We start from the raw sequence: 134,535 nt of genomic DNA on the forward strand, positions 1-134,535 counted from the left end.
GAGATGGAAGACTATTTATATAATATGCTAACGTCTAGGCAATGTTTTGAAACCCGACCCGGACCCGTGGTCGAACCGGTAAATCCGGTGGCCTAAGATAAATCCGATTTGGGTTTTGTAAAAAAAACCAAAAATTTAAAAACCCACTAAAACTCGCTAAAAACCACTAAAACCCGGAATCTGATACCGGTCGAACCAAAACCAATGGACAATTTTATTATTATTTTTTAAATATATTTTGTATAATTTTTAATTAAGAAATTAGGTTTTTCGGTTTTGTTATCGTTAACTTATTACTGATTTTTTACTTTTGATATATTTTTGAGATTTGAAATTTAATTTTATTATTTACATTAGACATATAAATATTTATGAATTTTACGTCCTGATATTTTTTTGTTAGATGTCATAAATCTTAACTTTTAACAACTTTTTTAAATAATCTAAAATATTTTTGATTTTTTATGTCAAATAAAAATCAAAATTTAGAAACTAAAGTTAAACGGTTTCTAAATATGTTTTAAATATAAAATATATACATATCCAATTTAGCATAAAATATGTACATATCCAAACTATTATTTTATGTTACATAAAATATTTAAGAAATACTTAACTTTAGTTTCTATATAAATATATTTCCTAACTAATATTATTATTATATAATAAAAATTAATTTATATATTAACATGCGGTTCACCCGCGGTCGACCCAATGACCCGATGACCCGGAGAGTCATTTGGTTCAGTGTACGGGTCGGGTTTAAAAACTTTGCATCTAGGTATAATGATAAGGTGCTGAGATATTTCAATTTCCATTTAAATTTTTTTGATTACATATTTTGTTGAAGTCCATACCATATTCTGTTGAAATTGGTATCCTCGGTAGAATATAATAGATTATGAATGTAGATGGATTAGAATATTTATATAATGTGCTAATGTCTAGGTAGTGTTTTGAAACCCGACTCGGATCCGCGGTCGAACCGGTAAACCCGGTGGCCCAATATAAATCCGATTTGGATTTTGTAAAAAAAACAAAAATTTAAAAACCCACTAAAAATCACTAAAACCCGAAATCTGGGACCGGTTGAACCAAAACCAATGGACAATTTTTTATTTTTTTAAATATATTTTGTATAAATTTTAGTTAAGAAATTAGGTTTTCGGTTTTTTATCGACAACTTGTTACTGATATTTTACTTTTGGTATATTTTAGATTTGAAGTTTAATTTTATTATTCACATTAGACATATAAATATTTATGAATTTTTAAGTCCTGGTATTTTTTTGTTAGATGTCATAAATCTTAACTTTTAACAACTTTTTTAAATAATCTAAAATATTTTTTATTTTTATGTCAAATAAAAATCAAAATTTAGAAACTAACATTCAACGGTTTCTAAATATTTTTCAAACATGAAATATATACACATCCAATTTAGTATAAAATATGTACAGTTTAGCATTAAATGTAATAATGCATATAACCTAACTATGCTATAGAAAAAAGAAGCAGTCAACATAACATATCCTCATGTCAAATGATTTTTTATTTGTTTGAGTGGATTTTTCTAAATAAATGTGTCAAATAGTAGACCATAAATAAAATAATAGAAGTTTAAAACAATTTATGTTGACAAATTTTGGTTTAGCCCCACGACAAACTGAAGTAATTTTATGTTTGGTACATGACCTGTTAATATAAGTCAGCTAGTGTATTAGGAAAGAATCTAAAAAATGGATATTGCGTAACTGAATTACAGGGAACATATATATTCTGTAACCGATTTATTGAAAATGATATTGATTTGAAATCTTTAGTAATATGGTCATCCTTCAAAAAAAAAGAGTAAATATGGTCTATAAATTATGTCACATCCTAACAAACTTGAAACAGGCTAAAACTTAGATGAAAACATCCTATGATAGATAATTTTTAGGACTCTATTTTAACAGAGTAGATATTGATTCTCAGTTGGTTTTACAAGCCCAAATAATTTAGTCAATTCATAAATTACAACTAAATCAAATTTCCTGAAAATAAATTAATAAAACATATTTATCAAAGATTAGTTTTAATAAATGTTTACAATATAATTCTAAACTAACTATATTGGGTTTATAATATAAATGTATAACAATATTAAATAATTGGTTTTAAAAATTGTAGCTTCATATTTGTAACTACAATATATCTATATGCAGAAAGAAACGTATTTAATATTAAAGATGAAAAATTTTCATCCTTAAAAATTTTCAAAATGAGTATATATTATCTTCAACATCGAATATATATCTATACTTAAACACACACATTTTATGTTCAGTTTTATATTTCAAACAAGTTGCACATTTGAAAAATAAATCAATGATCTATATTTTAAAATCTATATACGATAAATTTGTTGCTCATACTAAAGTAAATTCAAATAAAATTTAAAACAATCAACGATCAAAATCTAGTCCAACGTTTAAAACTTACTCACTACAGTACTACACATCTAGATTCTCACAAGACACACAACTAAACACTTGCTAAATCCTCAAAACACCAATCGTAGTGTTTACGTTTTAGCCCTTTGCTATACAACTTCGGTATTAGCAATCATGTGCTAGCATGAACATGCTTGTCAAGAAACGCCTTAGCCAGGTTACTAAAGCCTACACAGACCGTCTCAGCTGCTGCATACCTCTCGATGAGATCCAGTACTTCTGCTCTCAGAATCATCTCTCTTGTTGCTCTGTCATAGTCACAAATGTAATACAAAGCCCCCAGCGCGTAATTCACCTATTAGAAAACAGAACAGTTTTTTTTTTAGTTTGATTTTAAAAGACATTTAATGAGGCGAGAAACATTGTGTACTCACAGTGTTCCGGACAGGGCTTGATAAACATTTGATTATTAGAGGAATTCCATCAGCATCAACAATCGTAGCAGCGTTCTTTGGATCTGTACAAAGATCATGCGTTTGAAGAATCAGCAGTGACGAGAAGAAAAGCAATATAGTATATTCGCATATAAAAGTCTCATTTTATTTACCAGCACAAGCGTTGCAAATTCCTCCTATCCCGAATTCGACAAGCTTCTCATTTGGCTCTGTTATACAGTCTATGAATAGTTCCAAGACATTTAGCTGCTCCAGTACAACATCAAGATTTTTTCATCGTAACAAGAGCCAAATGGGGGTCAAATTTGAGTTATCTATGGTAAAAAAAAGGAGTAAACTCGAGGTTACCTGACGTAAGATGGTGTAGTTGTAAGGGTCATATGAAAAGTTCGCCAAGTTTGCTACAGTTCGCTCTTTAGTTTCTGCAGGTGTAAGACAGTTACAAGAAACGCATCAAAGGCAGTCTTATACGCCTATACATTGTAAAATGATCTAACAGAAGCATGAGCAGATACTTATAAAACTAAAGTAGTCATACGTTCATCAGTTGCATTCTGAAACTGACTCACAAGCTCCTGCAATAAAAAGAGGAAAAGCTCAGCTCCACAAACAATTTTTCCCACAGAAAAAAGAATCTCACACACATAAACCAAACAGACCTAAAATTGTACAACTCAGCTTTTCAACTTTGTTTTGTTTTGTCGGGTCAATCTCCATGTTGAAACATTGATGCATAATGTTAAAAAAACGATTTTGAACAAGTAGAAGTTAACCATTCATTCAACTTGCACATTTGCCAAAAAAAAAGAAGAAGAAAATAACCTGTAAATATTGAAGCCTTGGTGTTCCACTTTTGCCAGTACGCTCTTCTTGTCTTTGATTATTAGTAAACATCTCTTTCTCTCTCAACTCTACCAAGACATGAAACCACTTGAGATTGGATACTAAGGAATCCAAAACCATAAGATTTTAAAAATAAAATAAAAAGTATGATAAACAAAAATACAAACACATTCTCAGTGAAACAAAATAATCAAAATTTTGAAGCTCCGATTCTAATTTCAAGAGAAATAGACATAAAGAAAAATGGAATCGTTTAGTTCCTAAACATGAATCAGACAACATAAGAAACCTCTTCCTGACTCTCCATTAGAATTTAGAACCATTCTAACACAAAAGTGCTCAGTGATAAAAGAACATAATCAATTAACGGACAACTAACTCAGTTGAATACGAGCAACAATATAATTACAAACTGAGGAGAAAGCTTACGAGATGAAACTTGGAAGAGGATGTAACAGGGCTGCCAAATTCTACGACGGCGAGAGAGAAATCAAAGACTGTCAATTTTTTCTCTCGCCGAAATCCAAATACTTTTTTTTTTTTGAGCAATCCAAATACTTTATTATTGTTTTTTTTCTGCAATCAGAATTAACACAAAGGAGAATTAAATCAATTGCTCATATCCTCTTCCTGGAAAGAAAAAAATGTCTCAAATACTCTTTTTCCTTTAATCAATTAAATTAAACCTTTTTTTTTTATAACGCTGAATTGAACTTTATTTAAATTTAGGAAAAATGGTAAAAGACCAGCAAACCAAAGAAATTACAATTCTACCAAAGATCATCCAGACCGGACCGGAACCAACCGACCCATTAAATTCGGATCCACTTTCTAGAATTTCCTATAAAATTACCTAAACCATTTTAGATTTTACTCTTATCATCTTCATCTTCTTTAATCCTCATCATCTTCACCATCAATTTGAAATTACAATCGAATATGAACAATCAGACATCGATAATCCTAAGCATTCCTTAATCATGTATCAATATATCGAGATTTCAATTTTACATCACGGCCAAGTAAAATGTTACTTAGTGCTATGTTATGGAAAAATAAGACATGGTGGTGTCCAATGGACGTTGATGTTTATTATCGGCCTACTTGATATTATTTCCTATCATCAGCCAAAATTAGCTTCTTCTAAAAATACAAAATTATTTTAATTTTAATTTGGTGTTTAACAATTTTAGATGATATGTTGAGACCTCACCCAACTTCAACACACGTTTAGGTTATTAGGTTAATTTCGGTTCGTTCCTTGACGGTATATTCCAAGTAATTTGTCAGAATACATCTCGCCAAACTAACTTGAGGTCTGTTCATTTTTCCTAAGGTTTGATTCATCGTCTTGAAAAAATAACTTTGCCATTTGCATCTTGTCAAAAGTCAAAACTAACTTGAGATCCGAGTTTACTTCTGTTGGGTTTTCACAAACTCATGTCCAACTCTACATTGTCTGATTAGTACGACATTATCCACTTTAGGTCCGGTAAGCAAAGTTCGTATAGATTTGTTTCTGGAACTCATTTTCAAAAGGTCTCGTACTAATCAGAGTTGGACATCTGTGGAAGCACTATGGCCTAGTGGTCAAGGTTTAAAGGCTTCTACATCCAAGTCTGGGGTTCGAATCCCAGGCGACGCAATTTCTACACCAGGAGGTCTGAGTTTCAATTCCCGAAAAAGACGATTATGCAGAATATTGGAGACAAGTCTTATAAGAGATCTTCAGCATGGCGTAAGGAATACCGTCAGGAATGAATCTCATAGGGCAGCTCAGGATGATGCAGTCAGACATGAATTCTCATAAGGCATGTAGAATGGTCAGCTGCAATATCGTCTATGTAATGTTTCTCGTTGTTTCTAATAGCATAATAAACCCGACAAAAAAAAATCAGAGTTGGATATCTCTTTATATACTAGACATTATTTGTCTAAACTTTCAATGTGAGACTTTATTTGCATTCACAACAAATCTCCTCTCAAACCAAGTACCACATAAACCCTTGGTTTCCAACCTCCAGCGAAACCTGGCACACTTCTTGTACCGCCGTAATCACCAACGGGACTCTTCACCTAACCCTTGTTACACCATTAGAATTTATCCACTTAACCCTTATTGCACCATTAGGACATTCACTACCTAATCCTTGCAGCACTGTTAAGAATATGCACCTAATCTTGTATCGTTGTTAGGAAGAGACTTTCGATACAAGTCTCTGACACCACTTATTCGCGAAGTTATCTTTAGGATTCTCCTCCCACAACCGAAGCTCTCAGGATCTTTGACTGGCCTCTACTATACATCCGTCTTTCTCATCGAAGCGGAGGCTCTTCAAATTTAAAAGGTATTTTGGTCTTCTTGTAGATGTTCGTCAACATGACTCTGATACCAATTGTTGAGTTTTCACAAATCCATGTCCAACTCTACATTGTCCGATTAGTACGATATTATCCACTTTGGGTCCGTAGGCAAAGCCCGCATGGATTTGTTTCTGGGATTTCTACCCAAAAAGCCTTGTAGTAATCAAAGTTTGACATTTTTTTATAGGGAAAATTCCATAGAAATACCCGAACTAAATTTTGTTAAGCTTTTTAATACCCAAACTTTTTCACTATCCAGTTTAATACCCCAACTAATTATTTTGATCATTTTAATACCCAAACTTTTAACACTGTACCCACTTTAATACCCAAACTTTATTTATTTAAATAAAAATACTAATAAGTTTCAAACAAAACTTAATAAAATCTCAAAAAATCTAAGAAAAAAATATTAAAAATTCTAGTTTTATTTTAAGATTTAGAAAAGAAGGTAGATAAACCATGGAAATTTTATTTTTTCAAAAACTAAATGAATTTGAATGATAAAAATAAATTTCGTTTTTTATTTCAGAAACAAACTAAATACAATATTTAAAACTTAGAAATTTTATTACAAAATTTAATATTTTACACTATTTAGTTATTTTTATTTCTCAAACACCAAAAAAATTTAGAATTTTCTGAGTTTATTTTGTAAATTTTAGAGATTTTTTAAACTTTTATTTGAAACTTATTAGTATTTTTATTAAAATAAATAAAGTTCGGGTATTAAAGTGGGCACAGTTTTAAAAGTTTGGATATTAAATTAAGCAAAATAATTAGTTGGGGTATTAAACTGGATAGTGAAGAAGTTTGAGTATTAAAAAGCTTAACAGAATTTAGTTGAGGTATTTAAAAGTTCCAATGTGAGACTTTATAACTTCTTATGGCTCAATTTCATTTCCTTGACAAAGTAACTTTTCCTTGTTGAATCTTGTCGAATCTTGATTTGATATTCATGTACTCTTCCTTAAACATGAATCTAGCATTTTAAAAGTTGCCACATCATTAATATGATATTAACATTCTTGGCAAAAAAAAAAAAGTTGCCACATCGAATTCTTTCACAATCTGTCTCGAGACCCACATATTTTTCCTACGGTTATAACTCGACTTGAAATCCGCACATTTTCCCTAGAAAGTAAACCAACTATGAGTCAACTCTCCCACCTATTGGCCAGTTGTGCCGATTAAATCAAAAGCTGAGTACATAGAACGAGATGATTAAATAATGTCTCAGAAATGATAAAAAAGGCAAATTTTATCATTCAACGAAATTTTTTAACAAATTTTTTAAAACATAACTTAACACTAAATTTTATCATAATATTTAAAAAGAAAACCAAAACGGAAATTGATCTGGTATTAGAAAATATATTTAAACTGAAGACAAATTACAAACTGATTTGGATCTATGACATGTTCCTAACCTTAGATGCCCCTTCCAAGAATAAATCATTGTCTTTGCCAGGTAAACTGTAGTTTTATTTAAGTTACAAAAAATTTTGGAAACAAGTGGAATAAATTGTGAAGTTAAATGCAGTGTATGTGGAGGAGATGAGGAATTGATTAATCATATCCCTTTGAGTATCCACCAGACATTTAAACATGGGTTGTCTCACATTCCACTGAATGCTAAAAAAAACTTCCAATCATCGTTTACTCAAATATAGATTTTTTGGAGGATCCCAACCGAGATTCCATCAAATTAATATACTTGGGGAGCAGGAATATTAAAGTTTTCAAAAAAAGAAAAATTGAAATCGATAAGAAATTCTTCATATTGCTGATTTTGATCGAAAAGCAAATGTGGGAGGAGGCTTAGTTTCAAAACGACAATGACGAAACCAAAATAGTTCATGAGAATATAAATACCAAAATATACAATAAGTAGCGTTACTATGTAGATGGATCACGCCAAGGCCGGCTCAAACATATTTAGGGCCCTTGGGCAAAAAATAATAATATAACTTTTAGATAATTTTTCTTGCAAAAACTAGTTAAAATTAAAATTGAACCTAATGATTAAAATTATTTCATTATATCATATGAAAAAATTTAAACAAAAAGTAGTTTTAAATATATAATTTAGTCAAAATATATGTATATCTGTTTTTATTAAACAATTTCAAATAAATTATAAAAAAAAAGAAGCAAAAAGAAAAAGACCCTTGAGCCCTGGGGCGGTCGCACTCCCGGCCCTACTATCTAAGCCGGCCCTGGATCACGGAAGGACACTGATTTTTTCAGAATAAGGATGGTTTTGCAATAAACAGGAGAATAATAAACAATGATGGGGTAAAGAATGTTGAGCTCTCACCATTACTGGTAATGTGAAACTTTGATTTGAACTATTAAGTGTAAGAAGATTTGTCAAAACCCAAATATAGTGTTTGCAATGAACTGTTATGGACTAGTGAAGATAGTATATGTATTAAAATGACGATATGTTTTATTTTCGCATCTAGATTGAATGCAACAGCTGTAAGGAGCTCTTCCTTACTTTTATCCTTTTAACATGTTCCCGAGCAAATAATGCACATGCCGACAAACTTGCACGCAATGTTTGTTATTTCTTTTTCAGCATGTGTTTATGCTGGACCTTCATGACCACTATGAAAATATTTGAATTAAATAGTTTATGATATGTCGTTGAGAAGGAAATAAGACAAATTGTCCTATTTAAGAAATTTTTCTTTTCCAAAATGTAGATTTTTGAAGTTTTTGATGCCAGTTATGGTACAAACTTTGACAAAAGAGTATTTGGCAGTAAAGCCAATTAAACCTAGTAAAACTGCAGACGACATTTTTCTACACTATTTACTGACACCTTTGGCTTTGGCTTGATTGCAAAGTTTTTCTAGCAAAACATGGAGACGAGACGAGAGCTTTGGTCTCGTGTTCTGCTGCTGGAATTATCGAGCTTCTGATTGGATTAGACTCTCCAATGTTTCACCATGGATCACATCACCTCGTTGTGCAAGTGGCACCGTGGACAGGGGCTTTCCAGCCACGGTGAAGCTGGGAAGCAGCTCTATAATCAGAGCCTTTAAAGGAGTTTCGGTTTACAAAGACGAGACCAGAAGAAATGTTCTGTCGCAAAGTGACTCGCTATATCTGCTTGTATATGGCTTATTTTTAGAGGTATATCTGAACCTCAAGCCACTGGCTCCGTTAATGGGAATGATCATAGTGCTGTAGCAGTGTCTCAAGTCGATTAGTTCTGTAAGGCTCTTGGTGGAAAAAGGCCGATCCATAGCATTTTGGTTTGCTACCGATGGAGTGGCAGGTGTCAAGTTTATACACAGTGTCAGAGCATTGTATTACCAAACATTTGGCTCGGAAAAATCCATATCATTGGTGGCCAATGGCCATGGCGACTCCCAAAGGCATGCGAAACATATAAGGATCGCTGATCAGTTTATGGAAGTCCCGGGGGTAACTACCAATAACAATTATGCTAATGTTCATCTTATTGTAGAGGTGAATTACCTGATGGGTTAAAGGCCAAAGGAGTCATATTTCTTGGTCCTACAGCAGCTTCAATGGTAGCATTAGGTGATAAGATTGGTCCATCGTTGATTGCAAAAGCTGCTGATGTACCTACTCTGCCATGGAGTGGTTCCCATGTAAGTAAATTAACTGTTGTGAAGCTGAACTTGCTTACCAGAGATTGGTTATATAAAAGTGCGGAGTTCTGATGTTTCCAAATTAAAGTACCTCGTGGTAGCAGCTTGGTAACGATCCCCGAGGAGATCTACAGTACAGGCAAGCTTGTGTCTACACTACCGAAGAAGCGGTTACTAATTCTCAGGCAATGATCAAAGCATCATGGGGTGGTGGCGGTAAAGGCATTAGGAAGGTAACCTTAATGCCTTTGGAGTGTCACTATGAAAGTATGCTTTCATTTTTTAGGCTCATAATGATGAAGAGGTTAGGGCTCTATTCAAGCAAGTTCAAGGTGAGGTCCCAGGCTCGCCGATATTCGTAATGAAGGTTGCTTCACAGGTATGACAGCTTAAAAAATATATCAGTTGATCGAAGAACACATCTGATGTTGTCTTGCGCATGTGTGACGCAAGTTGAAGATTGAAGGCGAAGGAAGGAGGAAGGCAATCGAGGAGAAGCAACACTTCAATTGACATCAGTGTTTCAAGGAGGCTTAGCATTTAAGAGAAATATTTCGAGAAGCGACTTCTCGGAGGTTTCGCGGTGGTGGAGCTGTTTGGCAGACGAGATTGTTGTCGTGCACATGTGTGACGCCTGCCGTTGACGTGTCTTCGGACGACACAAAGGACAGATGCATGGAACGATGAAACATCCATATTGCTTTCTTTAAATTTGGACTGTAATTTTTTTTTTTGACCCCTTTAATATTGTTATTTTTCTTTAAATAATTTGATTTATTATTATTTATACATAAAATTAGTTTTATAATATTATATTTTATTTTCTACAACATTATATACATATATATATATATATATAAATATTGTATAAATATTTACTTTATGAATTATTTTTATAATTTTAGTACTTTAAAAATATTTTATATTGTTGAAAGTTTTATTTTTACGAATCCGGATCGAGATCTAGGTATCCACCGCGAAAGACAAGGGATGATTCTTCTAAGATACGAGTGGCATAAAACCTTCGATCAACCATAGGGCGGATAGGTATCCACCGGAGAATCTGGATATCCGAAAGCTATGAATTCTGATCCATATATTAAATTTAAGGATCCGATGAAATCAAATATCTGGTTTCAGGGTGTTCTCTATATTGTTCTATTGACATAATTTTTGGTTCCAGCCTTTTAATAGTTTTTCACAAAGTCTTTTTGACCTGTGGGTATTTGCTAGTGTAGTTTATCAAACAAAGTATGTTTTTTCTTGTTGACATTGTGAATCTTTGTTAGCTGCTGTGTTGGTTATTGTTCTCATTTCACTTTTCATTGGACATATTATTTGAATATTAAAGCAAGTTATAATAATTTTATGGCTTAATCCCGATTATGTTGGGTGTTCATGTACACAAATGTGAGATGGGTTAAATAGACAGGTCATTATTAAGTATCATTTAATTTCATAATTATATTGATATATAAATTTTATTTTACTATAGAAAACTTTATATATGAACTTATGTTAGTTTTTATACATACAAATATTTACAATCCACAGAAAACTGACTGAATTTAGTTAATTTCTTAAAGATTTTATTTCTAAATTATTATTTTGCAACTTATCACGGATTAGAATTTTTTATTACTTAAATTATAAAATATATATAATTTTATAACTTGTATTGAAATGAATTTTCAAAAACTTAAACACTAAAGATATTTACCATCTCAAATTAAGGTTTTTCTTTTTTTTTTATTCATAAATTTTAGATTGAAAGAAACTAAATTATAACATCTCTTATAAAACTCAGGATGACACTTCTAGTTTTCTATCAAGATTAAATGATTTAATTAAAAAAATATTTATATTCTCGCAACCTAAAATAATACTATCTAAGTAGAATTAAACTAAGTCATATACACAAATTTAATCATAAATTATGTTGATTTTTTTTTAAATGCGTAAATTATGTATGAATTTTATAACTTTTATTAAATATTATTTTGTCAAAAAATTATTCTGTTCAAAATCTAGTAATGTATTATATATAATTATTTCCTTTGTCCAAATGGCAATAATTCAAGCCAAAAATTCAATTATTCAAAAAGTAATTAGAATTACAATTATAGAGAAAAAGATACTTTACCGGTTTGGGAAGAGGCCAATTTGCTGGGGGAGAAATCTGGTGGTGCATGTGAAACTCAAATAATGAATGTATACTCTACTAAAAAGCTACTTTGACCAATGTCTCTTCTCTCTCTTCTTAATATTAAACCATCAAAGCTTTGCTACTCTCCAAACTACCATAAACTGATAAACCCAACTCTCCTCCTCTCTCACTTGAGAAGCCAAGTCCTATTTTCTAAACCGATCAAATATAAACAAGTTTAAATCTCTTATGTCTCTTACAATTTCAATTGGTTGAAGATGATGGAGACGAGACAGAACAATGTTCACTTCCACAGACCCATTTTCTTACCATTGTTATGCTCCAGACCTTCAATCAAGAACGTGACCCTTCCGGCTAAATTAAATCAAGAAGACCATCAAGCTGATCCTCTTTCTCCCAAGATTAGCTGCATTGGTCAGGTCAAACGCAGCAAAAAGATCGTCGGTCATCCCACCACCACTTCCTCCTCGATAACTCCCGCCGCTCACCACCGCTACTTTAAGCTCAAACGCCTTTTCTCGGGGAAGAATCTCACTTTCGCCGCTCCCACCACTACAACTACTAAGAGTATTCGAGGAAGAATCAAAACGGAGGAGTTTGATAGCAAAAAGATTAATGTAATCGATGTCGCTGATATGGATCCGCCTTTGCCAGTGATTAAGAAGAAGGATAACGATTGTGGCGGTGGCGCTGGAGCAGAGAATCTGTGGAAGAGGAGATCTGGTGGTGGTGATTGTCAACTACGGACTTTGCAGATTCAAAGCAATTGTACTCATCTTTTGAAGGTTACAACTGTTTGAGTTTTAATTCAAAGATTTTAATCTATGCATTTATCTACAGGCAGTAATTGAACAAATACAAAATCAGAGTCTCTTCTTCCATCTTCTTTCCTAGATTATTAAATAAAACCTAATTTTTTTGATGGCGTTTAACATTACACCTATTGATATCGTTTTCTTTTACTAGCTGATTTTCTCAAGAATAGACATGGGTACTTTTACAACTAGCGTATTTTTATGTTATTGTTATTATACTTGTGATCCTTATAAAATAAGTACTCACTTCATTAATTAAGTACTTGTTAAAAATTTGGATATATTCGTAAATTAATTCACTTAGTTTTTTAGTTGATCTTCTTATTTACTTGATTTGGTTTGTTATTTGAAATTACATATTACTTGATTAAAATATACTTGATTACTTGGACTTAAACATGAAATACTTGTAATACAAAACACAATTTCATAATACACATTCAAACTTGCTACTTCCAAATAGCATAAGTCATTTAACTATTTTAAATAATAGTTAAAACTTAAAACCAAAATAAAAGTTAGGCACTGGAGTTCAGTTAACTCGCTTTGTTTAGAAAGGATCGCAATACTCAAGATGAGATTTACAGCTCTTTCAACATAATTGTAAAATTTCTAGTGGGCTAATCACATAATATTGACCCAATAGTTGAGTTGAAGTTTGTTGGACGTTAATAAAAACTGTGTTTTCTTATTTGTTAAAGATGAATTATATCTCTCAAACATTTTCATGGAATAAACGATCTCGGTCCAATAGGATGAAATCGGCTAAAGGTTTCATGCCGGCTCAAGTACATAACATATAAATCTACCGAATATATAAAGAGGGGATATTTACAAACACTTAGCTAGGGAACATGACACAAGAGATATGGTTTACATAATTCTTATTCTTCTTGCTTATTTATTCTTTACAACTAAAATCGTTGAATCTTTTTGTAATCACCTCGTGGTAATTCAATAAACGTCTTTCAATCAATACATTTTACTTTTAGAACTGCATCAAATTCAAATTATACAACTGGCGCCGTGTATGAGGAGTTTTAAAAACAACACTGAAAACAGATTACCATGGTTAAAGACGATTTAGCTGGCACATGAACAAATGTGCCGGGATGGAGATGGCTTCCGTAATGCCGATGATGACATGTTTGATGGAACACTTTGCCAAACAAGACAAAACTAATAAGGCAACCAACAAACGCCTTGACATAATATTTGCCGCTTTCATGCCTAATACAACTATCGACAGTGAACAAACACCGATGAGAGTCTTCTTCCCTACCATGGAGCTGGTCAGACAACCGTGCGAAAAGTCGCTGATTTATAGAGTGCAGTGAAGCCATGAAAAAAGAGTGTCGAGTGGGTTTCAATCGATACTGTCGCTAGAAAACGACTTTGATTTGATCTTTTCAGGTTCAAGCTTTCCCATGACCCATATTGGTCCAAAACATACATAGATCTGAAATGATTCTAAGATTACTTGAAACACTTTAAAAAGACTATAAAAAACTTATACCTTAGTAAAAAAATGGTAAAAATCATGATATATCAGTGGAACGCGGTACACCGCTAATATATGATATTTTGTGGATGTTATGTGGGGATGACATGACAAAAGAGGATGAATTGTCAATTTACTTAGACTATCTACAACAATTCATTTATCCAACAACCTTTTTTTATATTTCACATATTTTTTCTTTTTTGCCTAATAATTATCATTTCACTTTGGATACAGAAAATTGTTTATTACAAAATAATTGAATTCAAATAATTTGAAAAGATAAAAATCTCAAAATATGGAAACTAATAAAAACACAATAATTCCTAATCGATGGTGTTCCAAAAAAGAAAAAAAAATTCCTAATCGATGTATTTGTGCTTGTGTGTGCTTACTCTTCCAATATCATTTCCACTCACATTATACCATGTGTCAAAAGAGCCCCATTTGATTACATTGATTGAACAAATGAATCTTTAATTCAACTACTTTGTTGATGATGCTTTTGTTAAAAAATATTTTGCCCATGTGAGATCTTTATTTTTTGTCTCAAAATGAGATAAACACAAAATGAGTTTACATTTTGCTTCAATGTTCCTCTTCATTTTTTCCATTGAAAAGGAATAATTTCAAATACATTATGTTATTATTTCTTATTATTAATTTTATAATAATTGTTATTATTTTAAAACATAATTTTATCAAAATATGATTTTATTTTAATTAAATCTTCATTATGTACATAAGTTTAGTTTCTTTTAAAAGATAAAAAGGTTTATATAAACTTATAATTATGTTATGAAAGTATTAATAATTTCTTTAAAGTATAAAACTATTGTTTAAGATATAAAACAGAAAATTATAAAAGTTAAAGATTAATTTATAAATAAAAACAAAATGAGGTACCGTTGGAAATGACTTTATAAATATAAAATATTTTTTTTTATATATTATAAATGTTTTATAATGTATGGATAGTAAGTATTTTAATAAATTGAACAATGAGAAATAATGATCAGGTGGAACAAATCGAAGTAGAAACTAATAAATCTAAATAATAGTTTTACGGATTCAATTAGTGAAATTTTGGTTCAGATATCCAGATTTGAAACATGTTATGTATTTTAAAAATGTTGAAAAATATATTTATTTTCTACAAATTTATATAAAAATGTATAATTGGGTCAAGGCTTGTAGTGATGCCTCTAAAGGGCTGTAACATTTTTAAATAGAAAGTCTTTTCTCAAAAAAGATTATATAAAAATAATTTTAAAATAAATAGAATTTTATATATTACAGAACTGAACTGAATGGATTTGGGTTATGGGCTTGGGTCTAGTTGACGTGTGTCTAAACTCGAGTCTCGATCAAAAACCACCAAACAATAATATCTCTCTAAACAGGTTTTCGATAAATTAACAAGGGCGGCCGTGAGTATTGGTTGTTACAAAGATTTGTCAAAAGATTTCACTGCCACGGGGGTGTTAGATCCGATCCGATCTGAAACCGATCATCTAGCGATGGACTTGGCTGAACTCTGGGCGATTTTCGGGCCGGGTTTCTCCGGAGCTGTTTTCGGCACCGGCTGGTGGTTTTGGGTGGACGCCGTTGTGTGCAGCTCCATCCAAGTTCCCTTCCTCCACTATCTCCCTGGTAAAAAAAAAAACTATATCTCTGTCTCTCAACAAATAATCCCCCCCCCCCCCGGTTTTTAATTCTGACTTTTTAGGGTTTCCGCAGGAATATTCGCATCTCTCGGAGCTTTGATGTTCAATTGCGTCAGAAAAGAAGATATCGATTACTCTCCTTACGACGAAGGCGAATGGAGGTTTCTTCGTTGACTTGGATTCATGTTTTCCTTTGAAATATAATCATTAGTGATTATTGATAAAAACTGATTTTGCCTTCAACATTAGGTTGAAGCTATGGCTTTTCATAGCGTATGTCGTGGCGTTTGTTTCCCTAGCTGCTTCTGTTGGTCTGCTGATTCAAGATTCCGTCGTCAAAACTGGTCCTTCCACCTGGACTGGTGTCGCCGGTGTCTTTCAATGTGTTTTCGTATTGATAAGGTAACCACTTTGCACCACCAACCACTTTTTTTTTTTTTTTTTAGATTGAGAAGTCTGAACTCAAACAGTTGTAGAAAATGATCAATCCATACTAACATCATTATATAAAAGTGTGTTTTCTTGTTTTTCTCCAATCTACAAGTAGATTTTTCACTATATGGGTATTAGCTTTTATGTTATTTGAATTTGCAATGAAACGTTCAATCATATCATTTAAGGTATATGTATGTATCTCGGCGCTGACTAAAACTGTTTTCGCAGTGGGCTAATGTATTGGACATCACACTCGGAGTAAGTAGACTTGCAGGCACATACTCCAACGCAGATACTTGTGGTTACAACTTACAGATGCCTCGTTTTCTTCTTCTCTGTAAATTCTTGTGTCTTGTTTGGTCCAGCTTGGTGTTGTGTGCTAGATTCCTCCATTGCCTTGGTGTGTTTGTTTTAAACTTTGTCGTTCTATGCTTGGGTTATAAGTTGTTGCTTCTTATGTAGAGGATGGATAGATAATAATCTTCAACTTTATGTGAATGTAATTGCATTGGAGTGAACGATTGGTAACATTTACCTTTTATTTTGATTAAAAGTGTCGCAACAGTTTCAAGCCAATTTCTTTGGTTGGTTTTTCTAGAAACTGAAACAAATCATGTGATCGGGTTTAAGTCTTTAATTTGGACAGACAAACCTCAACCAGCTGTCTGAGAAAAAGAAAAAAAAAAGACTAGCAGACAAGATGTCCACTGTAGATGTTCACTGTATGGTATATGTGTTTACAGCTAAGAAGTTCTAAAGTATCTTTATTTGATTGCAAAACGGTATTCCTCAAGCGGAACTGATCATTGTATTGTAGATTTACAATCATAGATCACAAAATGATGTTCTTATTGTATGAATATCTCTCGAGTAGAAATAAGCAATTATCTATTATCACTGATTGTAGATGGACAATCTTCTTCGACTTAGCTTTGTTATATGTAGTTAGAAATATTCAAAGTCTCAAACAAGATACAAAGGCAGGACACTAATATCCCAAATTCAAGGCTCATGCTAAGTTATTTGCAGTATTTGCAAAACCATCAAACAAAACCCAAAAACCCCCTCATTTTCTCCTCTTCCATTGCTAAAAGTAGTAGCCAGCTTTTCTCAAAGAAAAATAAAAAGAAATATGAAACTATCATCATCCATAGAGTAACAACTAACAAACCATTAGTTTCTTTAGTTTGTAAGGTTTGGTTTCAGATTCATTCAAAAAAAAAAAAAAGTTTGGTTTCAGGACTCTTGAGCTATATCCTCTCTTGCCTCTTGTATGATGGACAGTTTATGCGGCAGTGACGGCCTCAGCGTCTTATACTGTTTGAACAAAACAAATAACACAACCTTTTTAAAAATCTTATAAGAAGAAAAGAGTGTTGAAGGAGTCTTTTTACTTGTTCACAAAAAGCTTTGGTCTCCTTCCTCTGTAAGAGCGATTGTTTCATCCCAGCCAAGCAATCTGAGAAACTTGGCTCTTTCCTCATCTAGAGTGTCTGCAGCCTCAAAGCCAATATTATTCATTTGAGTCACTTGGAGACCACTTGTGGCCTGTGGACTTGACGGGTCACTAGCTATAAGCTCCTTTGATCTGTTTACCTTTTCCTCAGGGAAAGAAGAGATGCAAGTGGTTGTAGAGTTAACAGGATCTGTTGGGATGTTTGTTGATGTAGTTTTCTGCTTCGAAGCATTGGTTTGTCCAGATGTCATGGTGAAGGAAAAAGTTCCCTTGTGCTTCCTTGGGTACTTCTCACAGGAGCAGATTATGTGTGATTAAAGTGTTCATTAGACACACAACATGTATCAGCTGCCTTGATTGCCAAGTCCCCAAGTTTTTGCGTCTTCACAGATCCCTGAAAACAATGGTTATCATTATCATCTTAGACAAGCAGAATGGTAAGTGTAGATTAACCCCCAAAGAACGATGATAGAAGTCATACTTGTTGAGGGGTAAGAGTTCTTGCTGGAGCATGCATCAACGGTCATTTAAGGCAAGTTGAAGTACCGTGCTAACAACATTAGCTTTTGGAGAAGTTAAAAAGGTCCAGCACAAGCCTTCTCGATGACACTGGGAACCTCCACCAGAGCTGAGGTCCAACCTTCTCCAGCAAGCCAAGCTGAGTTACCAACAGACGAGCACTAAACAGCTCAACTTAGGCCATGAGATGAGACTCGTACAACGTCTTTCCCAACGTCATATTTAAGCGAAGGAAAATCTCATCAAACCCAGTCCTCTTAAAGCTAGGTGTACCATTTCCGTAGAAACTAGTACTACACTACTACTCAATGGCACTGCTCAAACTAACACATTTACAAAATAACACACATAAATTTAGCATAGCAGAAGTTCGAACATGTAACATTTTCAAACATCACATAAGATCAAATTTGAATGGCTTTAATAAACTTATAAATTTTGGTAGATAAAAAGTTGAATTTTTTGGATGAAACAAGAAAAAAGTGAAAAAAATGGTTTGTATTGGTAAGAAATGAGTAGATATTAGTTTTTTGGTACACTTGTGTTTTAAAAAAAAAAGAGTATACTTAGAGCTTAAAATTAGTTGTTCATGTCGGATGTAATGTTATAAATAAAAAATGAAGATGATTAAGTAAAACAATTATTTTCAAGAAAAAAAAATAATGTCACTTTTATTAATATCTTGAACTTTTAAGATGAACAGATCAAATAAAAAAAAATTCAGAAAAAGTCAATCAATCTTGTGTTCGACCAGTTTGTTACAACTAAAAAAATGGATGTAGATAGAAATTAAAAACAATAACTACAAGTTTGTTACAACTATATTGTGGCTGTAGATGGAAACTAAAACTAAATTCGCTTGCCACATCCCAAACAATGATTATGACATTGACATGTATTGCAAACAATTAAGGCAAATAAAAACTTTCAAAAGATCGATGTAAATTTCTATACACTTAACAACTGAGGGCACAAAGTAAGTACTGAACAAAAAGATAAACACATAAGTACAGAAAATCACACCCTTGTTTTTGCGACCGTCCTAGCTCCTAAAAGACCAGAACAAACCTTCAATTCTGAAGAGTTCTTACACTTTTAGGTGTATACATGTGAACTCCAAATTTTCCTCAATAAAAATCTCCTCCACAGCTGATTTGCTTGCTTTCAACAAGAGCAAAAAACAACGTTCAGGACCTGGCTCAAAGCAAAAGTGCAAGTGTCAAAAAGACTTTGGGACTATAGTCTTGCAGACGTCATGAGGTTGGAAGTTGGATGAAGAGCTCCAAAATTCTGGATGTTTCCGGTAGTCGAAAAATTGGAAGAGAGATGAAAGATGCATTCACATTCGGGTAAAGGGTATGTGTAAATGGAAGTTTTCCGGTTGATCTTTCTGACTCTAGGTACCATTACTCCCTTCCGATCGCTTTCCCCTAGCATCTGTTTCATCTCCTTCTTGAAAACTTCCCAACTGTTCAAGATTCAGATGAAGTATTTGTAAACAAACTCTTAATCAATAGTAAGGTCTCATAGGAGCTTTAAAAAAAAAGATGCCACATTCATTTTCTTAGATTATTTCTTTATCAAAAGCTCAACAAACATGAACGTAAATTTCTTCAGGCATCTATGCATTTATCTAGAGTACCTCATTTCCATGTCCTGAAGAAGGAGAACGAGTTTGGGCTTGTCGGGTATGATAGTTTTTGCATGTCCACCGAAAAGGAATCTCCGATGGCCCATCAAAAAATGAGGAAAATTTCCTCCTTGAGTTGTCACAAACACTTCACTTAACAAACTCACCGTGTAGTCCAGAGCCGCCATTCTGGAAGAATATCCCTAAATAACCGGAGAAAAGAAGAGAATATCAGATTCTACTACATGTAGCCGCCGCCAACATAACTGCTTTTAGATTAATAATGAATTTAAAGTAAAACCTCAAAGGGGGTAAGCTCCTCCGGAGTTGCAAGAGACTCTTTTGTGTAGAGACGAGGAAACATTTCGTGAAGAGGAGCCAAATGTTTCTCGGGCAGGTAGATTTTCCCCGAGGCCAAATATATGGAAGTGTTGTTATCGAATCCCATACCACGGAGCATCATACCAACCTATGCTGACGTTAAAAAAACAATAAAAACCTGAAGATGCCTCTAAACTAAAACTAAAACTGAAAGGGTAATTTTTACCTCTAATGGGGTAAGGGGACATTTTCCAGAAACGCGGTTAAGGTCAGGCCTAATGACACGATCTCTTCGTTTGAACTTTCCTTTCCAACTTTTCTGACGAATCACGTCCATTTCAGATTTCTCAGCTCTTCCTCCTTCATAAAGACAACAAGAGAAGGCCACCATGTCCTAAAAAACAAAAGTTTTTTTTTTTTCTTTTGTTTTTAATAAGAAGAAAAAACTATTAAACAAGATAAATATTGAGAGGGCAAAATCTTATACCTCCTCAAATCGAAGGTGGACAGCGACATACTTTCCCCCGGTCTCAGAGCTTTTCTCCACCATCCGATCAACTAACTTTTCAGCTAGTGCTGATATTGGTGAAGAAAACTTCAACGCTTTGTAATTGGCTATGCACCTTAGAAGTTGGATATACGGTGGAACACTCATCGCCAATCGATTTGCAAAAGGAGATATCCGTATAACCCTGAAGATTGAATTAAACAAAACAACCCCTCCCTTTCAGAAAAAAAAAAGAAAAGAGCTAACAAAGTCTATGCAACAGATTTCAAGAGTTAAAAAAAAATAAACATACCCATGTTCCTTTAACAATGGATAGACTTCTCCATTATAGTACTTCACAGTAGCCCAAGCTTGAACGCGGATAGTAGGGATACTTGTGAGATTGTAATCAAAACGGGCCATAACCTCATCAGGAACATGTCTCACAACTTTCACATATCCTTCGAGGCTAGATATGAAATGATCTTCGTCATAGATATCCCCAAAGGTGCTGTCACAAATTTTGCAATTCTTATTAGTCCCAATATATTTTTTAACAAGACTTTAGAAAGTTATGCGCGCTCTCTTTTTACCTTGAATCCTTCCAAATGGCGTGAAATTCAAACTCCGGTATTACTAAGACCGCGTTTAAGAGTCCCGCTACAGCCACAGCATTGCAAATCTGCAAGCAATCAAACAAAAACAACAAGTTAGGACATACTGGACTAATAAAATCAATGGGTATAGTAAAAAAAGAAGGTGTTATTACCGCCGAACGTTGCTGATTAAGGCCGCCATTTGCCTCCACAATCAAGTAACCACTAAGAGTAAGACCCGATGAATCTGGAAAATTTCATCAAACACATTGTGTGCAAAAGCTTTAAAAAAAAATCTTAATTACCCAGAAACTGGGAAGCCACAAAATTGTAAGGAAATTGGTTTGGCTCCTTACCTCCTCCGTTAAGACCAAGATGCGATGATGTACCTGTCGAATTCGAATTCGGACAAGGTTTTTGCATTTTTGGTCTCCTTTTGTACTTCCACACAGAAGAAAACTGGTACACAAAGAAGCATTGACATTCAAAATCAGAAAACGAAAATTTAATTTAATTTAATTTATTTGTAACAGTAAAAGACCTGGACGTCGGTGGAATTGTCAGCGAAAATGTCATGTCGGAGTTTCTTGTAAATCTCGGGGCTCCGATAAACAGACCCGGGGACATAGACCCACCCGACGAGACCCGAGAAAGGACCGACACACATGAGAAGCCCAGAAGCGTAGATCATAGGAAGGAGAAGCAAGTAGCGAAGCTTTCTCCGGAAAGAAAAAGAAGATGCTCTGAACAGAGTTTGCCGCCGCTGACGGCGAGGGACACGGCGGTTCGGAGATAAAGGTGGGCTCGGAGACTCCTCGTTTCGGCAGCAGCCATTGTCGCTACCTACAACACTGTTACTGCTGTTTTGCTGGTGGTAGATTTTGCTTTTCATCGGAGACCACAAAAATTCGATTTTTGAATTTAATAGGGAGGTAATGTATTAGAGAGAGATCTTGGAGTTGTAGCAAGCTACAGAGATATGTTTGGGAAGATGGATCTGTGGAAACTTCAGTACATTGAAGTTCTTTTTTATGTTCTGACGCACAAAGACAGTGAGATTCTTAAAGAGGCCAAACATGATTACACTTAGAATAAAATTTATTTATTTAAAAAAAAAAATTCCGTTATTTGTCACATTTTCGGAAGTTAATCTAATACACCCCTCTAGCTGTCAAAGTATCTGATGTATCCATGTTATGAAATATAATTTCTTTTTTAAGTCAAAAGATGACTGAAGTTAGAAAAATCCTTGATGAATAAACTTTTTACCATGTACAAAAAAATAAACTATTTACCAAATCTCTCTCTCTCTCTCTCTCATTTTTTATTTTTAAGTCAAAAGATGACTAAAGCTAGAAAAATCCTCGATGAAAATAAAAATTATGGAAGGTTTTAGATGAAAATGAAAAGAAAATAAAGATTTGTTGATTTGGAAAGAGAAAAATAGTCAGAAATTAAATTATTGAGCTTCTAACAGCTCAAAAAAATTCCGTTATTTGTCACATTTTCGGAAGTTAATCTAATTTGCCCCTCTAGCTGTCAAAGTATCTGATGTATCCATGTTATGAAAATATAATTTCTTTTTTTTTTTAAGTCAAAAGATGATTAAAGTTAGAAAAATCCTTGATGAATAAACTTTTTACCATGTATTAAAAAAATAAACTATTTACCAAATCTCTCTCTCTCTCTCTCTCTCTCTCTCTCTCTCTCTCTCTCTCTCTCTCTCTCTCTCTCTCTCTCTCTCTCTCTCTCTCTCTCTCTCTCTCTCTCTCTCTCTCTCTCTCTCTCTCACTCTCTCTCCCATTTTATTTTTAAGGCAAAAGATGACTAAAGTTAGAAAAATCCTCGATGAAAATAAAAATTATGGAAGGTTTTAGATGAAAATGAAAAGAAAATAAAGATTTGTTAATTTGGAAATAGAAAAATAGTTAGAAATTGAATTATTGAGCTTCTAACAGCTCAAAAATGATAGTTTGTGATGGTAAGAAAATTGATGATAATGACATTGTTGTAAATAAAAAGAATTTTTAGGAGGTAATTGATTTTTTCATTTTTTGAAATAATTGAAAAATTAAATAATAATGGTAATTTTATAAATATTTCAAAACATAAAGATGGTTTGAAAATTTCATGGGTGAATAGTAATCACAGAAATGTTGGTTTTATAACTTGAAATTTTAGGTTGTTTTTGAAAAACCCTCTTGATTGAATAAGTTATTTAGTTTTGTATACAAAATTAAAATTTAGTTTTTTCCGCAAATCACCCTTATTTTTGAATTACGAAAAAGATGAATATTTTAGAACATTGACGGATAGTTATTTTAATAACATTATATATATTAATTTTTAATTAAAAGGTTTTTATCCAAATCATTAAAGATTTTTACTTAAATCTCTATAAATTTTAATAATTGGAAACTTATGTGATAAAAACCCCTATATTATCATATAATAAGAAGAAAAATCCCTAGGTAATAATTTGTAAAAACTTGTAAAATGTGATAAAAGTTACAAAATCACCAAAATGGATAAATATTATAAAATTATTTATAAAATATTTTAAATTGATTATAAATTTTGATAAATAATTCATAAGAGATTATAAATGAATATATAACTATTCAAAAGCTTTATTGATCACTTACAAAACATGATAAAATCAGATATAAGAGTTCAGAAATAAAAACTGAGTTTTAAAAAAAAGTATAATATTATTTATAATGTCTTTTAATCATTTGTATGAGTTTATAAAATACTTATAAAGACTTATAAACTATTTAGAGGAGTTATAAAACAATATATAATGCTTACAGGAATTTATAAAATAATTTTTAAAGGCTTATAAATCATTAATAACAGTTGATATGTAATGTAGTAGAAAGTGTGAAGGCTTATTAAAAATTTTGATAAAGCCTTATTAATCATTTTAAATGTTTTTTTAAATATTTATAAAACCTAATAAATCAGTAATAAAATTATAAAAATAATATAAAAGGATTTATAAACTGATTTTGAAGGCTGAAAATTGGTATAAGAGTTTAAAAAACAATGTATAAGTAATTCTTAATTATTTATAATTTTTTATCCACTTTAAGTGACTTTATAAACCTTTATCTAATTTTAAAAGCTTTTATAAACTATTTTACAAGTCTTTAGTGATAAAACTTCTCAACTATAATCCGATAACTTTTTCCCATCCAAAATATACAGAATTATAGATGGAAAGGTGAATGTTAATGGTATTTAATTTGAAAGTTTTAAATAATAAAATATTAGTTAACAAGTTATCGTCTGATTAAATAATAGGTTAAATATTTATCAGTAAAATTCCTATAATAAATTAAAATATTTAGTTTAACTAATTAAGTCCATTATGTTATTTCAATTATATCATTTCAGTTATCGCTTCAAAATTTCTGTATAGTTTGAGTTTATTTTAAGAGTATCCAATATATGTATGATGGATGGATGGTTAATAGACGGTTACATCATAATTCAGTGTCTGCTAAGAGGTTTAAAATCAGACATTAAGATAAATTCAGCTTACGGGTAAGAAAACAAAGGAGTCAAGTTATTTCTCCGTATTAGGAGCTTGAAGCACCTGTTTGAACAGTAAAAATTATGTCACTCTACTCAAACTGCAACATTTTGGATCGGGTTCTAAAGACTTTTTTTTGACATCATCGAGTTCTAAAGACTTAATTGCAATGATTAAAGAACCAAAAACTCGTACAAACTTCCAGCAGAATTGGACAAGCTAACATCTCTTTAGAAGAAAAAAAATCAAGACATCAAGATTTCTTATATAGCTGGTTTCAAAAAAAAAAAAAAATTATATAGCTAAGACTCATAACGCGATATTGTTAATTCATTAACTAAAACTAGTGGGTCTTTTCATATAGATTTTATGTGTTGGTTGTTTTACTCCGATTTAGTTTTAGTTTAGTTTTCTAAACTATTTTTGTTTAAGTAATATAATAGTTTTAATGTAACAAAAAATATATGACACATATAACATGAAGCGTAGAAAATCTTTTAGTAAAAAAAAAACATGAAGCAGTCTTGGAAAATAGAAAAATAAGAAGAAAATATGATTCGGGTCCGTGAAGAAAAAAGTGAGCACATAGTGCAAAAGATCGGTGAGAGAAAAAGGTAGTCGCCATCATTTTGTAATATATTTTTCCAGCTTCAAAATATTGTTTTCTTTTTATTCTAAAAGTTGATGTAGTCTATTTACACACACCTTCCTGATTTTAAGCAAACAAATATACCTACTTGATTTTAGGTAGACATCAATATACTTATCAACAAGATATCATTGCACTATGATCTGGAGCAACACTGACGGTAAACATGTAAATAACCAATAATTCTTACAATTTGATGAAGATTGTGATTACGATAGGAATATTTAATCAATATGGAGATTTATTGATATAATATATATGAATGTTTTATCTCCTCTTTGTAGGCTTATGGTTTTGAGGATGTAAGTTTTTTTTCTCTGAGGATGTAATTGTAAGTTTAGTTTGCCAGTTTGTGCTTAAAATTTTCTTGTACTCTGCCGGCTTGTAACAATAGTTAGTACAATTTTTTTTTAATTAATTCATATAGAGACTAATGTTATAATATTTATTTTAGTTCAAAATTAAGATATTAAATATTGCAATTTCATCATGTAAATTTATAAAATTTTGAAACTGCATTTAATTACTTACAAAAATAATTTAAAATTGAAATAAAACACATACAGTATATATATATATATATATATCTATATATATATATATATTAAAACATCATTTAAATTTAAGTGGTACTTAAAATTAAAAAAAAATGCTACTATTAAGTGTGACAGTGATTTATATGAGTGGTCTTAAGTGTTTTCGCCTGTAGTCAAAGCTTAGCCGTTTGATGGAAGTGGAACAAACGTGGGATCCCCAATAAAACGGGGAAAGCGATGAAAGCTCATGTCGCTTCTTCTTCTGAATAATTTATGTATTAACCATAAGAAAGAACAATATTTGAAAAGTAACCATATTCAAAAGATGTGAGAGTATATACATGTGAAGACATTTTTCTCATTCACAGCAAGTAGAAGTGAGAAATACGCGTGAATATAAGCTTTGTCATCAATATTCAATTACATAATACTGTTTTGTTTTTATGTACAAATAGAATAGTCTATATTACTACAAAGTATAACAAATTAAACGATAGGAAGAGGGACACACTTACCTTTAATTACAAGGAGCGAAAAATATGTATATCAACGAAGTATGATTCCATGATGCGTTTAACAAAAATACTGCCGAACCGACCTTGTAAGAAAAAAGAAAAAAAGGTGTAAGTATTTCGACAAAAGCTCAGTAAGAGAAACTATAAGAACCCCAAAATCATTGTCCAATATTTACCACACAACATAACAAAAATTATTATACATGTAACCTCTAATAAAGCAAAAGCAATCAACAAGTAACTAGTATAAATTCTGATGGTACCAATATGAGACCACACCACCTCATTGGTCCATGTATTCTTCATGTTGCCGCATGAGAGTTCACCATATAAACCGGTACCCGCGAGATCAACGCCTTTGTGTGATCATGAAATCGACACCGGTTCAAGCATGCTCTGCCAACAAAATCACATGATTCGCCACTTCATTTGGTCTCTGCACGACCTGGACACGTCGTCTATCCGCTTCAATGATAAATCATGCAACTCATTAGGTCTCTACATGACCCATCAAAAAATGATGCAACGCTCGAGAACTCTCAATCACGTTGCACCATCACACACATGACTCAGCCCTTCTCTAACTATTATACATTACCCACACATTCTTAATCCCCACACAAAACAAACACATGCATACAATTCTCAATCATCATACAACCATAATAGTTTTAGAAATCTATGAATAAATTTAGGTGTTCACATATTACAATACAATATATACTAGATTTTGAATGTATTACAATACCCGGAAGCGCGGGTATTATTTTTCACTTTTATGAAAAATATTATTTGTTTGTAATTATTGAATGTATTTATCTTATTAAAACTTTATTTCTAATAAATTCGACATATATTAGAGTGCCTCTGGTAAACTATGTGTTTTTCTGACTTTATTTTATTTCTTTTTCAATCAGTATATTTATTTGGCTTATTGTTAAAATAAATGATTTTAGAATATAAATGTACAATACTTTTACATTGATATTTTGTTTAAACAATGTGACATATTTCTATATTAATTAAATATTTACATTGTAATTTGTATACAATTCAACATATTTGTCTAGTTTGTTGTTAAAAGAAATGATTTTGAATTCAAATGTACAGTACTTTTATATTGTTTTTTCTTCAGTTCATATAATTTTTTTAAATAAATTTCTTTCAATATAAGCTATATCAAAAATTAGTCAACTAAAGAATCTATAAACAATTATTTACATAGCAATATAACATATTTATATATTAATTCAGTTTAATATATAAATTATTTATTACTGCCATATTTAAAATGAAAGTTTATTGATATATTTTTAGGTTGCTACAAACCAACCCGGACCGAAAATGATCCAACTCGAACCTCCTACGATATTTATAATATTCGAATGATATTTATTTAATTTAAAAATCTAGGGTAAAAATATTGTGTATCACGAAAACATATATGATCAATTAGTGGTTTCCTAAAATGTAGGAAGTTTAAATGGATTTGCTGATTTTGTTTAGATAGAGATGATTTTGTTTAGATAGAGATATTTTTTTAATAAAAATACAATTCAAGTTCCAAACAATTTTTTTAACTACAATCCAAGTTTCCAAACAAACTTATTCTTTATAAATGTTATTCAATTAATCAAACACACCAAATTTTTTTAATATTCTTATTCAAGTATCCAAACACACCGAAATTGTACTTCAACTTTAATAAGATAGATGTATTTATATATGATACAATTCATTTATCAAACAAATACGCATATGCTTATTAGCTAACACATGTATGAATGGTTTAATTAGAAATTCCTACTATGCGACGATAAAAAAAGAAATAAAAAATATCACATCAGTCATCACCTTGGATTTAGATCTACTAAGAGAATGAATGAAAAAAATCAGATCTACAACATAAGATAAGACATATCTAAACTATGAGAAAAATCTAGTAATTGTGGATCTCCAATTGATTGACTTTGGAGAGAGATAGAGAGAATTTGTAAAATTACAATTCTATTCTATAATTCATAAACAGAATAGAACACAATAAAATGAAATCTTATTTTAAGATGAAATTGAATTATAATATATCAATATATAATATAATATTGATTTAAAATTAGTTTATGTAGTATAAGCAAAATCTATTAAAATACATATATTTTTTTTAAAAAAAATCAAAACATATAATACGTAGAAAATTATATATTTTACATATAAATTAAGAAATTATATAATTGTTTATACGGTTAAAATTGATTAAGATTTAGAAGGAAAATATTTTTGTAATGAATAAGAAAAATATTCATGTGTATAAAAGCGTAAAGTGGCAATTAATACACATTATACAGTATGTTGTACATTGATGTTATTCTTTGATGAATTACAGTTTTTCAGTTATAGAATCAAATTTCTCTTCTTCTTATTATATTAAGCTTTGGGTTATCTCCGCTGCCCCTGTGACATAAAAGAAAGAGAAATTATCTACACTGCCCTTGCAAATCTCAACGGAAAGGTCGACTTTATATGGGACATTAAGTCCATAAATCTCCGTTACAAAAAAAAAAAAAAGTCCATAAATCTTAAAATAGCTGGATAATGACGAGCAGCACGCTAATTGATTTCCCTTAGTTCATGAAAACACTTTTGTATAATCCCACTTGAAAAAGAATGGTTTAAAAAACTAATAAGGTAATTTATAATCTTGAATAATTTATGGAACTCGAGAATGTGTACAAACATCCATGCATGCATGTTGGCGTCTCATGCTGATGACACATTGTGTACTCATATGTTTATCCTCTGTTATGCTTTTGACTTCAACAGGCGTGATCGTCGGGATTATTATGTGTATATCACGTGAGGCCATGCCTTTTTAGAATATATATGAATTTTACATTGGATGATCGGAATTGAGCTAATTGTCTAATACTTGGTAATAATATAATAAGGAGCTCATAGAAAATACAGTATCGTCAGAATGAAAACTTGCTGAGATTTCCAACTAAAAAGGAATATATACAGTATCGTATTGGTTTGAAGTCGGAACACAAACAGACAACGCAAACTAAAAGTTTTCCAACTCAATGCGAACCCATCGACCTGATCTAAAATTTTCAGGGTTTAAAATGAAATAATTGGCAAATTGGACACTTATTAAGTTTGTAATTTGCTAGTTGAGTGACTCTAAATTTCTAGTAGCTAAATTGGAAAGTCTGTCTGTAGGTTTAGATGAAAGGTCTCCTAAAGACTTGGTGAGACGGATTATTTGTAATTTTGCCATTTAAACCTTTAGTTTATCCAGTGTAAAGTTAAGCTGCCTACATAAACTTGTCTCCAAATTAACTAATAATTATCGAATGTTCGAAATCTTAGAGTTGATATACTGTTAAATCTTACTGTTACTCCAGAAAACCTTCGTTTACCATTTTGTTTTTCCTCTCTAGAATCGTAAGTCTAAATTGATTTTACTGGTTTACCAATATATAGGATTTTACTAATTTTCTATATTATTTATAGAATGAAATGTATCTTTTGTTTTTCAATTGTGAGGTTTAAGTATAGGTACTGGTTTAGTAAAAAGTTCAAGCGGTTTAAGAGTATCTTTATAATAGAGATGGAGTTTGCTCGAATGGTACTTTAAAATAGAGTAGAAAATAGAGTGATGAACAAAGAAAAAACAACTTACTCTATATTTGGAGTAAACCTATTTTTCACTCTATTATAGAGTGAGAAATAGAATACCATTGGAGTATTTTTTACTCTAAACTTTATTTTAGAATAAAAAATAAAGTGGAGTTGGAGATGCTCTAAAAACATTTATCGTCTAGGCAATGCGTATACGACCGCGCAATTTGCTTAAGTTCAAAGAAAAAGTAGCGTATAAACATAGATAAAGACATAAACACAGGCTAAAATCTCTGCATGCAACGTTCAATTTTTTTATATAAAATTTGTTTGAAGGTCAACCCCATATGCATGAACATAGCATAATAAACCCATCATATCGATAGGTTGGCAGATTCACAAGTCATGCAATTAACAACGTTTTACACTTCTATTATAAGTTTAAGCAATCCTTAATATACAGAAGTCAACTACACATGAAGACAACCCAACAAACAAGAAGAAACACTATATCGCAAGTTAATCATCCTCAACTTTAAAGCTGTACAGCCGTTCAAATAGAAGTCAACTTGACTAAAAGTATATTTATTAAGATCAAAATTTTACCAAAATAATTGTACAATACAGCATCGATGAGACGCTTATTATCTTTAAAAAAATATTTCGGCTGGAGATTGACAATTGTAGCAAACAAACTTTTGCAACCATTTCATAACAATCAGCTGCCAACATAATTATAACACTTTTAGACAGAAGAAACATAATTATAAGACTTCAAAGCAAGTATTAGAATGTAACTTTATTACACGTAGATCAATATATTTCCTTGTCTCGCTTGGTATCAAGGGATTAGTGCTTTAGTTTTCTAGCTAGAGATGCAACTGTGATAATATGCCTGAAGCATGTGATTCTACGTTTACTTTTGGTAGGGAGCGAAAAGAGTAAATTTTTGAGCGAGGATGGCCTTGAAGTTTGTAGGCCATATATGTATAAGCCCTAAATGCACCTGTCCACTTCTTAATTCCTCTTTAGTTTTAACCAACTAACCTTGGATCATTTGTCTTTGGCCTTCTATTTGATGTATATCATATATACAGCTGGAATTTAATTGCTACAACCACAATAATTGATCTCATGTATACATCATGTGTCGACACCGATAGTATAAGAATATGTTTGCGTATAGACCTTTGTTGTAAATACAATATATATAGGTAAATAATAATGATATACCATGGTTTTACCATTTTTATATCATGGTATAAATCTTTTATAGAGTCTATTTATATGTTTGGGGTAGCTTTGGTATCGTTTTGTGTTATACATGGTTGAGGGGTAGTACTACGAAGATTCGTTAGAAATTTAGTTATGGATGGAATCCTTCCTAAGGAGAGATTGAGTATATTTTTCAACACAAAATATGATTTTAAGTTACCTTTCCAATATCACCGGTCTGAAGTCAATAAGAATCCTATAGAAAAAACTCTTATAACTTAAATATATACATACAAATAAATAAACATTTTTCTAATTTTTTAAAAAAGAAATTTTATTGTTTAGATTATATATTTTCAAATTTGAACTTTTTATAACTTTTTTTTTTGAAATTTTCTTTATGAAATTCAAGGATACTTTTTAAAACTATTTTTCAAATTTTCATTTTCAAATTTTATCATTTATCATTTATTTTATAAAATTTTAAACATCAATCCCAAATCTCCATCCCTTAACTCTAAACATAAGATCTAGATTAGTTATTTCAATGGTATAACTGTATATTTATCTCTTTAATAAAATAATTTGGTCATTTTAATTTTTACAGTCTATATTTGTGATTGTTAACTTTTCTGATATTATCATAAGGTATGTCTTAACAAATTTTGGGTTTATTTTAATTTTAATTAGTTTATTTTAGTATAATATCTAAATATTATAATTATTTTATAATTTCATTTTCGAAATTATAATTGTATTTTAAAATGACAAATTCATGTTTTTGGTAAATATTAGTTTAACAAGACAATTCTACGTTGGACTTATCCATAAAGATAATGTATGTGTTTTTTCTGCCTAAAAAAGATAATTTTCCTAAGATTCTAATCGGCCTGTTTCACATTTCATAGATAGCTAGAGTAATACATCGACAAGGCTAATCTTCTTCGACTCGCCAAGCCTGTAATGTTTGGATCCAATAAATGATTTTAGGCTATTATAGTCATTAACCAGAGGTTATCTTAAAAGGATAGCAAATCTAAGAGAAATGAGCAGGGAAAAGTGCATATTCCAACCCGAACAATTTCGATCGTGTCAAATACTATCCGAACAAATGATCAGTGCCAAATACGACCTGAACTTAATTAAAATTTTAAAAATCTACCCGAATTTCTTAAAATGTGCATAAATCTACATTGACTCTAACAGAAGTTAGTCAACTGTTAACAAAATAAAACGACGTCGTTTTGATATACGGTGAAAAGTGCTAATTTCGATCCAAACAATTTTGGTGGTGCCAAATACGACCCGAACACATGGTCGGTGCCAAATACGACATGGACTCAATTATAATTAAATAAAATTATCTGAAACATTTAAAATGTGCATAAATCTACATTAACTCTAACATAAGTTAGTCAACTGTTAACAAGATAAAACGACGTTGTATATATATATATATTCCAGGACTTAAACAATAATGTGGTACTTTTTTAAAGAGTATTAACAATTAGACAAAAATAACTTTTTGAAATATTATTACATATATGAAATTATATAAACTATTATTTTTCTTCATCGTATTTTTTTAAAACTTTGTGATAATTTTTTCTGATTTATATAAATACATAACATGTTTTTACTTATCATATCTTTATAAAATTATATCTTACTAAATATAAATAATAAAATATTTATAATTACACAATCTTAGATATACTTAAAATTTGAAGTTATTTATAAATTTATTTTATAGAATTTTTATTTTTTAAACTTAAGTGGATTTCTTTCAAAGTTAATATTATATATTTTGAAATTTTGTTCAAAAATGTTAAGAGGCTTTTTACCTTTCTTTCACTAAGATATCTTGTTCAAAATATTAGACATATTAACATAATAACTAAAAATATATAAAAACAATCACCAAAGTTTTAATTGGATAAGATGAAGAAAAATATTAGTTTATATAATTTCAAATGTCTAATTATATTTCAAAAAATTACTTTAGTCTAGTTGTTAATGTACCCTTTTTAAAAGGGTGCCACGCACGGATTTGAGTCTTGTGATGAACATATATATATATATATATATATTATATATATCAAACACAACGTCGTTTTACTTTATTAATAATGACTACATTTCTTATTAGAATCAATGTAGATTTAGGCACATTTTAAAAAGTTTAGATATTTTTTTAATTATAATTGAGTTCATGTCGGTGTTTGGCACCGACCATGTGTTTGATCGTATTTGGCACCACCGAAATTGTTTGCGGTGAAATCTAGCACTTGTTACGTATATCAAAACGACGTCGTTTATCTTGTTAACGGTTGACTACTTCTGTTAGAGTACAATATAGATTTTATGCACGTTTTAAAAAGTTCGGGTAAGATTTTTCAAATTTTAATTAAGTTCAGATCGTATTTGACACTGATCATTTGTTCAGGTCGTATTTGGCACGATGATAATTGTTCGGGGTTGGAATAGGCACTTTTCTCCGAAATGAGCATGGCGTCTTCATCCAATCTCATTCTTTGCCTTGTAAAGAAAAATATGCTATGTTTACTTGATGATTGTTTCTTTTCCTCCTTGGTCTCCTTTTAATGACCGGATCCAATAAGTGATTTCCAGCCTTTAACTTGAGGGAATCTTAAAACCTTAAAAGAAAAACTAGCCTTTAACAAGACCTATATTTGAAAGAAGTCTGGTATGTTCAATTGCTTCATGCAACATTCAACACCTACCGTATATATGCGTGAATATTTAGTCTTGTACATAATAATTACTTCTTCAAAATAATGTCACTGAGTCTGCCTATAACACGGACCGATAGTGCGCTCCAATGGAGCCTTTAGGACTTTTGGTCTCTATTGTGTACCACTGTCGTCGTACGGTCAGGATTGCCTCCTCTAACCCATCAGAGATCGCTTGCCCTCGGTGCCTAAGGCAATTTGTTGTCGAGATTGAGATGAGACGGCCTCTCTTTCCACTTCGCCGCTTCGCCACCTTTAATGCTTCTCCCGAGACACGTCTTCTCGAAGCTTTATCACTCATGTTTGATCCTCCCAGTCATAGGTGGATCCGGTGCAGACCCATTTCTCAGGGCAAGATCCATAAACGTGGTACAGGAGCCAAGACGCAGACCACACCACCATCGACGCCACAGCCTTGACAATGATAACAATGGTGGTCTACCTCCACCAGAGAAACATATGTAATACTCACTGATCAACCAGTCCACTTGGAAACATGACCGAGCACCAAATCCAGTACGACCACCCAGGCGTATGAACCCTCGTGATTTCTTTTACCGGGGATCAGGATTAGAGCATCTGATCGAACAGCTAACACAAAGACGACAGACCAGGACCACCACCTGCCCGTCAGAACCAACCATCGACGCGCTACCGACTGTGAAGATCACATCAGAACATCTAACCAACGACACGTCCCAATCACAGTTGGCATGGAGGACTTCATTGTTGGTGGGGAAGCTAACGAACTACCATGTAAACATATCTACCATAAACACTGCATAACCCCATGGCTAAGGCTTCACAACTCATGCCCGATTTTGCCGCCGCGCGAAACTGCCACCGGTGACCACCGTTACAGATTCCTCAGGAAAGGGGTGATTCTACTAGAAGGATATAGCTGAAAGAAGGCGCAAGGTGGATGCAGCTCGGGAACATTTGGCCTTCAGGACAAGGTTTCAGAGGGTTAGTCCAGAAGAAACAGCACACAGAATCCTCCAGGTAACAGGAGCTAAGAGCAAACAACTTTCTGACACTGAGGTCTATGAATCAACAGAATATATAAATAGTGTCTATGTATAGACGCTGTGAAGACATTTATCTATTGAATATCTCAGAAATAAACTCAAGTATTGAAATATATATACTGCAACTCAATTTTTTCTTACTTTCAAATAGATTTAACTCTTATCAAAGAAAGTCATTAGATTCTACAAACACCAATGCAATACGCATACAAGTTGGGATGGTAAAACATTCTATTTACAGTAGCGATCAGCTTTCTTCGTGACTCGATCGTCCAAGAGCCTCTGCTACTGATTCGAAGTTTGATTTGGGAATGTAACCGAATTTCTTTGCCTCCACGGGAACAGATCGTCGTACTTCTTCTTCTTCGCAGCGTCAATAGGTAGATGTCGTTGCGGGGGTGGAGGGAATTCGCTGAAGAGTTAGGAGCCATCTTTCGGTGTCAGCGCCGTCGGAGCTTTTGCTTGTCTTCTTTTGTTTCTTCTTCTTCTTTTCGATCGACTTCCTCGTGGCTAGATCGCCTCCTTGAACGCTAACCTTCCACCGTTAACCCTCTCGTAAGGATCCGACATTGTCCTTGTTACTCCGATAGATCTAGGGTTTCCGCACCCCCCTTCTCTCTCACTAGAATTTCTCTTTCTAAGGAAAACGGCAGAGAAGAAAAAAACAGAGACATGGGCCTTCCTCTCGTTTATATATTTTGGGCCCGCCTCCATGTTACCTTTACAAATAATTTCACAACAAAAGTAGAAATCATCTCTTTATACATTTACATTAACTAGAGTTCTGTCCGCGCTACGCGCGGAAAATACTTTGTACATATTTTTGTTAATTAATAGACCAGAAAATTATTGCTCTATAATTTTTATATTTTTTGTATTTGTAAAATAATTTAATGAATCTAATTAATAAATTATAAATGTCTCAAAAACTGTCAAACAAACATAGATAGATTGATGTTTTAAGGTACATATTATGTTTTTTTGAATGTGTCATTAGTATATTATATAGTATATACTTTTATTAGTTTCTTGAGTGGATTAATGTGACTCATCTTAGATAAAAGTAAGAATAATATTGAAGCGAATAATAATTTTCTGTATTGTTTAAATAAATTAACAGAAATCAAACATGATAATGAAAATTTTTTCCATTCACCATTATATATGTTTAGATTAGTGACTATTATCAAAATAATTTATTTTTACTCTTATATGCTTTGAAATCGTCTAAAATTATTGTTTGGCCATTTCATATGAAAAAATTCAAAAGTTACATGTGATATGTGACATATTTCAGGATAAACATTGTTGCAAATTTTCTTTTTTATTTATATTTTTTGTGTATACCTCTTTAAAGCAAGTCTATGATGATTTTTTTTTGTATTTGTTTCTTTTTTGTGGTAAATTTTTTCTAAGATGGGTATTTTCCCAATAATTTTGGATGGATCTTTAAAATAAATAAAAAACTATTTGAAATTTAAATAAGTAAACACATAATTATTTATAAACTATCTAATAGGAATGTGTTTGTAAGTGGCTAGACATAACATTTGATTGTAAGTTTGGCCATAACATGTATGAATGTATTTTGGGTATATTTTAATGGAATTATTGTGGTTTCTTGGGTGATTTATATGATATTTGAATACAATGTTAAAATGTATTCGTTTCCATTTGTAAAAATAAAATAAAATAATATGCATGATATATCAAAGATCCTTAATATATGACTTCAATTATATATATGTATATATATTGATGTTTAATTTTTAATTTTAGATATTTTCAAGAATATAATTAATAATATATTTCAAAATTTTGATAGATTTATTGTTTGTTGATTGGTTCAAGAAAAACAATTGGTAGCAAAATGAACAGACTCAAGTTGGTTCAAACTTATTCACATACATATTGAAGTAATAAAATTCGTGTGTTTATTTCCTTTTTATTTTGCCATTTTATAATACTTACTGTTTTATTTTCTTCTTAATTATTGTATATTGATATTAGATATCAATTTTTATTCATTTATTTATTAATTTATTACTATTTCATAGTTATAGTTACTAAATTTCTGAATATTTTATGTTTTATTTACTTGCAATATCAAAGATTAATACAATTACTTAAACTGCTTAAACACTAATTTTTTGTTTTAAATTTTTTGTGATAATTTATCTACATAAATATATTAGATTTAATAGGTTAAAATTTGTAAATTGAGAATTGGACATGAGTTTAACAATGACATTATCTTGGCCAAATAAATCAATTCTACTTACCAATTCTCATCTACAATTTTATTTGAATTGATCGCATGTCAAAATAGAAATATGAGATCGTAAATTAATAAAATAAGAATCTAAATCATGTAGGGAATAAAATGTTTTGTGAAAATATTAAAACAAAGAAAATGCTAAAGTAACACACTCTCTTTTAATCACTCCCATAATAATTTTACGAAAATTAAAAGAAGGCAAAGAGATCAGCCATCTGTACTTATGCTATAAACTTCAACCTCTTATTCACGGTTCTCTTCACGAACTTTTTTATACACAATAGAACTTAAATTTAAAATGATCAACTACAAACCTAGTTACTACCATCCTCATCCTCAATCGCATCATTAACAACTCAAATAACAACCAATCATCAGAATCTGAAAGAACAAAGAACAAATTAGAATTTTGTAATTGTTGGCACTGGTGAAGAAAATTAAGAAATACATTTCTTATCTTCTCAATGTAATCTAATAGCAGTACATAAGGAATACTCCCAAGATGCTAAAAAAAACACGTGTTACGTGACTTACGTCCAATCCTTCAAAATGATTCTCTTGCCGTTCATTTCTTGCAGTGTTTATCCTTTTAACCACCCTTGACACCCTTTCTTTTTCTACATGTATATCAATATAGAAGGTGAAACTTATGAAACTAATCATGTTGCAGCATAACCTGATAGTAACTAATGCATTTATCATGGTAGCCATCTTAAAAAAATAATTGTTTTGCAACTAATAGGCATGCAAAAAAACTTACTAACAGACCTTGAAACAACATAGTTTTTATTGTCAATCGCTTATTTTTCAAGTCCCACTTAATTTGTGTAAAAACAGTTTTGGTCTATTATTCGGTATATGGGAGTTATACCATCAAGATATATATCAGTCTTGCTATTCATATCCCTAATCAGGGAACTTGTAAAAATAATAACCAGAGAAAAACAAACAACTTATCAGAACCCATACCTTCAGTCTAAGTATTAGGATTCCGCTAGTTAGGCAAATTACAAACTACGAACCTTATCAGCTGATGGAGAAAGTTCCTTTATTATCAAGTAAACTTTTTTCTCCTAAACCAGTGTCTTTAGATTGGGAAAGCTTTGTAACAGACCAGAGCTAGTGATACTTCACCCTGTACAGCCATATTTTTTCCTTTATGATCAAGGTGAAGTAAGAGATATGGCTGTACAGTAGCAGATCTTTGCTCCCTGTTGTTGTTCCATAAAATGACACATATAAGTAAGCGCTTGGTGAAAGTAGAGATGACTGACTACACAAAATGTTCCAAATACCTTTTGATTTCACTACGCTTCTTAGCTGGCCACCGAATATATTGCGGAGCTCAGAAGGAAGAAATATTTGTGTTCTCCTCACAGCAGATTTATTCATGGGTCCAACTGTTTCCCATTCATCATCATCGTTGGCAGAAGTAACAACGGAGGACTTCGAAGCAGTGAATTTGGGAGACACTTCCCTGAGTTTCACCAGCTCATCGTGCATTTGGTCCATTATAAATCTCAAAAACTCGTGAGCATCTTCCTGCCTGTCAACACAAGAACACAATGTGTTAGGATCAGGAGAAACAAAAGAGTTTCAGACTGCGCTAATATAATCACAATTCACAAAACTTGGCCGGTCGGACATGTTGTTGAGTACATCTGGAGTGAAGGTTATAAGGATCATTTCAAACATGGAAGGCGTAAAAGGTCTACCAGATTCAACAACGGCGACGTTATTTCTGAATCTTGAACTGCTTAGCACATCTAGAATCACACATGCATCCTGATATAAACTCTGCGTTGAAGTAATATATTCGACTTATGTATATCTTGAATCCAAGCTTTTGTTACAGGGGTATGAGTAGACATCCTGATATAAAACCATAGACATATTATCTGAAATATGTTGGTTAAAAAACACAACGTATGAACAGCACCCGTGAAAAAAAATCCAAACGAAACTGGTCAAGTGTTATCTATCATCAGCAATATATCCGTTAGCAGCTGTAACTGATTCAGTGTCAAATTAAGAAATTTCCAACTAAGCAAAGAAGTTAACAATGTCCAAAACGATCTTACAAAGCACTTACCACTCCATTTAGGTAGCTACATTTCACAGCGAGGTAATACATACTATAGTGTTCTAAATCTTAACTTCCTCATTGTGAAAACATGACTTACCATTACTGTAGAATCAAACAACACTGAAGCTAATGCAGAGAGGAGCCAGAGCCTATGTCAATAGAAGTAAAGCTTTGTCCTTTCCATGAACGTGGAGATCAGCATCGGCGACTGAAAATTAAACCTATCACCATTGCAAACACAGCACTCGTGAAAAAAAATCCAAACGAAACTGGTCAAGTGTCTCTTTAGTGAACACCTTTGGAAGACAAATACTGTCATTCAAAAGGATCATCACTGACGACAAAACTGAGCTAGAATGAAACAAAAGCAGAAGAAGCAAACTTACATGAATCTACTCCAAGGAAACCAAGCTCCACTTTAGAGAAAGCCGCTGTATCTCTTAGGAAGACACCGGTGGGGATTGGAATGTTGTTTTCCGATTGGTACAACAGTTTTTTTCTGCGTATCCTCCTCCAGAAAGAGCACAATCCTAAGACAAACAAAATTCCAGAAGTTGAAGACTTCAATCTAAGCCTACGTAGAGGGTTTGAAGGCAATCAAACACAAACTGCAATAAGATTAATCAGCAACTAAACAAATGAAAACGAATTGCAACCGGAAACCTCTCTAACACTAACTCAATTGTTGTATCACTGAATTCTAAGTCACTAAGGACATGAATATGAGGACCGAGCAGCATATTCGCACCAATCTTATAATGAAGCACACATATCTCAAGGGAACTTTTTTCACTAAAAAAATCTCAAGGGAACTTAATACAGTGTTGTAGACGCAATGGGAGATCACGTGAGTCCACAAACATCCTTGATAAAGCTTCAATACCGAGGAACCTGTTCACAAAGTACCACAAAAGTGGATAGCAATACAAAATAGAAAAACAAATCTCTTGAGAGGCCACCCCAAGAGATACTTCTCTCACCAGGTTCCCGTCAAAATCACTTGATCAACAAAAAGAAATAAACTCTTTAATTGATTCCATAACTTTGATTCTGAGTATCAGTGAAGTATTGGCTCAAAAGAAATTTGATCAAAACTTACATTTAACATCTATTAAGTGTAGGAGCAATAAGACTCTCTCAGCAACATTGGGATTAGCCAAGACAAAAAGAAAAGATCATAGCCAGTGGCTCGATCCTTCATGAGAATCACTTCTAAAACCTCACTGAAACTCTGAAAGTACTCTCGATCTTCAGTGCGACTTCCAAGTTCCAAGTGAGCCGACCGATGAACAGCTTACATGATTCCATTTTCATTCTGCAACAGCAATTGTCACAGAGTATATTTACATTTAGTAAGCATCTTGATCTGACTGAAAATATCATCTATCCTTTAAAAAACAAAATCAGAACCATATGTTCCAAAAATCTGATTGAGATAACTGAATCGAACAAACATTTACGGGAAGGGATAGGATGTATCGATGAATGTGGACAATTTGTATCTTGATGGATCATGTGAACTGATAGAGCCGCGATCCTAGATTCCAGCAAACAACATATTGCTTCAAGGTGTGAGCTTGAAAGAAAAAACAGATAATAGAGAAATATATATAAGGTTGTACAGGGAATATATACGTTACCGAAGTTAAGAAACAGAAGGTGCAGCTTTACTAAGAGGGCCGAGACCAAAACCCGAAGCTTTCCAAGACGATGTGGGATTTCACCGGTGCTGTGGTGTTCGAACTTTCCGTAGAAGTGGAGCTGGAAATCGTTGCTTCAATCTTATTAAAGCTGCGTATTTGGTCACCGGCTGTTATTGTACTATATTATTCGTCGGTTGAGTACTCCGGAGTCGATGTGAATTTTGAAACTGGAAAATTGTAGTTAGAACTGAAGTGGATGAGATGAAACTGAATCAAACAGACGAATCAATCTATTGTTAGTGACTTTATGGGTTGGATGATTATATAATTATTATGAGTGAATGGAGGAAGGCGTGGGGGTTGAGAAGACAATTGTCTGAAGAAACGTTTTTTGTATGAACCCAGCCATGAGGAGAAGATGAAAAGACAATCGAAATAGACAGTCTCTGAGAAGCCTTATCGGTGATGTGGCATAAAAATGATATTTGATTAGTTGATTTAATTGGGTGACGTGGATAGCTTAACCTTTGAGGGTATTTCTCTTTTAGTATAGTATATAAATTAACCAATTAATATTAATAATAATATATAAGTCCGAAAATATGGAAAACCCAATATCATGAAAATATTTTACATGTTTTGATATACAAACTTCAATTTTAAAAACAATTTGGATATTTTAATTTAGATCTGTTAGAATGTATATTACAACAATACAATAGTCGTTCTATATTCCACGTTTTATAAAAGTTTTAATTCATACTGAAAGTATTTTTATGAATTTTAAAATATATAATATGTCTAAATTGGTTCTAACCAAAATATTTACTATTTTTATAAAATAAAATTATTTATTGCAGAATTTTTACTTTATCAATACTATTAAAGTTGAAGTGTGCCCTATTGATTTAAAGTTATGTCCAACTATTTTTTTTAATAATACATACTAAAAAAATAAAACATATATTTCTTAACTGCATTTAGATATAATTTTTGTAACCACAACTTCAAGTCCATAAAAATAGGGATCCACTATTACTAACTGCATCTAAATATCTTATTTAGCTTAATAATTGCACTCACGTAACTGAATCTAACACTCACGTAAATCTAATTCGTTTATATAATTACATTTAGCTTAATAATATTAGGTAACAAATACAAACCAGGCACATGAGTGTTTTGTCGTCAGATAAAAAAAATTGGGCCATGGGCTTTCATATGTCACGAATTTTTAAATAAATATAATTATTTTTTAACAATTCAAGTGGGTATTTTCATTTACACTAGCTCAAAATTTACAAAACCAATTTTTAATTGCATGACAAATTATTATGTGTATGAAATCAAATCATGAAAACTTAATGAACAACATATAATTTTATCTATTTAATTACTATTGGGTTATTAAAACAATTGCAACTATACTTTATTATTTAAAATAATAATAATTAATCACTGTTTACGACTAAATTACAAATAAAAATTGAAATGGCTTTGACACATGTGTATATTTATGCAACAAATCAAAAATTTAATATAATTATCAAAATCTCTTACTAATAATAAAAAAATTACACAAATATGATTACAAATAAAACTACAAATATAAAAATTAAATTTCAACCATATTAATTTATTAAAATTTTAAATATTTAACAGAGATATTAAATTTATCAATTAACAGAACACATGATGTTAAAATAGTGTTTAACGAAATTTAAGTGAATTTTAATTAAAAATCTATTTTATTAATTTAGCAGTATGACCAATTAATGATAGTTGAGTCTAATTTAAAAAATACATGGAATCTATAAATATAACTGCAACAACCTATATATAATTGTTTATATGTCAAGATATAACTGTAACAACAACAAAGAAGTTCCACAAAGATAAATTCCTATTTTTAGGAATGTCATATTTTTTGTATATCAAACTCTTTATCTTGAAACTTAAACTCCTATTTTAAAGGCCTATTTATATCCAACTCCTTATCATACTAATCTCAGTTTCAAATTTTGCATATTTTTTGCAGCTATATTTATAGGTTCAGAGATGTGAGAAAAAAATAAATATATCCTAGAGAAAAGTAAATATTCAGAGATATAATTTGGTTACACCCTGGATTTTATAAAAATTATATTTCTTAAAAAATATTAAAAATATATATATTCGTTCTTTTAAGGGCGGATCATAAATTTGGTTCAACTTTTGAAAACTCGATTTACGGATACGGGTTATGAGTATTTTATTTGGGGTGGGTGCGGGTTGGTAGATTTTGGATTGCCGGTACCCGTCGACCCGAAAAGTATTTAAAAAATAAAAATAAAAAGAAAGTAAACAATTTTTTTTAAATATGGTAATTTAGAAAAAACAATTTCAATATTTTAAAATATATAATTTTTATTATAAATATATTTTTATATTTTTATAATAACTAAATAATTATTTTTTAAAAATTATAACCCCCGGATAACCGCAAAATTAAATGGGATATGTGCCGGTACAAATTATTTGTTTGCGGGTTGTGCGGGTTATATTTTTTGACCAAAACAAAATCGAAACCAGCGGGTTGGCGGGTTCGACCGGAAACCCAGTCCTAATCTAGCGTATACCGTATCAATTTTTCAAATTTCTATTATTTCATAAAATATAGTTTGATTAAGATTTACACACAAATATGATTACAAAGAAAAATACAAATATAATCACAAATAATAAACACAAATATACAAATTAAATTTCTAAAAAATGTAAAACATAAAATAAACCCGCCTTTTTAAAGGCGGGTCAAAATCTAGTTGTATGTATAAAAGTACAGAAAACATTAACTTATGTTATTATTTTTACTCTATCATATATATATATATGTATAACTTTCAGTTTAGGGAGGCGGTTGCACGAAACCTAAACATTGAGAGGGGAGGGGGAGATGATGAAAGAGGAGAATAGCGTGCAAGAGAAGAGTGGTGAAGCCGAACCTGCCGGCAAACGAGTTTGCAGCGAGTCTTAAGTGAAAAAGAAATTAAGAAGGATGTGGAGAAGCGACGGAAGGATTCGTTGACCAGAATGTTCAGTAACGAAGAGCTTCTGGAAAAATATGAGGCCGAAGGATTTGATCGGATCCTGCGAGGTGAGATTACACCTAAAATATTGATAGCGACTTCATCTGCAGTGGAGAAGTGGTTTTCTAAAAGATTTCCTATTGTTGTTCCCTAATTCTACGTACCGTAACGATGAGACCTCTAATATCACCACTTCTGAGCTTGCGAAGATTGCAAAGGATATGGGATACACAGCTCTCTTCCAACTTGATCCCTTGGAAGAAGATCTTGGCTGCATTCTCCGTGTCGTAAGCCTGGCCAAGGGGGCTTCTGCTAAACTCTGGTGTTCTAATCGAGAGTATGATTTAAATTCTGCCAGGACTCGCCTGCCTGTCAATACATCTTTGTCAGAATGCATGGGGAGAATGATTCAATCATTCTTTATTAACAAGGTTCGCGAGGATCTCGATTTTACATGCTTGGGAAATGACTGTGACTTCTTTTACTTAATTGGTGGAAGAGTCGGGACTCAGGGAGTTGAAGCTTGGCCTCGATTCCTGTTCAAGGTGGATGCCGTACAGATGGGAACCTTTGAGACCATGAGCGGGAAATACGAACGCGTTTCTATGCCTCAGTATATTGGTGTGGAATCTAGAAGATAATTCAGCTTTTCTCCGGCTTTCCCTTTCACTAGTGGAGTGATCAATGTTCCATCATAGGGCCTATAACAAACTTTTGTGTCTGTTGAATAACTTAATTTGTATTATGCTCAAAACTTTAATTATTTAATTTGTGCTTTTTTCTTGAAAAAAAAAATATAACTTTCAGTTTTTACATGTATGCTATGCTATAAACATGTTAGAATTTATACTCTTTTAACTTTATGGTACATCTCTTGTAACTGTCGAGATGTGAGATCTTTCCTGCTTCCTCAACAATTCCAACTAACTTTTTCCATATGTAGACCACGTTCCAATCAATCACACCTAACGACAATGTGCGATCGAGAAAGTCAAACGAAATGATATGTGATGTTGATCGACAACCAGAAAACTTTAAAGTTTGTATAGTTGAAGAGATTAGTTTTGAGAGCAAAATCAAAGGGTCCCAACTCCTTCAAAACGTTTGTATAGTTGAAGAGATTAGTTTTGAGAGCAAAATCAAAGGGTCCCAACTCCTTCAAAACCGAAAAGATTAAGTTAAATATTTTGCATCGCTCTGTTTCTTGACTTCTAAAGGAAAGACAAGATGGAAATGAGTTAACTATTCCACATGCTCGTTGAACTAATCCGTATGAGTTCAGACTGGAACAACTTTTCATTGGAGAACTGATTCCTTGATGTAAATACCACAGAGAGAACTCAAAATTTTAACAAAACAAAATAATGATCGACAGGAGACATGAGTGAAGAACAAACTATAATATACAATATATGAACGAGTAGATTGATGAGAAATCAAAATTTCAATGGGAATTTTGATTGCTGTAGCTTTCCATCGCGAGCAAAAGTATGTGATTTTTCATGCTGTTTGTGGTCAACTTTATTATTACACCCGAAGGTACATTTTTTTTAAAAATGAAAAGAAACAACCGAATCTTAATCGTGACGATCAGGCAATTGCATAAAAACATAGGAGCAGACGAAGTGGGTTCGTTATCGTTATCTTCCCCTCCCAAAAAAAAGAGAGATGGCCATACCTGTTACTGTCACGTGTCAACGCGATATCGCTTGTTCATTCGATTTTTTTTCAACGGTAGCGTCTTTATCTTCCTCGAAAGATGCAACACATAAAATAAGTTCTTTATCTTTTTAAATGTTTTGTAGAAAAAAGATGCGCAGAAATTATAATATCTTCTAAAACATCTGGTTAAAAAGGTCCTCTGGTGGGCATAGAAGCTTAGATAACATAGAGAGTGAGTGAGTGTCAGAGAGAGAGAGAAACAGAGATGGATCACGAAGCAGATGCGTACCGTACGGATTTGATGACGATCACGAGATTCGTGCTGAATGAGCAATCAAAGTACCCAGAGTCTCGCGGGGATTTCACGATTTTGCTCAGCAACATCGTTTTGGGTTGCAAATTCGTCTGCAGTGCCGTCAACAAGGTAAACATTTTGCGATTTGGGTAAAAGCTTTTCGTTCTGTTTTGATGATGATGTTCTGGAATCCTTTTTTTAGCTTTTGGCCCATTGAGTCAAAATCATAACCCTTTTTTTGGTGTGCAGGCTGGTTTGGCCAAGCTTATTGGACTTGCCGGGGAGACAAATATCCAGGCAAGTTTATGTCTTTTGTCCTGTCTAAAGCTCTTTTTTTTTTTCTAATTTACCAGTTTTGTCTGTGTGTAATAGGGTGAAGAGCAAAAGAAACTGGATGTGCTGTCTAACGATGTTTTTATCAAAGCTTTGGTTAGCAGTGGCAGAACTGTAAGTTTAAAACCATAATTTTTTCTATAAACTTGACAAGGGGTGGTCAGACATGTTTGATGATTTGTAACTGAAACCTTGTGGGCAGTCTGTTCTTGTCTCGGAAGAAGATGAGGAAGCTACGTTTGTGGAATCATCCAAGCGTGGAAAGTAAGCTTTCAATTCAGTTTATGGATGAAAAATGTTGTAGTAGTGATAGTAATTAAACACAGTCGTCCTGTTCCCATATATGTTAATAGGTACTGTGTTGTTTTTGATCCACTTGATGGATCCTCAAACATTGACTGTGGTGTCTCCATTGGAACAGTATGTTTCTCTCTCCCCTGAGGCCTCCAGAGAGTAGTATCTGATGTGAAAGTTTGTCATTTTTTCTTTCATTTGGCTTTCGTGTGTAGATCTTTGGAATTTACACGATGAACCACAGTGATGAGCCAAGTACCGAGGATGTTTTGAAACCTGGGAATGAAATGGTTGCAGCGGGTTACTGTATGTACGGAAGCTCCTGCATGGTACTGAAAAAAATGAAAATTCACAAAAAAAAAATATATCAGTAGCTACCAGTCTGATTAGTTTATTAAATTGATGTGATTTGGTTTGTTTTAGCTTGTGTTGAGCACTGGAACAGGTGTCCACGGATTTACCCTGGACCCATCTCTAGGAGAGTTCATATTAACTCACCCAGACATTAAGGTAACCGGGAACCAATTAAACCTAATCTTTCCTCTCTCTCAAGATTCATTACTTCTTCTTCTTGTGCACAGATTCCAAATAAGGGAAACATCTACTCAGTGAATGAAGGCAATGCTCAGAACTGGGATGGTCCAACCACAAAGTATGTAGAGAGATGCAAGTATCCCAAAGACGGTTCTCCCGCAAAATCTCTGAGATACGTCGGAAGGTAACCTTTTCTGTTTCAAAGCTAAGATATAGATAAATATTTGATGCTTAATTTCATTGTCTTTTACCAGTATGGTAGCCGATGTTCATCGCACGCTGCTATATGGAGGAATCTTCTTGTACCCGGCTGACAAGAAAAGCCCCAATGGGAAATTGCGGTAGCTTAGGATGATAATAGCTTTGAGTTCAAATATATATAACCAATGGTTTGCTTTTGATTTGATAAATTGCAAAACTTTGTGCTGTCTGTGTTTTGGTGCGTATGTGAAACAGTGTCCTGTATGAAGTCTTCCCAATGGCGTTCTTGATGGAGCAAGCTGGAGGTCAGGCCTTCACTGGCAAGAAAAGGGTATAATTATCCTCTTACCTTTTATTGTTTTGTTGATTTCAGTTAACGGCGGGGTGGTCCGAGGTTTTAATATGAAAATGCGTGATGCAGGCACTGGACCTTGTCCCGGAGAAGATCCATGAGCGTTCTCCGATATTTCTTGGTAGCTACGATGATGTAGAGGAGATTAAGGCTCTGTATGCTGCGGAGGAGAAGAACTAAGCTTTCCATTGTAATATCGTATTTCTATACCTTCTTCTGTTGAGACAAACCATTTGACTCGACTCGTGTATGCCAAGAAGACTGGTTGAAAAAAATAAAATAAAAAATATATATAACTTCTTTCGATAAATATTTTATTTGTCTTCAGCTTGCAACATATATTGAGTGGAGGCCTATCTCTATGGTTTATAACTTAGCATGATGTTTAATTGATGTGTGTGTGTGATGGCTAATGGTGTGTTGTGTTTTGGTGGGTGTGGACTGTGGACTGTGGTATGAAGACTATTGTTCATGGAATTGTTTCTCTGATGTTGTACTTTGGTCACTGATCAAAGTATGCCTTCGAAGAACTGTTTGCCTTCAGCTTGCAACATATATTGTTGGGGAGTGGAGGCCTATCTCTATGGTTTATAACTTAACTAGTGGTTTTCCCGCATGATGTTTAATTGATGTGTGTGTGATGGCTAATGGTGTGTTGTGTTTTGGTGGGTGTGGACTGTGGTGTAAAGACTATTGTTCATGTAATTGTTTCTCTGATGTTGTATTTTGGTCACTGTTTGGCACAATAGGTTGTTTGATTGCGATTTAGGTTTGACTTGGCAGACGACGTGGAGGGTTAATGTGTTGTAAGGACTTTTTTTATGAGATATGACTTCTATTGGATATTGGAAATCTTCCTGATTGATGTATGTTTTTAAAATCTGTATGGGTGGTGGTTCGTTAACCATTTTATGGTTTTTGGTTAAATGAAAGCTACTTGCCCATATAACAAGAGTTGTGTTTTAGATGTTGTCCTTCCTCTTTCTTGAATAGATTGTCAGGACGTGTTAAAAAAGGGGACAGATGGTTAGGACCTTACTTTCAGTGTAAATGTGATATTGATGTAGCGAAAGCTTGTAAGGATATAATTAGATCCGTTTATTCCAAGAATACACGAATTTAGGGTTTGTGAATACTCTTCACAGTGCTTAATTAAAAGCTCTTAGGGTTTGTGAATACTCTTCACAGTGGTTTATAAAAACCTCTTTAGGGTTTGAGAATACTCTTTTCAGTGGTTTATCAAAACCTCTTCTGGAAAAATTCTTCTATTAAATTATCAAAAACTGAAATACAACCATAGAGACTAAAAGACTATATATAAGAAAGCCATAAAAGCCTAAAACATTAAGATAATTATCTAAAAACTTAATTAAATAAATATTAATATATTTGGAAATATTCCAAATATTTATCTGCATCATTTGATCATAGTCTTCGAATCCAGAACGTTTTCCAAGAAAAACTCTTCCTCGAATCTTCAATAGCTTGTATTGCACGATTTTTGCACGAATCCGATTGTAACTTGAATCTTCAAAACTCCGTTTTTTCACAAAATTTGCACATAACAGATAATTAAGATTCTGCCCAAAATCTTCATCAATACAACTTCACCCTATTTTTGCACGAAAATCGTTCTGCACAGACCTTACACAGATCTCGTCCCGTCCGAATTTTGCACAAACTTCATCTTTATAGACAGAGTCGACAACACATATATCTTCTTCGATAAAGCTCTCCTCGTCTTCATCATCATCCAATTGCACATCTTGAGCTCGTGCTGTTTATCTTTTCTTTAATGCCTCATCGAACTTATTTAATGCCGTGCAGAAATCTTGTTCTAACTTCTTATTAATCTTGTTGAGATCTTGTTGAAACTTGTCGATATCTTGTTTAAACTTTTCCAAGATCTCAACTAGTTGTTGTTGTTGTAGATACATCTGCGATCAAGATAATAGAACCGTTTGGCTCTGATACCAACTGATGTAGCGGAAGCTTGTATGGATAGAACTAGATCCGTTTATTCCAAAAATACACGAATCTAGGGTTTGTGAATACTCTTCACAGTGCTTAATTAAAAGCTCTTAGGGTTTGTGAATACTTTTCACAGTGGTTTATAAAAACTTCTTTAGGGTTTGAGAATACTCTTCTCAGTGGTTTATCAAAACCTCTTAAAACTTTTTTTATTAAATCACCAAAAACTGAATACAACCATAGACTAAAAGGCTATATATAAGAAAGCCATAAAATCCTAAAACACTAAGATAATTATCTAAAAACTTAATTAATAAATATTAATATATTTGGAAATATTCCAAATATTTATCTGCATCAGATATACCCTATTTTATGTTTTTTCTGTGAAATGAAAGGTACTTGCCATATAATAAGAGTTGTGTTGCGGATGTTGTTAGGGATGGTAATCAAGGACCTAGATCACGGGTCTGGTCCATAAAGACTTGCTGCGAGGTGGGATTGGGTCTCAGTTTGATAAGCCCGCAAAATTGCGGACCTCGCGGGACGGGCTCAAAGCAGGATGAGTTCAAAGCGGGATAGGCTCAAAGCGGGACGGGCCGAAAGCGGGATGGGTTAAACCGCGGAGAGCGGGACGGGCCTGAGAGAGAGAGAGAGATTGGGCTCAAAGCGGAACTAGATTTTATCTGTCGGTTGCGCGAAATTATTTATATTTATACTTTATATTTTAAAACTAAAATTTTATGATTTGATAATATTTTATAAATTTAGGTTTACATTCAGATTGTTTTTTTTTTTAATTTTTGGTTTGGTTCCGATTCAGTTACGGATTTTGATTTTCAGTCCAAAAAAGAAAATAATAACAAAAGTTCTAAAGAGAACCAAACGTGAGGAAGAGATCTTTGTATGTTAGAGACGCTGTGAAGTAATAATATTCTTAATATTTTAATCTTCTTAATCTATATTTAGGTGTGCTAGTCTGGTGTTTTCGGTTTTTTTTTCTTATTTGTGGAAATTTCAAATTCTAAAAGTTATAGGATAACTGTTTCAGTTTAGTTTGATTTGTAAGAGTAAAATAATTTTAGATTGATATTTTCTTTGTATAATTTTTTATTATGATAAATTTTGTTTGTTTACACTGCAGTGAAGATGAGACGATGAAAGAAATTTTGGTTTATTAAAAGATAAAATTTTAAAAAGTGCATGTTTAAGTAAAAGAAACATAGTAGTGATTATAATTCTGTTCACCAAAATAATAAAAAAAAATACGTAAGCCACTTCCATTGTTTTTGTTTAGAATATTTTTAATTTGAAAGTTTATTATGGAAGTTTATAGTTTAAAGTGGAAGTCATGACCGCTTTAAAGGTTTTTAGTGGGGTTTTCTCGAAAATAATTGGTATAACATATCAAGATATTATTAGATTAATATTAAAATACATCATTATAGGTTATATAAAAAAATTATTTTTATATTCAGTCACAACATATTCAAAAAGTCCAAATTTAAAATATGTAACAGTAAATTCAAATAAAACTCTCCATTAATAGATTAGACACTATATCAGTTGTGGATTGGCTCAACCGCGTGTTCATATAGTTTAGAATTGTTAAAAAGAGAATGATGTAATTAAGAAATAGGCTTTTTGTTAGATAGTACTCCCTCCGTTTCAATTTATTTGTCGTTCTAGATTTCGGCACACAGATTAATAAAACATTTAATTTTATATATTTACTAGATAAAAACATCATTACCAATACACCTAATTAGATTTCAACCAATAGAAAAATAGATTAGATTAAAAAGTCAATAAATTTTGCATTGAAATCATAAAACGACACTTATTTTGAAACGAAAATTTTGCTCCAAAACGACATATAATTCGAAACGGAGGGAGTACTTGTTTAAATATTATTCTATGGGCCTTTTAATGGTATACCCATGAATCTGATGTTATTATGGATAATACATTGTCATTTGCGATAGGATAATCACTATCGTAAATGTGGGGAATCCTATGTATCTGTGACTCATAATATTTTCGAATGTCCCAATCTTACAAGCATGAACTTTATTGGCCACACTTTCCAATCCATACATTTTTAGGTCTCGAGTGTTTACACCAATATGGATTACTAGTATTAAAGATCTTGAAATGGATATAAATCCTTATATGTGGATAATCTAGTGTCTTTCAAAAACTCGGAACAATAAATTTTCAGAATATCTATTGTGACACAACCACCAGATATTATTGTTTTACAAACCATGTGCTTACAAAATATATGTTTGGTGGATAGCTCTTGTACTTCTACATCACACTTTAGTTGTGGATGATTTTGAAAAGACATATCCAAACATATCTGACTTATGAGTACAAGAAACCAAAAAAAAAAAAACAAAGTTTTCTTTGCATTTGGAGCTCGAAACACTTGTATGGACAATGAAAATATGTTATGTCCTTCTACCTACTAGATCTTTAGATCTGACTGCAAATATTTAATTGCCACGATAGAGATTGTCATGCTTTGCCAAATTTCTCAATAGTGGAAGGATATAAATGGCAGCAAAGAAAATTTCACATCTTCAATATTTTCTATGTTCTTCAAGGACATAACAAAATTATTGACTCTTTAAATAGAACTAATCTTTCTATATGAAATTTTATTTTGTTGGTTATTATATTTATGTCTTGTTTTCCAGACCATTTAAATAACAAATGATTTTTTGATATAAAAATATATTTTAGAGAAAATTAATACTTCATTCGATTTATATTGATGAATGTTTTGAGAAAAAAAAATTGTTTCACAAAAATAAATATTTTAAATTTTCAATGCATATGCAATAAGTTGAAAAAAAATTGGTAAATTCAAAAAAATTTGATTAAAACTATTGGTACAAATTATAGAAAGTTGTTTTTACGCATAATCAAGATATTTATTGTGGGTTGAACTTAAAAAAATCAAGATATTTATTGCTGCTATACACTAATCATTTTTTTTATTTGTGAAATGTATAAATAAATCTAACATTGTAGGGAATATGTATCTTATTATAATGTTGTCTATCAGCAAGTTGGAAGAATCTTTTAGTTTGTTTAATTAAAAAAAATATCATTGGTTGACAGGAAAAGAAAATCTTAAATAAAATGTCACGAGTGAAGCACAAGAGGGGCAGCAACGGAAGGGCACAAAATGAAATTTGCTTTTACCATTTTCCTTTGCTTCCTATAAATTAACGAGGCCGCGTCTCTCTCGGTCTCGTTCTCTGTCCCACCGCTTCTCCACCAATCACTTCCTTCTCTCTCTCTCAGATCTGCATCTACCAGAGATTCTCCTCCTTTTCCTTTTCTGCATCTTTTAAAAGCACCATGGTTGGACCTCTGGAATCTGATCAAACAATCTTCGACATGTCTGGAAAAATCGAAATACTGTCCGATGATTTCGATCCGACCGCTGTAGTCACCGAACCGTTACCATCCCCGGTAACAAACGGAGGAGGAGGAGAAAGAGAAATGGTTATGGGGAGGAATGTGCACACGACGTGTCTCGCCGTGACAGAACCGGAGTCAAACGACGAGTTCACGGGAGACAAGGAAGCTTACATGGCTAGCGTTCTCGCTCGTTACCGCAAAACTTTGGTTGAACGAACCAAATATCATCTAGGTAATATATATTATATTCAATCATATAACGGTATCCTTCCTAGGCGGGCTCTATCTAATGAATCTGGTTTGGAAAATGATGTGGTGTAGGTTATCCATATAACTTGGATTTCGACTACGGTGCGCTTGGGCAGTTACAGCATTTCTCAATTAACAACCTGGGAGATCCGTTTATCGAAAGCAACTATGGAGTGCACTCTAGGCCTTTCGAGGTTGGCGTCTTGGATTGGTTTGCTCGTCTCTGGGAGATTGAGAGAGATGACTATTGGGGTTACATCACCAACTGTGGTACTGAAGGAAACCTTCACGGCATCTTAGTTGGGTACGTTTTGTTTTGTTTTCTTTTGTTTGTTTGTTTGTGTGTTCGGTTCTTGATTTTTTTTTTCTTTTTCAGGAGAGAGATGTTACCTGATGGGATTCTGTATGCTTCGACCGAATCTCATTACTCTGTGTTTAAAGCTGCTCGTATGTATCGAATGGAATGCGAGAAGGTTGATACGCTTATCTCTGGGGAGATTGACTGTGATGATCTCAGACGAAAGCTGTTGGCTAACAAAGATAAACCCGCCATTCTTAATGTTAACATAGGTCTGTGTTTTGTTTCTCTTTTGTTTTTTATTTGGTTTCTCAGTTTGTGTGTGTGTTTTGCTGATGGAGTTATTTCTTGCAGGTACAACGGTTAAAGGAGCCGTTGATGATCTCGACCTTGTTATCAAAACTCTTGAAGAGTGTGGGTTCTCACATGACAGGTTCTATATTCACTGCGATGGCGCTCTCTTTGGACTTATGATGCCTTTTGTCAAACGTGTAAGTGTACCAGCCAGTCTTCCATTTTGATAATAAACCTTAACTCTGCTCTGACTGAATCTTTTTTTTTTTAATATCTAGGCACCAAAAGTCACGTTCAATAAACCGATAGGGAGTGTGAGTGTGTCGGGCCACAAATTCGTCGGGTGTCCAATGCCTTGTGGTGTTCAGATAACAAGAATGAAACACATCAAAGTCCTATCCAGCAACGTTGAGTACCTGGCGTCAAGGGATGCGACAATCATGGGAAGCAGAAACGGACATGCTCCTCTGTTCCTTTGGTACACTCTTAACCGCAAAGGCTACAAAGGATTCCAGAAAGAAGTTCAGAAGTGCCTGAGAAACGCCCATTACCTTAAAGACAGACTCCGTGAATCTGGGATCAGCGCCATGCTCAACGAGCTTAGCAGCACCGTTGTCTTTGAAAGGCCCAAGGATGAAGAGTTCGTTAGGAGGTGGCAGCTTGCTTGCCAAGGCGATATAGCTCATGTGGTGGTGATGCCGAGCGTTACAATCGAGAAGCTCGATCATTTTGTGAAAGACCTGGTCGAACACAGATCGATCTGGTGTAAGGACGGATCTCAAACACCATGCCTTGCAAAGGATGTAGGTGCCAACAACTGCGTCTGTCCAGCTCACAAGTGACCTTGCAGTTTTTTCAACCATATGTTTGCTATTTCTTTGTTTCTTGTTTAAATTTCTATCCGTTGCAGTCATGAATTTTTCGTAAAATTTTCCAGTTTCGCTTCAGTTATTAATAAAAGTCTATGATTTAAAAACCATTGTGTGATGTGATCTATATGCATTTTAGATATTTGGTGCTAAACTTTTGTGTAAATATGTTTGTAATAAAGAAATCTGGATAAATATTACAGTAGTTACTACTCTTAAAATATGAAGACCGTGATATTGACATGAACACACCTCCATAGACATACAATCAAACTACTTAACACAAACCATAAAACACACATAGATACATACATCCAATATAGCATCCCCCAAATGAGTAACAAAGCTTTAAGATATGGGAACTTAGCCTCTCTTGGTGAAATCCATAAAGCTCGATGGCTGCCCATTTGTGCTCATCTGCTGGTTCTTGTTGTTGTTCCCCACCAGCTGAGATGAAAATTGCGCGCGGTTGTTGTTGAATGAATTTCCGTTCCCTTGAGGAATTTCTCCAGCGGCTATCTTGAGTCGGTTCAGTTCTCCCCGCAGCGCTTCATTCAAAGCTGCAAGTTACCACACCGAACAATATTATTGTCTGAATCAAAATCATTGGTTTATATTATATGTTTTTTTCAGTGAAAACTGGCTCTCACCATCCCTAAGTTCAGCTTGTTGTTCTAATGCTTGCAACCGCATTTTGAGGTGTTTGTTTTCAGTGGTCAGGTCTGATGTTCCTCTCTGCACAATATACACAAAGAGCACATGTTAGAATATGGATACATAAGTGCGCAAACAACACGAAATATGCTCTCCAAACAAGAAATCATTTTATACAAAATATCACTAAAGCAACTGTTTTTCATTACATTGATGACTTATAAGACTCCAAATACAACTGAGATCGGCATCAGATACATACGGCCAAAAACAATGATTAAAAGAAAATGAAGTAATAACCTGCAACATAGTGACTTGAGCAGAGAGTGTAGTAGCTTCGTTCTGAAGTGTCTGAACTTTCCTCTCCAGCTCACCAGTATACTTAATCTTCCTCTCTTTTGACCTAGCCGCCGATTGTCTATTCGCTAGAATCCTATATCAACAGACTTATGAAACAAAGTATACCAAAAAAAAACCCTAATTTCTGAGGAAACTAACTAACCGTTTAGCTCGTTTGGGATCAAGCAACGCAAGCTCGGCGAGTCTGTCACTAGCCATACCCATGTTCTTCTTAGCACCGGCGGCTAGAATCGAGTCCATGTTAAAGGAGCCGGAGCTCGTAGCTCCGTCCATAGAATTACTCCGATGATGGTGACCACCTTTTCTCCCTCCGGAGCGGGCCAATTGAGTATCCTCAGCGACGAGATCGTCGAAGAAATTGGATTCGGAATCGACTGAGAAGCTCCGGACGTGACGGCCGGGAGGGAGAGGAATGGGCGGCGGAGGAGCACCGTTGGATGAGGTTTCCTCCGGAGGAGAATCGACGGACATCGGTTGCGGCTGAGGTGTTGGTGGAGCGTTGAGGAAATCGAGGGAAGAGAAATCGACATCGGAAGGATCGAAGATGAGGAGATCGTCGATTGATTCGCCGGCGGAGAAGAAAGTGTCGGAGCGAGCTCGACGGTGGTGAGAGATTCGCTGACGTGGAGCTTCTGGCATGCGTTCGATTTCGCTTAGAATCGATGATGACTGGTTTGGTCTTTGGGAAGGCTCCATCGATTTAGGCGGCGAGGTTTGGGGTTGGGGTTACTCCTGTTTCACTTGTGTTTATTATACCTACCCAAGTAGAAGAAAGTCTTCAAGACAAAATGACGGACACGAGTGAGTTTTGTCAATATGGGCAAGTGATTTGGTCTTGACTATATTCTCCAAACTTACCAAGATTAAAAGATTTACTTCTCTTTTTTTTTGGGGTCAAACAATTAAAAGATTTACTTCTAACTGCATTATTATAAGTTGCACAAAGAGATCTGTTTGACATAATTTTTTTAATAATAAATTGATTTTTTAATTTATTTAAATAATTATTTATATTTATAAAATCAAACTATAATAGTCGTTTCTTGTTAATAAAAATTCCTTTGATCATTTTCTTCTTTACATATTTTTGTAGTCAAAAAATCTATTTTACTATCTTTTATGAAAATCGCCTATTTATTTTTACTCGACTGAGATAAATTTGTAAAAGTTAGGGTGTGATTGGTTAGTAATATAGTTTTAAAACTTTTGATTTATAAATTACTAGGGTAAACCCGCCCTACGGGCGGGCAGACGATTAAAAAAATAATAATGCAAATAGTTTTAAATGTCTAATTTATTTTTAATTAAAAATAATACTTAAGTTCATAATTTTTACAACATTTTTAACTGTTCATTTTAGGAACTATACTTGTCTAACTATTATAAATTGTAAAAATAATATTATTTTTCCTTTCATTATAAACTAAAAATATCTTAAGATAGATAGATAAATAATATGAAACTATCGTTACTCTTTATACATGTACATGTATATACATGTTTCTTTAGAAAGGGTACATATAAAATGTCTAATTAAAAACCCAAGTACTCTAGATATCACATTTGCATTGCTCCATAAGTAAATGGATAAGGTTCTATTGATTAAAAAACAGTATTTTATACCAATCCAGACCCAGCCGTAGATTCCTGTAAACCCTCACAACAAATGAAGTGTATTCCAACATCTGTAGCATAGAAATGTGTTTATGAAATGAATCATGTACCTTATTTATCAAATCCTTCTTCTGCTCTCTCATTTCAGTAATCTTAGTCTAGTCCACCACTACCCCAACGGTCATTATCTCCTTCTTTCGTTTACCAATATCAAAAATTTGGACCCGTTCCAATTTTTTATGAAGTCTACATACTTGAATCCAAATCCTTTATGCACTGAAACCACACAACATATACATTTACAGCGCTCTTGTTCCTACTGTTCAAGTATCAATAACATAATTAGAAGTTGTTTATTCACCCAAGAGAATCTTAAGTTAGATCCAAGTTCTTATAAGTATGATTTGAAACTGTTTCGTGGGAACCCCACAATCAGACTCTAGCCAAACTCTAAAGAGCTCACAAACTGTAAACCTCGACAACTTACATATGCATTATCATGGTCAATCACGGACCGTCTTCCGGTGAAGAATTTCTAATTTTTATTTAAACCTTCTGTGTTTTTGCGTTCTGTAATATCATAAATGTCAATCCATTTTTCAGCGACAGAGTGAATATAATTTTTTTCTTTAAAAACGACAGAGTGAATATGTTTGTATATTTGTTTGTGGCGTGGATATTTGTTTAAACTGCTGGTGTTAATTTTTAAATATTATTTTGTCAGGTTATTCACCTGATATCAAATTACAACGGGAAGAGACGAAATTAAACCTCTTTATTAGCCTCGTGGCCGATGCTCTCGCCACTGAATGAGAAGACTTTTTTTATTTTTGAATGAGAAGACTTGGGTTCTTGGTTTAACAAAAAGAGAGTCACTGAAGAAACTTGTAGAACTCAAAGATGAGTTCATTGATGGAGTCAAAGAGGAGCTCATGAATGGTCAGCAGAACAAAGCTGAGTAGGATAAAATGGTATATTGATGAAAAGCCGGGTTGAAAACCTGGTTGGAAATTTCTGTTTTCATGTACAACAATTCAGGCATCCAAAACCACTTTAATGCACTTATAGACTGTTTTTTTCATTCATAGGATGGTTTTTTTCCTTCAAATTGGTTACGAAGTCTGTCTCTTTGCTTCACCTGATTTTTGTTGGAGATGAGTCAATATCAGCTAATAATTAATTGAAGAGTTTTAACTCCTAAGTTCAGTAGTAAGTATAGTTTTAAGAAAGAAAAAACACTCATACCTCTTGCTGAAATAATTTCATATCGACCAAGGGCGGCTTAAAAACTAATGTGTATTCATTGGTTCTAGATATAAGTGAGATGGTGAGGCCGCAGAGAAAAGAGACGGTTCTGGTTGGCTCTCTTCATGGGAGCTTTGTTATAACCAAAAACAAAAAAGAAAACAACCATATAATTCAGCTCTGTTTTTCAATGACAAAGACTTTTGCATAGAAGCACTATTAAGGTCAAAAAGGTGGTTAAAATTTTTGTATACTACTAACCTCTTCTATCTACATCATAAACTTGAAGTACTGATATCTCAATGGTGATGAAGTTGTGGCCGCTATTGGACACAGAAGGGCTACTATGTTGTTTTAACGAAGTAGTTTCCATCTCTTTTGATAGTTCTACAGAATATCAAAGACACCATTGGTCAACAAACAAAGGGTTAATGTTTCTCGAAACGGAAAAAAACAAAAACTACCTGCCAATGTGTCAGACTTCATGAAATACTCTGAAGCAGATCTAAAAAGCAGAGTCGGATCCTGGTCCCATATTCTTCGTGGGCTCCTAAGGGAAGACAAATACCCAGGAAGCAACTATACAATCTTTCTTTCAGCGTTGCATCGGAATCTCCAGTCTCAGTCAGATTATGTTTCTTCTTGACGACAAACCTCTCTTGAGATATTGAAGTCATCGCTCAAGAAAGAAATAATCTTTAGTTGTTGACAAACTCCTTCATTTCTTCCCCAAAAATATTACGGTTTCTCCTCGACAACGGATGAGCACCACCCCAATTTCAAGTCGAAAAAACCTTGGAGTTAGCTTAAACATTAAGAGAGATGAGTATTTAGATTCGAATATGAGTGAGATGAGTAGCAACGATCGATTCGCAGAAGAAAGATACTAACCAATTTATATCCGACTTCGCCGACGGAACAACGCGATTGAAAATCTCGTCATGGGTTTACGAACTAATGTGATTAAAGACGTAGAAACACAACGCCTTCCGTTACAGAAACGGATCGTCACAGCTCCACCAGATCGAAGTAAAACGAAGAACACAATTGTGTTGATGAACACGGATTAGGATTTCGCGTATAGTTAGGTGGTCACTGCGCCTCAAAACAGAGCGCGACACCAATCTCAAGCGAAGCCCGAACGAAACCAAAAAAACGAACGCTGCGTTTCATTAAAGATGACACGTGTCAGATGCTGAACGACTTAATTAGTGACATGGCATCCTACGTGTCAGCAGGAGAGAAACATCCTTACTTTATAATAATAGATTGTGATGTATTCTAAAGAATTTTGCACACAAATACCAAATTACATGAAAGAATATATAGATAACGAAGATAAAAATACCAAAGACTATGAAAATAAGTTGTAGAAAACGTTTCCTGACATGTGGCCCTTAAGTTTAGAATATTTGGCTGTGGCTTGTAGGCAATATTTAATCTGCCTTGTAGAGGGACCGGTCTGGAGATAAACGTTATGATTTATATTTTATGTTCCTCATAGATTCAATTAAAGCTTGATGCAGGAGGAAGTTTTAGTTTGTGGCTAATTGGTTAATCTGAACTGCTAAATACATAGACGAACGGATTGTGTACTTCTAGGGGAGACATATATGGTGATTTAATTTTGGGAATGCGATCATGGCGAGGTTGAACTCTAGAGGGAGCAACAATTCTACGTGTTGTATCTCGTCAACCCAAAAATATCCGACTTCACGAAGCTCTGAAGTTTACGGCCTAAAGTCTTAGAAATGATTTTAATAAAATTAAAGTACTTCAACAAAAAATTCAACTGTAAAAGAAAAATATCCAGATTACGCTGGTTTGTAAAAACAAAAGCACAACTGCTGTAATCCAAATTTCCAATAACACTCAGAAAAACCTACGACAACTGCGTATGCATTCTATGTTGACAGCACTTAATCTACATTAATGCAGCACTTAGTCGTTACTGGTCATCTTATGTTTCCAACCTTCCTCGGAATCTGTTGTTTCCTCACCGTCGCTAGCAACTCCATCAGTCAGAGGAGACTGTGCTGATGGGTCCACCGGGTTTTCTGCAAGTATGGGATCATTGGCACCTGCCTGCACTCGGACATGAAGAAAGTATATAATTTTGAACAGGTTTTATAAAATAAGCAAGGTAAACATACCCTACAGGGAGAAAAAAAACGCTACTAACTTCCAACCAATTTTGGGTTTATGTTGGCGGCAACCTAAACTTTAGGCTCAACACACAATAACTCTAACTTCTGCTGGAGATGGACACTAACACATATGGTTGGCCTCTTCAGGTGTGGGTAATGATTATTAAGAAACCATGGATAGTAACCAATTAAATAAACGACACCAAAACTAATGGAAAACAGTATGAATTCAAAATGTCTATATAGATGTAATGGCCGGTTAAACTGGGTTGTGTTTATATTATAGAATGCAATGGCCGGATTGTTTACTCCAACACATTGGTTTACAATTTTGAGTAAGAAATTAATTTCACCAGTCGGTTTGCGTGGAGAATTGGCTATTAATGATTGTTTATTAAGAGTCAAAATGGCATAGTCTTATGTTCGGTACTTAAAATTAAGGAACAATAATAAACAAACTCAATTTCTATTGGTCGTAAAAGTTTAATGATTTCATTTAGACCAATACCCAAAAGACAAAAATATCTTTCAATCTAGTGGTATTATTTGTAAATGTATTGACGGAGTAAAAAATTATTCAAATAATGTTACTTTTTAAATAAGAGAGATTCACCAAAGACAGAGCAAAAATTGGTTATAATTCCCTTTTGTGAAAATTTGATGTAAACCTTGTTGCTTTTAGTTTTCTGTAATAGCAAAATATTGGTTTTTTGAAACAATACTTACTTTTTTTTTGATGAAACAAACCATACCAATTTTCTAAGTAGTTAAACTTTTACTTCAAAAAAAAAAATACAATCGTAAGCCAACTTTTACTTTCTCGAAACTCCATCTCAGTAGAGGTAAGCCTGAAGCCTTGAAATATGTTGTCAGTAAACACTCAAAAATGGCTCATAGGAAACTAATATATGTATTGTCTCTGAATAGCATGTACTTGCCTATACCAAATCTTCTGCTGTTACCATTCTTTGGACAGTAAGAGCTCCAAAACTATCTGCAAAGATGTAATAAGTAGCATTGATCGTAAACGAAAATTGTGCTCAATCTCTAGATTGAAATTAAGTACATACTGACATGTTTACCACTCTTTCCCCTAATGGTTACATTGATTGCACCGATCAGCTCATCCAACTCTTAAGGAATTAGTTTAACATCATTGTCTGAAAGTTCCATATATCAGAGGAAAAAAATCCACCCATGATAGAACCTGAAGCAATTATAACAATCCAAGGATATATACACTGCGATCAATCAAAATCAATCAACATAAAAATAGCATAATCAATCTAAGAATAAGTAACAACTGACTGAACTTACAGTAAACTCTCGTCAATAAAAGTAGGGGTTATCATTCTTCATGCAATCTGAGACATCAAACCAATTCAATCATGAGTTATATGGATGGATACAACCAAAAATGATCTAGGTAACCCTAAAATCGATAATAATATCATCACATCAATCAAATCAGAATTGAACTGATCCCCAAACAAAAATATAGCCAGATCCTATCTGGAACAACGAAAACTCAAGAGAAAACAAAATAAATTGATAATCAAAATCACAATCAAGAATGTACAAAGGCTAAGAATCACTGAACCGTATCAATAGAGGAGCGTCTGACAGTCTAAAATTCTGATTACGCCTAGTAACGTCAAAGCCGCTCAAGGAGTACTTAGAACCAGCCACCAAGAGTCGTCTCTGGTGGCAAGACGGTTGAAAATTTGGCTGACATGAGTGTTGCCTGAAAACGATTAAAAACAAAGAAAAACATAAAACAACAGGATTCAAAACCATAGCACAAAGAGGAAAAATATAATATTAAAGCATAATTCTGATAACTATGAATCTAAACACAGCTGTGTTAAAAAAAAAAAAAAGATGAACATGACTTTAAAGAACAAAAACACCTTAGCATCCAGAGATCGCCATCGCAGTTGACGTTCCAGGCTTCCCAAAACCTGAGCAGCCTCATCTCCGCAGGGGATGGTAGATGGTTTATGATGGGATCTTTATCCTAACAGTTTAGACATTATACTAAGAAAAAAGTTTCGACTGTAGTAGGATCTGTGAGGATGATGTTTATGAGAAGAACCTTTTTATAGATGAAGTTTCACCGACTGAAAGGAATATAAGAAGCATTGAAGGAAGAATGTGGGGTGACGTGGGTCCAAGGAGTAGAGAACGCTATTAATGGAACCAATTAATCAAGTAACGTAACAGAGGAGTTGAATCAGAAACGAAACGACATGAAGGAGACCGACACAGTGATTATACACGAAAATTTGACACAGACAACACTGCAAAACCTCCATGGTAACCTGAAGATTCGGAGCTCGAGGAACATGGAACCCTAGAATCTACAGTCACCACCACCGAAGGAGAAGGCTAATGCCAAAGCCGTAGCTTTATTTGGTGCAGTAGAGTCCAACTAATCTGATTCTTAGCCCATAAAGCAACAGAACACTATAGCCCGTTAACAGCATAAACAAAAAAAAAAGAGAACCAAAATTCTCGTCCGAGCCCATTAACATTTCAGACTAAACGAAACAAAACAAATGTAAACGTGGCGTGTTCTCCTCCCCCTAATTAATGACGTGGCAGCACAAGGAAAGAGAGAACATTACTTTATATATAAAGATGTTGTAGATGTTTTGCGGTTTTAATTTGTTTTGCTATAGAAATATTTTCAAATACATTAAAACATTTAATAAAAACTGTAAGAAGTTTATTACTAGAGTTATAACATATTTCATTTTCTAACATTTCTGCAAGAGGTCCTCCTCTGCTTTGGGTCTCTTGCATCAAAAGCTCTTCTTATCTGAGACACTCTCAGCTCGAATTTGTTTTCTTCTTGGACTGATAGATCGAGTGCGAACAGGAAGGTGTAATGTGACTCGCTGCCAATAACCCATATTGGCCATTTGAGATTCTGGCCGACTTTGCAGAAATTGAGAGACTCAAACAAGGTCAGGAAGTCCACCTCCACATTCTTAGATACGCCTTTGAGAAACATGCCGCCTTCAAGATACATCCTTCCATCAAACGCATTAGGAACCGCTTCACCACCACACAGCAGGTTTACAATTTACTAATCAAAAAGAAAGTAAGAAATCAAGTTACAGATCAGACGGGTTTCTAAAATGTGTTCTTTCTATTACCTGGGAGGCATGCCCAAATGGTGCAGTGACTAGGGGGAGGTTTGGATCATCCCTGTCAGTCTGAACAGTATCCTGTTCATGAGAAAAAAACTATTCGTTTACCGCAACAACACTAGGTAGTCAATTGTCATGGACACTTGTAGTAGACCCATAAGGAACTAGATGGATCCTTAGAACAATTGAAATTAATAATCTGTATGCAAACCAGAGAAACTACTCTATGCCCAAACTGCAGATTTATCATTCCACTGGATTAGCGAACCCTATTGAAACGTCAATTCAGTCGCATAATCTATTAACATATATTGCCTCCATGCACACATTATCAACAAAGAAAAGAGTAATAAGGATCAAGGTTACGTCAATACCAGTCCACAAGAAAGCAAAGTGGAAACTAGAAATAACAAAGCACCGATGCGACTTTGGAAAGCACTTATTGTGATTGTAGCTTATTAAGGGCACTAGATTGAGTTATGAATGTCTCAAATTTTAAGATCTTCTGCAAAACAGAAGCAAACTCAAAGAGGAGCCCACCAGCCCATTACCCACAACAATAAAATTAGGGACGGAGGAACGTAAATAGTGAAGCAAAAAAAAACATATGCTTGCCACCATTTATGCTCGCTACTACAGCGCGGTCATTGTTTCCACACATAAATAGAATCTCACACCACCTTCATGCTGCACTAATCCTATCTAATTTCCGTATTAGGGCTAAACCTAATAAAAAAGTCGTTAAAATATTACTTAAATGACATATAAATCTGAGGATAAAAGATATTTCATTTACTGAGAATCGAAGATGGACATTTCCATTGAAGAAAAACTGTTACAATATGACACAAACAAACTATATATGGTCCACAAGTATATCAATATACCTAGGAGAAGACAACAATCATTTTATAATTTTTTTAATTATTTATGTGCTTTTGATAAAAAAAGAAATTTAATTTAAAAACTAACTAAAGTTTTACTGGAAAGGAAATAAAAATGATTGTTATTTATGGTGATGATGTATAAATTTTAGTTCATTAAAATTATCTACATAATTCAATTTTGTGAAAATATGATATTAGATGATTTTTTTTTCTTTTCAATCACTTGATCAAAACCTGTTGACGATAAAATATTATTATATTTTTAAAAGAATGTCTAAATTATATATTTTCAATTTTTTGGTTAAGATACGTGTATACATATATATATATATATACACATATAAAAATTTGTAAAATTTCTACCTTTTTATTTATATTGTTTCAGGAAAATATTTAAAATAATAAAAGTTAATTTTTATATAAAAAATCTATATTTTTACTTTTTTTTTTAAATTCCTTTTTATGATTTATGTGATTTTGTAAAAAGGAAGAGATAAATTAAAAAGTTAACTAAACTTTATTAGGAAAAAATAAAAAAATAATTGAATATAATATTTTAGTTTTAAAGATACCTAAGTAATTAACCGTCGTGAGAATTAACGTGAATGCCAAACATATGAAAGTAACTTCTCAAATAATATTAAAGTGATTTAGAAAAAAATCAAATCCATCCCGTTGGATTAAAAATATAATTCGGATCAAATCCCAACCCTATTCTTTTATCGTGATTGAACATCTATAAAAATTAATCATGAATTCGAATTGGTTAACTTCTCTCATATCGAGCTTTATGATTAAACTAGTAAAACAAAGAAAATATCTGATTTTAAGTAAGAAGATCGATAAAAGCAATATAAAATCAAGGCTCAGATTAACAAAGTAGAAAGAAGTAGGTGGAAATGTAATTGGGATACAACTCTGTTCCTTGTGAAAAATTAAGTGGGATTGGAAAACACTACTATGTTCATTGTAGAACAACTTGGTAATGCTGTTGTTTAATGCAGTTTGTATTGCAGAAAGAAGAGAATGAATCCAAACCAATGCAACCAATGTGGATGTTGTAAGCTCAAGAAGAAGAGCTTGTATGAGAGTGAAATGAGGTCGAGCGTTACACATAAGGATCTATGTGTAACATATTGTGGCGAATCGGTTTGAAGAATGATGACGTGGCGTTTGTTCATTAAAGTCTATTACTTCAGGAGGAAGTAAAGAAAGATTTGGGCTTATCACGATATTTGGAAAAGATATTGTGAAAGGGTATTTAACCTAGTTGCTAAGGGTAGAATTAGGTTAAGGTTTTTAACGGAGAAAAGCTTGAGCAAGAGGTTTGTTCTTGTCAAGTATTGAGCGATCAAGTGACTTGTGAAGTGTAGCTTGATTGCGTAGAAGTTGAGATTAGAAATTGGTCCGTCTCTAGTCGTGTGTGACCGAGAGTAATTCGGATCAAACAGATCTAGGGAGATTGTTTGAAAGATTTCTAATATACAAGAAAGAGTTCTTGAATTGTCGTGTAAGTTCCTTTACCTCGTTACCGTTGAACTTTCATTTGGTATCAGAGCGGGAAACCTCTGTGGTATCATATACTACTCACAGGTTGAGATCCTGCAGAGTTCATGGACACGATGAAGGAACTAGCTACGCTGCAGAAGCCAATCATTCTTGATGGTGGAAACTTTGGTCACTGGAAAGCCAGAATGCGACACATAATCAGAGGGATCGACGAGGATGCATGGACTGCTGTTGAAGAAGGATGGACAGCACCAACTGTCTTAATGGATGACAACACACTGGGTCCAAAGTCTAAAGATAAGTGGACCGACTCAGAGAAGGCAGCCTCAAAGTTCAACTCGAAAGCACTCACTCTGATTTTCTCAGCCGTGGACTTAGATCAATTCAAGATCATTCAAGGCTGTGATTCCGCAAAAGAGGCGTGGGACACACTAATCAATCACTTCGAAGGAAATACTAGTGTTCGGAGAACCAGAATTGATCATCTTGCTTCAAGATTTGAGAATCTTCGAATGGGAGATGATGAACCCATTGATGGATTCATATCCAAGATCAGTGAACTGGCAAACGAGTCTTCTGTTCTAGGGAAGAAATACGATGAAAAAGACCTTGTGAAGAAACTACTTCGATGCTTGCCTCCTAGGTTTGAGGCTTACAAGGCAGTTCTGAATATTGCTGTTGATACTGATGAGATGAAATTTGATCAGCTTGCTGGAATTCTAAAAGTGCATGATCTTGAAAAGACAGATCGTTTATCCAATACTCCAAAAAGCATTGCATTTGCTGCTGAATCAAAAGAGATTGACAGAGTCTCAAAGATTGAGGAAAACTTGGGCTTAATGGCGAGAAACTTTAATAAGTTTGTCAAGAGAATGGAGAAAGGAGGAAATCGATCCAACAGCCGGTTTCAGAGGAATGTATCAGATCATAGTCAGCGACAGGACTCATCAAGGAACTCCAAAAAGAAGGAACTGCAGTGTCACGAGTGTGAGGGTTACGGACACTTTCGCAATGAATGTCCACTTACCAAACGGAAAGAACTGAAGTGCATTGACTGTAAAGGCTTTGGGCACACTCGAGCTGAATGCCCTAATAATCTCAAGAAAGAAAAGTCAATGATGTGCTTCAGTGATACGGATTCAGAGAGCGAGAGTGATGAAGAAGAACTGCACTTGAACTTTATGGCTTTACTCGGAGAAGACAAGGACCAGAAACAAGAAAATGATAGTAGGACGCTCATCGAAGATGACAATGATGATCTCAATCATGACCTGGAAACCGAGTACAAAGAACTGTTCAATCAGTTTGCAGAATTGAGTCTTGAGAACCTGCAGCTCCTCAAAGACAAAGCAATGTTAAAAGCTCAAGTCAATATACTTGAGTTGGAAAAACCAGCTGAGACAGGTCCGTCAGTACTGAATGAATCTGATCAGGAACTCTTATCGATCAAAAGAGCTATGATAGAACAAGAGAGAGTTCAGAAGCTGTTTGAGATGAAGGTCAGTCACCTGAGTGAACTACTTGAAAAAGAAGTGGATAAAAGCAAGCTGCTTGAGAGTCAACTCACTGAGAATCACAAGAAGATAAGGATGTTGACTACAGGAACCTCAACACTGGACCATCTCTTAACCATTGGACAATGTCCGAGCTCAAATTGGGGACTTGGATTTCGAGGTTCAACTTCAATACAAGGTGAAATTGCAGGGAAGACTACCTTTGTCAAAGAACTTTCTAAAGAGGAAACTGTGAAAGCAACTGAGAAAGTCCTAAATACAAGTAAGTCTGCTGAGAATAAACGAGCTCCAGTAATTGCAAGGCGTGGCAATGGATGTCATTTTTGTGGCAAGCGTGGTCATAAAGTCAGGTACTGTTACTTTCGTCTACAACAGTATCAACGAGCCTGGAGGATGAACTTGTGTTTTGTGGAACCATCTTCCTACGGATCAGTATGGATAGCTAAAAGGGATTTGTATCCAAACTACAAGGAGCGGGTATCAGCTGTGTTACACATCAATGCTGATGTCTCACCTACAAAGGCAGAAGTTGAACTCAACTGCAACTATGTCAGTGTGCAACCAGTGATTAACTGTGTGAGTAATGTTGCTTACACAGGTGCAGAGGGCAGTAGTCAAATAGACTCTCCATGGTACTTTGACAGTGGATGCTCTAAGCATATGACTGGTACTCAGGAATATCTTGACAAAGTTCAGTTCCTCAAAGGAGGGAAAGTTACTTTCGGAGATGGTGGACAAGGAAAAATTCGTGGAGTCGGCAGGACAGAACGAGCAGATCTTCCTAGTCTCATCAATGTGTACTACGTCGAGGGTCTCAAAGCAAATCTCATCAGTGTGAGCCAACTCTGTGATGAAGGATTGGAAGTGATTTTTAATAAAATTGAATGTCGAGCAGTTGATGAAAAGGGAAAGATTGTTCTTCAGGGAGTTCGATCTGGTAATAATTGCTATATGTGGAAGCCATTAGATACGTGTTTGTCTGCAGTTGAGTCAAAGTTGGATCTGTGGCACAGGAAACTTGGTCATATGAACACGAATGGACTAAGTAGATTAGTCAATGCTGAAGTTGTTAGAGGAGTTCCTGAACTGGAGAAGCAAACCGATACAGTATGTGGAGGATGTTGTCAAGGCAAGCAAGTGAAGGTCCAACACAAGCAGATATCAGAGATCAGATCAAAGAAAGTGCTTGAACTTGTTCACATGGATCTGATGGGACCAATCACACCGAATAGCATTGCGGGAAGAAGATATATCTTTGTCCTGGTAGATGACTTCTCTAGATACACATGGGTGGATTTCCTGAAAAACAAGTATGATGCTTTAGACAGTTTTCGTATACTAGCTCTCCAACTTAAACAAGAAAAGGGTGGGATCATTCAGATAAAGAGTGATCATGGAGGTGAATTTCAGAATGAAGAATTTGATAGATTCTGTCAAAGTCAGGGAATACGACATCAGTATGCAGCTCCTAGAACACCTCAACAGAATGGTATAGTGGAAAGAAAGAATCGAACCCTTCAGGAGATGGCTAGAGCAATGTTGTGCGGCAACAGTGTACCATCTGGTTTCTGGGCGGAAGCAATCGAGACAGCATGTTACGTGATCAATCGAGTGTATGTGAAACCCAAAACCAAAACCACACCATACGAGCTGTTCAAAGGAAAAACTCCCAATCTGAGTCATATGCATGTCTTCGGATGTCTGTGCTATATCCTGAATGATAAGGATCACTTAGGGAAGTTCGATGCAAAGAGCGACGTGGGAATGTTTGTTGGATACTCTACACATAGCTCGGCATATAGAATCTTTAATTCACGCACGAAGTTCATTGGAGACAGTGTGAATGTCGTCTTTGATGACAGCATTGGTTTCTATCAGGCCAGAGTCACACAAACAATTGAATGTGAGACACCGAAAGTCACTGCTCCGACTCCTGAAGATGTGAAGGATGAGTCAGAAGATGAGAGTGAACAAGACAATGTTCTAGTGAAACTTGATAATGCAAAAGTACACAGAAATCATTCACCAGATGACGTCATCGGTGGTGTATTTGGTGAGAGAGTCACTCGTAAGAAGCAAATTGACTTCAAAGAGATGGTCAAATTGGCAAGCTTTATTGTGAAGATGAACACTGTAGAGTGTTTTGTCTCCTTGATCGAACCTAAGAATCTGCAAGAAGCACTGGAAGATGAATTCTGGACAGACTCAATGCATCAAGAACTTGAGCAGTTTGAAAGGTTAGATGTTTGGGCGCTGGTACCTAGACCCGACAATGTGAACGTCATTGGGACTAAATGGATCCACAAGAACAAGACAGATGAGGAAGGTAATGTCACCCGGAACAAGTCTAGGTTGGTTGGACAAGGATATACACAGATAGAGGGTGTAGACTTTGATGAGACCTTTGCTCCAGTGGCTAGACTGGAATCTATCAGACTTCTCTTCGGGATGGCCTGCAATCTTCGGATAAAGTTGTATCAAATGGATGTTAAGAGTGCCTTCTTAAATGGTGTACTGCAAGAGGAAGTGTATGTTGAACAGCCAAAAGGATTTGAAGATCCACACTTTCCAGATCATGTCTTCAAACTCAAAAAGGCTCTTTATGGGCTTAAGCAAGCTCCACGAGCTTGGTATGAACGCTTGACTGAGTTTCTGGTCAAAGCAGGCTTTCAGCGAGGAGGAGTGGATAAGACATTGTTCATCGGAGAAAATGGAAGAGACATTCTAATCATTCAAGTGTATGTTGATGACATCATCTTTGGAGGTACTGATCAATCGATGGTCAATGACTTTGTCAAGACAATGACAAAAGAATTTGAGATGAGTGGTAGGAGAGTTGAGCTACTTTCTTGGTCTTCAAGTCAAACAGCTAGCTGACGGCATCACTGTTTCTCAAAGTACATATGCCAAGAACCTTGTCAAACGATTCGGAATGCAAACAAGTAAGACGGCAAAGACTCCCATGAGCACAACCACAAAATTATCAAGAGATGAGGATGGTAAGCCAGTTGATGTGAAGCTGTATCGAGCTATGATCGGTAGTCTCCTATATCTCACAGCGAGTCGTCCTGATCTATCTCTCAGTGTGGGAATCTATGCAAGATATCAAGCTCGTCCTAAAGAGTCACACATGAATGCAGTAAAGCGCGTAATCAAATATGTGAAAGGAACCTTGGATTTTGGTCTACATTATACTTTCGAAACTAATGTGAATCTTGCAGGTTTTTGTGATGCTGATTGGGCAGGTTGTTTGGATGATAGACACAGCACATCAGGAGGGTGTTTCTTCCTTGGGAACAACATGGTGGCATGGCACAGTAAGAAACAAAACTGTGTGTCTCTTTCAACAGCTGAAGCGGAATACATTGCCTTGGGGAGCTGTTGCACGCAGCTGCTATGGATGCGACAAATGCTTGTTGACTATGGTATTGTTTCCAACCCTATGATTGTTCATTGTGATAATATGAGTGCCATAAACCTATCTAAGAATCCGGTTCAGCACTCACGCACCAAGCATGTTGATATCAGACATCATTTCGTGAGAGAGTTGGTTGAGATGAAAGTTGTTCTCCTGGAGCATGTGTCTACTGATAAGCAATTGGCTGATTTGTTCACTAAACCACTTGATTACAACACCTTTCTGGGTCTCCGGAAGGCGTTGGGAATCATTGATCTATGATCAATAACTCTAAAGAGGAGAGAGTCTATGTACATACGAGTCGTTACATGTTATTTATCATCGCTCACTTAAAACCTTGAACCAATAAGTTTGCTTCTGAAAGTTGTACATTCTGAGTTTGAGCCGATATCCATCAGGTCCCTAGTGAAAGGCAATCATCTTGGATCAGGATGCTGCAACATTTTTGTTCTGAGGATATGATCTCTGCCTGGATGGGATGATGAAACACATAAGGAGTTGAGTGTATTTCAAGAAGGAGATCACGTTAGTGTGAGATAGCAAAACCATTGTGTAACACAAGGTGACTAAAACGAAAAAGGCCTGGAGTGAAAGGTACTCATTTTGGAGCTGGGTGCTAAAACACTTTGACTCTGATTTGATCACTATCTGGACTGGGCAGAGATGATCTTAACTTGGGAGGATAAATCAGTATGGAGCAGGGTGTTATCCCACTTTGTCTCTGACTCGATCACTACCTCATTCAACTGAGTTGTAGACTGGGCTCTTGGTGAAGTTTTGAGTATGGTTGCTGTCGAGTAGAAGTGACAGGCACAAGAGACTTATAATGTGTTTCAGGATGAAGCCGATGTGGTATAAGCTTGGACTTAGTGCGTGGATAACTTTCTTGAGTAAATCTTTGTTTGTGACAGCTACTCGGATGAGAAATAGCTACAGACTAGGATTGGTTTATTGATTTCATTCGGAATTTTTGGTGGTAATGACGTGTTGTGTAAATTGAGCTCGATGACTCTCCCTCTGACAAACAAGGCATTGATCAAAGTGACTTGTGATCTGTGGTAATAGCGATGTGTTCTTAAAGAAAAATGCTCTCTCCCAATCTCTCTCTCGCGTCCTTCTCTCTCTTGATGGTGATGTTTGACATCGATTGTGTAGTGGTTGCTTGTGCTAACTAGATGACAATTATCACTTGGGCTGAACTTTTAATATGCAAATGGGCTTCTCATATCTTTTGGGCCTTTCTAATGTTTGACTAATGACATTTGCAAGTGTTTTTGTTTTAAGCTCCAAGTTTTCTTGTTTTTGTCGCCAAAGCCAAGTGCTCTCCATCTCTCTCTCACTCCACCATGCAACCGCGAAGAAGCTCAAGGCTAAAACAAGCCATCCAATCCGGCGGAAACTCACCGATTCCGATGACCGATCACGCCGAAGCCTCTGGTTCGCGGACTCGAAAATGAAGTCGCCGTCCGATTCAAACTCCTCCACCTCCGCCTCCGCCACCCGAAGATGATGTTGATGTCGAGTCTATGTCCGATGGAGATTCTTCGGACTCCCCGCCTAATCTAGGTGTTGATGAGGAAGCTGAGATCTTGGCAAATCGAGCCAAGGAAGAACGATTTCTGGAAAATCGCCAAATGTATCGGACCAAGCTTGATCTTTATCCCGAGTTGATGCAGCCACACAAGACTCCCCTTACTTCTTGGTTCTTCTCTATGACAGCTATTGAGCGGTTTCAAGGGCTCAAGAATCGGAAGTTCATCGTTCAACATCGCATCTCACTTACCGATGCGAACCTTGCCGATGTTAGGAGCATTGTTGAGAATGCGGAATTGCTTCACACTCTTACCGATGTTGATGCCTATCAACCTTCTGTGGTAAGAGAATTCATAGCAAATCTCTCGGAGGCCTCTGAACGTGATGTTGGTGTAGCTGTGTATCTTAGAGCATCAATGATAGATTTCTCACCAAGTTTGATTAATGCTATCTACTGCATTCCTGGGTTTGAGGACGATCCTAACTGGTTGGATGAAAATATTGATGAAGTGTGTGGGTTTCTCACTGATGGCCAAGTCAACCGATGGGAAAACATGAGCTCGAAGTTTCTCACCCCGACGAATCAGGTGCTATACAAGCTGGTTTGCACCAACTGGATTCCTACCATGAACTACACCAACATGAATCAAGTTCGGTTGAAGTTTGTGTATATGCTTCATCACAATGAAGATGGGTTCAACTTTGGGAAGCTGGTATATGATCAGATCATGAGGATGGGTGAAAACACTACAAAGAAGAAGTCTCGAAGGATCATGTTTCCTACTCTGATTCAGCAGGTCATCAACTTTCAGAGGATTGTTCCTATTGACTATCCAACTGATGAGTTCACTGGTTTTCCCAAACTTGTGGTGAAAGACATCAAAGCGGGGCGTGGCACTGGAGCGGACACACGTTCTGCGACTCTTGAGGAAGACATTGAGCGCGCCATTGCTGATCTCAAAGCCATTCATATTCGTCTGAGGAGTAAGCGTATCATGTTTGGGTTTCTCTGTTTTACCATAGACTAACGTGTGCCTGTTTATTTTTATCTGAATGTGCATCTAAGCAGGGGGAGAATATCCTCGGTATGCTCAATGTGCTCAGGCTCCACCTCCCACAGTGAATCATGAGGATGAAGACGCAAGTGATACCGAAGAGCTGAGCCAAGCTGGTGACAATGAGGAACTTAGTCGAAGCATATCTTTCTAAGTCTGTCTTCAGAGATTGGAACAGAGCTTGAAATTCTGTCATGTTGTGATTTCATGTAGTAAAAATAAGACGAGTGTAGTAAGACTAAGAATCATGTTGCTTGAACTAATGGTGTGCTTTGATGATGTAGACTTTGGATCTCTATCTATGCTTTATGGTTATTTGAGTGTTCTCAGTATGCTTGTTTAGATATCTCGTGTCTGGTGGTTTCAGTATGAATTTGCAGGTTGCTTAGGATGTCACATTAAGATAAAAAGGGGGAGAATGTAAGCTCAAGAAGAAGAGCTTGTATGAGAGTGAAATGAGGTCGAGCGTTACACATAAGGATCTATGTGTAACATATTGTGGCGAGTCGGTTTGAAGAATGATGACGTGGCGTTTGTTCATTAAAGTCTATTACTTCAGGAGGAAGTAAAGAAAGATTTGGGCTTATCACGATATTTGGAAAAGATATTGTGAAAGGGTATTTAACCTAGTTGCTAAGGGTAGAATTAGGTTAAGGTTTTTAACGGAGAAAAGCTTGAGCAAGAGGTTTGTTCTTGTCAAGTATTGAGCGATCAAGTGACTTGTGAAGTGTAGCTTGATTGCGTAGAAGTTGAGATTAGAAATTGGTCCGTCTCTAGTCGTGTGTGACCGAGAGTAATTCGGATCAAACAGATCTAGGGAGATTGTTTGAAAGATTTCTAATATACAAGAAAGAGTTCTTGAATTGTCGTGTAAGTTCCTTTACCTCGTTACCGTTGAACTTTCAGATGTACTTCAATCCAACATAGTATATGAAGCAAATCAAGATCTCTCCAATGTGTTACATCACAAAGACGGTGAAGACACTAAATGAATTAAAACCTCTGCTTAAAGAGTACAAGAGGAGATGGTTTGAGATGCGTGACAAGTTCAAACACTTCTTCTACATGTCCCATGAAAATATTCACAAGATTATATAAATGTGAATGCTCCTACGTACATTAAACAGTATGTACTAAGAAGAATGGAACAAGGAGATGGTTTGAGATGCACAACCAGTTCAACACTTCTTACACATGCCCCATGACAAAACCCACAAGGTTATAGAAATGTGAATGTCCCTACTTTGGATAGCGTGTATGGAGAAGAAAATGAAGCTTGGTTCCGGGTGAATGAGACTCCAATCCATATTTTTCCAGAGAACACATCTTCATATATGGTTTAAAGTCTTTAAGTTATCTGCAAAAATAAGAAAAGTTAAACGGGTTAGAGTTAAGAGAAGCCAGTTTCCCGAAGGAACAAGTATGACATATGAAGTTGTGGAAACCAAGCAACATAAAATGATATGTGTCATATAGTTATTATCGAAAAGTGTAACAACCTGGTTTGTTAAATATATTCTACCTTAATTTGATTATTTATATTTAAAGCTAAATTAGCTAGATGATCTTCTAATTAATTGTATACAATATGATTTTTTATCTAATTATTGGAGATGGGTTTGACTCCCTTGTCAAAGCTCTTGCTAATTTCATATCAATCTATTTAATAAATGGAAATTGTTAGAGAATAAAAAGTCACAAAGAAAAGAAAATCGGCGAAAAAAAAAGTTGATGATAAAATACAAAATACTTTAAAGACAAAAGAAAAAATCTCAAAAGAAAAATGAAAAGCACTGATTTCAACCTTATATAAATAAGAAGGTGGAAGTATATATGATCATCTGAAATCATCTCGACAACTTTCTACACCAAACCGAGAAACCTCCTAAATATCATTCTGACGACTTAAACGTCTTTCATAAACTACGATATGGCTTGATCTCTATTCAAAAGATACATATGCAGCATTTAACCATGTTGAACTATAATATAAATACATTTTCTACGTTCGTTTATCAAATTTCGATTTCAATATAAATACTTCTCTTAAGCCTACTATCAAAATTATGCACTTATTAAATACACCAAATTAAGATTGAACAATTGACTCCGCCAAATAGAACACCAAGTAGAGGATGGAAAATTACCTTCAAAATATAACCTATAATGAAGTGGAAAGTCATAAACAACAAGCTTAGAACAAAAGTATATCATCAAAAGACCAGAAAACAAGACGGAAACAGAGAGAGCGACCAATTGCCATGAGATACCAGGAAAAAGACGCCTTCAAACCTTTTATTTTAGCGTCTATTGTTCAGTATCCTATAGGTGTGAAAAAATATCTATCAAATTTGATTTGATCTGCTATTACTATTGAACTAAAAAATTCAGACATACATAATAAATCAACTATTTATATGCAATATCTAAAAAAGACGAAGAAAATTACAAATATATTTTGAAATTAATATCTGCTTTGTTATATGCATATATTAATATATCTAAAGAATTATATATATATATATATATTATAATTATCATATTATGCTATTTTTAAACAATTGTTGTTTAGTTATTAGATTTCAAAAGTAAATAATTATTTTTAATAAAATATTAAAATTTCATTTTAAATTTTAGATATTTATTTATTTTTATTAATTATTTTATTTGTATGGACCAAATCAGATACCAAATTTAAAATTTATTTTTAGATAACTGGAGTCATGGCTCGAACTATAATCGGACTACAAGGAAAAACAATGATGAATCTCATCATGCCATCCAATTCTAAAACCAAATATCCGGATAACTACAAAGCGTATTAAATCAAAAAAATTAACAATTCGAATAAAACAAATCGAATCACGAATACTTCTAAAATATTAGATATCCGGTTCGTGTCCACTCCAATATCTCTGGTATGTATTAGTTGGTTATTATTGTATTAGCTACTATTTAGTTCTTTTCTGCTATTAATTATCTTTCTAATTTCAGTCAAAATTAGAAGTAGTATTTCATAACTGATGCACATTCAAAGGGAAAAAAATGATTGAATAAAAAAAATGGTGAGAAAACATTTTTAGAGTAATGTCATTGACTTCATTTGGAGGAGAGGCGGAGAGAGAGAGAAAAGTAAGAAAGGGAATGAAAAAATCAGATCGAACTTAGTTTTGACGTCCGCAAGGACTATTCTCTCTCTCTCTTTTCATCTTCTTCCCCTCTCTCTCTCTGAAAGATACAGCGAAGAAACAGAAGACAAAATTGTGAGCAAAACAAAAGGTACAAAGTTAATTTAAAAAAAAAAACAATTTTTGTAGGAAGACAGAGAGAATTGTTTTAGTTTCTTTTTGGGTTATCCCGAAACCCTAGAAGATGAAGAAGAACAACAAGTTCCTTTCTTTAGCTTTCTTCTACTGATTTTCTCTCTCTCTCTCAAGTTGTAATCTATCCATCGAGATAAACAGAGCTAGCTAGATATCTCCGATTCTCAGATTCTTCAAATTAAGCTCTTTGTAAGTATCAGTCTGGGACGTAGATGGTTCTATAATCCGAATTAGGGTTTTGATCGAGCTTGTTAACTTTTATTTGTTTTTGGGTTTAAGGTGCTGAGTTGGAAAGGAGTAGACTTTGTTCATTTCGGATCTGGCGATTTTTCCAATTCGGAGCTCTCCTTTGCTCTAGAATGGTCCTCCATACGGAATCTCACCACTCAGATTCAGCTCCGAAGCTTATCATTAGTCAAGTTTCTACTTCATTGTGCATTATTGGAGACACCTTTGCTCCTCCAACACAGAGCTGAGGCTTTATACTTCTTATCCAGACCGTGAAAAAATCATCTGTTCTGTCTTACTTGCTTCTTTTATTTATATATTTATTCTGGGGGAGTATGGTACCATCAGAGGCGCCAAATCCTGTTGGCGGTGGCGGCGGCGGCGGCGAAAATGTTCAGACAGGAGGAGCTCCTCTTCCTTCACAACCAGCATTTCCTCAGTTCAGTAACAACAACATGAGCATGAGTATGCCAAACATCTCTTCCCTCCTCAACAACAACAACAACAACCATTCTTTCGTAAACGGCGGCGGTGGGGCCGAGTCTGACCCTCTCTCTAGCGTCGGGTTCAGTGGTCTGTCATCTTTCAACGCGGCTATGGTTTCGCCAAGCTCGTCTGCTGGTCAAGTTCACGGTCACCAATTCTCAAACGTTTCGGCTAACCAGTTGCTGGCTGAGCAGCAACGGAATAAGAGAATGGAGCCTCATAATTTTCAACATGCTCAGCACTCAATGCAGCAACAACAGCAGCAGTTTCCGACAGTTCGTGGAGGTGTGGGACCTGTCAAGTTGGAACCTGGTCAGGTCTCTAACGACCAGCAGCAGCAACAGAAAATGTTGAGAAACCTAGGATCGGTTAAGTTGGAACCGCAGCAACTTCAGGGAATGAGAAGCATGGCCCAAGTGAAAATGGAGCCTCAACAACATTCAGAGCAGTCATTGTTTCTTCAACAACAGCAGCAGCAGCAGCAGCAGAGGCAACAACAACAACAGCAGCAGTTTCTTCAAATGCCTGGGCAATCTTCTTCGCAGGCTCAAATGAATAATATATTTCAGCAGCAGAGACTTATGCAACTTCAACAACAGCAACAACTCCTCAAATCAATGCCTCAACAACAACAACGTCCGCAGTTACCGCAGCCTCTGAGGCCACCTACGAAACCAGTGTATGAACCCGGCATGGGTGCTCAGCGTCTTACACAGTATATGTACCGACAACAACATAGGCCTGAAGTAAAACCCTTCTTACCTTAAAATGATTTTTTTTTTCTTTTCTTTCAGCTTCATTATGATATGACTGACCAGGCTGCTATTGATTGAAATGCAGGACAATAACATTGAGTTCTGGAGAAAATTTGTAGCTGAGTTCTTTGCTCCTAATGCCAAGAAGAGATGGTGCGTTTCTATGTATGGCAGTGGCCGGCAAACAACTGGCGTTTTCCCTCAGGTTTACTACTCACTGAACTCTCTCTTGCTCTTACTTGTTTCCATGTTAAAACTTCTTTACATGGGGGATACTTTTGTTTCACATACATTTCAGGATGTGTGGCACTGTGAGATATGCAACCGAAAGCCTGGACGTGGTTTTGGTACGTTTTTTAGTGCTAAGAATTTCTTAATTGAATATAACTTTTTTTCATTTCTCTCTTAAGTTCTTAGAAATCTTTTTTGCGTCGTTCAGAGGCAACCGCCGAAGTCCTCCCGCGGCTTTTCAAGATTAAGTATGAAAGTGGGACTTTGGAAGAACTTTTATATGTGGATATGCCAAGGGAATCTCAGAATTCATCTGGTCAAATTGTCCTGGAGTACGCAAAAGCAACACAAGAGAGTGTATTTGAGCATCTTCGTGTTGTTCGTGATGGCCAACTTCGAATTGTTTTCTCCCCTGATCTTAAGGTTTCTTCACATTACTCTCTCTCTTCTCTCTCTCTCTCTTGGCTAACTATAAGTTTCTTCTCCTTTATTCTTCTCAGATATTCTCTTGGGAATTTTGTGCTCGGAGACATGAAGAGCTTATTCCACGAAGGCTTTTGATACCTCAGGTAACTTCCAGAAACCATTGACTATTGTTATTTCGTTTCCCATTACTGAAACTGCATCTTATGGGTTTATGGTTTTGTTTTTTTTGTCTCACAACTGGCATAAACACTATTCTAGCCTAGAATCATCTCTTTCGTTTTGGGATTTATCTGTGACTAGAAGAATCATCACTTTTAGTTTTAAATCAACAAAAACTGCTTAGGTATATATACTTTTCTTTTAATATCTATTTTTGTTCTTCATGTACAGGTTAGTCAGCTTGGATCAGCAGCTCAGAAATATCAACAAGCCGCTCAAAACGCAACAACAGATTCTGCTCTTCCAGAGTTACAAAATAATTGCAACATGTAAACTTCGTCTCTTATTTTGTTTAAATTACTGTAACAAATCCTGTTATTCAAGTTTCTTTTTTTTTGGGATCTCTGATGTGCTGCCACTGGTTCGCAGGTTTGTTGCATCTGCTAGACAGTTGGCAAAGGCCCTGGAAGTACCACTCGTGAATGATTTGGGATACACGAAGAGATATGTTCGGTGTTTGCAGGTATATATGGATATTGAACATAAGTGTCATTTGTACTAAAGCTGAAAATGACATAATGATAATGAAAATCAAACTTTTTTTGCAATATTGTAGATCTCGGAGGTCGTAAATAGTATGAAGGACTTGATAGATTATAGCAGAGAAACAAGAACAGGACCAATCGGTAAGTCTAATGTGACTGACAATTATATATTTTAATAACGTGTGACTTTGACTGATAGATATCTCTCGTTCGTGTCAATCTGTCTTTTTTCGTGTTCTCTTATTTGGTACCAGAGAGTTTAGCCAAGTTTCCTCGGAGAAGAGGTCCTCTTTCGTCTGCACTGCCTGGTCCTTCTCCTCAGCAGCAACCCAATGAACAGCTAAGGCAGATTGCAAACAACGATCAGAGTAACTATGCCTTTAATGCAGCAGCTTCTGCATGCACCTCCTCCTCCACAAGCAGCATCGCAGGGCTCATCCACCAGAACTCCATGAAGCAAAGGCATCAGAACGCTGCCTACAATCCTCCAAACAGTCCTTATGGCGGAAACTCAGTTCAGATGCCGTCACCTAGTTCCTCGGGCACCATGGCGCCATTATCCCAGCAGCAACAACAACAACACAACCTGACATCATCATTTCAGTCTCCAACTTCCTCATCTAACAATAACAACAACAACAATCCCTCTCAAAACGGAGGGATGAACAATAATCACATGGGTTCCACAAACTCACCAGCAGTTCATCAACAGGCTGGGGGTGATGAAGCAAACGGGTCTAGTTCGGTGCAGAAGATACTGAATGAAATCCTGATGAACAACCAAGCTCATAATACTTTAGGAGGAGCAAGTATGGTTGGGAACGAGGGGAAGGGAGGAGGTAGTAATGTAAATAGCTCTGATGTTCTCATGATGAACAACAACAACAACAGCAGCACAAATATTGGAGGAGGAGGTGGTGGTGTTGTTGGGATGGGAGCTAACGGGAACAACAATGGTCTGATGATGAACGGAAGAGTTGGGATGATGGTGAGGGATCCAAACGTGCAATCGGATCTAGGAAACCAACTCTTAGGAGCTGTCAATGGTTTCAACAATTTTCAGCGTGATTGGAACAACGCATAATGATGAAAGAGACTTAGAATGTATCTGCTTTGGGAAGCAAGGATTATGAAAGAGATAAGAAAAAATCTTTGTACAACAACTGCGTTTTTAAATACCAACTTGAGTTGCTGTTTTCCTTTTTTTTCGAGAGTTTTCTGTATGCTTTTATAGTTATAATGTACAATGAATCAGATGTTGTATCCTTCATTTATCCCTTGAAACTTCCCTAAATTATACTCCAAGCTGAAAGGTATTAAGACATTTATAGACTCAAGAAAAGGGTCTGTTAACTGCAACAATAATAAACAAAAAAAAAGAGATTCATTCCTGATCAGCTCCACAACAAGTTTGCGTGTTCATATACTCGCACATTAAATGGCAAAAAGCTGTAAAATATCAGAAAGAGTAGTCTTTCAAGTCTGATCTGGAGTCATCCATGTCAACCTCAGCGGAGCATTCTTCAGCAGTAAGAGGAGGGAGTTTACGAGTCTTTCGCTTCAGGTTGTGTTTGTGCCAATCAGTCTTGAAATGCTCTCTGTATTGCTTAGCTTCTCCAACAAACGTGTTGCACGTACTGCACTTGATCCCTTTTCCTTCTCCTTCTCCTTCCTTTGTGTCGTCACTAGTAGTACCAATCTCTTGCTTCTGCATTTTCTTGCTAAGTTCGTCGGTCTCAGTCTCAAGAGGTAACAACGGCTTGTTTGTCTGCAATGCCATATCGTCATGCTCATCGTAATGATCCATGCTCGTGTCACCTTCAGCATGAACCGATACAGCGAGTATCTCTAATCTCCCCTGCATACTCCTCACAAGGGAATCACACTCTCGGTATAGCCCCGGTTCCATCTCGCACACCTGCACAAAAAGAACGAATCAGCGAGGAAAAAAAAAGAAGAAGTCAAAAAGCTATATAGAATGATTACAGTGGACATGTGAGTTCCAGATTCGTCTTTGGAGACAAGAGAAGCGTCCCATTCTTTAAGCTTCTCCAGAAGGGAGGAGAAGTTCTGAGCAGGAACAGTGAGACGCAGTCTCATTGGAGAACGCTTTATAGGGAAGTGCTTCTGCAGCTCACGGATGACATCAAGAGCCTGCAACCAAGTTTAAAAAAAAAAAAAGTGAAATAAATATCATAGGAGGACATTAAAACATATAATACTACTAACCTGCTTCTTGGAGTTGCTATTAGGATCAACAGCGAAATGGATCTCATGCATAAGACGCTCAACCATGCTAATGGTATAAGGGCGTTGGGTGTCAGGGTTAATGGTTTTCTGCATCACAATCGTAGCGATATCCCTAAACTGACTAGACAGCTGCGACTCTCTCTCTTTGCCAGCAACTTGAAGCTCACCTTTCTCCAGAATCTCCAAGCAGATCTTGGTGTGATCATCGGATCCAAAGACCTTTATCAAGTCTTTAGATTTAGCAAGAACTCCTTTGGACACGTTTGAGTAAACAGTATGCGACTGCAACACTTCATCTATATCCTTCTCCCTGCCACAGCACACAAAACCAAACAAATATTTCACTTACTGGAATCGAATCGGTAAAAAATTGAGGAAAAATCAAAGATTTCAAAAGCGATAGATAGGGGAGAAAGGAAAAAAAAAGCTTACACGCCGGAACGCCAAGAAAGGACCTTGTTCTTGTAGCAAGCGATCTCGAAGCGGTTGCCTTGCTTCTTCAATCGAACCACTGCGACGTTCGTCAACCTCTTCTGCCCTACCGGCTGCACCAGAGTCTTCGACATCTCTCTCTCTCTCTCTCTCTCTCGTAAGTTTCTTTTGCTCTCGCCGGTTGGTTGCAAAAGGGCTTTTGAAAGTGCCCTAATTGTTAAATAAACTTTTTTCGTGGCCAAAAATGAAAGAAAATATTATTAAACGAACGAGGATATAAAAAAATAGCCAACTGTGTACTAAGTTCGACCGACGTCGAATAAATAGATCCAACGGACAGGAAGAAATAAAAAGTACGACATAAATAAATATTACGGTAAGACCAACCGTAGGAGATTATTCTCTTGTTGGCCCCGCGTGTAAATTGTAAATCTAGAAGCGAGTCGGTGAAATCAATAAGGCATCTCTCTCTCTCTCTTTCCCTGTTTCTGAGATTTTCTTCGGCTTTTTTCCCTGTCTGTCTGTCCGTCTGTCTCTGTGTCGCAGATCTCGAAGAAAGTTTACTCAATCGATTCAAAGTTTGTGTGTGTGTTTGATTGTTTCTACGATGGCGTCGGGGCAAGCAGAATTTGATTACTTGTTCAAAGTGTTATTGATCGGAGATTCCGGTGTTGGGAAAAGCTCTCTCTTGTTGAGTTTCACATCTAATACCTTTGATGATCTTTCTCCCACTATCGGTCTCTTTTCTCATCGATCATTGATACCTTACCTTTACCTACCCCCTATACCATTAATATGGGTTTGATTTGATTTGGATCTTTCTTTTCTTTTCTTTTCTAGGTGTGGATTTTAAGGTTAAGTATCTTACCATTGGAGACAAGAAACTCAAGCTTGCCATTTGGGATACAGGTTTCATTATCTTAAATCATGATTACTGTCTTGTTATATTCACAGATTTATTTAGAGATTATTATCTTGTCTTTTTGTCTGGTTAAGACATGTCTTGTCTTTGTCTTTGTCTTTGGAATGGTTAATAAGATTGGTGGTGTCGTGTATTTAATATGGTTACGAGATTTGTGTCTTGTTTTTTTCTTTGAATTTGTCTTTCTTTTTTTTTGTCATCTCTCATCAGTTGTGGGGTGTTTTTTTTTTTTTTTTTCTGATCACTCAGCTGGGCAAGAGAGGTTTAGGACGCTAACAAGTTCATATTACAGAGGAGCTCAGGGCATAATAATGGGTATGCCTCTTTACGATTGAACAAAATCATTTGCTTATCTTTTGATCTCCTAGGCTACACTTGATCAACGCTTTTATAAGTGACTTTTGTGGAATTTCTCCATTTTGTAGTGTATGATGTGACACGACGAGACACATTCACAAATCTATCAGATATATGGGCCAAGGAAATCGACCTGTACTCCACTAATCAGGATTGCATCAAGATGCTTGTTGGCAATAAAGTCGACAAGGTAGAGATCTCTCTCTCTCTCTTCGCTTCTCCTCCATGTCTACTATGCTGCAAACTCTTTTGACCCTAACTAACGTCATCTCCAGGAGAGTGAAAGAGCTGTCTCTAAAAAAGAAGGCATTGACTTTGCTCGGGAGTACGGATGTTTGTTTCTCGAGTGTAGTGCAAAGACTCGTGTCAACGTTGAGCAATGTTTCGAAGAGCTTGTTCTTAAGGTTAGTAAAATAATCCTTGCCTTCCTCAGCTTTTGTTTTGACTGAGGATTAGTATTTGTCTAAGTCTACTAAGTCTCGAACCTTTGTTTATGTGCAGATTTTGGAAACGCCTAGTCTTACTGCTGAAGGTTCGTCTGGAAGGAAGAAGAACATCTTCAAACAGAACCCAGCACAAACAAGCAGTGCTTCATCGAGCTACTGCTGCTCTTCTTAGACATGGGCTTTTACGGTTTATGACGCAAAGTACACTCTTGTTTGTCTTCTTGTTCTCGGTTTCTCTGTTTCCAAAAAATACTGCAGCATCTTGGATGTAAAAAATCTTAACCCTGTTTCAACGTTGTGTTCCTGGTTTTCTAGTCTGGGACCGTCTTATTCAAAACAAAATGTTCTTTTTTATTTGATCAAAGGGTAAAAAAATCTCAGGAGCCCGTAACCAAGACATTGTTATAAAGCAACAGCATGCCATTATCAATACTTGTTGGTCCCCATTCACCATAAAACGAGCTGCCTGGCTCTTATGTTTCACTGTAGAACTTTTCTTATCTTCCTGAGAAATTTTGGTTCATGAACTCCTCGTTGCACGCAGCATATAAAATTTAATCATGTTGTTAGAACTGACTTCATCAACCTTATACTGATTTCAAAACTTTTAAAGGGGATATTTTATGATAGAATAAATGATTTGATGTTTGCCCAAAAATATATATTATTTGATTTCAGAATTACTAATCCACATAACTAACTAATTCAGAATTAATAATCCACGTTACTATTTGAATCTCTATAATATCTATAATACTATTTAAAATCTGTTTATAATGTATCGTCCACACGAAAATTATAAAAATGGTTCATTACATAAGTAATTTTATAAATTAAATGTATTATTCATATTTATATGTATTATTATTTGAAATTTGATTTTTCTTATATGTCATGTTCACCATGATTATAGAATAAGTTATTAGTTTAACTAATATTATTATTTAAAAAATTATTATATATATAATCATGTTATATAGAATAACTAATTAATAAATAAATAAATATATAACTATTACATTTAAATTTTTATTTTAATATAAATATTTATTATGGTTTTGAGATAATTAATTAATAAATAGATATTGACAAGAGATATTAAGAATTCTATCATAATATTATAATTAAATTTATTTTATATTTGTTTTATTATTTTAGTAGCTAACAATATACAATTTTATTATTAAATTTATGGGTATTCTAGTCTTAGAAATGCATCTGTCTTCAGCTGTTGCCTTCTCTTTCCATGTACTCGTTATATAAATGAAAAAAACAAGATTTAATAATGAAAATAATTTGTCTGAAAAAAATGATTTTTATTTGCAAAGGAACTGAAATACTAAGGTAGTCTTCAATACACAATCAACGGCACTAGATATCTACTTATCTTTCTTCATCTGGTTCAGCTTCCTAGTATCATCACCATCTTCAATCTCTTTGGTATCTTCTTCCTCTTTCACTGTCTTGGTTTCCAATAAATCGAGGAGACTTTTGAGTGCAATATCAGCATTCTTAGTCACCATGAGTTGATGTGCGACTTCAGCCGGAGTTACACTCACCTTAAGGACGAGCTTCTCAATGGGATCAAACAGGATATGGTCATCAATCTTGAGGTACAAAGCGACAAGCTTCTTGAACACAAAGGGTGTGCAATAGTCCATGAGAATGTGAATGTCCATTCTTCCTGGCCTCAGCAACGATGGATCCAGCTTCTCCTTGTGGTTGGTTGTGAAAATTATGATTCTCTCTTCTCCGCAGCTCGACCAAAGCCCGTCTACTAAGTTCAACAGACCAGACAAAGACACCTGTCCAAAAAAGCAAAGACACACAAAAGCGTCAGAGACATTGTTTAATAAGAACATAGGAATTCAACCACAAGATGGTGGGCTAGTAGTAGTCTTGAGTCGGTCCTAATACGGACCCGGTTTATTGGCCATCCGGCTAACATTAAATCATGCAAAAATACGTGAAATGTCGTGGGTCTCGTGGAACTAGTCGGTTGATCTCGATGTCCGGATCCCCACGGTTATAAAAAAGAAAGAACATAGGAATTGTTTTTTTTTTTTTATATTTAAACTTACCCTCTCTTCTTTTGTTTCCTTGGTCTGGCGTTTCCTTGATCCGCAATCAATGTCTTCAATGAGAAGAATCGACCTGTTAGCAATGGAGGTGAGAATCCTCCGCAACTCACTATCATCTCTAACGCTTTGAAGCTGGAGATCATAGATATCGTACTTCATGTAGTTAGCAATCGCAGCCACCATAGAGGATTTTCCAGTACCGGGTGGACCGTAAAGAAGGTATCCACGCTTCCAGGCGCGTCCCACGCTTTTGAAGAAGCCTTTTCCTTTAGAGAAAGCATCAAGATCGTCGATCACAGTGGTCTTGAGTTGCGGCTCAATGGCTAGGGTCTCGAAGGTCGTGTGGTGCTCGAAAACGGTGGACAACCAGCAGGAAGAATGTTGTTGCCTGTCGTAAGTGTAGATCTTGAGACACTCGCGTTGGCGCAGTATACTGTCTGCAGATTTCGTCAAGTATGTGAAGTATTCTTCCATTATCTTCTTACGAAACTCCTTCTCACATGTCAGGTGAAAGAACCTGTAAGAACAAAACAGTAAATAAAGATTACGGTTAAAACAAAATAACACAGAATTTAATGTTACCGTTTCACGTTGGGAACGTTCGGAGTTTCAACAGAGTGTAGAGTCCACTCAAGGTGAATCCCTTCAAACTCGTCGGTGATTCCGGTGTCTATAGGGATCCCTAGCTTCGTGTGAGCCTCTGGATTCTTTAGGTTACTCGAACCCACGAGGAGTTTTCCGGTGGAGAGTCTTGATAGAAGCGTTGGTAAGTAAACTTCGGCCGCACGGAAAGTTGCGTTCTCGACTGAGTCGTCCCACTCTTTCTCGATCACGAAAGTGAACCTGGTCGGGAGGTAAGAAGAGAAGAAGAAGTCTACGACTTTACCAGTGATGTAGTCTTGGATTCGCTTAGGCACAATGTCGTTGAAGATTGTGCGGAAAAGCATCATGATTGCGGAAAATGATGTGTAGAGGGAGAATACTGCTGATACAGAAGGTGCTTGATTATACAGAGACGTCATTTCTTTTTTTCTGCAAGGAAGATGGTGAAGAGTTTGGTAAAGCCAGAGTTACTGTGTTTATAAAGAGTTGGATTTGATCAACACGAAAGTTTTGCATTTTCAGCATATAGTTTCAAGCAATTCAAGTTTGGGCTCAAGAAAATAAAATATGGAAATTATGGATCAAAACTATAAATGGAAAGTGCTAAATGTCAATAAAATTGTGGAAATGATAAAACTGGAAAACTTAAGGAAAATAAGATTCGTTGTCAGAAATTGAAATAATATACAGAAGAAGAATTTAAAACTTGACAACTGTTTTTTTTTTGGTTCTAGATAAGGTATTTAATTTTGAGAGTATTTAAATTTATTAAATTGTCATCCATTAACTTGAAATTTGTTGTTATCTTATACTAAAAAAATATCTGATTCGATATCATTTCCATATTTTCTAAAGAGTTAAATGGAAAGTGTAAAGTCTCCTATATATTAAAGATAATCATTTGGAATAAATGCATAAAAATGATATTGATACGTGCCAGCTTTATAATCATTTAAAAATAATATATTTTACACACAAATTTTCTTAATTTAGTCAGTTCATTTTTATTTCTTGTTTTTTTAAAAAACATTTGTATTATTTAACTGGAATTCTCTCTGTGCAACTAACGAATATTATCCTTGTTAAAAGAAAAAAATAAAAAAATCATTAAAATTCAAATCAATTAAAATGCTGGAATGAGAATTTTCTTAGAAATCTAAATTTATCTGATGGATCTAAAACTTTAATATCCAAATAACCAGATCAAATTTGCTCCAAACTGAAGTATTTTAGATATCAAAAATATAAAATCACAATTATATATTTTAATATTTTAATTGTTTTAATTTTTATTTCTATTAGTTATTCAAAAATATTAGTTCCATTATTTAAGTTCGAGTCTAAGCAACCGTCAATTAAAATGGAGTGTAAAAAGTGGCTTCCCTGAATGCTTTGGATGGACTCTTCGGTCAAGTTCTATTGACGGTCATTAGATGTAATACCAAGTCATCAAAAAAAAATATTTAGAAATTATCAAAATAGTCATAAATAAATAATTAAAAATAATAGAAAATGTTCAAAGTCCTAAAAATATCTATTTGTTCTCTTTTTTTTTTCAGCAACATTATAGATTCATATTGACTCTATTAACCAAATTGGGGGATCCGTATCCATGTGAACGACATAAGACGATTGCTTTCTTATACTGCGTGCAAGACCATCCGTCTTTTTATTCCTTGTCCTGGGTACATGAATAATCTCCGAAGAATTAAAACTACTCTTCAAACTTCTTATATCATCTAAATAATTTGTAAAGGTTGGCCATTCATCCGGTTCGGAAATCATCTTCACCAACTGCGAATAATCCGTTGCAAAAGCAACATTATACTGCCTCAAATTTCTCATACATTCCATTGACCAGATAAGAGCCTCAATCTCTGAGTATAAAGGAGATAGGGTTGTTCTTGTGTTCTTTTCTCCCATCAAACTATCAAATCTTTTCAAAGTACTGTATCATCCCTGACCTGAAAACTTCTCATTATCCTTCTATAATCCGTCCGAAAAACACCATTCCTGGAATATCTGGGACCTGCGCGATTGTTGAAATCCTAGAAGATTCTAGTTTCTGAGAACTGGACTCTTGTGCTTCTTTCCAAAACTGAGACTCAGTTTCGGCTAACTTGAGTGTATTTCGTGGATCAATATCCAAGTTGCTAAAAATTTTATTATTTCGTGTCTTCCAAATATACCATAATAGCCATGTAAAATGATGATCGTCGATTATTGAGGAAACCCGCCAAAACAAGTAATCCATATTCGCAAATAGTGAAATGCTGAAGAAAACCATTTGTTCTCTTTTCAAATATTCAAATTAAAATGTAAATTTAAAGACTTAGTCTTACATTATTACTTTTTTTAACACCTTACATTATTCAAATTGTTATGTTTTATATTCGGATTTATTATTTCGGATTTTTTTTCAAAAAATTATATAATTTATTTTTGAGTTTATTCGCTAATATCCAGTAATATACCTAAAATAAAATCTCGAGTGGTCTAATATTTTTTTTGAGTTTATAAGCTAGGTCCGGATCGACAGCTCCTAGAAAAGTTCAGAGCAGAGGGTATATGATATAAACTGGCAAGATATAGACCTGACGTGTTGCTTGTATAGGATAAAACTATTTCTTCCTTAATCATGTCAGTCCAATATTGAATTCACTAATGTGCTATCAACAAGAATACGAACTCAGCCCAAGTTCTGCGTCGAATATCTCATATAGAACACTTGAAAAAAGTTTTAACTAACTTAAAAGATCAAGTCACAACATCCAATTTTATATATAACTGCATCCCTATTGCGGGGAGTTTATTTGTTCCGAAAGGGCTCTCAGAAATCCGTCTTGAAAGGTCTGTAACTCTTGAGATCAGTAACAATCCCAACCACAGATCCTGCTGCCGCGGCTACAGACACAACAAGACAAGCCAGACTCAAGACTTGAAGACAAACCCATCTCGTGCTCCATCTCCTCACATTCTTCTGCACAATGTACATCTCCACGGGGAAATACACCGTTAGTGGCCAAAAACCGATGGCCCCCAAGAGACCAAGCACATCGTTGAAGAAAGGCATCAGCATAGAGATCAACGTTGTTGTAATCACAAAGATGGTCCTCCACACGAGCCTGAAGAGGTTCAAGTTGAAAGGCTTTGATCCTGGGAAGAGGTGGATCTTGGTCTCGTTTGTGATGAACTTGCTCTCTGGATACCTCTTGGCGGCTTCTTTCTCCACAAAGGCAAAGAGCGGCTGGCAGTAGACTTGGTAAGCTCCAACCAGGTGGATCACGATGGCGAGGTTGGCTATGTCGAGCAACCAGTAGGGGTTTCTGAATCCTCCAGCGGCGAGGAGGTTTCCAGGTGAGGAGTCCCCAAATGCTGCATACCCTACGCAGCCACAGAGCATGTAGAAGAGCGTTGTCACTGCTACACTTATGAGAGTCGCTTTCCTCATTGTGTTTTCCTCTGCAGGTGGTGATTTCAACGTGTCCTGCAATCATTATATAAATTAAACCATCCATTAATTAACCGAGCTCTGATATAGAAAAACATACCTGGATCTCGATGAGAATCATGGAGTAAGCATAGGCAAATGCAATGTTCCCAAGAGACTGAAAAGTTCTCCAGACTTTCTGGGTGGGTGTCACGGTCCCACTCGATGTCACTGTCCCAATGGTGACTCCAGTGAGAGTGCCTTTAATTTCTTTGTTCTCCACCACTTTGGAGATGCCAAGACCAAGCCCAACGGTGGAGTAACCAAAAGACATGACTGCAGCCACAATGGAGAGCCACCATAACTGATCAAAATCAGGAATCTGAGAGAATACGATTTGGATCACACCGAACGCAATCATGTAAGGGTTGCCATTGACCTGACATGGATCGTTGTCCCCATGACTCTGTTGGCAACTTGTTCGTTGGATTGCTCTGTAATTTTTCAATCATAATTAGCAGAAAACAAAGAAACAATTAACTAAAGCAATAGGAGAATCTGAAGTAGTGACAGTTTTTTCGAATCTTTGAAAAGTAGCTGTGGCAGATTCTTTAATAATAGAATTAATATAAATTTATGCTTCATTGACTTTGAAAGTTGCATTATTGAGTGAGCCGAAACTAAATGACAATATTCAACAGCAAAGTGGGACACGCATCTACTTTTTGTGGAAGACTTTGAAGAATATAAAAACAAAGAAGTTGAAAACTAAAAAAGTGTGAACTTACATCATGCTTATAGCTGATGCGATGGTGTAACCAATTGCAGTACCAAAGAGATTAACATACTGCACAACTCCACATATTTTCACCTTTATGCCACCTGAAATTATCTCCAAAACAAAAAAATCTTTATTACCACAATTTTCCAAAAAGTAAAAAGAAACTAAACGTTCTTTTAACGCTTTATGATCAAATCTGTGAAAAGATTGTTAAGCTCAAACTTTTTGATCATATGAATATTCCTCTATTCATATGACTATACCAGTCAAATTCCGTTATATATAAACTAAAAAGAAACTAAAGTGATTCTGACAAAAAAACACAGAGATGGCAATTTTTACCGAGGTTGGAGTGGATAGCATCCATGTAAGTGTAGTTCCTCTTGCCGGTGACAGAGTCGCCGGAGCGGTAACATGAACAGAGGAGGATAGAAGTGTAGTAAGTGACGAGAGAGAAGAGTATCATAACTACTGGACCACCAACCCAACCAATCTGAGCAACAGCCCATGCCAGTGACAACACTCCTGAACCAATTACTGCTGTAATGATATGTGCAATTGCTGTCCACACCGTCCCTGAATCGAATCATATCACCAATAACATTAATAACCCAACGGAACGAGAAACCCATTAAGTAGAAAAGTCAAACTTTGCCACCATCATGTTTCTTTTTTTTATAAACAATTAGTCACACATATGCCAAACTTTCAAAAATTAAATCATAAAAAAAAACAATTAGTCACATAGTCAGTTTACATAGACTTATGCTTACTATGATTTTGTACATGTTTATTTTATTTTTTTCAAATAATTATAATAGGCTTAATTGGAAAAGTAAAAAAAAAATTGGTACCGGTTCGCTTGGGACGGCCATCTTCGTCGAATAAGTCGGAGCTGTTTCGGGGAAGAACATCCATGGAGACACCTAATCCTTGAACATTCTTTAAATTCTCGACCATCTTCGTCTTGTTGGATAACACAATTCCAAATAAACCTCAAAATCTTTGTTTTTTTTTTCCGACAGATAACTGTTTAGGGTTTTTGGCTGTGTGTTTTTTTCTTTCTCGGTTAGATCTTGAAATTGAATGGAAAGGAATCAAAAGGTAGGCTGGATGGTATATTTTCAAATAAAATCAACGGTCAGCAAAGAAGGATGTGTTTCACAGTTTTCTCTGGTCTGAAGATTCTGAAATTGAAAGAGAGTGAGGAGGCATAGAAAATGAGAAGAGAAAGGGGTCTGTGAGATTGTAAAAAATGCATGGATAATAGAACTCACAGAGGCTCGTATTCATTAAATATATAAAGCCGCGTGGACTACAGAGACGTCTAAACCTACATGAAGATGAGAGGAAACCGCAATTAGCAATTCGCATGTGCTTCTTTTCCTTCTCACCTTTCTTTTTCTCCAACTATATTTGATAAATATCTTAGAGATCCCCACAATGCGCTAAATGAATACTAAATGTTTTATTTCTACGAACTATTACTTATAAACCTACACTACAAAGTCCTTTCTTCCATTAGTTTGACTAATGATTTATTAATATTTTTTCATAGCTCGTAATAATATAATTATCAATCGTTAAAAACAACTACACTACAACAAACAAACAAATCAAGATAATCATTTTTACTATTTATAATCACTTTTATGATTAATAAATCAAAATAATCACTTTAATTTTTATATATATATTATATAATTAAATTTAGATGATATTAATATAAATATGTAATAAATTTTAATATAGATATTTATTAAATGAGACTTTCTACTCATAGAGTTTATAAGAGTGTTTATATTTTCTTATAACAAATAAATCAAATAATTGACCACTCAATTTTCAATGTGTGGCTTTTAATAGTTTAAACAATTTTTTTTAAAGAATTCAATGAAAATTTCAAAACAAAAAATTAACTTCTCAAAACTTATTTAATGCAAATATCAAAATTGGATTTTATAATCACTTGTATATTCTTATAACAAAAAATAAATCAATGATCACAAAAATTTTAGTGTACAACTTTTAGTTGTTTAGTACTCCTTCCGTATCACTATAAGTATGTTTAAGAATTTCAATTTTGTATCAAAATAAGTGATATTTTAAAAATATGAGTTAATATCATTTGAAATTTGGGACCGATTGCAAAATACTGTTTCTTATTTGTTGAACTAATTTTATTTTATATTATTTTATGTAACCAAGATAAACTATATAATTTTTTGTGTTTTCTTAATTTTTATACAAAAAATTTAAACACCTCTTAAAATGATACAAAATAAAACTATGGTAATTGAGGTACCCTCTAAGAAGTGATGTCATGCTCCTCACACCACCCTCAAACCCACTGTGAAAGCATAATTTGATCAACAAAAAGACACATGTTATTTCTTGATTTCAAATATGATTTCAGAAGATAGAAGACATGTTGTTGGGGATAATTAATCTACAAATGTTTCATCAGACTTGGTCCAGGATTGATCATCACAATAACACACAAAATACTGATAAATATAAACTAACGGAAATGTTATTTACCAAAAGAGTATAAAAATAAGATTTCGTCATGGTTAATAAATCAAAAACTAGTCCAAACTTTGTAGACAATAAAAGTTATGGAGGTCCACAATTAATAAATGTAATAAGGACATACAAATAAACAAATTGAGAAAAAAAAAAGAAGAAGATATTCGAGCCTGAGATATCTAAGAGAACTGATGCGAATTATCTATGACCTATAATGCAACTAGGTAGACTTGAATTTATCGAATAATAAGATTTTTATAGATTTTTTTTTTGTATTTAACTAGAAGCTTTACAACTAGATGAATTTATTTGTATGATTATATCTACATTTTGCTTATAAGGAAAAATAGCTAGACTGCCTTATTTCTAATACATATAGTTTAGTCAGTTGGACAGCTTTTTGCTTTTGCTTCAGTTGGGTAGCTTAAGATATCAAATTGGATGTTCGTGAATAATTTTATATAAAGAATAATTATGTTATGTTCTTATCGGTGGCCAAGAGGTATCAAATTCGATATATTTCCCGTAAAGAATAAAACAATTAAGAAAAAATCTGGATCAACATTAGATGTTGTGGTGTTTCTTTAATTAGTTCAATATTTATAATCATGTTCTTAATATAACACGAATTTAACATGTAAAACATATATTGCAATGTATTGTGATTTTTTTACTAAAACATCTGATTACTCCAAATTCATAATATGATTTAAATAGTTTTGATTTCGATGGATTTGAGAACAACAATTTTTTTCTAAAAAAAGAATTATGATTTTTTGCTCAAAAAAGAAATTATCATTTTTAACGTCTGAATAATTATGCTATTACAACACTGAGAAATATTACATAAAATATTCTATAGCTGATAATTCTATCACCATATTAGAATATACGTGTGACTGTGTCATTCTGAACCGTCATATGAGATTCATGTTAGATGATATACCTTATATTATGCTGAAGATCTCATATAACTTTTTTCTTCCTTAATCTGTATTTTTTGAGATTCGAACCCTGGTATAAAAACATTAATATTTTTTTAGTCAAACCACTAGAATAGGAAATTTCTACAAGATATATATATATATTCAGCTAATTTTTACTAGATAGAATAATTCAAAGGAGTGACTGAAATTTAAAACAAACAAAGATAAGTTGATAGCCATCCATCTCAACAAGAGGGTAAGGTTCTACTCGGTTGAGGACCATCCAAAAAAATTCTTCTGTTAGCTTCTTCTATTAGATAATTATCACTCATATTCGTATGCGGCTGACCTGCATGCATGTGTAAACACATCCACTAATTTTGAAAAGATATGCTCTTTTTATATACACTACGTTATACATTAATTAGTAGGTCGTGTACCCCACTGTCTGCTTGAATTATAAACTATAGAATTCGAGAACAGATCGATGTTGCGTTTTATGTATTAGCATAACTATAAATTTCTAACACTTGCTCAAAAAGTTTTAAATTCATGCTTATTATTTCCTATTCAAAGATTTTATCCTTCTTAGTATGCATGCCATTGCCAAAAAGAAATAAAATTATCTAATATGTCTTTTTTGAGTAAAAATAAATTATTTAATATATGTTGATGTTCATTGCGATTGGGTTCTCCCGTCCCATCACGTCCCAACCCGCTACGGATTCGGCGGGCCTGTCCTGCGCGTGATGTGGTCCTCAAACTAGCTGTCCAATTCCGTACCGTGAAATATACAGGCTTTCGCGGGCCATCCCGCAGGACACGGAATATTACATTGCTTATTTCTACATGCACAAAACAAACATAGACAAGAATTGAATTTCAACTTGCACATGATCGAACATACTCTTACAAGATCAATACATTAAACTTATACAAAACAAATATTTTTATTATCATTTATGATGATTTGAAAAAGCTCCACTGGTGCAGATCAGAGGCGGTTGGGAGACCGAAAGCATCATCGACCCTGAAACCACCATCAACGGAGCTCCATAATGTCTAATCCTCTCTCTCTCTCTCTCTCTCTCTCTCTCTCTCTCTCTCTCTCTCTCTCTCTCTCTCTCTCTCTCTCTCTCTCTCTCTCCCCCTCTCTCTCTCTCTCAGGTGAAAGCAGAAATGGAGATTTAGGATTGCAGGTCTTCAAAATCCTGCGGTTTAACCCATCCCGCTTTCGTTCCGTCCCGCTTTGAGCCCATCCCGCTTTGAATCCGTTCCGTTTTGAGTCCGTCCCGCGAGGCCCGCAATTTTGTGGGCTTATCAACTGGAGGCCCAATCCCGCCCTGCAGCAAGTCTTTACGGGTCAGGCCCGCAGTTCAGGTCCTTGATTGCCATCCCTATTCAGGTATATATCAAAAATTGTCATAATAATTTTTTTCGAAGACATTGGAATTTTATTAACTTGATAAAATGTAGTTTGAATACAATGTTGATGTTAACCATCTTGGAAGATAAAAAGAAAATACTAGTAAAAATATTGTTTTGTGATCTCTTGCATGCCAAGATATGAGCGGCTTCACTACATGTACGTTTGACTAACACATGATCCGGATCAGTGGCGGAGGTAGACCTCAGTTTTATGGGGGTCATAATCCAATTATGATAGATAAATAAAATACATCAATTAAAGTTGAACCCATAACCTGTGGATTAAAAGTAGGTCTCGGAAAAAGTCCGAACACGAGAACCAAAATCAAACTCGGTCCGATAAAACCAGTTTGGGTTGGGTTTAGATCTTGTAAAATAACCAAATGGAGCCATAATTTTGGTATACCGGGTTTCGGGTGGGTTCGGTTTAAATAAACCGGATGGTTACATCCGAAACCGACTCTTATGAAACCGTAAGCTCCTTTCCATTTGATGCTCGATTCATTTCCATCAAGCAATGAATCTAATCTTTGCGAAATATCCGAACACTTACCTAATCCTTGATGATCTCCCTAAGTATTCTCACCCAACTCCGTTGCATACTCTGATTATCACATATCCTCGTATATTATCGCATATCTCAATGATTCTCTTCTTCAATTTGAAAAAGATACCATAGTTCTAAGATCCTATAAATGTCTCGTCGACCCTAGTCTCTTGCATCACAGAACTCAAGTAATCAAACAAAGGTACTCATCCTTATTCAGAGTACTCGATGCTTGTCTCTATTTTTTTCTTTTGGTTTTTTTTTTTTAGTTTTGATGATAATATAGTGCCAGAGACTGAGGGTTTAATCGTATGGTCTGTGTCTTGCTTAATCTGCATGTACGAGTAATCAATGGTTGTTATACCATGTACTATGCTTCTATGAGTAGTCTTATATTGTCTTGTACCTTTAATGTATTTGATTCGTAATGTGAGCTATGAGTTAAGATTCCTTTAAAATGCAACTTGGCAGCTAAAGAAGCCAATCATAGGCTTCAAGTATGTGATGGATCATAAAGGTCAGAGTACCATATCTACTATATTGTTAGAGTGTTTAGCTGAACATGGAATTGAGAAGGTATTTTGCATCACAATAGATAATGCAACTACTATTATACGTGTTTTCAGGTCCATACATGTTTTGGAGCAATATAGAGATTATGGAATCTTTTAGAGGCTAAAGATGAGGAAACTCGTAGCTGTTCAAAAAATCAGAAGTCAGAGTCCATATTTAGAAGAAGTGTTGATCGACACCTCTTTCTTGGTGTCACTCGACATCTGCGGGAGTAGCGGACCGGCTTAATTTAAGACCGACTTAGATTCAGAAGTTATCACATATTAATTACAAGATTTTACATGGCCGACTTTATACCTAGTATTTATGGTTTTTTTGCCATTGTTTAGACAAAGAGAGCACGCTTTACAAACCAGTTTTATTTAGTAATTTTTGGAGAGAAGATCAAATACTCTTTCAGAGATTTGTATTGGAACTCCAGTATCTCTTACTCTATCTATTTATGCAATTCATTCAGATTATCGTTATACTTTGCTTAATTATGTATGAGTAGTTACCTTATTCGATTTAGGATTTATTAAGGTTTCAATAAATTATTGATACATATAACTGTTATGGTGATTTAATGGGATCCCTTACAGAATTAATATAACTGCTTGTGTTCTAAAGTACCTAACTAAAACCCTGAATTTAAGATAATAGACAACCGCGAGAGTGGTTTAATTACCTTAATATAATTCTGATGAGCTAGGTTGTTAGGCGCATGTAGAGCTGGCTTAACTAATCTAGTGAACATATTTGAGCGTTAATGCTTGCGTAAAGAAGTATCGATCGACGCTTTGTAGTATTGATCGACACTCGTTTCTTGTTGGCATGCGAGAGCTGGAACATATGATTTAACATCTGATTAGACTTACATCGAAAGTTGGATATCTTACTATTGCATTCAATTTCTAGGACGATACATCACACACCCTTAACATTTATAACTCATAATTATGATAACCTGAAATCCTAAATCTAGCTTATTTCCCATATATTTTACAACCGAATATTTACTTGTTTACTATTATTTAGTGATTTATTAATTACTTTCCTATCTTAATCTTGATTTCTATAATCTATTGTATTTCTATGTTCCATGTGGATTCGAAAGTATTACAATCTGATCTTTTATTTGAGAAAGAAGATAAACTCTAGGATAATTTGAGCTTGTATCAAATTTAGCATCATTGTTGAAGAGCATTGGAATCGCCATTAGACTTAAATAATAGATTTAGTTTAAGTTTTTATTTCTGTTTTAGTTACTTACACTAAAAAAAATTTTGCTTCTTTCATGTGCATGTCTAGTAGTATCAGTAGCAACAGCAGAACAAAGAAAAAAAGCTGACACCACTGACACAAGATGAAGTCAGCAGCATGATCGACATCACTGACACCACTTGAGCATCGACCGACACTAACCACGAACAAGCAACATGGATGCGACTCTTGTGCTGATAAAGAATGAATATGGAGACTTGCATGATCCTGAAGATCATCTGCAATTTCATCTCCGACCAACTGCCCATAACTGTTATTCACTTTTAGATCAGTAGTTTCCAACATGTTGTTGCACTTATCTCTCCATTTGACAAGTAACTGTGCTCAGCCCTAATATAACGGCCAAACGACAGTTCCAAAACCCAGTGAGTGTCCATGTAACTCTGCAGAACTGTTCTAATAATCGGTAACCACCAGATAACTTCTTAGTAACTGCTCCATTAACTGCCAGATAGCAGTCGTCACCATCCTCTTTGGCTTGTCAGTACACGTTTGGTTCAGTAACTACTCCCACCAAAACATGAATTTGTCAATCCATGAACCAAGACTAACTGATCCAACAACTCTGATAATCCTGGTCATACACTCATACTATTCACGACCCATTCAGCATTCAGAAAGGTTCCCATACTTTCTTAATCTTCGACCCAAGCGATTACACTAGCTCACGGTCTTGGGTTGTCTAGATAGGTATTCGGAACACGGATGTTACACATAACCTTTGCAGAAGTGTAATAATTAACATTTTATTGATTATTATGTACCTTCATCTTAATTAAAATTTTGCTAGTTCACCATTTAACCATACAATCTACCAAAGAAAATTGCATTCCATGGTTAAGTTGACATTTAGTAAATATATCATTTCAAATAAGCTGGTTGACATTGACTCATCCATGAAAAGAAACTTATCATAATCCAATATTCATCTAATCATCTTATCATAACTGAATATTCATCTGATCATCTAAATAATTTTGCCATTTTTATGATTTCACTAATCATGGAATTTTCGAAGTGAGAACATAGATAGCTAATTTAAGATATGCGTACAACAACAGCAGACTGACTTATTATATAAAATCAGACAATCCAACGCAAGATTGGAACAAAGTTAATTTGAAAATTGATCAATACTGCTGCTCTTGAAGAACTCCGGTGGGATAATAGATGGACAAAACTTATTTGCCACAAACTTGTACTGCAATAAGAAAAAACAATCAAACCATTCATTAACAAAAGAAAACATCATCATCATAACTCTTGGTAAAAAGAATAAACAAAACTTACTTTGTGTTGACTATACTTGTCCCTTACAGCAGGAAGAGTAGAGACATGAGCGTTACTACACAATCGGTGAAGATCCATCAGACATCCTCTCAACTCCGTCGCTCCATACTGCGTATAGTGTTGCAACGTCGAATTCTGATTCACCAAAAGAAACAAACATTTTACTACATTGATCCTTACAAAGTAAGGACTACCTAGACAAAGTAAAACTACATACCCACGGACTTCTTGTAGGGTCTAGAATATACTTGGCCAAGAAAATGGCAGAAGCAGCAATAAGTGAAGGAGAATGAGAGAGCATTGTGTAATCCAAAAGAGACAATTCCGCAATGTAGTTGGCCATACATTCTAGCTGCACAGACGGAGCCTCATGAACACCATGGGCAGCCCGAAAAAAGCGTCTGAATGTCAAGTTTAAAGATTCAAGGGGTTAGTAATATTGTATGAGATTTATATATATTGTAATGATAAGAAACAATCATATTTGCTAACCTTAGGAAACATTTGGCTGTCGGGGCTGACATTTCAAACTTCAAGTAATTCAAAACAGCACATTCCATGTCAAGAACCTGTAAGAAGAGCCAAAAAGAAACACATGCAAACAAAATCAGTGATCTTATTTAGTGGATTTTGTTCTCATTTATCAAAATCCTGTTAAGAACAAAAAAAAAAAACACAAACCTCATCCTTGAGATATGTATTATCAGTGATATAGCAGAACTCCTCGGCTTGTGGTGCACATATCTCTTCATATTTTCTGAAACATTTAAGCAATTTAGCATCATTAGATTTTGCATAAGCAAAAGAAAGGAAAAACAAAACAAGACGATAAGGAAAAAAAAATATTTCTTACGCTGCTACCATCATACATGCCACACCAAGCAACTGAAACTTCTGTCTACTGATCACATTGCCAGATAGATATCTATCAATGTAGTTCACTGTCAGATACAATGTCTCGGGTACAAGCCTATACTCTTCTGATACCTGGACAAAACAATTAAAAAACTTCTAATCACGCATTTGGCAAGACTACATATCTGAATTTGATCACAAACTAAAATTCACCTCAACAAGCCAATCAACTAGGATTCCGCGCATACTAGAGTTTACATCTTTCTGAACTGTCTCCATGTAGTCAACCGCAGGCAGCATCTTTGCCTATAAACCAACCATATATTTTACAAATACAGAACTTGCCAACAACCATAGAGAAGCTAGGAAAAAAAAAAGATATACACCTCGGCGGCACGAAGATGATTGTAAATATCACAAGCAAACATTGGACAGAGCTGCGGATCCTTATTCTCAATTTCAGACAACACATCTCTTCTGCAATAATTAACTGCAAGCCAACAAATTCAGAAAAAACAAACAAAACAAAACAAAACAAAACTGATAAACAAAAAGTACCATTAGTTGTTGTCTGTGAAATGGGGGTGATGTATAGATTGCTAAATGCCTTCCTTTCGATGGACACTTGTTCATTTTCGATATACTCGACTCGAGGAGGGCTCTTATAGGAATCACATGTAGACTTTGTCTCGTCCACTGACATATATACATCATCAGATTTGCTAGAAGAAGACGCTTGGGTGAGCAGAGAAGTAGCATTGACGCAAACAGGTTGTGTTGGTGCCAACTTCAATTTCGAACAATGCGCCTAGCAAAAATATAAAATCAAAATTGATCACAGAGGAAGCAGTGTTGGGGCAAAAAATTCACTAAAAAATTGAAGTAATAATTACCGAACCAGCAGATGAATTTGGTAATCGTGGATCCTTCTTTTGATTAGTGATGTTACCCAGTGGGGCTCGTTTCTTGGCCATAACCTCCGTGTTTAGAGATTGGTGTTCGACGTTCTTTTTAGGGTTAAATCTCCAATTCCTCGAGAAATTTGAGTTTTAATGGCCAAAGAGAGAGAGAGAGAGAGATAAGACTTTGTTCCTGGAGCGTAGACGAATTTAAATGGATCGCTGACCTATTAAGTTAGTGCTGTGTCATCGGTGTTGGGTTATTTTTTTTTTTTTGAATTCGAATCTCAGACGCTGAGAAATGATAAAATAAATTTGAATTTCAAACGGACACTTTTGGTGCTTTTCTTTTTCTAAAGCCTGCTCGCTCGCAGACAAAAAAAAGAAATGCATACACTGAAATCAGGATCTGTCTTTTCTTTTGCAGATTTTCTTACGACGAAATTAATTAGTACCTGACATTTGTGTCTTAAACATGCTGGTTTTACCCTTGTATGTTGGAAACCAGTAAACGATTGGCATTTGACGGACTTGGTGACGAATGTGCTGCTTAATATAGAGGCAATATCATAAAGCCATAAACTAAAAAATAAAAATAATATATATATGACATACATAGTATTATCACTCTTTTTTTTTTGAAAGATAGTAATATCACTTTTCTCAAGCTTTTCGTAGAGTTGATGCAAAAGGAAAATTATATGACAAACAAAACTAAAAAAAACATCAACAATAATGAAATATACTATACAGATGTGTATAAGGTATAAACTAACAAATTAAAAACAGATTTCAATTATATTATACATAGTTTAAACAAATAAATTGTATTGTCTTCTATTTGTCATCTTTTGAAAAGTTATATACTATGGATTCTTACCTTTGTACTTAATCTAGTGTAGAAAATATCTTTCTCTTTTTGACCTAAATATATTTGTCTGTTTCTAAAAATCGAAGTCACTATATATATATATAAAGAAAATTCATGATAAACGAAAAACAATATATATATAAAATGTTGCTAAATTAGGTTTCTGATACAAATTGTCCGGGGATGAAAAAAAAAAGATGTGAAAGGAGAAAAGTCAGGAAACTACGTAAATAGTTTTTGTTTTATCTTTTAGCAGTTGCATAATTAAGAACAACTTTTCTTTTTTGGGATTTATGATATCTCCCTCCTCTCTGTCAAACCTTTAAAACACTCTTTTTCTTGGTCAGACAACCTATCCAGCGATTCTTGTCTGCAACGACAAATGAGGTAAAATCCTTAACAGTCTTTTTAATTAAAACTCGCCAAGAATTTGATAGGTACAACAACAAAAATTGCAATGATGGCGTTATGTTTTTTATCAATAAGAAACCAGGATCCAAACTAATCATCACGCATTGCAAAACAGCAACCTCTGAATATTAGGAGCAGCGTTTGCTGCGCCTAGGAGGAGGAAATTGTGGAAGCTCTGGAATCAAAGGTAATTCATTACACAGTTAATCTTACGTTGTGTTTTAAATGACTCAATATGTGTTACGGTTTTTACATTTTACATCAGCTATTTGATGATTGGGAAGAAAATATATCAACATTACTTTCTTGACACAACCGGTCTTGTGTATGTTGGATTTATTGGCGAGGTCTAGGATTCAAATCTTCCTTTACAATTGCAACTTAAAAAACAATTGCGTTTTAAAGGTTCAAAACTGGATCTTATAAAAGAAGACACATTTTCAACAGCTCCGCATTTTGTTTGTTTTAGTTTTTGATAGGCATCATGTAAGGTTGTGAGTGTGTTTTGTTTATATATTTTAGAAGATATATCTCGGTGTAGAAATCAACTTTAAAAACAAACAATATTTAGGTCCATTCAGAATTTCAGATGGTAATCCAACTACAAAAAATGAACAAGGCCCTAATTCTAAATAATCATCTAAGACACGATTTCTTGAGTTCTACGTCTAATCATATAGTGTTATCATCACGACCAATCAAATGAGAAAAGAAAATTAAACACACTAAATGAAATTACAAAACCAGAGGTTTTCAAATATATTGGAAACATATTCCCCTAGAAAGAAAGTATTTTCGGAAGTGTCGCAAACAAAATGAGTTTTAAGTAACAAAAGAAACAGCAAAAGAAATTTACTGCAAGAACATGATTCATATTTTTTTCAGTATGTTAGCCTCTTGAAGTTTTATTGTATACAGAAAGGAGAAGATGTCAAAGCCTCCCTCCTCAATGAATCAGCAGGAAACTCCTTCAGTGTCTTCTCCTAGGCAGAGGTATATTCATCTGTTTCCAATACATCCACTTTGCTTAGATTGCTCTATAATTGATGGCTGATTTTTGCGTGAAGGGACAACAATAAAACGATGACGCCTGAGATGGAAGATACTGAGAAAGCAGCACAGACGATCGCACGTCTCATTGAGCAGCTTCATGCCAAGAAATCAACGGCGCAAGAGAAAGAGCTAAGCAGCGCTCGTCTTCTCGGTCTAGCAAAAGGTAAAAAAGAGTGTAGAAAGATAATTGGACGGAACGTGAACGCCATGCCATCCTTCATATCACTTGTCAGGAACGGAACCCTTTTGGCAAAACTCAATTCCGCTTCAATCTTGACCGTTCTATGCAAAGACGAAAGCATTCGTTCTAAAGTACTAATAGGAGGATGTATCCCGCCGCTGTTGTCACTCTTGAAATCTGACTCTGTGGACGCGAGAAGAGCTGCGGCGGAGGCCATTTATGAAGTTTCTTTGTGTGGAATAGATGATACTGTTGGTACTAAGATATTTGTCACGGAAGGCGTGGTACCGAGTTTATGGGATCAGTTAAAGATGAAAAAGAAGCAGGACCAAACAGTTGAAGGATATTTGGTTGGAGCTTTGAGAAATCTATGCAGCGACAGAGATGGTTTCTGGACAGTAACGCTAGAAGATGGCGGAGTCGATATCATCTTAAAGCTTCTGCAGTCTAGTAACCCGGTATCTCAATCAAACGCGGCTTCTCTCTTAGCTCGTCTCATCAGGACTTTCACTTGTAGCATCAACAAAATAGTTGAGTCAGGTGCTGTGCAAGTTCTGGTTCAGCTTCTAGGTGAGGAAATCAACCTTGCCGTGCGTGCCAGTATAGTCAATGCTCTAGAAGCCATCACATCGAAGTCGGAAGAAGCTAAGAATGTGGCTAGAGATTTGGATGGGATCCACCTTCTGATTAGCGCAGTGGTTACTTCGCCGGTAGATGAAGAAAACGAACGTGTCTTGCAGAGTTATGGAACACAAGCTTTAGCAAACTTATGCGGAGGAATGTCTGCTTTGATAGTGTACCTTGGAGGTCTATCATTGTCTCCACGCCTCACTGAGCCCATCGCTGACATTCTTGGAGCTCTTGCTTATGCTCTGAGGAAGTTTCAGCCGAGTAGTGACGACGATAAAGTAACGTTGGACCTAACACTAACAGAAGGAGTACTAGTGAAACTACTGAAGCCCCGAGATACTCAATTGGTCCAAGAACGTGTCTTGGAAGCTATGGCGAGTCTATACGGAAATGCTGATGTATCACAATCACTCAAAAATGTGGACACTAAGAGGGTTTTAGTCGGGCTAACAATCTTGGCCACGGGGGGTCCACGAGAGCGGATGATAACTTGTATGTCAAATTTATGTAAATATGAGAATGTCTGGGAAGCTATTGGGGAGAGAGAAGGGATTCAAATGCTCATACCGTTTCTTGGGTTGTCCAGCGAACTTCATCAAGAACTGTCCGTTGAATTGTTAGCGATCTTGACTGACAAGGTGGAAGAAAGTAGATGGGCTGTTACTTCTGCAGGCGGGATTCCTCCATTACTGCAGATACTAGAGACTGGTACATCGCACAAGGCAAAGGACGACGCGGTCCGTGTGCTATGGAACCTGTGTTGCCACAGCGAGGAAATACGTCTTTGCGTTGAGAAAGCAGGAGCTATTCCCGCACTCTTGGGGCTTCTAAAGAACGGTGGACCAAAAGCACAAGAGACCTCAGCGAATACGCTTTTGAAACTGATTAAAACTTCTGATCCAAGTGTTATCGAGCAAGTGCAGGCTTTGTTTCTCGGAGATGCTCCTAAATCAAAGACTCATTTGATCAGAGTTCTAGGCCATGTTCTTGCATCGGCTTCGTTGGAGGAATTTGTCACCAAGGGTTCTGCAGCTAACAATGGATTGAGGTCACTTGTCCAAAGACTTGCCTCATCCAACGACAAGATGAAAGAGAACGCAGCTTCTGTCTTGGCTGATTTATTCAGTTCCAGAAAAGACCTTTGTGGTGGTCTTGGATTTGATGAGAATGATAGTCCGTGCACAAAGCTTTTAAGCGGAAACACTCACGCCGTTGCAACGCAATTAGCGCACGCCCTTGGCTCTCTATCCAATCCAACAAAGAAAAAGATCGGACAAAAGAAGTTATCCGGTCCAGAAGTCGAAGTGATCAGACCATTGATAAAGTCAGCAAAAACAAACCCGATCGAGTCAGCAGAGAACCCCATGTCCACTCTTGCCAACCTTCTTTCGGACCCAAATATTGCAGCCGAGGCATTAGATGATGATGTTGTTTCTGCTCTGACAAGAATATTAAGAGAAGGAACACTACAAGGGAAGAGAAATGCTTCACAAGCTCTACATCATTTACTTAAGCATTTCCAGGTTAACGATGTGTTCAAAGGAAATGATCAGTGTCTTCCTGAACTCATTGAGCTTTTAAACGCAACTGACCTGAACAACAGCGCGTTTATCGATGTTTTGGAAGTACTCTCTTTGCTGGCCAAAGCCAAGTATGGTTCTAACTATTCGCATAACCCCTTTTCCGCATTCACTGAAGCTCCTTCCAGTTTGGACTCTCTCGTCCGATGTGTAGCTGATGGTCATCCTCTCGTGCAAGATAAAGCAATAGAGATTTTGTCTCGCTTCTGCAAGACACAGTTTGTCGTGCTAGGTGAAGTTTTGGTCACACGATCGAAATCAATTTCTTCCTTAGCTAACAGGATAACCAACTCATCTAGTCCTGAAGTAAAAGTTGGAGGAGCTCTGTTGCTTGTATGCGCAGCGAAGAAGGACAAAAAAATATGCGCTGAAGTAATTGGAAGATCAGGGTATTCGAAAAGCTTAGTAAGCAGTCTTCTCGATATGTCAAAGCAGAACTCTCTATGTTGTTCATATAGAGTTGAAATTCAAAGACCAAGATCCTTCATCGCAAACAACTTGTGTTTAAATATGGGCGACTCCGACATGGTTGATCCAGTAACTGTCTTGGGAAGCACAATCTCCATGTGGTTTCTATCCATTTTTTGCTCTTCTCATCCCAAGAACAATCTTACTGTTATGGAAGCCAACGGACTTGAAATTATTGCAGACAAGCTTCAAAGATATAATAAGTTCAACACACAGGTAGATTGGATACGTATAAGCTTTCTTCTACTTTGCAAGTGTTGCTGTTGCTGAACGAATTATGATCTTTATTTTTGCAGGAGGAAGTCTCGGATTCCGAAGAAAAATGGATTGTTCTATCATTCTTAGCTGTTATGTCTCAGGAACCAGACGTTGTTTCATCTCCAGCAATATCAAATCTTGTGCCAATTCTAGCTCTTTTCATGCAATCTGACCAGATGATTGATGGATATTTCACTGCACAAGTATTGGAAGCGTTGGTTCGTAACAGGAATGATAAAATCATTGCCGAAATAATGAATTCAGATATCGTGGAAGCACTGATAAACTCGGTTGGAAATACAGAATCAGAAACATGGAATCTTTATGCCTTGGCAGAAGAGCTATCTCTATCAAAAAACCCTTGTGAGGCCACTTTAGAAGGACTCTTCGAAGATGAAAGACTAAGACGTGGTTCATTTACCCAGAAAAGCATCCCTTTGCTCGTGAATCACTTGAAGCCAAATGCAAACAAACAAACCTTTCCAGTAGTTGTTCGGCTTCTGAGTCGTATTGCAGAGTGGGGAGATTCAAGTAAATTACTTATTGCTGAAGCTGAAGCTCTTGATGCTTTAGCCAAGTACCTTTCTTCGAGTCCTCGGGATTCAACCGAGCTCACCGTTTGTGAACTGTTAGGATCACTCTTCCAGTGCCCAGAAATCACACAGCACAAAACAGCTTTAAGTTCCATGAAGCAGCTCATAGGAATCCTTCATCTTGCTTGTGGAAGTACGCGCTACAGTGTTGCAAGAGCTCTCCGTGAGCTTTTTAGCTCTGAGCACATAAGAGATTCAGAATCAGCATGGAAAGCACTTTCCCCACTTTTAGAAATGTTGAATACTACGTTGGAGAGTGAAAGAGATATTGCTCTAACTGCTCTGGCGAAGCTAACTATAGCAAAATGTCCAAGGCCAGACATTTTTAACTGTATTGAAGAAAACCCATTGGACAACATCTACAAGATTTTACATTCAGAGAGCTCATCGCTTGAATCAAAGACAAGTGCTGCGAGGATATGCGCGTTTCTATTTACCAGTGAATATTTGAGAGAAAGCTCGTCCGCCGCAGATTGCATGGTACCTTTTATATCACTTATCCGGTCAGGAACAAGCACTGCTGTAGAAGCTGGGATGGTTGCAATGAACAGACTCCTGGATAGCAAAAGAAACACAGAGGTTGCAGAAGAACATGATTGTGTGAACCTGCTCTTTGGCTTTGTGGCTTCTGGAAACTATATGATCAGTGAGGCTGCGATTTCTTGTCTTGTAAAAATGGCTAAAGACAATACTCCGCGTAAAATGGATCTGATTAGAATGGGGATAATCGAGCAATGCGTCGGTCAAGTCTCCACAAATCCTCCAAGCTCTTTGTGTTCTGTAATCGCAGAGGTTTTCAGAGTTTTGACAAACGTTGGTGCTGTTGCTAGAAGCCAAGAGGCGATAAAAATGGTACAACCGCTCCTATTGGTATTGAGTAGAAAGGACTTGGACTTTCAAGGCCAACTCGGTGGTTTACAAGCAGTAGCAAACATCTTGGAGAAACCTATGGTTCTTGAATCAATAAAAATGGCATCTTCAGCAATCATTATGCCTTTGATACCATTGCTAGAGTCCGAATCGATAGCAGTTCATCACGCAGCCGCAGAGTTACTGACCTCTCTACTCGGATCGCAACGTTTCCAAGAAGAGATCGCGAACAAGGATCTCATTGTTCCTCTTGTGAAAATTGCCGGGATAGGAGAAAGAAACTTACAACAGACAGCGTTACTGGGTTTAGAGAAATCCTCAATTACATGGACCAAAGAAGTAGCTGACGCCGAAGGGATTCAAGAGCTCTCAAAAGTTATCATCGACGAAGATCCTCAGCTTCCTGTATCTCTATGGGAATCAGCAGCTTTCATACTAAGCAATATCCTCAGATTCAATCCAGAACGCTATTACTTTACGGTACCTGTATCAGTTCTCACAAAAATGCTCTTCTCAACAGCCGAAGGCACAGTGGTCTTAGCCATCGACGCATTGATCGTCCACGAGAAGCAAGACTCGTCAAGTGTTGTAGAAATGGCTGAATCTGGCGCGCTCGACGCATTACTTGATCTGCTGAGATCACACCACTGCCAAGAACTCTCTGCAAGATTAGTCCAACTGATACTACGCAATCCAAAGGTCAGGGAGACAAAACTCTGCAAGCTTGTACTAACTCCTTTGTCAGAGTACATACTAGACACGGAGACGAGATCAGAACCCGCAAAGCTCCTAGTGGCTATGGCTCTCAGAGACATCTCTCAGCACGAAGGAATGGCTAAAGCCACGGACTCGGCCTTAGCGTGCCGCGCACTGATCAGCCTGATCGCGGAAGAACCGAGCGAAGAGATGCAGATGGTCGTGATGTGTGCGTTAGGGAACTTTGCAACGCACAGTAGAACAAGCAGGAAAGCTATGGCGGAAGCTGGTGGTGTGTTTTTGGTTCAAGAGATGCTTAGATCATCTAATCCACAAGTCTCTACTCAAGCAGCTCTAATGATCAGATCTCTCTTCTCTAATCATACACTTCAAGAGTATGTCTCTTGTGAAATCATCAAATCGTTAACCGGTAAGTTAGTTTTGCAAATTGAGATTTTTTCCGGTTTGGTTTTTTGAAATCAAAGACTCTCTTTAACTCACCTTCCCGTTGCAGCTGCGATGGAGAGGGAGCTATGGACTACCGCGATGACTAATGTGGAAGTGGTGAGAACGCTAAACGCGATTCTCACGACGTTTCCCAAACTCCGATCATCGGAGGCGGCAACCGCATGTATCCCTCACTTAATCGGAGCTTTGAAATCCGGCGATAAGGAGGCGAGAGACTCGGCGCTAGACACGATCCACACGCTGAGACAGTCGTGGAGAACGATGCCGGAGGAGACGGCGAGGTCTCAGGCGGTTTTAGCGGCGGAGGCGATTCCGATGCTGCAGCTCATGGTGAATTCGAAGTCTCCGGAGCGGAGCTTCCACGAGAGAGGGAACAGTCTCTTGAACTGTTTGCCGGGGAGTTTAACGGTGGCGATCAAACGCGGAGATAATTTGAAACGCTCTACGGGTAACACAAACGCGTTTTGTAGCTTAATCATCGATAATTGCCCCAAAAAGAAAACCAAGGTACCTTCGGCTTATTTCGGTTTAATTCGATTGTATTTGATACAGGTTAAACTAGATTCTAACCGGAACCGGTTCAGGTTGTGAAACGCACCAGCTCACCGGTTTGGAAGGAATCCTTCACATGGGACTTCGCTGTTCCACCTAGAGGACAGTTTCTTGAAATCGTATGCAAATCAAACAACATTTTCCGCAACGTATGTTTCTAATTTTCTAAAATTTTAATTATAAATGTTTCTTTTTACAATCTTTAACTAATGGTGGTTTCAAAACCACAGAAAAATCTGGGAAAAGTGAGGATCCCAATTGATAAGGTGCTGACAGAAGGGAGTTACAGTGGAAGTTTCAGACTAAATGACGAAAGCAAGAAAGATGATGGTTCGAACCGAAGTCTAGACGTCGAGATTGTTTGGTCCAATCAGACATTTTAATCTCCCTTTAAAGTCTTTTAATTATCTACTCAATTTAATGTGTTAATTTGTCGTTAATTATTTTCTGTAAAAAATATCAAACTACGACGTTAGTAGTATATAATTTGCTGATTCTTTATATATATACATGTTTATTTATTTATTTTATTATAATGAAATTGAATTTGATCTATTTCAGTATTTTGAAATCTAACATGCGGTTGAACGGATAAATCTAGGCTCCATATGTAATCCGTTTTAGATTTTATTAAAAAACTATTATTTAAAAATTCGCAAAAACTGTCAAAATCCAAAATCTAGCTGCCGATTAAATTACTGGTTGAACCATTACTTAATTTTTACTTATATTTTTAGAATATTTCAGTCACATTAGTATAATTTGTTTTGTATTATAATTAAAGAGTTCAGTTTTTAGTTTTTCAACAAAAACAACTAATCGATATGATTTGTTTTAAGTATAATTTGTTATTGATAGTCTATTACAGTTTTATATTTTAATTTTAGTTTATTTTGGAATTAAACTATAATTTATTTAAATCAAACATTTAAATATTTAGAATTTTTAAGGTTTGGTATATTTTTAGTTCTCAAGAGCATCTCTAATGTATACCTCTATATATTTTTCTAAAATAGAAATGTCTACTATAGAGATGAATTTGCTATAATGTATGTTTCTATAATATAGTTCCTCTATTATAAAAGAAAATATAAACAAATGTTATTTTTTCTCTATATTTAGAGATGAAAATATTATAGTTTTATATTTTCTCTATAAATAGAGAAAGTATATCATAGAGTAGAGAGGTGGAAAATATAATATTTTTATATTTTCTCTATATTTGGAAGAACTCTGTTATAGAGATATAAATCGGAAGAAATTCACCTCTATAATATATATTTTCTATTTTATGAAAAATATATAAAATAAATATATGTATGGGTTAGAGATGGTTTAACTATTAACAATTGTTAAATAATCTCAATCTTTTGATATTTTGTATGTGAAATGAAAATAAAAATAAATAAAATTAAAGTTAAATCTTTTTCTAATATAAAAATCATAAAATATTTCTTATATTTTTAAATAGCTAATATATTATTATATAACAAAATTAACTAATTTATTATTCATGGTTCTCCTATAGTTGACCTGATAATCAGCTGATCTGAAATATAATAACATATAATAAAAAAATATGAAGACTTCAAATCCATAAATATTGAAATTTATAATGTGAATAATAAAATTAAACTTCAAATTTAAAATAAACCAAAAATAAAATGTCAATATTGAATTTTACTTACAATAACAAAAATATACTATACCAAATCATATCAACTGATTTTGGTTTTATTTATCGCCGTTCACTTTATTTTTTTCAGGTGATATAATAAAATTTTATCAAAATATAAAAATCACAAATAAAAATCAAAACTAAAAATGTCGTTTGGTTCTCTTTTGTCATGATAAACAAAAAATAATATTGAAAGATATATAGAGTCGCCAGAAAAAAAAACAATAGTAAAAACTGAAAACTTAACTTGTTATTTAGAATACAAAATATATTTTGATAACATAATAAAAAATCTATAGAAAATAAGTAAAATTTATCTATTGGATCAATCAATTGTTCAACTGGCTGTCGAATTTTGGAATTAATGGGTTTGCGATTAAAGAAAAAACCGGCTGTCGAACTATTTTTTGATAAAAAATGGGTTTGCGATTTTATTAGGTTTTAAATAATGAATTTTTTCTACAATCCAAACAAAATTATATGTCGGATCATTTGATTTATCGGTTCGATCACGGTTTCGGATCAGTTTCGAAACGGTTCTCCTAGGTCTATATGGTACGATGAACCTATAAATGATATCGTACATTTAATAAAAGTCAAACTTTTCACTTTATAATGTGGGAAAGTAGCAAATACTACAGCTACGCGTTATTTTGAGATGTATAAGTGGAAAAAAGTAATATTCAAACTTCCATTTAATAATTAGATGATCGATCACGTAAGCGTTTCAAGATATGTTTCTCTACCTGTTTCCGTTCAAAGTCAAAATACTTTGATCTAAAAAAGGAAGTAACGGAAAAAGAAAACATTTACAGTTCTGTGCATTTCTTCTATCCGTCCATCTCTCACAAACACAAACACAAAAACGTCTCATCTTTCTCTCTCTCTCTCTCTCTCTCCTCTCTTCGCCGTGAATGGCGGCAACACAAGGGATGGCTCAGCCTTCGACAAAGAAACGAAGCTTTCTCCTCCGTGATTTCTTTAAACTTTTCCGAGCAATCTCAAGAGTTTTGCCTCGTGAAAAGCCTAACCATACCCATAAGGCCAGCAAACACGAACGAAAGCCCCGCACCAAATCCAAACGTCATGAAGAACAGATTTTCAACGTCCCTGATGATCCAAACGCCTTCCGTTTCCAGGTAAAATGATATTACAATTCACATATATACATAACTGTTTCAAAGTTTTGGGTAGATGAATGGAATATATATTTTTTGGATCTGTAATGGTTAGAGAATGCGAGAAGTCATGAGAGAGGACCACTAGTTTAACCTACTCTTAATCCTTGTCCGAAAAAGATTCATGTCATTGACATAAGGTGGTGATACTTTTTTATCTTAGGAAGCGAAGTCGTCGGTGGCTAACAAGGTGGAAGCTGGTGCGAATTTTTGCAAGGTTCGTAGCTATAGATTCGACAACAGCGTGGGGACAAAGAAGGCGTCATCAGCTTTTTCAAGAAGTTGTAGCCAGAACACGGCCACGACGAACCCGAATCTCACAATGCGGAGTTTATCTTTTATAGGGAGGAACAAGACGGATTCAAATGGATTCGTGCCGACACTTATGAGATCGACGACCACGGTTCCGAGGAGCTTAGCAAACCCAATCTTGTACTCGAGCTCATCGGCCAAAGTGGCTAAACCTCAAGCAACGGAGAAGAAACTAAGCTGCACGCTCGAGGAGCTATGCAACGGTTGCACTAAGAAGATTAAGATCAAGAGAGATGTGATTACAACCTCAGGGTTTGCTTTTTTGACTAAAGACAAAACTCAACTTCGGGTTCCCTTGGAAACAACTAAGCTTTTAATTTTGATTGTTGTTGTGTAGGCAACTGAGCGAGGAGGAAGAGACGGTGGAAATAAAAGTGAAGCCAGGGTGGAAAGAAGGAACCAAAGTAACATTCGAAGGAAAAGGAAACGAAGCGATGGGGAGTGTACCGGCTGATTTGACATTCGTCATAGTCGAGAAAGAGCATGAGGTGTTTAAAAGAGAAGGAGATGACCTTGAAATGGAGGTGGAAGTCTCTCTGCTCGAAGCTTTAACGGGATTCGAGTTCTGCGTTGCCTTGCCTGATGGTGACAAGATGAGTTTGAAGATAAAAGATGTTATTCACCCTGGATATGTCACAGCGATTGAAGGCAAAGGTATGCCAAACACCAAGGAGAAAGGGAAGAAGAGAGGAGATTTGAGAGTTCGGTTTCGGACTAAGTTCCCACAGCAACTTACAGATGGTCAAAGGGCAGAGATTCAGAGCATTCTTCAACAAGACTCTTCTTGATCGTGTTTGCTTTTTCTTTCCCTTTTTTATTAGGGGAGGCTTTAACAACATGGTTAGATAACGCAGCTCTTTACTTTTGTTCTAAGTTTGTAAACAACCAAGTTGAAACGAAGAAACCACTTTTATTTATAGACTTTCAATATTCATCAACACCAAAAACATATATAACAAACCAAATTCCATATCAGGAAAACCAAGAAAGTAAGATACAAAGGGGAATGTATGTGTGTGTAGTAGTAGTCCTTTAATCTTCAACCTTTTAAGATAAACCTAAAAGGACTCTGAATATTTCGACTATATTGCTATTGACAAGGGCCTTTAACAATCTAAGCTTTCCTGTGGAGTAGGGTGGATACCTGATTGCTGCATCACCTATAAAGCTTTTGTAGAGAACAGCCTTCTTGTGACTAAAAGCATCAAATGAGAACTTACCATGGTAAGAACCCATTCCACTTTCACCAACTCCTCCAAATGGCAATGTGGGAACTGCAAGCTGCACAATAAATTGGATATGTTTAGGATGTTAATACAGTATTCTTATAATGATAAAGCATTGCATGTGTTTAGCTTGGATAGAGCTCTTGTTTTTTACATGAACAGCTATGTCGTTGAACACTATGCCTCCAGCAGAAACTGTCATGGCAAATCTCTCTTTCAGCTTCTGGTTTTGGGTAAACAAATATGCAGCAAGTGGCTTAGGTCGAGAACGAATCACGTCAAAAATCTCTTCCATGTTGTTGAGCTGTGCGGAACAAAAGAGATCGTTAAAATATGCCTTTCAAAACATAATTGAGTGAAGCAGAGCCTTGATAGATTGGCAAATGGGTCTCACCGTGATGATTGGAAGGAGAGGGCCAAATATTTCTTCACTCATGATCTGAGAATCTAATGGCACGTCGACCAAGATTGTTGGAGCAATTTTCCTAAAGGATGGAGGGAAAAAGATTAGAAAAAAGGCAAATGCTGTCATCCATCGTCGAATATAATGAGGAGCTCACAGCTTGTCTCTGTTCTTTTGACCCCCATAGACGATTTTGTCAGAAACTTCATTCTCCTCTAACATCTTAGACAGGCGATCAAAGTGATTCGAGTTTACAATTCGTGACATATCTTTAGACTCCATAGGGTTCTTCCCATAAAATGCCTCCAGTTCTTGCTTCATTGCATCAACCTTGGAAAGAGAAAAGAGAGAGAGGTCAAATAAAAAAAAAGTGCAGCAAAAATCAATCTTTAAGTTTCTTCACCGTACCACTTTTGGAGAAAATTCTTTTGTCGTCAGGATGTAGTCTGGAGAAATACATGCCTGTCCATTGTTGCAACCCCATTTGCCTGCAATTATCCGCTTGACAGTAATCTTGTAGACAAAAAAAAAGAATAATATATCACTTTCAGGAAAATACATTAGCCACTAAAACAAGGAAATGCATGCCTCTAGATTAAAGAAGTCACAGGATGAAGGAGTGTTTAAGTACTTTCAGATTGGTATCTGAGTCTATGACAACAGGAGATTTTCCTCCAAGCTCCAGGACAACCGGCGTGAGATGTTTTGCAGCTGCCATCATTATGATACGCCCAATTCTTGAACTACCTAACCAAGCAAGAGTGGAACATTTAGTCAACTGAAATAATTCACTGTATATTAGACTTGGAAAGGGAACAGATTTAAGCCAAAACCTGTGTAGAATATTTTGTCCCACTTTTGCTCCAGCAGCAGAGTTGTTTCAGGAACAGCCCCTTCAACAACTCTCACTGCAGAAGAATCTAGATACTGTTCCAGTAACTTTGCAAGCAGAGAGGATGAAGCTGGAGCCAGTTCTGAAGGCTTTAAGACAACAGCATTCCCAGCAGATATCGCACCAATAACAGGATCAATAGACAACACTTGCAAGAAACAAGTAATTGTCAGAAGGAAGGCATATGAAATGGGTAAAAAAAAAAATACAAAATCAACCAGGCATTGTTTTAAACATACGAAAGGGATAATTCCAGGCAGAGATCACAAGCACAACTCCAAGAGGCTCAGACACAATTTCGGCTGATGCAGGAAATGTTGTTAGAGAAGTCTTAGCCTGAAAAAGTAAAAGAGTATTAATAATGATTAGTGGGTTTAAACAACAAATTTGAAAACCAAAACTCTGCAAATTTCACCACCTTATCTGGTGCCATCCAGTCTTTTAACTGCTTAAGAGCTAAGTTGATAGAGTTTCTCAGTAGAGCTACCTGCATAATTAATTAATCATCATAATTAAAAAAAAAAAAAACAACAACAAACACATGACAGGAATAGAAAGCTATCAAACTCACTGACAATTTTTGTTTAAATGAGAAAGGTCAGCTCTAAAGGAATTTAAGGAAAATATGTGTAAATCGGATCCCAATGAAAACATAGGTTGGTTGATTGAAATAATTGTTTTTTAAGGTCAACAAGTAAGTAGCATGAGCAAACATTAAATGCGTATTGCTTTCAACAACACCTGACCAAATATTTTTTTTTTCTCTTCACTACTATTGGTTCCAGGCCTTAAAGTTTACCTGTTGATTCTCTATAACATCCAATTCTCTAATTCATCAGAAACATCATGATCAGTGACCGACCACAAGTATGATAATCAGAACGAAATCTCTAATTTGAAAATTAGATTCCAATTTTATTTTTTGACTTTAGAAATTCTAAACAAAACTGCGAGAAATCATTAAAAGCGTTTTGAGAGACCTCATAGACGGAAGACTCGAGCTCAGGCTTGCCGAGATCGTCGTGGAGAGCGGAGACGATCTCAGACTCGTGGTTATCGCAGATCAAGAGTAGCTTCTTGAGCTGAGCGACTCTCCACTCGTAACCGCGAGTGACTCCCGCATCGAAGCTCCGACGGAGCTCCGTCACCAAATCGGTCGCATCGGCTGCTTGGAAGAGTTTCACCATGACGTTGACGCTTACGTAAGCAAAACACACGGGCAAAGATTGAGCACGGTTTCCTAGAGAAGATGGATTGTTTTTTTTTCTTTTTGACGTTTGCTCCCTGTTATTATTTAAAAGATAAAGAGACGAGATGGTGATTTGATTTTTCTTTATATAAAAAAGCATGGGTTTCAATATTATCCTATGTTTTTAAGAAAAATATATATATTTCAAAGACGTCACAACAATAAGATTAAAAAAGGAAAGAAAAAGAATAATAATGTTGTTTGTGCGTATACGTGTGAGTGGTGTGGTGATGGTAGAGAGAAGAGAAAGGCGTGTGGGTTTTACTCGCGGAGCATATGCAAACTCGCAACTCACGTGTGATTGCGTCTCTTGCACGTGCAATATGAGCGCGTGTACTGGTTGTTGGGTTCGGTGTAGAGAGGTTACGATTTTGATATATTAATGAGTTTTTAGTAGGCGAGACTCTTGCTAATGATCATTCGTATAGATGGAGGTTGAGCTACCCATGGAATGTTTAACTATGCTCGTGAGCACCAGGTAGGACTACTACTAGTCCTCTCTTCTTATTCTTTAAGACATTCATGACTTTAATTACTATCCTGTTGCTAGCCTTGTATAATTTTCATGGATGAAATCGATGCAATTGGTGGCCGACGTTTTAGTGAAGGAACTAGTGCTGATCGTGAAATTCAGAAAACACTTACGGAGTTACTCAACCAGCTTGATAAGTGTGACACTTGTGGGACTCCTAAAGTATGGTTTTACAATTTTCTTTTAAACTAGATGTTAGAAAACAAATCACCACGAGTGTTCTTAATTTCCAAGAGATTTATTTGTCTTGTTTTTGTGCAATGAGAATATGTTCTGATACTTGGGAGAGTCAGACAATATATCAGGTGAAAATGATAATGGCCACCAACAGACCAGATGTTCTTGACCCAGCACTTCTCCGTCCGGGTAGGTTAGATAGAAAGATTGAGATACCTTTACCAAATGAGCAATCAAGAATTGAAATCCTCAAGATCCACGCATCTGGTATAGCCAAGCACGGGGAAATAGATTATGAGGCTATCGTGGAACTCGGAGAGGTTTGTTCTTCTTCTTGCATGCGCATTTTTCTTTATAGTTTTTGCTTTTTTTGTTAAAGACATTGGACGCCAATGATTGTTGCTCTAAACTCTAAATCCATAGGGTTTCAATGGTGCTGATCTGCGTGACATATGCACTGAAGTGGAATGTTTGCAATCAGAGGAGAGCGTGACTATGTAATCCACGAGGACTTCATGAAGGTATGTATAAACAATCAAAATATTTACTCTTTATTTTGGCATGTGTCCCCAACTTTTCTGGTTACCGAATCGTTGGTTGGTACAGGCTGTGAGAAAGCTACGTGAGGCCAAGAAACTTGAGTCGAGCTCTCACTACAACGCAGATTTCGGGAAAGAGGAACAATATAAAACAAGCTCTTGAGAGGAAGAAAATGCCAAAGGTGTCAGTGAAAAACTCTGTTGTTTACATTGAGGCACATTCCTAGTGACACTTTCGGTTTCTCTATGATTTGTTTTAAAATTTGAAGTACAGCCACACTAATTTTGAGAAATGACAACAGCTCTATGTTCATGCACTCTATCATCTAAAATATGGTTCAAATCTCAAAATTTAGTTTCTCACCAACGGTTTCAAGAAGTTGCAATTTAGCTGGAATTGCAACGATTGATATTTGTATAATACTCTGATGGCTAGATCATCTAAGACACGAAACATATTTTTGTGGCACGTACAAGAGTTTATAGATGAAAATAAGGCAAGGAATATTAAGGGAACAGTCGCATTGGGATTATCATTCAACAAGAACACAGACTTTAAGCTCACTGCTTACAGTGACTGGAGTGGCTGTGCTGATACTAGGAGATCTACAGGAGGATTCCGTACATTTTTGGGGTCTAATCTCATATCCTGGTCATCCAAGAAACATCTTACTATCTCAAAGAGTTCTATAGAAGCTAAATACGGATCTTTATCAGAAACAACTTCAGAAATTACTTGGTTGTGACTGATTCTGAAGGAAATTGGAATCCCTCTTCCATCAACTCTGGTTCTCCACTGTGATAATCTCTAGCGGTAATGCTCACTGCGAACCTTTCCTTTCACTCGAAGACAAAGCATTTTGCACGTGATCATCACTACGTTTGCAAAAGGATAGCTTTTGGTACGTTGAAGTACATCACATCTCCACCAAATTCCAGATTGCTGATATCTTCACTGAAAAGTCTTGCTCAAAAGTTTTTTCATCTTTTTTTTTTTGTCACAAATTGAAATATATTAAAGGCCCAAGGCCTAGAAGATACAAGGTCGAAGCCCAAATCCCATATAAACCCACTAAACCAAAACCCAAACGAGAATTGGGCAGCCTAAACCGCAGAAAGGTGGACCAAGGCCCAAACCCACACAAAAACCAACCTCCACCGACACCTTGGTGAACACACCCACGTGTCACGATCCACGACCAGACGGGCACACGTGTTACACGATCATCTTCAACCACCAAGCTTCGCCGTTGCTTGTCTACTCCGGAGACCACGACCGAGACCCACTCGTCGTCGCGAATCTTCGGATCCGATACCAACTTAAGACCACCGGAGAGCTTCACCGGACTTAACCCGAGATCTCCACTCAAAACAACACCGCTCGCCTCTACTTCATCACCACATCAAAACGCCGGAGAACCTCACTCGACGACTCGAAAGCTTCACCAGATCCGACGCCGAAACCCACAGATATGCTATCAAACCAAGAGAAAACGGAGCATAAGAAGCCTCCCACTGAACACACAAACTGAAGCCGCATGTTCTCCTTTGACGGAAAAGAGCAACATCAGTGTGCCAAAGCCGACCGTCCACCGAGAGGGCGGTGCGACGACGGAAGCAAGATATCCAACCGAAAAGACAGAAAAGAACGGAGCTTTAAAAGCGGAAGATGGAATCAGGCAAGAAATCCGGACCGACGGTGGCTGAGGAAGCCCACGCCGTCGGCCGGAAGCAATAATGACGACGGAGCTCTCTCCTCTTTCTTTCTCTCTCCTGATTCTCTCTTTACCCACGTTCGAAGTTTTTTCATCTTTACGAGAAAAATTCAGTGTGCGACTTTTCCCACACCAAGTTTGAGAGAGGCTATTAGAGTCTGTCAAAATCCAATTTGATTTGGCGGCCCAAATATTCTAACACCAACAACAAAGTTCCAGTGAAGCCCATCAGTCTTTCAGCTCACACAAACCGTGTGGTTATCTTATTTATGGATGTTCCGACAAAACGAAACCACTTAAAACTTAACTGAACCAAAATAGATAAAGTGATTTAGATTTGACATTACCAAACCGAATAAACTGACCAATCAATTAATAGAATAATTATATGTAAAATATATAAGATAATTAAGAATATATACATATTTATTTTATTGATATGATCTTCATTTTTAAAATATTGATTTTAGTAATTTAATATTTTATTTTAAGTTAAAAGTTATGTTTCAGTTTTATCAAATTAAATAAAACATAACTTTTACCTTTGTATTGACAAATATGTGTGCTAATATTTAGTTATTTATAATATTATCGATTACTAATTTTTATTATTTTATTCTATAAAAACTATTATAGTTATTAACATAATATGTTTACTAATATTTTAAATAGTAAAATAAAAAATAAAATGGCTATTTACAAAATGAAATATTTTCATGTTATATAGAAGCCGATATCTTATCATATAAAATAAAATTCATAAAATATTCTAAAAGATAAATAAATTTATTTTTATTTTGGTATAAAACCGACTAAACCAAAAAGATAATATATAAACCGAAATAAACCAAAATAAATATTATTTTAGTATAGTATTTTTTATAAACCAAAATACTGAAAAACTAAAAAAAAATCGAACTGATATCCGAATTGTATCCCAATCTGCATTGGACAAGAAGACAAAGACATTCAACAACAACAAAACAGAAAAGCTACAATGGCATCCATAAAAGAGAAATTAACCCTGGCTACGTCTCATACTGCATACCATACTAACAGCTAATATATTCGCTATCCTCAGTGATGACGTAGCCTAGCTCTCACTTAACCTATGATGCTTTCCTATATAGAGAAATGATGTAATAGCAAATCTCATTTAACCTATGTTTTTTTTTTAACCTATGATGCTTTCCTGTATATAGAGAAATGATGTAATAGCAAATCTCATTTAATCTATGATGCTTTGTGATAGCAATTTGGTTAGTATTGTCTATTTTGTGCCAAAGAAAGGTGGGATAACAGTAGTGACAAACTATAAGAACAAATTAATTAATTAATTATTATTATTATTATTATTTTATGAAAGGGCCGAACAAATTGATTATTACCAAAAAATATATACATAAAAATGATTCATGTTCCCTGTGTTGAACACAAACAGCTATACTTTTAAAATTTCATTTTACTTATTATCAATAATAAAGTGAAAAATATTTTTTTCGTATTTGTAATGATAAAACAAATATATAATTTTAAAACAAATAGTAAATATTGAGATTAATGCTATTTTAAATTTTTTGACAAAAATAAAAATATTAAAATTTATTTATATTATTTTATTCATTTGCTTACCCGTCCATATATGATAACTTGACCACCAGTTAATAGTTATATGTAAATTCAAGTTTTTCAGCTACTTAATTGTTCAAAGATATATATTATTTTAAAACTTTTATGTCATCATATCTGAATTATTTTTTGTTCACTTTGAAAATAATATTATAGATGATAAATATATGAGCCTTTTCATATGTAGTTTCAAACATTAGTAAGTTAATGTGATCTTAAAAAGGTTCATATAAATTCTTTCATATGTAATTTCAATCAAGTAATATAAAAAATTAAATTTCAAATTTATAGTTTAATATGTTCAATTTTAATTATTAATTACTTATTTTTGGTTATTTTATAAAATCTCAAATTAAATACGAAGAATTTTGGCTAAATTTTGATGTACTTCAGATATTTTAGGTCTTTTCGTATCATAAATATTTGAATCTGATCTGAGTCGTTATAAATTTGAAAATTATAGATATTTTAATATAGATCTGAATAGATTCGGATTTGAGAAAAACCGACCGAGTCTGAACCAAAAAATTTCAAATACCTAATTGGATTCAAATCTTTAGGATCTGAAAACCCAAACCCAAAAAGAAACAACCCGAACCTCACACAATCCGGTCTGAATTTATCCGAAGATCCGAGTATCCATATCTAAAATAGTCAAATTTTTTGAAACTTTTTTGGAAAAGAATCTATGCTTTATTTCTTTCTTTCTTTATTTTTATATTTATGAATATTGTTTTGTAGTTTACTCGTTGCATACAAAATAATTAATTTAGTGAAAAGGAAAGTGTCCTCCCTCCTATAGAAGAAAAAAAAAAACGTGAAGAGTAAAGGAGCCGGGGGCATCGCACACCTTGTATTCTCTCTTTCTCCGCCATGACCAGCTCTTCCGCTCCCTCACGCAAGGTCTCTCTCTCTCGCATGTCTTCCATTTCTTCACGGATTTGTTAATTCTCTCTCTTGTATATATATAAAACTTTTGATGATGAAATCTGAAGATCGTGGAATCATATGTCTGCGTAGGCTTTAAGCAAGATCGCGTGCAATAGGTTGCAGAAAGAGCTTACCGAGTGGCAATTAAATCCTCCCACTGGATTTAGGCACAAAGTTACCGATAATCTTCAAAAGTAAGGAATCAAAATGAACCCCTGATCTCTCTCTCTCTCTCACCTCTCTCTGTTTGAATACTTTGATCGATTTGTTTTTTTTATGTGATCTTAAAAAAGATGGACAATCGATGTGACCGGAGCTCCGGGGACGCTCTACGCGAACGAGACTTACCAGCTTCAGGTTGAATTTCCCGTTAATTACCCTATGGAAGCCCCCCAGGCATGTCATCTCAATCCTTCTCTTTGGTTTGGTTTTCTTGTCTTATTTCTTTTGTCATTTGTTGTAATAGCGAATATGATCCTCCTCTTGGTTTTCTTGTCTTATTTCTTTTGTCATTTGTTGTAATAGCGAATCTGGTCGGTCATCTTACATGTTTATGTCTCGATTCTCTTTGGTTATGGATATTTCTCAACTTAATTGAATTTTTATTATTTTATTTATTTTGTTTTTTTTTTCTGATGAGTTATTGTGGCTAATTTCATTTGCTGTTGGTTGAGCAGGTAGTTTTTGTTCCTCCGGCACCGTCACATCCACATATTTACAGCAATGGACATATTTGTTTGGGTATTTGCTCCATCTTTTTTTTTGCTTATAGTTATATTTTGTTTTGATATACACATCTCAAGGGTTTGTTTGTTTATCTTACTTGTGTGTTACACCGACTTGCATACCTTCTTATTGATGTGAATATACAGGGATGCTTTGAATACCTTGTCGACTTAGTTTGATGATGATATGTAATAGTAGAATTTGCTAAGTTTTGATGTATGGTTGTGTGATTTAGAAATGTTTCTATTGTATACCAACTCTGTCTGTTGCTCATAGTTCGGGATAGAATTCCTGTTTTTGCTTTTGCAAAATCATAATCTTTTTTCAAATATCCATAGCTTTATTCCTCTGAGACTCATGATTTTGTACTTGCTTTGGAGCTTGAGCATGTAAAACTGATGATAGTGATTCCTTTGGAGAATAGTATAAATCTCTCTGTGGCTTCTTTTTGGCAGATATTCTATATGACTCGTGGTCACCAGCAATGACTGTGAGTTCGGTCTGCATCAGCATTCTCTCCATGCTATCAAGTTCACCTGCAAAGGTTCCTGCTTCCTTCTTTTTTATTTCCTAATCTACATGAACTGTGAAGTATGAGCTCAGTCACAAACAAACACATATGTTATTATTGCAGGAACGCCCCGCAGATAATGATCGTTACGTCAAGAATTGTAAGAACGGGAGGTCCCCTAAGGAGACGAGGTGGTGGTTCCATGACGACAAGGCTTGATGCAACGACCAAGAGAAGCCCCCTCTATTGTAATATGAAGATGATGACACTGAAAATGTCGAATCATCAAACATTTAAATGTTTCCTTTTAACTTGTTGTCTCCATCTTTTTCACTTTTATCTATGGAATGTCAAACTCGCACTTCCCAATAACTCAGAGAAGAGAAACATTGCCGGAATCCGAAGCTCATATACACTTTTTGATTTTATGTTCTTGTCTAACCAAGAACCAAACCGGATTTTGACCATCCTCCAAGACCAGATAGGCATTTGTATTTTCTTGTCGAACTAAACCGGATTTTTACCATCCTCAAAGACCAGATAGGCATTTGGATTTTATTTTCTTTTTCACATACAGTATTTTCTTGTCGAACCAAGAACCAAACCGGATTAACATATGATCAAACAATGATGTAAATGAGATCAGTAAGTAAGCGATTAGGTCCTCTCAAGGGATCATTCCACCTCTTAACATCCCAAAGGGAACCACAAAAGGTGGAAAGGGGTAGACTCATCCCTCGGATTTTGACTCATATATAGGAGCAACGTCTAACTACACATTGTAAAGCGCTTATATATCGAGAATCAACAGCTAGAACTATAAGCGTATACAAACAACACGAATGAGGAAACAAAATAGAGAAAGACTTGGTTAATTTTTACCGTATTTTCTTGGAGAAAAAAATGGGGAACAACTACATGTGAAGCAACCACAAAGCGAGGCTATCTTCTTCATCTTCCCACTTCTTCTGAAAGATGAAGCCTTGCCATGGGATGCACTTGGAACCCCGTTGTTCATCACCGAGCTCCTCATCTCCTCCGCTTTCTTCTCTGCTGATTTTACTTTTCTCATTATTTTTACCATTGATGTTCTTCTTTTCTTTTCCAACTTCATCTGAGAAAAGTACCTCTGACATTAGTTACTTACTTCATTAGTAATACTAATAACCCTCTCTGAGATATTTATTAGAAGTTATTGATAACTTCTTTTTTTGTTTTTATGGAAAAAAAAAGGAAAGGCTACAAAGAGAAGAACCTCGAGCTTCCTTATTTCTGCCTCGGCCTTAGCCCTCTGCAAATTTTCCCAGGCTATGATTCTGGCTTCCTCGGTCTTCGCCCTACAAAAGTACACATCTCCAAATCTAATTTATGTGTGATTATTTGAAGTATTTTAATTTGTGTTCAGTGAACTTTAGAACATACCATGTCAAGCCTTGAGGATCCCTAGCTTGTCCATGTAATTGGTCTCGCATGTTTGAGCTAGCTCTGTGGCTCTTTGACCAGCGAGTTACAGTTGCCTTCCCATCAACCTCGGCTCGGTTGGAACGAGCACTAAGTAGTTCCACAATAGATCGTGCTGATGGAAAGGAGGGAGATACCGAACACTGTCTCTCAGGGGATAACCGGATGCTTCCCTCTGGGCTCATCTGTGTCGCCACATCTCTTCTTGACACAGCTCCAGCATCCTTAATACTACTCTCATGTATATTACCTTGAGTTTCAGAGCAGCCATGAATGCTAACTGATCTAGCCATGCAATGATCGGTTCTTTGAGGCTGAGGAAATGCCGACGCAGTGAAACCTCCATTTGCTGGTGGCAACACACCAGTTGAAAATGGAGAGCTTGCTGTTAAACAGCCCCTGTTTCCACCACCATGAACCAGCGGAAGAGCAGGAGAGTACAAGGAATAATACGCGAGTCCAGGAGGGCCTAACGGACCACTCTTTGATTTAGGCTTTCTTTCATGTGGTGCCGTTCGTGCGGGTCCTTCTCTATCGAGAGGACTAAGTACCCATCTCTCTGCATCTTCCCACTTGGAAGGAACTGTCCTACCACCACTATACAGAGGCATAAAAGCAGCACTTGGAGGACTTCTCCCACCGTTCTTTGAACGTAATGCTACTCTCTCTGAGCTCCAACCTTTTTGCATACTATGCCGATAAGTTGGGGGAGTTCCAGGACTAGGGAAGACGCTTGATTTATTACTCGAAACCGAAGCTCTCTTAACAGTTACCACTCGAGGAGACAAAGAGGTTACATTACTAGTGAGATCCAGTGATGTGGTTCTTTGGAAGTCTAGCTTTTTCGCCAGTGCTTCAGATCTTGATTTTCTTTCCTGGCACTCTACAGACAGAGATGAGTTTTGTGAACAAATAAAGAAGCAATCAATGGTAAGTAAAAAACATCAAAAAACTGATCACCTCTAAGAGCTAGAGAGAAAGAGCTCCTAGCTGAATCAAGATTTTGGATCTCATCTTCTTTATTCACTACAAACTCTTCTTTCCAAGCTGCGTATTCAAATGATTCATAAGTATTGAACTATATGTTTTTGTCGCTTTGTTTCTATTAATTAGACAACTTTTTTATCAATCAATATGTACACCTTTAACTTTGTTTGATTTTCTAGAGATGCGACTATTCTTCCACCGCTTGTCTGGATCTACATCTTTACTGCTTGACCTTACCCGTTGATCTCGCTCCTATCATGCAAACTAACTTTTATTTTATTTTATTTTTTTGTAACTGCAAGATCTAAGTAATTTACAAGAAACGTGTACAACCATAATTAATAATTTCTTCAAGTAGTGAATCTACATTCTTGTATTAATGCGAAGAGTCAATCTCTAAAATGTGATTCGAGTGCAGTTAAAAAGGCTTAAAATGATTACTGCAGTAAATAAAATGATGAACAGTGAAATCGAAGTTGCATGATTAGTAATCTCATAATGCCGTTACTAAAACTCAGTTCAAATCTGACCAGGGAGGGAGCGGAGTTGAGAGAGTCGCGGTCCTGAGCGTCGGAGGTAGAAGAGCAGCGATCGACGCTGGCGGAGGCGGAGGAAAAGAGGCTGAGATTTGATTCCGGTGTGAAAACCAAAGACTCGGCGGGGCTGGTGTCTCGCCGAGATCCTCCAGACGCCGTCGATGTTGCCGGACGCTGGATCACCGACGGCATTTGAGTGAGTTACCTTACCTGGGACTGTTTCCTCTAAGCTCAAGTTAAGGAGAGAGAAGGCGCGTGGGGATCTGCTGTCTTGATCCTTTGATAATGATGTGTTGTCTCTTTGACTTGGGCGGAAGACAAGAAGCTAAAGGACGAATTTTACAATATTATTTTAACACTCATTTTAATAATATTTTAGTAACCAGATAATAATTACAAAATTTATTTAAATTATTTTTACTACAGAAAAAGTGTTTATCTCTTTACTGAAAATATTTCAAAATTAAAATAAGGTACTTTATTTATTTTTAGATTTTATATATCATTTTTCTGTCATCAACTTAAACAGAATTTTGAGATTTTATATTTATGATTTAGTTAACAATTTATATAATTTATCAAATATTTTTTCTGTTTCAAAATTAAAATCTTGACATTTTTTATTATATAAAGAGTGTCATTTTAGAATTACAGTGCAGTTTATATCAATTTGTACCTTAATATTATTTACAAAAAAAATTGATTTTATAAAGGATTTTATTAGTTAAATAGATGTATTTATTAAGAGAATGGATTCATTTTAATAATCCTTAATTGTATGAAAATTTCAAAATGAAATTCTTCGTGAAACAGAAGAAATATATGTTATTTCTAATAAATTTGAAGATTTTATATTATATTTAAAATAATTATTTAAATAAATAATAAAAACAAGTTGTCATATTTATCTTAGTAGTATTACTATCTTGGGTATTACTATCTATAAACATAATAGAAGTCTCATTTATCTTATTAATACCTAATAAACCTAGTAATCCAATTTTTTTAACATATGTGTTAAAAATATGCGATAATTTGAAAAATATATTCTATAATTAGTTTAAATTTTGATAAATACACCTTCATTTTCAATTTTTGGAAAACTACACTTCAATTAGTATAAAAAGACATTTTAATCCAAATTAGATATTTCAATAATTAAAATATAAATTCAAAAATTAAAAATAATATAATTATTTATGTTTAAGATAAATCTGTGTTGAGAATGATATATTATTTAATTATAATTTTCTAGAATAAAAAGGATATTATAAAAGAAACAAATTATGAATTGTTTTGACTTTATCATGAAGTTTCTATGTAACTTTTGGATTTCATATATATAATAGAAATAAGTTGCTTGAGTTCTCATTTTTCATACAAAAAATGATGTTCTTCTCTCCATATTCATTCTTGTGACAAGCTATTTTCTTTCAGTATTAAGTGACTACCTTTTTTATCATTGACTTGAAATCAGAAAAAGTCTGGTCCAGTCCAATAACATGAAGAGCATTTTGAACTCGGGCTTAGGACATTTCCATTACAACTCTGTTCCAATGTAAATTGAAAAGATCATCAGCCACCCAATCAATGGCTTGAAGCTCTATTTACCATTACACTCTGCGTACTCGAGAAGGCTCTGCGAGTATGCATTCGAGCAGCTACTCTGAAGTCACGCACGATCCAAGGCACACCACTATGTTGAGAATTGCCAATCCACGAGACGACCACATTCTTGATATGAGGAAGCCATGCAACAACAATGACGTAACTGTTTAGTTTATGTTAAATGCCTTTAGGAAAATGAAAGCGACAGTTGATTCTTATTTTCTACGAATTTGTTTCATTTAAGTTGTTAGATAGACAAAAAATTCATGATTTGAGAAGAAAATAATGGAAAAGGAAAGACAGATGAACAAATACATAACAACAGTCTGAAATCAAAGAAAAGATATGTTGTTGATTGAGATTACTTTCATGTGTATGACAGAATTAGAAGAAAACGTCAATTTACTTAACTGAATTATACTTAAGGACATAAGTGAAGAATCAAACCTTTGAATAAAAACAAGATTTTTTTTTCTGAAGGAGCCAAGACACCTCTCAGTTGTTTTTTATTTAAATTCTGTTTTTTAAATTAAGATATTATGTATATACTATAAATATTTCCTTAACCCAATCTTATATTCTTGTTGAAACTGTTTATTTAAGTATTAAATAATTTGTGATGATAAAAATTTATAACAATATTAAACATTCAGATGGATAATTTAGTAAATTTGTATATGCCAAAGTACATTTTTCAAAAAGCTTAAATAACAGTGTAGTTTTCAAATTAAAATCTAATATAATTGTATTTCTCCTAATTTTTCCTAGAAAAACATTTCACATAAAAAACAATCCAATGAAAAATTCTCTCTCTTCTCTTTAGAGAGAGAATCCGTTCTTCTTCCCTCTTAACTCACTCAAATCTTTTAGAGAGTGAAGAGATTTATGTTCCTTCTTTTTGATTTAAAATAGTCTTCTCGATCGAAAGATCAACTTGTGATTCCATTTGTCGGATTTCAATTTTCGCAAGACGACTTTTTCTTCTGATCGTTGTTGGATCAGACTTTTCACTTCGCTTGTGAGCTTTTATTGTTCAAACTGTTTTTTAAAGTTCATATCTCTGTTTAATCAAATTTTCTGATTGCTTTTCTAAGAGTTGTACATCCTGCATTAATTTCGCTAGGAAAATTTCACTTCTGGGGCTATATATAAAGACTAAATAAGCTTTTGCCATGCATGGTCAGGAACGAGTTATAACTCTTCAAAAACTACATAGAGTTATCCCATCTTAGAGGTAAAATATTTTTGAAGGAAACCAAACAAAGGAATCAAATGTGCCTAAGAGACTGGATCTAATCAACATGCCGTCCTTCAAATGAGGCATAATTGCCTCGATTCAATGAGCATTCAATTCATTGGAGCTTCTTTTCAGAAAGTCCACGATCACTAATTCCCTATCCTTATCATCAGAGGCGGATCTACATGGGCAGGAGGGGGGTCAGCTGACCCCAGTCCAATATCCAAATTAAAATATTTAAGCTTAGACATGTTAATATCATTTGCTCAGTTGGTTAAAATCCTTGGCCTTGACCCCCCTTCCCACGATCAAACCTCAACGCTGCACCTAGTTAACTTCTTTTTTTGGCTTTTTCTTTACATAATTATGGGCCTAAAAGCCTGATTTTATGTTGAATATATAGGTCAAATTAGTTTTTGTTTGCTTTTCAAATTTCTTTTTTTTCCCTTGTTTCTTAGATGTTTGATTGTATGTATTTTAGCTTCAAACGTTTCTCAATCTTTTAAATATTTTCTATAGATAATATTTTTTATTTTTTCCACATTAAAAATTCTTGAACTTTTTATTTGTTTTACTATTATTTAAGATCATTCTACTTTTGTTTCGAAACCTTAAAAATAATATTTTTTGGAACTAGTATAACAAATAAAAAATCTTTTTACTAAAATACTTTTAGCACTGTATTTTTTTGTTTTATCGAATATTTTCTTAAAATTTAAAATATTTTTAATCTCTAATGATTTATGTAATAGTACTTTTAACTGATATTAAAAGATTATATTTTAAATAATTTAAAATACTAATATAAATTATGACCCCGGTGAAAATATTTCCTGGCTCCGCTACTGTTTATCATGGACATGCAAAAAAGCTAGACAGCGAGTTGGTAGAGAGCCAGGGGTACCATAAGATGTTAATTGATACCCCGTTTCCAACTTCTTTGCTCTCATGGTCAAGAAAAAGATTCTTGCTTTCGAGAATCCTCTCCAGCCAACTTGAGTAGGGAGTCAAAATCGATAAAAAATATTGGGTCAATCTAAACCAATTCAAACCATAGATTTTAATGGATAGAAAAATTGGGTACAAAAAACAAACGGGTTAATGAACTTAATGAATTGGGTTAAAATGGTTTGGATTATAATAGGTAATTAGTTATCCATAACCAAACCAATAAATTGATTTTTTCGTCAAAATTTTAAATTGACTAAAATCTTGTTTTTCTACTAAAACCGTAAAACCGTGTTTATCCACCAAAATCGTAAAATCGTGTTTTCCCGTCAAAATGCAAATTATGTGTTTTCCCTTAAAACCGTAAATATGTGTTTTCTCGGCAAAACCGTAAAATTGAGTTTTCCGGCCCAAACCTTAAAATCAAAATTTCCTGCCAAAACCGCAAAATCGTGTTTTTCCGTCAAAATCAACAAAATCGTATTTTTCCACCAAAACCACAAAATCGTGTTTTCTCGTCAAATCGCAAAATCGTGTTTTTCCGCCAAATTGCAAAATCAAGTTTTCCCTCTCATATTTGTCTTTTTCTGCCATAGCCATAAAATCTTGTTTTCTGCCAAAACCGTAAAATTAAGTTACTCCGCCAAAACTGCAAAACTTGATTTTCCGCCAAACCAAAGAATTGTGTTTTCTCGGCCAAAATCACATAATTATTTTTTGTTTCCAAAACTGTAAAATCGTGTTTTCTGCCAAAAAAAAACAAATAGAAGAAACGCAAAAGAGAACCCAATACGGCTTAAAACTATATTGGACCCATGAAAAGTTTTGTTTTATGTATTATAATTAGTTAAGCATAATAATATGGACCATTGTTGTAATAAACAGACATAAATATAGATCTTTTTATCATTAAATTTAGTTAATTTTAAGATGGACCCATAGCATATACCATGTTTGCCACCCCCTAAGGGTACCCACCTTGTCATCATATAGACCACATTTGTATTCTTTCCCAAAATATTTTAAACATATGTACCATAAATAAATTTTCTCTTTTCACAAGATATAAATATAATTAAGAGAAATTGCATCCCATACACTAAACTTTTACCTTAATTAAACCAATACCCTAAATCTCATACCATGATACCTTTCTTCATAGACACACAAACTTGTCTCATCATAGTTATTCTCTTAACTTTATCATTCTTTTTGGATTTTAAACCAATTTACTCTATAATTAAATCACAGAGAACAAATAACAATCTCAGCATCTAGGAAACAAATAACCTTTTTTATCAATCAAGAGTGTCCAAAGGCCGAGCTCAAACCCACTGATCTCCTGAAGATTTATCTATCGGTAACAGTTAAGCCCAGTTGCCCTACGTAAGAGTTAGAGACCCACACTATTTAGTCACAAGAGAAATTAGCAATTGCACTGGAATAGAATCGATCTTTGGACTACACTAACATCTGACTCTTCATTTAGTGAAAATTAATAGGCCACATATTTTTCTTTAACTAAAGAAAAAAAGAACTTTTGGGTGCAGATGTTTCCTTTTATCCCTATTCTCACTGTGGTCTCTCTTGGAAATTCACGTGTCTTGGGTTATAAATTAGACATATTTTCATGTCATTCAATTTGTATTTTTCTCTTTGTTTTATCCTTCACGTTCTAATACTGAAAACATGGATATGAATAATTATCTTATATATTCGATTTTGGAAGTAGAGAAGTCATGTGATGAAATAAGCCATTCGTGGTATTCAAACTTCACTTCACTTGAGAAATTAGAATAGAATCTTCTAGCTCTCCATACACATAGGGCCATGTCATACACTGATGCACGCGCGCACACACACTATATACACGCTCACAACTACACATTATGTTTTCGGTATGAGACCACACTATCGTCAAAAGGTGGTGCGTAGGTAAAATATCCAGAGCGTAACAATATTTAATGTTATATGAAGGCAAAGTCATGCATGAAAAAATCTCCATAGGACGTGGACATGAGCCCTAACGAACAAAATAAATAATTTTGAGATATATGACAACTAAGTAAATGATTTTCGTTGTTGCTCAATGAACTGATGGAATTAAAAACATTAGACAAAGATTTTTGTCGAATAGAGAAATTTAATTAGCCATTACATGATTTTTAAAAAATATATATATTCTTTTATAGCCATTATTGTACAGATTAAGGAAATTAGCTTTTTATTTTTTAAAATTTTCTCTATTTTTATTTTTTCCATATTTTTCCTATAATCTATTTATCTATCCATTACATGATTCCGCAAGATTTATGAAATATATAATTTTAAAATAGCATTATTCCGCTAATTTTTGGTTAATTATATTTTGTTTTATTTACTGCTTGTTACTTGGTAATGTTATAAACATTTTCCACGATTTTCCCATTTAATACCAGTTAGAGAAAATGTCAACAAAGACTACTGCATCTCTTTGATAAACTTTATCGTTAGATTCGGTCGGTCCCAGAAAAAACGCATTTAGTGTTACAGAATGGATTGATTACCACACTATCTGATCCGAGTTTGAAATATCTTCCGACTAATGTCATTGAGTGAACCGATCATCTGTTACATCCTATTGCATCCTAATCTCACCCTTTTCTAAATTGATTATCCATGAGAGTATTTCTAAAGTAAACAAAACCTAGTGATGGAGTTTATTGTTCTCTGAACTCTTTCATATTGTTGTTTTGGGGGAGACTAAGAAAACGCTGATTGATCTTATTTGCAAATATATGTGAAGGTACACTGATAAACAATAGCAAAAATAAAATAAAAAGAAACAAAAGATGGTCTGTACTCATCTTGTTTTACAATAATAATTTTCATAGTAACACGGATATATTCAACTCCCCTAACACTTTACACGATTGTAACAATTAATACTAGATTTTGATCCGCGCTTCGAAAGCGCGGGTATTATTTTTCAGTTTTATGAAATATATTATTTGTTTGTAGTTATTGAATGTATTTATCATAGTGAAATTTTCTTTATAATAAATTCGACACATAGAGTGTCTTTGGTAAACTATATGCTTCTCTGACTTTGTTTTATTCTCTCTCCAATCAACATATTTATTTGACTTGTTGTTAAAAATAAATGATTTTAGGACGCAACTATACAATACTTTTACATTGATATTTTGTTTAAACAATGTGACATATTTTTATATTAATTAAATATTTACATTGTAATTTAAACTAAATTTTGACCCGCACGCCCATGCGGATGTATATTTCAAACCGATTTATATGTTAAGTTTAGGTATTCTCACATATGTTATTCAGATTTATATACAATATATTATTTTATTTATAGATTTAAGAAATTCAAAATATATAATGAATTTTAAAAAATAATTTAAATGAGTTATCCGAACCCGAAGTGAACCCGCAAAGATCCGAATATAATTCAAAATAAAATTTAGAAATATATGAATGGAGCTGAAATCTTTGACCTCCGAAACCCAAAACCCAAGCAGATCTGAAACGAAC

The 134,535-nt window shown here is 34.9% G+C and overlaps 18 protein-coding genes, 3 long non-coding RNA genes and 1 other non-coding gene across 38 annotated transcripts; 10 read left to right on the top strand and 12 right to left on the bottom strand.

Annotated features, from left to right (window-relative positions):
* Positions 1 to 2,361: 2,361 nt before the first annotated feature.
* Positions 2,362 to 4,371, bottom strand: LOC108859582 (uncharacterized). The gene is made up of 7 exons (XM_018633490.2): positions 4,163 to 4,371; positions 3,713 to 3,801; positions 3,429 to 3,465; positions 3,239 to 3,312; positions 3,043 to 3,136; positions 2,870 to 2,952; positions 2,362 to 2,790 (listed from the first exon to the last, which is right to left on the bottom strand). Exons 2-7 carry the CDS (start codon positions 3,782 to 3,784, stop codon positions 2,608 to 2,610), a joined length of 543 nt encoding a protein of 180 aa, XP_018488992.1. The 5' UTR covers positions 3,785 to 3,801; positions 4,163 to 4,371; the 3' UTR covers positions 2,362 to 2,607.
* A 7,602-nt stretch (positions 4,372 to 11,973) lies between these two features.
* LOC108859227 (uncharacterized) lies at positions 11,974 to 12,772 on the top strand. The gene has a single exon (XM_018633108.2). The coding sequence runs from the start codon at positions 12,151 to 12,153 to the stop codon at positions 12,691 to 12,693; it is 543 nt and encodes a 180-aa protein (XP_018488610.1). The 5' UTR covers positions 11,974 to 12,150; the 3' UTR covers positions 12,694 to 12,772.
* Positions 12,773 to 15,534: 2,762 nt separating this feature from the next.
* Positions 15,535 to 16,812, top strand: LOC108857101 (uncharacterized). Its single transcript, XM_018631032.2, has 4 exons — positions 15,535 to 15,862; positions 15,950 to 16,037; positions 16,126 to 16,278; positions 16,540 to 16,812. The coding sequence occupies exons 1-4, from the start codon at positions 15,730 to 15,732 to the stop codon at positions 16,571 to 16,573; spliced, it is 408 nt and encodes a 135-aa protein (XP_018486534.1). The 5' UTR covers positions 15,535 to 15,729; the 3' UTR covers positions 16,574 to 16,812.
* A 2,396-nt stretch (positions 16,813 to 19,208) lies between these two features.
* LOC108805111 (O-fucosyltransferase 10) lies at positions 19,209 to 22,374 on the bottom strand. Its single transcript, XM_018577079.2, has 10 exons — positions 21,862 to 22,374; positions 21,677 to 21,779; positions 21,494 to 21,567; positions 21,318 to 21,406; positions 21,038 to 21,235; positions 20,725 to 20,929; positions 20,464 to 20,631; positions 20,218 to 20,385; positions 19,929 to 20,119; positions 19,209 to 19,754 (listed from the first exon to the last, which is right to left on the bottom strand). The coding sequence occupies exons 1-10, from the start codon at positions 22,210 to 22,212 to the stop codon at positions 19,523 to 19,525; spliced, it is 1,779 nt and encodes a 592-aa protein (XP_018432581.1). The 5' UTR covers positions 22,213 to 22,374; the 3' UTR covers positions 19,209 to 19,522.
* An 11,753-nt stretch (positions 22,375 to 34,127) lies between these two features.
* Positions 34,128 to 35,163, top strand: LOC108856706 (E3 ubiquitin-protein ligase RING1-like). The gene is given in 11 exon segments (XM_018630572.2): positions 34,128 to 34,231; positions 34,233 to 34,264; positions 34,266 to 34,464; positions 34,466 to 34,747; positions 34,749 to 34,775; positions 34,778 to 34,847; positions 34,850 to 34,968; positions 34,970 to 35,061; positions 35,063 to 35,091; positions 35,094 to 35,132; positions 35,135 to 35,163. Coding segments are annotated over 11 exon segments (957 nt in total). The 5' UTR covers positions 34,128 to 34,192.
* A 90-nt stretch (positions 35,164 to 35,253) lies between these two features.
* Positions 35,254 to 35,853, bottom strand: LOC108856707 (uncharacterized). The gene has a single exon (XR_008934472.1). It is a non-coding gene; the product is annotated as an uncharacterized LOC108856707 (transcript).
* A 1,656-nt stretch (positions 35,854 to 37,509) lies between these two features.
* LOC108805199 (uncharacterized) lies at positions 37,510 to 41,617 on the bottom strand. Of its 13 annotated transcripts, XR_001942397.2 has the most exons (10): positions 41,180 to 41,613; positions 40,994 to 41,076; positions 40,639 to 40,854; positions 40,360 to 40,430; positions 39,926 to 40,069; positions 39,637 to 39,760; positions 39,169 to 39,325; positions 38,749 to 38,999; positions 38,476 to 38,664; positions 37,836 to 38,070 (listed from the first exon to the last, which is right to left on the bottom strand). It is a non-coding gene; the product is annotated as an uncharacterized LOC108805199 (long non-coding RNA). The 13 variants fall into 13 exon arrangements; XR_001942391.2 differs by adding an exon at positions 37,510 to 37,834 and having other exon boundaries at positions 37,988 to 38,070; positions 39,926 to 40,854; positions 41,180 to 41,616; XR_008934282.1 differs by having other exon boundaries at positions 39,926 to 40,538; positions 41,180 to 41,616.
* Positions 41,618 to 46,038: 4,421 nt separating this feature from the next.
* On the top strand, positions 46,039 to 48,231 carry LOC108856572 (fructose-1,6-bisphosphatase, cytosolic). The gene is made up of 11 exons (XM_018630408.2): positions 46,039 to 46,336; positions 46,457 to 46,504; positions 46,580 to 46,654; positions 46,743 to 46,804; positions 46,894 to 46,960; positions 47,050 to 47,163; positions 47,258 to 47,344; positions 47,416 to 47,552; positions 47,623 to 47,709; positions 47,825 to 47,900; positions 47,991 to 48,231. The coding sequence occupies exons 1-11, from the start codon at positions 46,178 to 46,180 to the stop codon at positions 48,099 to 48,101; spliced, it is 1,023 nt and encodes a 340-aa protein (XP_018485910.1). The 5' UTR covers positions 46,039 to 46,177; the 3' UTR covers positions 48,102 to 48,231.
* Positions 48,232 to 53,114: 4,883 nt separating this feature from the next.
* LOC108862477 (serine decarboxylase) lies at positions 53,115 to 55,147 on the top strand. The gene is made up of 5 exons (XM_018636615.2): positions 53,115 to 53,559; positions 53,649 to 53,880; positions 53,953 to 54,146; positions 54,229 to 54,365; positions 54,447 to 55,147. Exons 1-5 carry the CDS (start codon positions 53,265 to 53,267, stop codon positions 55,008 to 55,010), a joined length of 1,422 nt encoding a protein of 473 aa, XP_018492117.1. The 5' UTR covers positions 53,115 to 53,264; the 3' UTR covers positions 55,011 to 55,147.
* Positions 55,148 to 55,192: 45 nt separating this feature from the next.
* LOC108862478 (transcription factor VIP1) lies at positions 55,193 to 56,857 on the bottom strand. Its single transcript, XM_018636617.2, has 4 exons — positions 56,194 to 56,857; positions 55,992 to 56,124; positions 55,688 to 55,772; positions 55,193 to 55,597 (listed from the first exon to the last, which is right to left on the bottom strand). Exons 1-4 carry the CDS (start codon positions 56,745 to 56,747, stop codon positions 55,401 to 55,403), a joined length of 969 nt encoding a protein of 322 aa, XP_018492119.1. The 5' UTR covers positions 56,748 to 56,857; the 3' UTR covers positions 55,193 to 55,400.
* Positions 56,858 to 61,674: 4,817 nt separating this feature from the next.
* Positions 61,675 to 63,477, bottom strand: LOC108859969 (uncharacterized). 3 transcript variants are annotated; one of them, XR_001950560.2, is made up of 6 exons: positions 63,153 to 63,477; positions 62,968 to 63,074; positions 62,658 to 62,801; positions 62,375 to 62,421; positions 62,132 to 62,264; positions 61,675 to 62,051 (listed from the first exon to the last, which is right to left on the bottom strand). It is a non-coding gene; the product is annotated as an uncharacterized LOC108859969 (long non-coding RNA). The 3 variants fall into 3 exon arrangements; XR_001950559.2 differs by having other exon boundaries at positions 62,140 to 62,264; positions 62,658 to 63,074; positions 63,153 to 63,475; XR_001950558.2 differs by having other exon boundaries at positions 62,658 to 63,074; positions 63,153 to 63,475.
* A 13,763-nt stretch (positions 63,478 to 77,240) lies between these two features.
* Positions 77,241 to 81,579, top strand: LOC108861881 (transcriptional corepressor SEUSS). Of its 3 annotated transcripts, XM_018635857.2 has the most exons (11): positions 77,241 to 77,407; positions 77,566 to 77,640; positions 77,731 to 78,911; positions 79,006 to 79,125; positions 79,219 to 79,267; positions 79,360 to 79,574; positions 79,652 to 79,720; positions 79,968 to 80,065; positions 80,166 to 80,259; positions 80,353 to 80,422; positions 80,536 to 81,579. In XM_018635857.2, exons 3-11 carry the CDS (start codon positions 78,015 to 78,017, stop codon positions 81,363 to 81,365), a joined length of 2,442 nt encoding a protein of 813 aa, XP_018491359.1. In that variant the 5' UTR covers positions 77,241 to 77,407; positions 77,566 to 77,640; positions 77,731 to 78,014; the 3' UTR covers positions 81,366 to 81,579. The 3 variants fall into 3 exon arrangements, with proteins under 3 accessions (XP_018491359.1, XP_056867309.1, XP_018491360.1); XM_057011329.1 differs by having other exon boundaries at positions 77,241 to 77,640; XM_018635858.2 differs by lacking the exon at positions 77,566 to 77,640.
* A 9-nt stretch (positions 81,580 to 81,588) lies between these two features.
* On the bottom strand, positions 81,589 to 83,170 carry LOC108861882 (uncharacterized). Its single transcript, XM_018635859.2, has 4 exons — positions 82,964 to 83,170; positions 82,511 to 82,841; positions 82,268 to 82,435; positions 81,589 to 82,199 (listed from the first exon to the last, which is right to left on the bottom strand). Exons 1-4 carry the CDS (start codon positions 83,095 to 83,097, stop codon positions 81,741 to 81,743), a joined length of 1,092 nt encoding a protein of 363 aa, XP_018491361.1. The 5' UTR covers positions 83,098 to 83,170; the 3' UTR covers positions 81,589 to 81,740.
* Positions 83,171 to 83,437: 267 nt separating this feature from the next.
* Positions 83,438 to 85,042, top strand: LOC108861883 (ras-related protein RABC1). Its single transcript, XM_018635860.2, has 6 exons — positions 83,438 to 83,700; positions 83,804 to 83,872; positions 84,135 to 84,200; positions 84,311 to 84,432; positions 84,518 to 84,646; positions 84,744 to 85,042. The coding sequence occupies exons 1-6, from the start codon at positions 83,571 to 83,573 to the stop codon at positions 84,858 to 84,860; spliced, it is 633 nt and encodes a 210-aa protein (XP_018491362.2). The 5' UTR covers positions 83,438 to 83,570; the 3' UTR covers positions 84,861 to 85,042.
* Positions 85,043 to 86,020: 978 nt separating this feature from the next.
* Positions 86,021 to 87,791, bottom strand: LOC108860739 (AAA-ATPase At1g43910-like). Its single transcript, XM_018634589.2, has 3 exons — positions 87,352 to 87,791; positions 86,770 to 87,286; positions 86,021 to 86,493 (listed from the first exon to the last, which is right to left on the bottom strand). Exons 1-3 carry the CDS (start codon positions 87,789 to 87,791, stop codon positions 86,068 to 86,070), a joined length of 1,383 nt encoding a protein of 460 aa, XP_018490091.2. The 3' UTR covers positions 86,021 to 86,067.
* A 2,222-nt stretch (positions 87,792 to 90,013) lies between these two features.
* Positions 90,014 to 92,974, bottom strand: LOC108863347 (amino acid permease 5). Its single transcript, XM_018637741.2, has 5 exons — positions 92,438 to 92,974; positions 91,926 to 92,159; positions 91,591 to 91,684; positions 90,924 to 91,296; positions 90,014 to 90,859 (listed from the first exon to the last, which is right to left on the bottom strand). Exons 1-5 carry the CDS (start codon positions 92,541 to 92,543, stop codon positions 90,203 to 90,205), a joined length of 1,464 nt encoding a protein of 487 aa, XP_018493243.1. The 5' UTR covers positions 92,544 to 92,974; the 3' UTR covers positions 90,014 to 90,202.
* Positions 92,975 to 96,940: 3,966 nt separating this feature from the next.
* LOC108859804 (uncharacterized) lies at positions 96,941 to 98,053 on the top strand. Its single transcript, XR_008946489.1, has 3 exons — positions 96,941 to 97,215; positions 97,485 to 97,530; positions 97,640 to 98,053. It is a non-coding gene; the product is annotated as an uncharacterized LOC108859804 (long non-coding RNA).
* Positions 98,054 to 99,817: 1,764 nt separating this feature from the next.
* Positions 99,818 to 102,102, bottom strand: LOC108857721 (cyclin-A1-1). Its single transcript, XM_018631733.2, has 10 exons — positions 101,888 to 102,102; positions 101,553 to 101,802; positions 101,381 to 101,484; positions 101,208 to 101,300; positions 100,993 to 101,126; positions 100,821 to 100,896; positions 100,632 to 100,708; positions 100,357 to 100,540; positions 100,140 to 100,274; positions 99,818 to 100,050 (listed from the first exon to the last, which is right to left on the bottom strand). Exons 1-10 carry the CDS (start codon positions 101,966 to 101,968, stop codon positions 99,964 to 99,966), a joined length of 1,221 nt encoding a protein of 406 aa, XP_018487235.1. The 5' UTR covers positions 101,969 to 102,102; the 3' UTR covers positions 99,818 to 99,963.
* Positions 102,103 to 112,931: 10,829 nt separating this feature from the next.
* LOC108856681 (protein psi1) lies at positions 112,932 to 114,615 on the top strand. Its single transcript, XM_018630541.2, has 3 exons — positions 112,932 to 113,341; positions 113,544 to 113,944; positions 114,030 to 114,615. Exons 1-3 carry the CDS (start codon positions 113,117 to 113,119, stop codon positions 114,478 to 114,480), a joined length of 1,077 nt encoding a protein of 358 aa, XP_018486043.1. The 5' UTR covers positions 112,932 to 113,116; the 3' UTR covers positions 114,481 to 114,615.
* On the bottom strand, positions 114,583 to 117,512 carry LOC108863419 (aldehyde dehydrogenase family 3 member H1). Its single transcript, XM_018637840.2, has 10 exons — positions 117,194 to 117,512; positions 116,632 to 116,700; positions 116,453 to 116,549; positions 116,155 to 116,361; positions 115,953 to 116,068; positions 115,730 to 115,834; positions 115,479 to 115,651; positions 115,313 to 115,403; positions 115,073 to 115,222; positions 114,583 to 114,973 (listed from the first exon to the last, which is right to left on the bottom strand). The coding sequence occupies exons 1-10, from the start codon at positions 117,398 to 117,400 to the stop codon at positions 114,740 to 114,742; spliced, it is 1,449 nt and encodes a 482-aa protein (XP_018493342.2). The 5' UTR covers positions 117,401 to 117,512; the 3' UTR covers positions 114,583 to 114,739.
* Positions 117,513 to 122,809: 5,297 nt separating this feature from the next.
* LOC108856813 (ubiquitin-conjugating enzyme 15) lies at positions 122,810 to 124,619 on the top strand. The gene is made up of 6 exons (XM_057011330.1): positions 122,810 to 122,957; positions 123,075 to 123,178; positions 123,278 to 123,384; positions 123,666 to 123,725; positions 124,166 to 124,254; positions 124,345 to 124,619. The coding sequence occupies exons 1-6, from the start codon at positions 122,928 to 122,930 to the stop codon at positions 124,438 to 124,440; spliced, it is 486 nt and encodes a 161-aa protein (XP_056867310.1). The 5' UTR covers positions 122,810 to 122,927; the 3' UTR covers positions 124,441 to 124,619.
* Positions 124,165 to 127,500, bottom strand: LOC108856948 (uncharacterized). The gene is made up of 6 exons (XM_018630854.2): positions 127,200 to 127,500; positions 126,825 to 126,921; positions 126,643 to 126,729; positions 125,644 to 126,565; positions 125,477 to 125,558; positions 124,165 to 125,335 (listed from the first exon to the last, which is right to left on the bottom strand). Exons 1-6 carry the CDS (start codon positions 127,395 to 127,397, stop codon positions 125,093 to 125,095), a joined length of 1,629 nt encoding a protein of 542 aa, XP_018486356.2. The 5' UTR covers positions 127,398 to 127,500; the 3' UTR covers positions 124,165 to 125,092.
* Positions 127,501 to 134,535: the final 7,035 nt, after the last annotated feature.

This window comes from Raphanus sativus, chromosome 5 (genome assembly GCF_000801105.2).
Source record: "Raphanus sativus cultivar WK10039 chromosome 5, ASM80110v3, whole genome shotgun sequence".
NCBI classification, from domain to species: Eukaryota; Viridiplantae; Streptophyta; class Magnoliopsida; order Brassicales; family Brassicaceae; genus Raphanus; species Raphanus sativus.

What these genes read in the sequence shown, in the direction of transcription:
- LOC108859582 (XM_018633490.2), bottom strand. Translation starts at nt 3,784, where the DNA reads ATGTTTACTAATAATCAAAGACAAGAAGAGCGTACTGGCAAAAGTGGA. An exon ending in ACTACACCATCTTACGTCAG is followed by an intron (nt 3,137 to 3,238) that starts GTAACCTCGAGT and finishes GTACTGGAGCAG; the next exon opens with CTAAATGTCTTGGAACTATT. An exon ending in CAAGCCCTGTCCGGAACACT is followed by an intron (nt 2,791 to 2,869) that starts GTGAGTACACAA and finishes GTTTTCTAATAG; the next exon opens with GTGAATTACGCGCTGGGGGC.
- LOC108859227 (XM_018633108.2), top strand. Translation starts at nt 12,151, where the DNA reads ATGATGGAGACGAGACAGAACAATGTTCACTTCCACAGACCCATTTTC.
- LOC108857101 (XM_018631032.2), top strand. Translation starts at nt 15,730, where the DNA reads ATGGACTTGGCTGAACTCTGGGCGATTTTCGGGCCGGGTTTCTCCGGA. An exon ending in TACGACGAAGGCGAATGGAG is followed by an intron (nt 16,038 to 16,125) that starts GTTTCTTCGTTG and finishes CTTCAACATTAG; the next exon opens with GTTGAAGCTATGGCTTTTCA. An exon ending in TGTGTTTTCGTATTGATAAG is followed by an intron (nt 16,279 to 16,539) that starts GTAACCACTTTG and finishes CTGTTTTCGCAG; the next exon opens with TGGGCTAATGTATTGGACAT.
- LOC108805111 (XM_018577079.2), bottom strand. Translation starts at nt 22,212, where the DNA reads ATGAAAAGCAAAATCTACCACCAGCAAAACAGCAGTAACAGTGTTGTA. An exon ending in TTAATCAGCAACGTTCGGCG is followed by an intron (nt 21,407 to 21,493) that starts GTAATAACACCT and finishes GATTGCTTGCAG; the next exon opens with ATTTGCAATGCTGTGGCTGT. An exon ending in TCCACCTTCGATTTGAGGAG is followed by an intron (nt 20,632 to 20,724) that starts GTATAAGATTTT and finishes TTTGTTTTTTAG; the next exon opens with GACATGGTGGCCTTCTCTTG.
- LOC108856572 (XM_018630408.2), top strand. Translation starts at nt 46,178, where the DNA reads ATGGATCACGAAGCAGATGCGTACCGTACGGATTTGATGACGATCACG. An exon ending in TCTCTGAGATACGTCGGAAG is followed by an intron (nt 47,553 to 47,622) that starts GTAACCTTTTCT and finishes GTCTTTTACCAG; the next exon opens with TATGGTAGCCGATGTTCATC. An exon ending in CCTTCACTGGCAAGAAAAGG is followed by an intron (nt 47,901 to 47,990) that starts GTATAATTATCC and finishes TGCGTGATGCAG; the next exon opens with GCACTGGACCTTGTCCCGGA.
- LOC108862477 (XM_018636615.2), top strand. Translation starts at nt 53,265, where the DNA reads ATGGTTGGACCTCTGGAATCTGATCAAACAATCTTCGACATGTCTGGA. An exon ending in ACGAACCAAATATCATCTAG is followed by an intron (nt 53,560 to 53,648) that starts GTAATATATATT and finishes GATGTGGTGTAG; the next exon opens with GTTATCCATATAACTTGGAT. An exon ending in CATTCTTAATGTTAACATAG is followed by an intron (nt 54,147 to 54,228) that starts GTCTGTGTTTTG and finishes TATTTCTTGCAG; the next exon opens with GTACAACGGTTAAAGGAGCC.
- LOC108862478 (XM_018636617.2), bottom strand. Translation starts at nt 56,747, where the DNA reads ATGGAGCCTTCCCAAAGACCAAACCAGTCATCATCGATTCTAAGCGAA. An exon ending in GATCCCAAACGAGCTAAACG is followed by an intron (nt 56,125 to 56,193) that starts GTTAGTTAGTTT and finishes CTGTTGATATAG; the next exon opens with GATTCTAGCGAATAGACAAT. An exon ending in ACAAGCTGAACTTAGGGATG is followed by an intron (nt 55,598 to 55,687) that starts GTGAGAGCCAGT and finishes GGTAACTTGCAG; the next exon opens with CTTTGAATGAAGCGCTGCGG.
- LOC108861881 (XM_057011329.1), top strand. Translation starts at nt 78,015, where the DNA reads ATGGTACCATCAGAGGCGCCAAATCCTGTTGGCGGTGGCGGCGGCGGC. An exon ending in GACAACAACATAGGCCTGAA is followed by an intron (nt 78,912 to 79,005) that starts GTAAAACCCTTC and finishes ATTGAAATGCAG; the next exon opens with GACAATAACATTGAGTTCTG. An exon ending in GAAGGCTTTTGATACCTCAG is followed by an intron (nt 79,721 to 79,967) that starts GTAACTTCCAGA and finishes CTTCATGTACAG; the next exon opens with GTTAGTCAGCTTGGATCAGC.
- LOC108861882 (XM_018635859.2), bottom strand. Translation starts at nt 83,097, where the DNA reads ATGTCGAAGACTCTGGTGCAGCCGGTAGGGCAGAAGAGGTTGACGAAC. An exon ending in CTTTCTTGGCGTTCCGGCGT is followed by an intron (nt 82,842 to 82,963) that starts GTAAGCTTTTTT and finishes GTGCTGTGGCAG; the next exon opens with GGAGAAGGATATAGATGAAG. An exon ending in CTGGAACTCACATGTCCACT is followed by an intron (nt 82,200 to 82,267) that starts GTAATCATTCTA and finishes CTTTTTGTGCAG; the next exon opens with GTGTGCGAGATGGAACCGGG.
- LOC108861883 (XM_018635860.2), top strand. Translation starts at nt 83,571, where the DNA reads ATGGCGTCGGGGCAAGCAGAATTTGATTACTTGTTCAAAGTGTTATTG. An exon ending in AGCTCAGGGCATAATAATGG is followed by an intron (nt 84,201 to 84,310) that starts GTATGCCTCTTT and finishes TCCATTTTGTAG; the next exon opens with TGTATGATGTGACACGACGA. An exon ending in TCGAAGAGCTTGTTCTTAAG is followed by an intron (nt 84,647 to 84,743) that starts GTTAGTAAAATA and finishes GTTTATGTGCAG; the next exon opens with ATTTTGGAAACGCCTAGTCT.
- LOC108860739 (XM_018634589.2), bottom strand. Translation starts at nt 87,791, where the DNA reads ATGACGTCTCTGTATAATCAAGCACCTTCTGTATCAGCAGTATTCTCC. An exon ending in AACGTTCCCAACGTGAAACG is followed by an intron (nt 87,287 to 87,351) that starts GTAACATTAAAT and finishes TTGTTCTTACAG; the next exon opens with GTTCTTTCACCTGACATGTG. An exon ending in AGGAAACAAAAGAAGAGAGG is followed by an intron (nt 86,494 to 86,769) that starts GTAAGTTTAAAT and finishes TTTTTTGGACAG; the next exon opens with GTGTCTTTGTCTGGTCTGTT.
- LOC108863347 (XM_018637741.2), bottom strand. Translation starts at nt 92,543, where the DNA reads ATGGTCGAGAATTTAAAGAATGTTCAAGGATTAGGTGTCTCCATGGAT. An exon ending in GCATCAGCTATAAGCATGAT is followed by an intron (nt 91,297 to 91,590) that starts GTAAGTTCACAC and finishes GAAAAATTACAG; the next exon opens with AGCAATCCAACGAACAAGTT. An exon ending in TGATTCTCATCGAGATCCAG is followed by an intron (nt 90,860 to 90,923) that starts GTATGTTTTTCT and finishes TAATGATTGCAG; the next exon opens with GACACGTTGAAATCACCACC.
- LOC108857721 (XM_018631733.2), bottom strand. Translation starts at nt 101,968, where the DNA reads ATGGCCAAGAAACGAGCCCCACTGGGTAACATCACTAATCAAAAGAAG. An exon ending in TAGTTGATTGGCTTGTTGAG is followed by an intron (nt 101,127 to 101,207) that starts GTGAATTTTAGT and finishes TGTTTTGTCCAG; the next exon opens with GTATCAGAAGAGTATAGGCT. An exon ending in ACCCTACAAGAAGTCCGTGG is followed by an intron (nt 100,275 to 100,356) that starts GTATGTAGTTTT and finishes TTGGTGAATCAG; the next exon opens with AATTCGACGTTGCAACACTA.
- LOC108856681 (XM_018630541.2), top strand. Translation starts at nt 113,117, where the DNA reads ATGGCGGCAACACAAGGGATGGCTCAGCCTTCGACAAAGAAACGAAGC. An exon ending in CAAACGCCTTCCGTTTCCAG is followed by an intron (nt 113,342 to 113,543) that starts GTAAAATGATAT and finishes TTTTTATCTTAG; the next exon opens with GAAGCGAAGTCGTCGGTGGC. An exon ending in GATGTGATTACAACCTCAGG is followed by an intron (nt 113,945 to 114,029) that starts GTTTGCTTTTTT and finishes GTTGTTGTGTAG; the next exon opens with GCAACTGAGCGAGGAGGAAG.
- LOC108863419 (XM_018637840.2), bottom strand. Translation starts at nt 117,400, where the DNA reads ATGGTGAAACTCTTCCAAGCAGCCGATGCGACCGATTTGGTGACGGAG. An exon ending in AAGAATTTTCTCCAAAAGTG is followed by an intron (nt 115,652 to 115,729) that starts GTACGGTGAAGA and finishes TCTCTTTCCAAG; the next exon opens with GTTGATGCAATGAAGCAAGA. An exon ending in TCAACGACATAGCTGTTCAT is followed by an intron (nt 114,974 to 115,072) that starts GTAAAAAACAAG and finishes TTTATTGTGCAG; the next exon opens with CTTGCAGTTCCCACATTGCC.
- LOC108856813 (XM_057011330.1), top strand. Translation starts at nt 122,928, where the DNA reads ATGACCAGCTCTTCCGCTCCCTCACGCAAG. An exon ending in CTTCCGCTCCCTCACGCAAG is followed by an intron (nt 122,958 to 123,074) that starts GTCTCTCTCTCT and finishes ATGTCTGCGTAG; the next exon opens with GCTTTAAGCAAGATCGCGTG. An exon ending in CAATGGACATATTTGTTTGG is followed by an intron (nt 123,726 to 124,165) that starts GTATTTGCTCCA and finishes TCTTTTTGGCAG; the next exon opens with ATATTCTATATGACTCGTGG.
- LOC108856948 (XM_018630854.2), bottom strand. Translation starts at nt 127,397, where the DNA reads ATGCCGTCGGTGATCCAGCGTCCGGCAACATCGACGGCGTCTGGAGGA. An exon ending in TTTCTCTCTAGCTCTTAGAG is followed by an intron (nt 126,566 to 126,642) that starts GTGATCAGTTTT and finishes CTCTGTCTGTAG; the next exon opens with AGTGCCAGGAAAGAAAATCA. An exon ending in CAGAAATAAGGAAGCTCGAG is followed by an intron (nt 125,336 to 125,476) that starts GTTCTTCTCTTT and finishes TACTTTTCTCAG; the next exon opens with ATGAAGTTGGAAAAGAAAAG.